Genomic DNA, 142,575 nt, shown 5'->3' on the forward strand with positions numbered 1-142,575 from the left:
TGCTTACTAGGACTCAAGAGAGTGGGGTTATAGCCAGGTCCTATTGATTACCCACTCACTCTCCCCAGTGCCTACCACAGTGCCCTGAGAAGACTCGCTAGATCCTTGGTCAATTTGATTCCATCCCTCCTAGAGATAACCTTGGTGTCAAAGGTTTGGTGGTGTTACTTCTCGAACCCGGCCTATTTCTGATTATTCTTCCTTGGGTCTACACTGGAGACATGTGAAAATCCATTGATGCTCTTGCTCCTGAACAGGGAATAATCCATGAGTTAGAGAGTCAAGCTGGACTCCCAGATGACAAAGCTTTAAGTCAGTAGGCTGGTCTGTTAAATATTCATGCACCTCCTCTGTTTTCTTTGTTTAGAGGCTGGAACAGTATCTTTTTCCAGGCTCCCGGTTGTCTCCAGTATCCCTTGCCTTTTTTTCCCCTCACGGCTCCGCTATTATTTCTGAAACTTCTCTCCTGCCTGTTAACTGGAAATTCATCCAGCACCCAGCCACCTTCATGGACTTATCATATGTCTCTGATGAAACCTCAACGGACATCCCAGAGAAGGGCTGAGCTAACCCAGCCCAGGAGAAATCACACTGACTTGGGAGTCAGAAGATCTGGGTTTGAATTCTGCTCCTGCTAGTCATTCCCTTGGGAATGGGATTTTGGGAAAGTGGCTTAACCTAAGCCTCCTTCTCTGTAAAATGAAAATTTTGGACCAGATGGTTGGTAAAGACCCTTCCAGCTCTAGACTGAGGGTCATGGGGCAGAATTTTGGATGGCTCTCCTTTCTAAGAGTGTAACCATTGGTCTTTCCTGTTTGGGACAAGGGTCTATCTATTCATCCCATAATCCTCTCGGGAAGAGTGAACTGAGGTCCAAGTCACTTATGACTCCATATCTAGAACCGGAAGAGACCAACATCCTTATTTTACAATCTGAAGCTAGGGAGATTTCATGGTACTTAGCACAGCGCGTGTCACATAGTAGGTACACAGAATTTAATGGCATACTTAGAGGAGCATAGTAGGCACTTAATCAATGTTAATTAACTGGCTTGATCACAGAAGCCAGCATCAGGGCAGGATTCTAACCCAAGTCTATAGCCTTCACAACTTTTACCTTGGTCTTTCTCCTAGATGGATCTGGACTTGATCTAAGGTTCATCCAAATAATGAGTCACTAAAAGGCCCCATTTATTAGCCATTTAAGGCTTGCCAAATACTTCTTCAACAATATTCCCGAGCTAAATAATGGGCATGTGCTATGATTGTTTCTTTTTCACAGCATGTTAAACCGAGGCCCAGAGAGCTCAAAAAACCTGCAGATGGGAAAGAGCAGAACTGGGAGCCGACCTCAGGCCTGCTGTCTCCAGGGCTCATCGGGCTTTGATAACGTTCTATTTCATGTGAATCCTCACAAGGACATCTGAGGAATTCTGTCCATTTGGGCACAGAGAATACATAAACATTCTGTGCAGCCCTGAGCAGGCAGCTCTCTGAAGGGGCACTAAGGAAAATAGCTGAGAGAGAGAAAGAGAGAGGAGGGAGGAAGAGATAGGGACAAAGAGATAGTGAGAGAGAAAGAGACAAAGAAAGAAAGAGCCAGAGAGTGACAGAAAGAGAAAGAGACACACAGAGGGAAAGAGAGAAATAGGCAGATGGAGAGAGACAGAGACAGAGACAAAAAAAGAGGGAGAGAAGACAGTGAAATAGAGAGTGAAGAGAGAGGCAGAGAAACAAAAAGAGAGAGGAAGAGACAGGCAGACAGAGAGAGGAGAGAGACAGTGAGAGCGGAACAGAGACAGAGAGTCAGAGAGAGATAGTGAGAGAGACAGAGAGGAGAGACAGAGGCAGAGAACACAGAGACAAAGTAAAATAGAGAGAAAGAGAAGAGAGACAGAAAGAGAGGGAGAGAAGACAGAGACAGACGGTGAAATGGAGATGGAGAGAAGAGAGACAGAGGCAGAGAGGAAAGAGAGAAGAGTGAAGGCTTTTGCTGGAAGCACAACAGACACTCATTGTTCTGCATTTGTCGAGCTCTTGGATCAAACGAGCTCAGTTTGGCTGCTCACCATTTCGATGCAATATAGATCTGCTGTTCTTTCAGTCTACACACTCCCTGTTGCCCTTCAAAGGGATGAGGAATGGGAAAAAGAAGTGTTGAGGGGAGGTTTGGAGTCAGCCCAGAACAGCAGGATTCCTAAGAGATTAGTTCAAGCCCCTCATTTTTCAGGCGAAGACCCTTGGGCTGGAAGAGGTTCCTGATTCTTTAGTGGACATTTGGGTGAACGTGAAGCCTCTCCCTCTCTAGAAGCCTGGCCTGGGGGAGGTGTGCTGGCCATGAAATCTGAGAGATCAGGAAGCATTCGGAGCCCAGCTCTAAGCCTGCCTCACTGCATGGCCTTGGACAGATTAGGGTTCCTTTCGGAGGTTCCCTTTCCATCTCCACCAAAGGTAGAATAGTAACTTGAGGGGCTACTTACCCCTCAGGGACCCCACAGGTTCACAGCCCCAGGGCTGGGAGGAGCCTTTGAGGCAATCACACCCATTTTATAGATGAGGAAATTGGCCTGTCATCACAGCTCAAAGGGTCATCCTCTGCTTGAATGATTTAAAGCTGTGGTGGTGAATCTATGGCACGAGTGCCAGAGGGGGCACTCAGAGCCCTTCTGTGAGCATGACTGTCACCCCAGTGCAGTTTGCCAGAAAACATATGCTGAAAATTGTGATTCTAAGTAATATAATAAAATATCTTTGAATAAAATTATATTTAAAAAAAACCGATAATGTGAGCACCTCATCTGTCTCTTGAAGTTCTTCCACAGGCTTGGGTTTAGTCTAGCCTCCTTATTTTGCAGTTGAGGAAACTGAGGTCCAGCGATATGCTCAAGGACACAGAGGAGGTAAACATCTGACACAGGAATTGAACCTGGATCCTATGAATTCATAGTCAGGGCTCTTCCCTTTTTGCCATCTACACTGGCTTCCAGGAAATTGGATTTGCTTCCTATTCTCAGGGGTATTTGGAATTCTTGAAGTTACCAGACAGGTGGGCTGTGGATAGATCAAATGTTAGTGTTGGAATGTTAGGAGAATACTTTTGGTCACCCTGAAAGCCCAATATATTATATCAACAGTTTTCCTCCCTTTGGGGGCCCAGATTGTTGACAAGTCCTGTTCAAGGTTACATACTGATGATCTAACACAATAGGTTGCCTATCTAGCTATATGCCATGATCTGGACACCACACCTACATTTTTCACTCTACTTTTTCTCTGAGAATTACTGCTAGGTGGGGCAGTGAATAGAGCAGAGCCAGGAAGACTTGAGTTCAAATCCTGACTCAGCCACTTATTAGCTATGTGGCTCTGACATAAATCTTATGTAGCCTCAGTTTACTCTTCTCTAAAATAGGAATAGTTATAACACCTACCTTAAGGATTGTTATGAGGATAAAATATGATATAAAGCAGACCTTAAAATGTTAAATAATGCTAGTTATTTTTTTTTATTGCCTAGATTTCTTTTTGAGGTATGCTGGATCTTACTGAGGTTGTCTGAGCATATCCACATTCCTTGCTTTGCCTTGCAGTTGTCTCAAAAAAATTAAATTTCTCTATTTGGCATTCAAAGCCTTTCCCAACTTGGCACCAGTTTTTTCTTTGCTGCTTCCCCCAACCACATTGATCTTCTCATGCTCTTAATGTTGCAGTAAACTCCATTATATGACATGTCATCTCCTACCTCCACAGCCTTGTACAGTCTGCCCTGCATTCCTGGAAAGCATCCTCTCCTCAGTTGTCCCTCTGCTCAGGGCTCAGTTTGAGAGCCCATCCCCCTTGAAGCCTTTCCTATCACCCCAGTTCATTCTTTTCCTTCCTCATCCTCCAAATGGCTCTATCCATTTCCTTATTGGTACGCCTGCCATTATCATCCTCCAGTAGGATGTGAAATCCATGAAAGTCTGTTTTCCTTTGTCTTTGGAGCTTAGTGCCTTATACACTTAAAAAAATCCTCACCTTCTCTAAATATCAGTTCTAAGTCAGAAGAGCTCCAAGGGCTAGGCAACTGAATTTAAGTGGCTTGCTCAGGGTGACACAGCTAGAAGTCTCAGAGGTCAGATTTGAGCACAGGTCCTCTGGAATCCAGGTCTTTGAGCTCTATCCACTGTGCCACTTAGCTGTCCCTTGTCTTAAATACTTTAAGAAACTGTAATATCTGAGGTTATGGGGATAAGGGAAGTTTTAATGGAGGAACTTTCTCTGCTACTGATAATTTGTGCCCATGGGCAGATTTAGAGATGCTTGGGTCTTTTAGGAGAGAAGTGACTTCCCCACACCCAGATGGCCAGTTTGTGGCAGAGATAGGATTTGAATTGAGGTCTCCCTGACTCTCTATCCCTTGATCTTACATAGATCAAATATGTAATGATTGGTTGTTGAAATGAATTGAATTAAAGTATATGGGGGATACACATTGTTGGACAATAGCCTCTTTCTCAAAACGGTTGTTTTTTGTAATTAAACAATAATCACAGTAGAGTCCTGTTGGTCAGGCAATAAACATTCATTAAGTGCCTCCTCGGTGTTAAAACCCGAAGTTACCAAGTGGAAAAAAGGCAGCCCCTGCTCCAGGGAGCTCACCATAGGAAATTTTCCTTCTGTAATATCTTGCACAGAAATGCTGTCTCCAAAATGGTGCCCCCTGTAAGGATATACAACGAGCTCTAAAGCACTCCTGATTGGGGAGATGCAGCACAAAACAATTCTGAGGTACTGTCTTCCTCCCCAGTCAGACTGGCTAAAATGAGAAAAGGACAAAAAGACAAATGTTGGAAGGGATGTGGAAAAATGGAAACCCCCATACATTGTTGGTGGAGCAGTGAGCTGATCCATCCTTCTGGAAGGATACCAGAAAGCTCTGAAGCTGTGTGCCCTGACCATTCCTAGGTCTATTTTCTGAGGAGATCAAGGAATAAAATATTGGTAGCAGCTTCCTTTGTGGTGGCAATCAACTGGAAAGCCAGGGGATGCTGAAGCAGTGGGGAATGGCTGATCCGTTGGTGGCATATGATTGTGAAGGAATACTGCTGCACCCTAAGAAGCAATGAGCCCGCTAACTTCAAAAAATCTCCGCAAGAACTCCGGGAGATAATAAAGAGGGAAACAAGAAGACCGACAGAACATTCTAGAGCTGAAAAATGGGAGCACAAGACATCATCTATATTTTGTTTGGAGGGTGCCTTCTAAGGTATGGGGAGAAGAGAGACAGGCTAGGATTTCTGGAAATACATTTTATTAATTTTTTAAACAAATGGTGCCCCCTCTGCAGGAGAGCATTTTCTTAGCACATCCCATGGTGGTGGTCGTGGTGGGGGGGTGGGGTGGGGGGGTTGATTCCCCAGGAGGGCTCAGAAAGGAGGAGGATTTGGTGCCCAGAGTGCAGCCCCTGTGACCAGGCAAGGCACTTCCTTCCTATGGGTTTAGTAGTCTCGTCTGGAAAGGTAAACCCTGGGTTTGGATTACAGCCTCCGGGATCGCTATCCCAAATCCAATTAATCCACCTTCCTGGGGCTCCGTTTCCTCAGTCAGATCAGGGAGAAGGACTGACGGGAAGCTGGAGTCTCTCAGATCCCTCTTCGAGCTGTAGGGAAGACGGCAGCATAAAAGTGTAAAAGCTATATATTATGATAAAGTTATTGATTAATTAATATTAATCTATAATCAATATAGAATGAAAGCAGCCAGGGGGTGTAGTGGATAGATCAGGAAGGTCTGAGCTCAGATCTGGTCTCAGACACTTAACTACCTGGGTGACTTCTGCCTGGTTCAGTTTCCTCATCTGCAAAATGGGCATAGGGACGTTGAATCAAGAGTAGTCCATTCTAGGGTGCCTGGAGTACAGTAGACCCTATTCAATATCTATAGCTGTTGGCTCCCGCCGACAGAGCAAGTGTGAACCCCCCATTCACAGACCCCCGTTCTTACCCCTCCCCTTCTTCTCCTCCCCTACTCCACGCCTTCCTATCCGCCTTCCCATCCCCCTTCTCGCCCCGCCCTGCCCTACCTTGCCCCACCCCTTTTCTCCTGCCCACCCCTCTCCTTCTCCACCCCTCTGTCCCTTCCCATCCCGCCCCGCCCTGTCCTGCCCCTCTCCTCCTCCCTTTCGCCTCCCTTACTCCTTCTCCCCTCGTTCCTCTCTTCCTCCCTTTCTTTACCCCTCTCCTTTCTTCCCTCCCTTTCCCCTCCCCTTTACCTCCCCTCTCCGCCCCTTCCCCAACCCGCCCCTTCTCGCCCCGCCCCTTTTCGGTGCTGAAGCCTTGGCGACCCTTCCTCACGTGATGGCGGCGCCCCGACCGGCCAATGGGCGTGCACGCCGCGCGGAGCCGCGGACGTCGCTCCCCAAGATGGCGGCGCGGCTGTGCCGAGTAGCCGGAGCGGGGGCCGCCCGCGGAGCCGAGTGAAGCCGCCGCCCGGGCCCGGGGCGCAGCGGGACGAGCGGCGGCGGCGGCGGCTCCGGCCGTGGCCATGCGGCGGGGCTAGGGGAGAGCGCGCTTCCCGGGGTTTAGTAATGTTAACAGAGGTAAGCGACAGCAGCGGCGGCGGCCCTGCCCGGGGCCTACCCGGCGCACCGGGCCCGCCGCGGGCGTGAGGGGAAGCTGAGTCCGGGCTGCGGGGGGAGGGGACACGGCCAGCCCAAGGTCACTACGGAGCCGCCCGTGTCGGGGCTGGAACCTCGAGCCCGGGCGCGGAGCAAGGCAGTGACCGGCCCAAGGTCACCCGGCAGGATTCGAACCCAGGCCCCGGGCCCTTCACGGTGCTCCGTTTCGACTGAGGAGGGGAGGGGGAGGCTAGGCGATGCGAGATGGGACTCGAAATCCGGCTTAACGTACCTCATCCTCTGTCGCGATGAAGGGCGCACTTACAGACCGGTAAACCGAGTCGTGGGGCAGGGGATCACGGGGGGGGGGGGGGGCGGGGGGGTTCTCATCACAGGGGGTTGCTGTCTTCGCCCCTCCCTGGCCTTGTGGCACCGGAGGGGGCTAGGTAACCCCCAAACTGGCAAAGCTCCCCCCCCAGGTCCTGTGCACGAAGCTCTGCCCCCAGCCCTGGCATCTCTTCATGGCCCCCTCTCACTGTCCGGCCCCACCTGGCATGCAGACACTTGGTTGGCAGAACCTTCGGGAACCGCTCTTTCTCCACTCCTGGGCTCCCCTTCCAGCCCTGGAGGACAAGGGTGCAGGGAACCCCAGAACAGGGAAGGGTTGGGGGGGGCGCCTTGAGCCAGGCTTTGTGCCCTTCAGAAACTTGGAGTCCCAAGATCTCTCAGACCAGGAAACTGGAGCCGGGGAGGGCACAGAGGGCGATGCGTGGCCCAAAGAAAACCTTTTCTCGTGGGGGGTCCCGGCATGGCCATTGGGAGAGAGAGGACAGACACAGGGAAAGAAGCAGACAGGCCCAAATTCGAATTCTGCCAGGAAGCCCCTCTCTCGCCCCATTTCTAAAGTAGGAGGAGCCCTTAGGGCCGAGCTAGACTTTATCCTGGGCTTCACCAGCCTGGGGTGGGGGGGTTCCACACACACACACTTGTGGGGGGCAGTGCTTGATGGCAGGGCTGGCAGAGTGTATTGTGGGTGAAGACTCGCAGAGACTGGCATTCTAGACACTCAGTCTCATGGGTCATGCCAGAGTCCTGGGAGCTGCAGGCATCACAGCTGGCACTGCCCCCATTTTACAGAGACCTGGGCTAGTCCAATGTCACCCAGCTGGCAGGGCCTGGAGGCTTTGTGGGTCAGTGGTGGGCGCTGTGGGAAAAAGGGAGGGCAGAGAACTGAGACCTGCCCCTGGGCCCCCACTGACAACATGTGCCTGAGTGTGAGAGTTAGTCTGTCTCTGAGCCACACTGATTCCTCTGGACTCTTGGGGGGAGCCAGAGTCCTCAATGTGGAGAAGTCCCTGGGGGGCACTGTGGGAGCAGCCGTGCTGCCCACCTGCAGCCCCAGGAGGGGACAGCAGGAGCATCCCGAAGGACCCAAAGGCTCTTCTGTCCTGACCCCTCCCAAGCTCTGGGCCGAGCCGAGGGCCCTAAGGTGCAGGGCCGGCCCACCTCTGGTCAGCTCTTCAGCTGGAGATTGAGCAGACATTTAGAATGGAGGACTCGGAGATGGAGTTTGTGAAGGACCAAGCGAGCCTGTGGATTCCTGCCGAAGAGAGAAAGGGTTTCCAGCATGTCCCACCGTCTCTGGCAAACTCTTCTTTTTGGCCTTGAGGGCTTTTCTGAGGGGCCTTCAACTTCCCTGGCTTCGGTTTTGAAACCTGCTGCTCTGTCATGACTTTATAATAATGGCCCAGATTGTAAATCGTCTCTGCATGCTTCAGTGGGAGGCAGTGATGTGGCTCCCCTCATTGCATGGCATCGGACACCTCTGGGACAATCAGGGGAACATCGGCAAACTTTCTCCAATTGTCATCTTAGGAATGGACTTCAGGGCAAATGCATGGCATGGGGGTTCCCTTTGGCCCTGCAGGGCAGGTGGCTGTGGCTTCTGTTTGGATGGCTGGGAGTTGGACACATGACTCTGGGATCTCATTGGGCCTCCTGAACCACCCCACAAGGACTCGACCTGTGCTGCTGGGAATGAAAGCGTTATCACAAGGCTCTGCCAGTTTGGCTGTCACGCATGTCATTGTGTCTTTCTTGCCCTTGGTTAGTACAGTACAGGCTGTTACTTGGAGTTGCTTTTGGACTACCCTAGTGAGGCCTGGAACATTGATACCTGATGCTGTCTCTAGTGCTGGAATTCTAGATAGCTGCCTTGGTTTGGGTCACAACAGAGGCAAACCCCAATAAGGACTAAATGAAGTCAGACTGAAAGGGGAAATTTCTTGGCTGAGGAAACCAGTGGACTGAATTAGCAACTGTGTGAGAAGAAGCTATTGGGGGGGGGGGGGGAGTGTCTCTTTCAGATGTGGCATTTAAAGGATTTCTTAAACCTTTTTATTGGTGTTTTCATTTCTTACTGTTTTCTTACGGAAATGAGATACACCTGTATGTATCCTTGGTTGAGATTTTCTGCTTCAGTCCTTAGAATTCTTTATTCAGACTAGTTGAGTTATTTAGATACTTTGGAAACTCCATTCCTTTAATAGTTAATGTGTTTTCATTTCTCTCCCCAAGGGTAACAGAACGTTTCCCCTCTGCATTCACTCTACTACATTTCATTTTTCTCTCTTCATTTGCTGTTTTTCTCCCACCTGTAATGTTGGATAAATGTTACTCTTACGTTTTTTTCTGGGAGGAAAGTGTCATTAATGGATTTCTTGAAAATACTGGGTAAAATGTTCCTTTCAATAAGTTTATGTTTGTGCAGAGTCATTCAGGAATTGGTTAGTCTGGTTAATTTAATATTCTCATAGATTCATCAATCATTAGAGTCAGAACTGTGAAAATAATATTCTTACCCTTTCTCAAATAAAGACTTGTAGTCTACAGAGATTAAGAGACATGTTCAAGAAGACAACTATATTGTTAAAATAACTAGCATTTCTGTGGTGCTTTAAGGTATGCAAAGGGCTTTACAAATATTTTCTCATTTGGGCCTCACAACAACCCTGTAAAGTAGGCTCAATTTTTGCCCCCATTTTATAGATGAGGAAACTGTGGCAAATAGAAGAGATGTGATTTTTTGGCCCAGGGTCACACAGTGAGTATGAGGCGGAATTTGGATTCAGATAAAACCAGAACTATGACTAGAACAGGCCTGGTGGTTTCTAAATCCATCAGCAGATATTGATTAGTCAGTTTGACCCTGAAGCTATAACTGCGAATAAAACAATTTTGCCAGCTAGCTCCCTCTTTAAGATCAGCCATGTGCCACCTGTGGCATGAGCATATAGGTGCCTTACCTCTGCATCTGGGCCAGGGTCCAAAGAATGTTGCAGTTGAGATGGACAGATGACAGTTCCTTTTTCACAAACACTTTTTAAAAACTTTTATTTAGGGGCAGCTGAGTAGCTCAGTGGCTTGAGAGCCAGGCCTAGAGATGGGAGGTCCTGGGTTCAAATCTGGCCTCAGACCCTTCCCAGCTGTGTGACCCTGGGCAAGTCACTTGACCCCCATTGCCTAGCCCTTACCACTCTTCTGCCTTGGAACCAATACACAGTATTGATTCCAAGACAGAAGGTAGGGGTTTTAATTAAAAAAAAAAAAACTTTTATTTATACTTGAGTTTCATATCTGTTATATTCCTTTTACCCTTCCCTCCCCAGCAGAAGCATTCTTTGTGACAAAATAGAGTTAAGCCCAACAGAATGACAAGGCAGCTAGCCCTGTGGGATGGCCACAATAGCCTGCCAGCACTTGGGAGAATGGATGGAGTTGTGTCTTGCCTTGAACTCAAAGTTGGGCTTTCCATTAAGAAGCCACAGAATGGTTTTCAGTGTGTTTTCTTTCATGAAATGTTGTTTTCCAGTTTATTTTCTTCTCTCTTTTTTCTTTTAGCTACTTTTTCCTGATCCTACAGGCTATGTACGTTATTCTTGGTTCTGCCTACTTGGCCCAGAATTCATTCAATAAAGTCTTTCCAAGTTTATTTAAATTTTGAATCTTTGTTTTTTCTTATCTCTCAAGATTGACATGACATCCTTCACCACAGTTTACTTGGTGCTTCCTTAGTGGATGGCCACCAACTTTGTTTCTAGTTTTTTTCCCAATTCAAAAAGAACTTCTGGGAGGAGTTCTGTTTAGGTTGCACTTTTCTTTCTGTTTCTGACCTCCTTGGAGTTTATGTACACAGAGCAGTGGTACAGCAGAGTTTGGGTCAAGACTTCAACATGCACCTGTTGTGTGCCAGGCATTGTGCTTTGTGGCTTCTCTGGAGAGTTCTCAGTTGCTTCTCCACTCACTTGGACCAATTTAGGTGCTCCCTCTGGTCCTTAGTGTGTCTGCTCTCCCTATACTTCTCCCCAAAGTTAGTAGGTCAGTTATTTATTTTACCTTATTAAAGGTTTCTAGGTAGACTCACAAAAGAACCTACTTAAGTTGATGTTATTGTAATACTGAAATGTTCTTCCTACAAAACATACCATACCATACTAATTAATGGTAAATAAAGCTAACAAAAAAAGAGAAGAATTTACCCAGCATTTTCTATGTGGTGCTTGTCTAAGGCGGATCAGATAAGAAGAATGAGGAAGTAGCCCTTAATGCAGATTTTAGGAGCTGATTTCTGCCAGCTGTGAAGGGTTTTAGGTTATCTTGAATTTCACTTACACTATTTTCCCCTCTTAAGTGTTCCCTCTGGTAGCTATAATCTTGGTTAATTTTGGCTCAAATCTGTAAAAAAGAGAAGAGGAGAGAGAAAGGGAAATTTTCAGAGATCCTTAGACCTCTCTATTACACAGTATTAGAGGTCCAGCAGGTATGCAGAATTAACTAAATTGAGATTGATTAAAGTAGTCTGACAGGGGAGAGCCAAGCTTCAGCCTGAGGCTCTTTGCTGAGCTCTCAGTTTCCTGTCACCTCCTGCTTCTTTGGTATCTAGAATCTACAAGACCTGTCAAACTCAATGCATCCAAAAAAAGAATTCATTCTCTCCTTCTTCCTCCTTCCCCCTAACTCCTAGCTCTTCCCCACTTTTCTGTTCTGTTGAGGGGACCATCATTCTTCTGATGCTCCAGGTTTCTAATCTTGGTAGCAACCTTGACTTGTCACTTGCCCTCATATCCAGTCATTGGCTAAATCTTGCAGTTTCTGCCTCCACAACATCTCTCTTTGAACCTGTTTTCTTTTCACACAGTCTCCAACTTTGTTCAGGTACTGATCACTGACTATTGCTTTAACCTCTGCTTGGTGTTCCTGCTCCCCATCTCTCCCCACTCCAATCCATATATACTTATTGCTAAAATGATTTTCTGTAAGCTCAAACCTGACCATGTCAGCCCCATGCTGAAAGATATTCTGAAGGTAGAAACCATGGGTGTTGGTGATTGCCTGTCTGTGGAGTGCAGAAGTGAAGAGTCAGTGATGACCAAGATGTTCTCAGCAGTAATTTGGCAGTTAGGAAGAGAGGGGGCTGGGCTTTTTAAAATTTTCTGTATGGTTTTTAGAAATAGGAAAAAGATTAAAGGGATTTATATGCAGGTATCCCACAGGTGATTAATCTGTCTTGGGTTCATCTCATTTGCAGCAGGCAAATAGCACTTGGCTTATGTCATGAGCTTTTTGTAAAGTGTATAGGTTCCATGACTGAGATGGAATGATTGCATTTTGTAGAGTTGAATTTGGCCACCATTCAAACCAGTTTTGAGGCTTTTGGACACTGAACTGACAAGGTGAAGAGAGATCAAAGGTTCAAAATTCAGTGCAAAGTAGGTTAGGACTTATTCTTGATTTTTAAAAGGTAGGTAGTTATTAGATTTGTGTAACATTGGGATGGCAGGAGATGGAAGAGCAAATAAGCAGAAAATGTTCCTCTTTTTAGAGAGTCCAATCTTATCCCCTCTAATTTTTGTGCTTTCCATTCAGATTTGCACGGAAAGCTAGAGTTACAGAATAGTCATATTGCATTGACCTCTCAAAAGTTATTTAATGGGTCTAAGTCTCCAGAAACATCTTCTCAAAGAAAGCTATCAAAAAAACTAAAGGAGTGTTACACCATTGTGTACAGGATAGGATAGGGGCAGGATTTCAAAGCATTCTATTCTCTGAACCTTATTTTCTTCAGCTATAAAATGGGGCCTGCTTTCATGGGCTTTGCAAGCCCTGTGATTTCTAAACCTGATTTAGGAGGCCCTTGGGAAGGTGGGGCTGGGGGAGAGTTGCCTTCCTTTTTGTTTGTGTGGGAAAAATGAGTCTGGTAGCCAGGAGGCCTCTGAAGAGCAAGAACCATTTTGGGTTGGGTCTTTGTATCTTCAGTGCCTCCCCCAGTCCAGGTGCTCAGTGTTTGTGTGACTGAATTCATTTGAAGGTAGGAATTTCAGACAAGTAAAATATCTTGGTGACTGTAAACTGGTACCTGTATTAGAGGAAATATTATGTGGGTGATCTGGTTTCTGTCTTCCCTTGTTTGACTGAGAAAGCTTGTTACTTTCCTATATAGAATGAAGTGTGTATCTACACATGAAATATGGATATGTGGATGTATGTATGGAGCCAGCTGTCATTTCCTTCAAAATTCATCTCAGTGAGACCTTTCCTAATTCTCCAACTCCTGGTACCTTGTCTATTTGAGGTTATATTTCCCTGTTGTACATGTTATCTTACCTCACAGAATATCAATTCTAATTTCCTTTTGTCTTTTATTACCTAGTGCTTAGGTAATAAAAAAAAGTCTCTGGAACTTAGTAGGTGCATATTAAGCCCTCCAACAGTACACTCTTGATTGAGCTGACCACAGATTTCATTTTTGCTTACTTTTCCAATTCTAGGGATGGCTACGTAAAGACTGGGGCCTGAGCCATAACTCCAGGTATACACAGGGAGGTGATGACAAGAGACCCATTGAGACCTTGGGCCAAACACTGCAGCTTTCCTTCCAGTAAATATTCACTTTTTTAAAAAATTAAAATTAAAAAATTAAGTTTTATCAAAACTGTAATATTAAATAAATATAAATAAAATCCCTCAAATTTGTTCAGAAATTATTTTACACTATCATGACTTTTTCAGGCTCTTTTCCCTTTGTCTAGACCCTTCAATTCACTTTCTTCCCTCTAGAAACATTCTGTTGTTATAGTTATGTATAGTCAGGCAAAATAGATCAACACATTTTCCAAGTATGTCTAGGCCATTGCTTCTCTGTGGGGGAGGGGGGTGGGAGATGTTCTTAGTCTGCTTTAGATAGATGTTTTATTCTTAGACTGCTTTAGATCTCTGAAGTCCTTCAAAGTTGTTGCCCCTTGCATTATTGTAGTCGTTGAGTCCATTTTCTCCTGGTTCTGCTGACTTTGCTCTGTGTCATTTCATGTAAGTCTCTCCATATTTGTCAACTTCTCATTCTTTTATGACATAATTAAATTTTATTATACTCATATATTACAGGTTGTTCAGCCATTTCCCATTTGATTGAACCCCTCACTTTCATCAATCTTGGCCACTGACATTCATCAAATATTCTTGCACCATGCTCTCTGACCATCATCTGTTGGCTAGAGGCCCAGCAGAAGTGTCTGCACTGCACTTTTTCACTTGATCTTCTAATGGGCACATCCAAGAGGATTTTTAGCCTGTAGAAAAGAAGACTTAATGCGTGAGGGTGGGGAAGGAAGGTCATTGTATCTGTCTTCAATGATCTGGTTGACTACCATGGCTTAGTGGGGGAACCCCAGAGGGTAGAATTCAGAGCATTGGAGGAAACCTGGAGAGAAACTAGCATAGGCTGGATTTCGGGGGGAAAATAAACAAACAACAACAATAAGCACTAGCACTATCTTGGATTTTTGGGGCTGGAATGTGCTATCCCCTCACAAGAAGTCTTGAATCAAAAATTGGATCGACACTAATTGAGTAGGTCCTCTGCTTGTACAGACTTGACTAGATGTACTAACATTAAGGTTCTAGAAGTCTGAAATTCATTCTTTGCTCAAAGGTCATGATTGGGCCTCAAGTTAGCCACTCTTAATCATTGTTTCTTGTTCTGCTTGGCCCAGGCCAAAGACATTTCAAAAGAAAGTCTTTTTCTCTGCTCAGACCCTTAGAGAAATTCAACACTGCTCTTTAGTGTGATCCAATCTTGTTGGAAAACCCATTTATGTTGTGTCCTATAAGCATGTGCCAAAGTGACGTTCCAGTTTCATAGGTCTGACCACCTCACTCCTCTGCCCAATAAACTCCAATTTTGCCTCTGAATCCAGGACTGTTCAAATACAAACTCCTCATTGTGGCATTTAAAGCCATTTGATAGTTTGTTTCCAGCCTTTCTTTTTAGATAGTCCACTTTATTACCATTCATTCTCTCTTGGTGTTGTTAAACTGGCCTTGCTGTTTCTCATGTATAGCATTCTGTGTTCCATCTCAGCTTGACAACTAGACAGAAAAGGGAAGGAAGGCTTTAGAGGTGGTAGTAGTTGAGTTGAACCTTAAATAAGAAGGCAAGTACTACAGGTACCGGGGCAGCTAAGTGGAACAGTGGATAAGTGCCAGGATTGGAATCAGGAATACTCATCCTCCTGAGTTCAAATGTGGCCTCAGACACTTACCAGCTATGTGACCATGGGCAAGTTATTGAACCCTTTTTGCCTCAGTTCCTCATCTATAAAATGAACTGGAGAAGGAAATGACAAACCACTTCCTCTACTTAGAATCTCTGCCTTCCTTTAAGGCCCAACTCAGACTTTACCTGAGACCATTCCTGATTCCCCCACTTCCGTCCCTTCATTTATTTATGCTGTGCCTTCCCTGATTCTTCCTTCCCTCAATAACTTGTATTTATTTTGTATACCAATGCTCACAAGACCACTGATTTCCTTAATTTAATGCCATGTCCTTGTGGGTAGGCACTCTTAAGTTTTTGTCTTTCCAATGTGTGACTGGCATACTTTTTGCAGGGTGAGAGTGTCTACCCCTATGATTTCTTTGTTTAAATAAGTCCTGGTGAAAATACTCCCTCACCCAATGCTATGTAACTTGTAGTTATTTTTTTTCAAAGTTAACCTTAATTTTTAATTTTTATTTTCATTTCTAAATTTTCTCCCTCCCTCCTGACCTTCCGCCCACCCAAAATATAGTATCTTTATACATGTGAAGTCATGCAAAATATTTCCATATTAGCCATGTTGCAAAAAATAAAAAGGCAAGAAAGAAAAATTGGAAAAAATTGCTTTAATCTTCTCTCAGTTTTTTGATTATGAGTCCTTTGGAATTGTTTCAGGTCATTTTGTCAGTTAAAGTAGCTAATTCTTTTGCAGTAGATTATTATTACAGTATTGACGTCACTGTATACACTGTTCTTCTGGTTCTATTCACATCACCTTTTATCAATTCATATATCTTTCCAGGTTTTTCTGAAACTCCCCTTTGTCATTTCTTTTAGCACAATAGTATTCCATCACAATCATACCCCAGAATTTGTTTAGCCTTTCCTTAATTAATTTCTAATTCTTTGCCACCCAGGAAAGAACTGCTCTAAATATTTTTGCACAAAGAAGTCCTTTTCCTTTCATTTCTTTGGAATATAGATCTAGTAGTGGTATTGCTGGGTCAAAGGATATGCACAGTATTATAGCTCTTTGGGCATAATTCCAAATTGTCCTCTAGAAGGGTTGCACTAGTTCACAACTCTACCAAAAGTGCAACAGTGTCCCAATTATCCCACATCTCCTCCAAGATTTATTTTCCTTTTCTGTCCTTTTCTGTTATCCAATCTGATAGGTGTGAGGTGGTACCTCAGAATTGGTTTTTAAATTTTCTTTTTCTCTCAATTACATGAAAAAAGCTTTTTAAACCTTTTTCTTAGTTTGAGCCAAATTCTCTCCTCCCTGCCTCCTCCTGTCTCCTTGAGCAATTTGATATAGATTTTATTTATGTAATAGCATAAGATACCTTTCCATATTAGTCATTTTGTGAAAGAGAACTTGAACAAACCAAAGAAAAGTGAAGAAATAAAGTGAACTATGGTACGTCTTGTTTTGCATTCAAACTCCATCAGTTCTTTCTTGGAAGCGGATGGCATTTCTCATTATGAGTCCTTGAGGATTTTCTGGAATCATTTTATTGCTGAGAATATTATGCCGTTATTGTGTAATCAATTGTTTTAATTTGCATTTCTCTAGTCGGTGGTGATTTAGAACACTTTTTCATGCCACTATTGATAGTTTTAATTTCTTCTGAAAACTGCCTGTTTGTATCCTTTGACCATTTATCAATTGGGGAATGACCCCCATTTTTATGAATTTGACTCAGTTCCTTGCATTTGAGAAATCAGATCCTTGTCATGGGAACTAGCTATACATTTTTTCCTTTTTTTTCCCCTTGCTTTCCTTCAAGTTTTGGCTGCATTGGTTCTATTTGTGCAAACCCTCATTATTTAATGTAATCAAAATGATCCATTTTACATCTGTAATTTTTCTCTTCTTTGGTCATAAACTCTTCCCTTCTCTATACATCTGACAGGTAATTTTTAACATGCTTATGATATCATCCTTTGTGTTTAAATCTCATCTGTAACCTATGGTCTCAGAGAGTGGTCTGGGACACCAAGAGGTTGCCCAGGTGACTTCCAGGCTTCTGGACCCAGCTTGGCCTTACTCAAGGTCTTGCTTTTTATCCCCTGGGCCTCCCTGTCTAGCACATGGTAGGCAGTAGTAGCAAGTGTTTACTGATTGATTGGTCTGGCCTGCCTTCTGAGATGCCAGACCAGCTTTTAGCTTGGCCCTAGTTTGTCACATGCCTGCCTTGAATGAATAGTTTTCATTTTACATAGAGTAGTACAAAACCCTTTCTCCCCTGTTAGCATGTCTGCACCTCAGAGAGACTGTCCGTGTTTTCCCAATTCTTATCTCAGTCCCTGGAATAGAGTAAGGACTTGAAAAAAAGCCTGTTGACTAACTGTACAGCATGGCGTTGGACATAATTCTAAGCTTTAATGTGGTAAGCTAAGTATTTTACCAAATTAAATAGGTTGACACTGAGTTGTGGGATGACTTCACTATGATTTTTTTGTTTGTTTAAACCCTTATCGTTTGTCTTATAATTGATACAAGTACTAGTTCCAAGATGATTGATACAAGTACTAGGTCTAAGGCAAAAGAGTGGTTAGGCCTAGGCAGTGGGAGTGAAGTAACTTGCCCAGAATCACACAGCTAGGAAGTGTTCTGAGGCCAGATTTAAACCCATGACCTCCTGTCTCTAGGCCTGACTGTCCACTGAGCTGCCTAGCTGGCCCTGACCATCATTTTTTAGAGTTTTTTAGGGTTAAGGATGACACATCATTTCACTTGAGTATGATGTATCTAAAAAATTATGCTGATTGTTTGGGAGATGTGATTTCATGATTGAAAATGGCATGCTTCTGTGTTTCCATGTGCCATGATACCAGGTTGTTAGCATGTGTTTTTAGTGCATCATTTCTCAGCAACAATCACTAAAATCTTATACTTGTGTTTGCTGTTCAGGTTGGTGTTCTTCTTACACCTGATGGAAGGATTTAGTTAGGAGTGATCAGGAGGAGCTTAGTGGCAAGGCAGAGATAGGCATTGAGAGGAAATGGAGCATACAGAAAATAAAGTAACCTTTGCCTATCACTAACGTGCTGGTCATACACAAATAGCAATAACTCCTGGAGACTAAATAGAGTCACAGTTGTGCCTAGTGCATTAGAGGCTGGCTTTTTGAATACCTAAGAGGAGATGTGGATGCAATGAAGTTAGCCATCTGCTTCTGCACCGTCTCTGTTCTTTCATATTTCATCAGGCATGTAGGAGCTGGAGAGGACTCTATTTGTAAAACTTACTTGTCTTTTCGCTAGTAAGAGTAAATTATTTTCAAAACTTTAGATTTTGGGGAGTAAAGTTATTTTATTTTACCAATTACATGTAATAAGAACTTTCCACTTTAGTTTTCCAAGTTATAAGATCCAAACTGTCTCCCTCCCTCCCTTTCTTCTCCCCTCCTGGAGATGGTAAACTGGATTATACATGTATTATCATGCAAAACATCCTTTTCTACTGTTCATTGTTGTAAGAGAATATGCATATAGAACCAACCCTCCCATCCCACCAGAAAAGAAACCCAGATAAACTGAAGTGAAAGATATTCTGTTTTGATCTGCATCTGACTCCCACAGTTTTTTCTCTGAAGGTGGATCAATTGATTGCATTCCTATCCTAAGCCCTTCCGAATTGTCCTGGATCCTTGCATTGCTGAGAGTAACTGAATCTTTCATGGTTGGTCATCCCACAGTATTGCTGTTACCATGTACAGTGTTCTCCTGGTTCTGCTCACTTCACTCTGGATCAGTTCCAACTCTTTCTGAAATTAGATCTTATTTTTGAAATTATTTTCTTTGTAGGTGTTTCCTTGACTGTGTATAAAACACGTTGTACGTAGTTCTTGTTCATCCAGATGATATTCTTCTCCCTTCCATTAGTTTCCTTCTGAATCCTAGTAGCTTTTTCTATATGTTTTACTTCAAAGGGGTTTCTGTGTTTGGGTTTAAATTTCAGACTGAAAGCCTGATTGAAAGGAAGAGCAAGGGAAGCCATAAGAAGACAAGCATCTGGGGAAAATGTTTTGATTCAGAGATACTGAGAGGGAAATTTTGGTAAATTGGTTCCCCCTCTTAAGTCAATCTGTTAGACCCGGAAAACTCTGCTGAAGCTCTCCCATTGCCTGTTGGGAGAGATGCTGCTGGACTGCAGGTTTATAACTTGGAAAGTCCCAGGGTTCCTAGTCTCCCTGGGCATTATTTGTTCTCTTGCCAATGTGAGAAAGTTGAGTGTAAAGAGACAAATCTTTTTTGATATCTCTGTCAACTGACCTATTGAATCATTTATGGCCTTGAGGGGACAGGAAGTGGATGCTGGTACTTTTCCTGGCTTCCTTGCTTAATAGAACAGGGCAGTGAAGCAGCTCGTGGAGAAGTGGAGCCAGGGAGGTTGCCACTGAAACCCACATGTTTTGAGGGGGCCTGAGCTGAGATTTCTCAGGTGGGAGAGACTTTGCTGCTCCTCTGGGGTTTCCCATCCTATGCTGAGAGGTCGAGGACTACTTATTCACCCATGGTCCCCTAGCTCCTTGTAGGTGCCCTGCAGGGCTGGCATTCCTCATCTTCTTGACTCAGGATTGCTCCTGCTGCCTCATGAATAGCATGTTTGGGGAATCTGACATAATCCTTATGGTCCCTCCTCCCTTTCTGGTATCAGTCATTATTGCTGTAAAATTTTGTCTCCCTCCAATATTTGGGCAGTTTCCCCAAAGGGGCAGTGTTATTCTAACTAGAACCTGGCTTAATGATGTAAGCAATAATGTACATTTCTGGCAGGGCTCTCGCGCCGAACCACCTTTTCACACCAGTTCATCAAGCTTTTACTTAGTGCCTGCTGAACACAAGGCATTGTGCCAGGTGCTGAGGAGACAGACAGAAGTAGACCTTGCCTTCCAGGAGCTGCTTTGCTCTTTGGGTGGAAATTACAGAAGTAAGAGAGAGAGCTGCGACTGGATGGACACATTCCTTACAGTGAATTCTAAGCTGAGAGCAGAGGTTAAGTCGTAGGACTATTGCAGGCCACAGAATGCATTCCCTTGGGCCCAGTGGAAATGTAGGGACCAATAGTGTTGTCGCTGGACTTGGGGGAGGTGGTGAGCTCTTACTCTCCACTGGACAAAAGCAGGGCTGGCTCTCAGGCCCTAAGGAAGAGGAGGAGAAATGGAGACTGAAGGGGATGCACTTGGCCTTGCAAAGGGGAGTGGGGCTGACTGGAGTTCTTCTCTCCCCTCTTCTCTGAGAGGATGGAGAGGCTTTGAGGGGTGACAGGAAAACTTGGAGAGGCTGGCCAGTGCAGTCAAGAATAAAAGCTCTTATTTAGTGCCCACTGTGTGCAGTATGAGTTGGGGGCTGGGAGTGGGCAGAAGCACTGGGCAATGGTCCTGGGAGAGGCAGCTTTGAGGTGGGGTAGAGAGAGTAGACTCGAGAGGCTGAGACCTCTGTTAAGTGATGGGTTGGACACACTGTCCTAAGTGTGTGATTCTGAGAGATCAAATGGTCTGCATTGAGGAGAGAGCCGAGGAGCACCTACTGGGTGCTAGGCACAGTGCTGAGAATCTAGAAGAATATGATTTATGCTATTCTCCCCATTTTACAGTTCAAAGAAACTGAGGCAGGCAAGTTAAGTGACTTGCCCCAGGGTCACACAGTGCTGAGGCTGGGTTTGAACTCATGTCTTCCTGACTCTGGACCTAGTGTGCCATTCCTACTTAGCTGCCTCTTCTGATAAACTTGTGGGAAGACATGGAGCTGAGTGTTGAAAGCTGGGCAGGGGTCTTGAGGCTGAGATCTGCATGGTGGAGGGAGGGAAACAGTGAGTACCTACATGGGTCAATTGACAGGTTCTTTGGAGTGTTTGTGGAGGGGGGAGGTCCTGCCCTAGGCCTTCATTCCAGGAGTAGTCCAGGGGCAATGAGGACATTGCACGCTTTTGAGCAGGGCTGATGTGTCCTGGTATATCAGGGAGGTTAATTCTGCAGCAGTATGAGGCCTTGGGCTAGGGGAGAGCTCACCTTTGAGAAACGCAGAGAACGATTTTCAGTACCAATTGGTGGGGTTCAGGGTTTGTTTTTTTATTAAAATTCTTTTATTTTAGGGCTGACATTGAGGGTTTTTATATTTGATGAAAGTTTTTGTTAAGGATTGAATACCATTGCAGTCACTAAAAATCTTTTTACAATATTAAACTACTTGAAAAGTCCGCTTACAGAGAGCTCCTCAAATGATCCTTCTAGATTAGAAATGTGGGAGACATACTGTATCATTTCTGTTGTCTCCCCTTCCCCAAAGCTGGGAGGGAGCTAGAGCTACAAACAGCTTCTTCATGACCTCTGGCATGTCTTTTCTCTCCCCTCCTGCCCCTTTCCATAGGCCCTACAACCAGTGGAATGGCATCTTGCCAGTTCAACCCTGTTAGGAATCTTAGACAACTTGGAGTCAGTCCTTTGCCTTCCTTTGTCAGGGAAGGGAATTGAGGCCTCAGGTTGATGAAGCCTCTTATCTTATTTTTTTTGGGTGGTGTGCTTGTGCCCCAGGTTGCTCGTGGTTCCAACCCACACAGTCTCTTCACCTTTTCCCAAGCCTGATTTCAGGCATCAGAGCTCAGAGTCTATTTTCCAGCTCTGCTTCTTGGCTGAAAGATACAAATCTGGCACTTTGCAGATCTTGAGACCTTGAGCATTAGACATTCACTATCAGACAGCCAATGACTTTGAATAGAAGTGTCTAAAGATCTTTTTTCAGGGTCATAATTATAGGTCTCAGGAGCAGGTGAGCAATAGGTATAGAAGTTGAACGAATAGTTGGTAATTTAAAAAATACTTTTATTGAACTAGTAAAAACTTGTAAATCTGATAATTTGCTGTTGCAATGAGAACAGAATTCTAAAAAGCAAGTCACACTTGCATAATGATAGTATATTGAGTTCACAAATAATTAAAACACGTATTACTAAAGTAGATCTGTCTTGATTAAAGCTTTCGTAGTTCGTTTGATTTAGCTAAAAAAAATCAGACTCTTGATATGGTGCTGTTGGTAATCAACTCATGACATCCTTAGCATTAGAGTGAAGATTGGGATTGGACTTCACTCTTTTTGCCAGTCTCTCTGATGCTATGCCTGGAATTTATTTGGTCTTACATACATACAACAGTGGTCAGCACTGCAGAGAAATCATGGAAGTGTTGGAATAAAGCTCAATGGATTTAGCAAACTGGAGTGACTTAGAAGAAAGTTCTTGTCAAGTAGTAGTGATGGAAACTGGTTGTCAAGGGGGCAAGTATGGTAAAAAGCATTTGGGTGAGACAATAAAAAAGGAGGCAGCATAGTCCCTGGAATATATTACAGACCACCTGGAAGGAAAAAGAAAATAGACTGCAAGCCTGGCATGCTATATCATGCTGAGGGCCAGCTCTAGTGGGCCAGACATCTGCCTAAAACAGAGAATCAAATGGTTTAGGGACTTCCCTTAATGTTAATAATAAATTCATCCTTTAAAAGGTGAAAGTAATAGGGACACTAGCTGTTTTTCTGAACCTGTTCTCATGAAACAGCTAATGCTAGCTTTTACTATTATGACTACTATTATTAAGTTTGTTGAAAAGAATGCTGTTTTTATGGCAAAGAAAGGTACAAGATGAACATTCATGTTATTAGGTGAAATTGGAAATGATTTTATAGCTAGATCCAAAGAATATTAATAGCCTATTCTTGGCTCTGTTTTTAGCACCTTTTATAAGTGGCTTGGATGAGAACCTTGTTAGTACACGTAACCAAATTTGCAGATGATATAGCTGGAAATTATCCAGAGGCAATGGGTGATGTAGTGGGTAGAGTGCTGGTCTTAGAAAACTTAATTTTTAATCTGTCTTTTGACAAAGTGTTTTTAATCTCTGTGAGACTCACTTTCTTCATATATATAGGGATATTCCTGGCAGTATGAGCCTTACAGGATTGTTGTATGGTTAAAAGAGATGATGTATTTAAAGCTCTCGGTCAACTTCGAAGTGCCACATAAAACCCCAAAATCTGCCCTTTCTTCCAAAGCTTTTTTGGTCCTTGATGGCAGCTCTTATCCCTCCCCCGACAAGGTCCAGTCCAAACATGCCTAACTCTTTAGCCATCCTCATCTGGCTGATGGAAGGCTGTGAGATAAACACAATTCATTCACCCTAGTGGCTTTTTGGTTGGTCCACTACACTACTGATTCAAATTGGACTGACAAGCCGCCAGACTCCCAGATCTTTTTTGGAGAAGTTGCTAGGTTTCCATAACTCCTCTGTCTTTTGTGTGTAGAGTATGTTTTTTGTTTTGTTTTGTTTTTTGGTTTGATTTTTTTGTTGCCTAAGCACAAGACTTTAGATTTATTACAGTTGAATTTCTTCTCATTTGGTTTGGCCCAGGACTTTAACCTGACAAGATCCTTTTGGGTCCTGTCTCCATCATCAAGCTAGTTAGCTATTCCCCTCATTTTAGTGCCATTGTCCAATGTGATAATCATGTCCTCCATGCCTTTATCCAAGGCCCTGATAAAAAGGATAAGTGGAAGAGGTCAACCACAGACGCCCTGGGGAATTCCCTTGGAGGCCTGCTGCCATGTGGGTGGACAGCAATCCAACTATTTTCAATACTCTCATCTCCATAAGATAGCATGAGTTAGGTGATGTGTTGGTACGTGTTCACATGCTGGTCAGAAGCAGTAGTCTAATGACAACCTAAAGGGATCACTGAAGAACATTCAAAGTTGCTGTGGAGTGCTGACCTAGAACCACCCAGCATGATAGGCCCGCATCAAAGGTGGTACTGCACTCCATGAGCAAAGCAGAAATGGTAAGCACAAAGGGAACATGAGCTGTGCAAATCCAGAGCCAGCTTCTACTCTAAATGTTCTAATGGACCACCTGTGCCTGATCTGTGGTGGTGTCTTCCAAACTGTTTTGGTTTGATCAGCCATGGCCCCACACATTGTCTTCTGCCCTCAGTGTTGCCATGTCATTGGTCTTTGAAAACACAGACAGCAGTAGGAGACACTTTTCAGAAACTTGACAGAAATCTAGCTGACTATATGACATTGCCTATGTCTGCTAGTTTGTTAATCTTGTCAGAAAAAAAGAAGTGAGTTTAGTTTGGCCTGACCTGTTCTTTAACTCTTCAGTAATATTTAATTTTTTTCCAATTACATGTAAAAACAATTTTTAGCATTTGGTTTCTAACATTTTGGCAGTGCCATGAAGAAAATAAAATGAAGAATGGTCTCTGCTTTGATCTCTATTTAGATTTCATGAGTTCTTTCTCTGGAGGTAGTCAGCATTTTTTGTCATGAATCTTGTGTTATATTGGTTCATTGTAGTGCTGGTAATAACTAAGTCACAGTTTTTCATATAATATTGCTGTAGTTGTGTACACTATTTTCTTGGTTCTACTCACTTCATTTTGCATCAGTTTATACAAGTCTTTATCAACTTTTTCTGAAGTCATCCTGTTGTTTATCATTTCTTTTATATATATATATTTATATTATTTATATATATTCTTATATATTTATTATATATTTCTTAATAATAATTCTATTACAATCATATACCACAACTTATTTTGCTATTACCCAGTTGATGGTCATACCTTAGTTTTCCAGTTACTGTTGATTTAAAAATGCTTTAGTTCTTCATAGCAATTCCCTTTAAATGTTTCCCAGCCATCTCTTTAGTGATCTGTTCTAGAATTTTCCCAGATTGATTACTACTTATAATCATCCATCATCCTTTCTGAGATTTTACTGATGACTTTATATTCCAGCTTAGAGTTGTTTTTGGTCTCCTCCACTTGCATTTTAAGCCAGATGGTTGCTATCCAAGTTGTTTTCAGGCATCTTTTGGTCTCCTTAGTTAAACGCACTGATATGGTCAGTGTTGGTGTCAGTTCTGTTGTCCCTTTCCTATTTTTTAATTTTTGATTACTTGTTTAAATAATTCAGTGTTTATTAGTCTTTTAAAGTTGTATTCCATATCTTTTTGATGTTCTTGCTGCTTTTTTTAAAATAAATTTTTAAAATAAATTCTGATTTTTATTTATGGCTAGTCTTATGATTCTAGATTTAGAATCTAGGACCTTCAAGGTCATTTAGTTCAAGCCTTTCATTTTATGGATTAGGAAATGAAGACTTTGAGAAAGGAAGTTATAGGCTTTGAGAAGCAGAGCAGGGGCTTGGCCCAGCTTGATGGATCCTCCCACTTGCTGTGAATGGATGCTAGGGTAACTCCCACACCAATAGTAACTCTTCTTTGGGTTGTGAGAATCAAATCTCTTTTGTACTCTGGGTTTTGGGACCTTCTGTGCTCCGTGCTTTTCAGTTTGTTTGTTTGTTTTTTTTTTGTGTTTTTTTGTGTTTTTTTTTTTAAAGAACGTGTTTGTGTGTGAGAGTAGGGGATCTTCCCCATTTGTGTCCTGAACCCCTCTGGCTGCAGTCTGGTGAGCCTCTGGCTCCCTTCTCAGAGTTAAAAGTTGAAAATGTATAAAATAAAGTATATAGGATTATAAACAAAATCAATTATATTGGAAGGCAGGTGTCATAATTACACATACACAACCTTCTGTAACCAAAACCCACATTCATAGACCAACTCTCAGCTTAAGATCCTCTAATAGAGAATGTGAATCTTCTATGTAGTCTTGAAGTTCTCATTTCTTTTTCCTGAATCATTTGTTTCTTACCATCCTCACTATTTCCTACATTTTAGATTTAGAAGTTATGATCATGTTCCTCATGGAAATATTTGACCTTTTTGTCCTTAGTGTGAGCTGTAGTTGTCATGGTGGCCTCTGTAAATACTTATCATTAATATAATTTAATGTCTAATGAAACATTTCTTGTAGCTTCTAAGTGTACTTAAACCACTATACCAGCTCCTTTCCTTGCCTCTCAAGGAGTATCCATGAGATGTTAGTGGAAAAAGATATGGAAAAAGACTGTGGTTACAGTCACCATTACCTCTTGACTTCCTTGTCTAAAGCATTCCTCCTTGGCCACCATTTCCCTCTACTGGAATGTAAGTTTGGAATATTGGAAAGAGGTGAGGGACTGGTTTGCTTGCTTGTTTGTTGTTCAGTGCTTAGGAGGATGCTTGGAGGAGTGTATGGGTATTCAAGGAGGACCAGCACCTCTGGTGGGAGGTACTGCTCATGTACCTTTGGTGTCCACCTGGCGCTCAACTCTCACCTGTGGCATGTGCAGCGGCCACGCCCCAGTAAGCCATCCAGGCAGATGGCAACTGATGGGCCTCACATCTGTGGGGTTGTTTGGGGGTGTCGTCCCCTATTGGAATTGGCAGATGCAATGGAGTGCTTAGAGCTTGTTAGACGTCAGAGATGCCACTAGTCTTCTTGACATTTGTCCTGTCCTTGGAGAATGAGGCTGATGACTTTGGGCACCTTTGCCTTATTTAAATCCAGTTCATGCACAAATAAGCACATTGCCCTATGATGCCGTTGGTCTTCTCCAAAGACAAAGGACAAATAACAACAATATTTGGAACCTAGAACAGTCTTAATGTTTTAAAATTTATTTTGATTTTTTATGAAAAATTCATCTTTCCACTTGGTTGTTACTTTCTTTGGTCTAGATTTGTTTATGGCAAGAATGTCAAGATTGCTATAATTGAGGTTCTGTAGCAGCATGTCTGTCCCTTCACTGCTACTCAGATCCATCAGATTGAAGTTTGGCCACTGTCTAGAACTGTGATCTTGGAGCCATTTGTCCCCTTTTCTGTCATTGCCCAAAAAACTAAAGAACATGCATTTATTAAGCAACTACTGTTTGCTAGGCATTGTATTAAGCGCTTTTCAAATATTATCTCATTTGATCCTTACAATACTCTAGGAGGTAGATGCTATTTTTCTCCCCATTTTACACTTGAGAAAACCAAAGCAACCAGAAGTTAAATAATTTGCCAGAGTCACAAAGCTACTGAGTGCCTGGAGCTCAGTTTGAGCTCAGTTCTTCCTGACTCTTGACCAATCCTACTGAAACAAAAGGAGTCTATACAAGCCTCAGAATAACTTTGCATTTTTCATTATTTTATTTATTCTTATTTCGATTAGCTCATTAATTTTATCTAAGTGCTTGAAGCTAAATCATCTTAAATTGTCTAAGTGTTATAGCTGAAATAATCTTTGTTATTCACTTAGCAAGCCATTTCTTTATAAATACTGCAAAGGTAAATTTTACCCCACTCATTTGTCTTGAATCATCCTAAACCAGGAGCAGTAGAATAGTTAGTAAGTATTTAGTCAGTAAAGTTATTAAGTGCCTACTATGTGCCAGGAAGAGCTGCGGATACAAAAAGATGCAAAAGATAGTTCCTGCCCTCAAGGAGCAAGCTCCTAGTCTAATAGGGGAGACGACATGTAAACAAATATGTACGGACAAGCTCCTATAGGATAAATAGGAAATAGTTAACAGGCAGAAAGGCACTAAAATTAAGAGGAGCTGAGCAAGGCTTTCATTAGTTGGGGCTTGAAAGAAGCTGGGAGGTGAGGTATGGAGGGGGGAGAGTGAGTGGTTTAGTATGGGGACCAGCTACAGAAAATGCCTGGAGCCTAGAGGTGGAGCAGCTGGGGGATAGTGTCACTGGATTGAAGAGTATGTGCTGGCGAGTAACATGTGAGAGGACACAGGAAATGATGAGGCTGGACTATGAAGGTTGAATGACAAACAAGAGAAAGGGGGACACTGAAATTCATTGATTGGGAAAGAGGAGGCAACATGGTCAGACCTGCACATTTATCAGGAAATGTTTCAATTGTATTTTAATTGCTAAACTTTATTGTTTTTCTACTTAAAATCAGGCTTACTTTCTAAAGCTTCATTGCTTGCTTTTTTTTTATTTTCTTTAGTCAATTTAGAACATTATTCCTTGGTTACAAGGATCATATTCTTTCCCTCCCCTCCCCCCACACCTTCCCATAGCCAACATGCAATTCCACTGTGTTTTACATGTATTCTTGATCAAATCCTATTTCCATGTTGTTGATGTTTGCACTAGGATGATCATTTAGAATCTACATCCCCAATCATATCCCTTCCACCCATGTATTCAAGTGGTTGTTTTTCTTCTGTTTCTGCTCCCACAGTTTTTCCTCTGAGTATAGATAATGTTCTTTCTCGTAGATCACTCCAAGTTGTTCTGGATCACTGCATTGCTACTAATGGAGACGTCCATTACAATCGATTGTGCCACAGCGTATCAGTCTCTGTGTACAATGTTCTCCTGGTTCTGCTCCTCTCGCTCTGCATCACTTCCTGGAGGTTGTTCCAGTCCCCATGGAATTCCTCTACTTTATTATTTCTTTGAGCTCAATAGTATTCCATCACCAACAGAAACCACAATGTGTTCAGCCATTCCCCAATCAGAGGGCATCCCCTCAATTTCCAATTTTTTGCCACCACATATGAATATTCTTGTACAAGTCTTTTTCCCTGTGATCTCTTTGGGGTACAAACCCAGCAGTGCTATACTGGATCAAAGGGCAGGCAGCCTTTTAGGGCCCTTTGGGCAGAGTTCCAAATTGCCTTCCAGAATTGTTGGATCAGTTCACAGCTCCACCAGCAATGCATTAATGTCCCTACTTTGCCACATCCTCTCCAGCATCTATTACTTTCCTTTGTTGTCATGTCAGCCAAACTGCTAGGTGTGAGGTGATACCTCAGAGTTGTTTTGATTTGCATCTTTCTGTTTATAAGAGATTTAGAACATTTTTTCATGTGCTTATTAATAGTTTTGATTTCTTTATCTACAAACTGCCTATTCATGTCCCTTGCCCATTTATCAATTGAGGAATGACTTGATTTTTTGTATAATTCATTTAGCTCTTTATAAATTTGAGTAATTAGACTTTTGTCAGAGGTTTTTGTTATGGAGATTCCTCCCCCCCCCCATTTGTTGCTTCCCATATAATTATGGTTGCTTTGGTTTTGTTTGTACAAAAACTTTTTAATTTAATGTAATCAAAATTATTTATTTTACATTTTGTCATTTTTTTCTAACTCTTGCTTGGTCTTAAAATCTTTCCTTTCCCAAAGATCCGATATGTATATTATTCTGTGTTCACCTAATTTACTTAGAGTTTCCTCCTTTATATTCAGGTCATTCACCCATTCTGATTTTATCTTGGTGTAGAGTGTGAGGTGTTGATCTAAACCTAATCTCTCCCATACTGTCTTCCAATTTTCCCAGCAGTTTTTATCAAATAGTAGATTTTTGTCCCAAAAGCTGGGATATTTGGGCTTATCAAAGACTGTCTTGCTGAGGTTGCTTACCCCAAGTCTATTCCACTGATCCTCCTTTCTGACTCTTAGCTAGTACCAAATTGTTTTGATGACCACAGCTTTATAGTATAGTTTGAGATCTGGGACTGCCAGTCCTCCTTCCTTCGCATTTTTTTTTCATTATTTCCCTGGATATCCTTGATCTTTTGTTCCTCCAAATGAACTTTGTTATGTTTTTTTCTAATTCAGTAGAAAAAGTTTTTTGCAAGTTCAATGGGTATGGCACTAAATAAGTAAATTAGTTTGGGTAGGATGGTCATTTTTATTATGTTAGCTCGTCCTACCCATGAGTAATAAATGTTTTTCCAATTGTTTAGATCTAGTTTTAATTGTCTGGAAAGTGTTTTATAATTGTGCTCATATAGTTCCTGTGTTTATCTTGGCAGATATTCATTGCTTTCTAATAGTGCTTTTTCTCATGGATCCAAGAATGGACAGTTTTTGGAGCCTTGCATAGATAATAACCTGCCACAAAGAAGTAGATGAATAAGTGTATCTTGGTTGATTCCTGACACCTTGGCTCAAGCAGTGATGCTTGCATCTTTTTCTTACTGATTAACTTTCATTCTACACTGTAATTTCACTCTACCCTAATTCCTTTTTCCCCCCATTATGATGCTTAACTTCCTCTGTTTTATAGTTTCCGGAATCATGTGATAACTTTCTGTTTTGCAAGTTGGTTATGATTTCAGATGGCTTGAAGAGATCATGCTGATTTGGCAGAAGCAAAACAATGCTAAAGGTCAGCATTTTACAGAGGCAGACCCTGGAACTATATAACTATATGATTTCCATGTACTTTGCAAATTAATTTTGGTAAACTGTGGTACAATGTAGGTCTTTGTCTTTATGTTAACATTTTTACACTGTGTGATAGAAATAGAAATACATTTAGAAATACGTTAAATACTCTACTACTATTACTACTACTACCACCATCACCACCACCACCTGGCATTCTCATTTGATCCTTACCATAGCCCTGTGGAAAGCTATATACAGGTTAAAACTTGTACTGTCCCTGCTGAAGAAGTGAAGAAAAAGTGATTTGTCTCTGGTAAGAGATTGGCTTGAAAACCAAGTTTCTGCTAATAGAATACCATACTGCATGTCTGTTCAAAATGAAATAAAAAAAAGAAGGAAATGGGAATAGCAAAATACTGTGAGGGGCAACTTTGGTCATCTTTGTTTTCTATAGATGCAATCTTTCCACAATGAAATCCTGGTATCTTTTATGGCCCATCCCATGTTCATGGGAAATGGCCTTATTTCCTTTGCCACCTTCATGTGTGGGGTGTTTCGGTTCCCCCAGATGCTTACTGAAGCAGTGGCTAATGGTAGTTTGACAAACCTACTTCTAGGCACTACTTAACTTATAAGACTGCTTAGTTGAGTTCTAAAGTTTGCACATCCAGCTATTTCCTGGTGAAACTTGGCTCTGGATGATGGGTGGGCTTCTACAGAAACTCTTTTAGCTTGTTGTAAATCTGAGAAGCACCTGGTGGGCAGGAGGCTGGATTAGGACTCTGGAGGGGCATGAGGCCTGTTGCCATGGAAGCCAGCTGGATGTACCTCCCCTAAGCCCTTTTGTGGATGGCCCCAGGATTGGCTTCTCTGCTTCCCTGGAAAATTGTCCCTCTCCTATTGCTGCAGAGCAGAATGTGGAAACATAGTTGGAGCTGGAAGAAATCCTATGGTGCCATTAGGTCTGGGAACCCAGGGATGTGCTGGGCTGTGACCTCAGGAGCTTCACCGCTGCAGTTCAAAGGGGGCCTGTGACCCAGAAGCCCAAATGGGCTTCACTAAGCTGCCAATTTTCTCTGTGGCCCTGACTGAAGCCTCAGGGAACTGGGTGTTCTGAGCATTTTGATTGTTACTTCTTCTGATTCCCTTTTTGCTTATCACACTGCCTGTAGAGACACTATAAGGCATGGAGGAAGCCAATAGGGTTTTTTTGAGGCCACAAACGAGAGGTTTCATCTAGTTCTCACAGAAGAATCAGACCGCAATTCTTTGGAAACCTTGGTCAGAACCCCTGAAACTCTGCCAGTCCTCAGGAACAGATCCAGGTAGCATCTGGTTGAGGAGAGGAAAATTCCATGCTTCTGCCGTGGGCTGGGAAGGGAAATTCCTTGGATCACTCATCCCTTTGGGGCAGCTGTTTTGAGGTGGTTGGTCATTTCTCTGGTGTGGCCTTGGGATCGCTTGCATTGTTGAAAATGTCAGGTTTGGGGGAAAGAATGGCTTTAGTAGTAGTCTCCTCCTGGGTTGCGGGGTTCACACATGAATGTGTATAAACAGGTTTCGTTTTTGGGCAGAGTGCTGGTAGAGGGGCTGAGGACTGGGCTAGCCTGCCCAGCTGAGTACAAATCCTGCTCCTGCCTCTTAGTGGGTGTGGCCATGGACAAGTCATCATGGGGGAACCTCAGATTCCTTGTGATGGCGAGACAGGGAGACCTGCAGTGCCAAACTCTGGCTAATGCTCACTCCAAGCCTAAACCAAGATAGTCGTCTGAAGAACTTTGTAGACTTTGAAGCCAATAGAAACAACAGTCATGTTAGCATTGAATGGAGAATGGGACAGAAGAGTCTAAGAGCTTACAGTTAGAAAACAATCCTTGCTAGGGAAAGAAAAAGAGCATTTCTGCTCCAGAGACACCACTGCACTTGAGCATTCTCTCTGGCACAGGGATGCTCTTTTGGCTAAGACAATACTAGAACTTTTTGTTGGAGCAGTATGGGAGGATGAGGGCACAAGGATGGTGGCTGATGATAACAGAAGATGGTTTTTTTCATAAGATGTAGAATCACAACCTTAGAATTTTAGGGCTTGGAAGAACCTTATGTTAGCTAGTAAAAATCCCTTTATTAGTAGGGTTCAGGAAATTGAACTGTGAGAAGAATTTCTTCAAGTCTGTAGAACTAGTTGGGGATTGAGTGAGGAAGAGAAGTTGGATCTGTGGGTTCTCAGGGCTGTGTGTGCTCTCTGTCTCTTGGACCTTCTTCGTATACCCTAACTGACTCAAAACCTATTTCCAAATGCAGCAGAGAACACTTTTGGTCCAGATGAATATTTAGAATTAACTCAAAAGCTGTTAGGTCTGAAGACGAGCTTGAATTGCTGTAAGTCTACATCTCGTTGTTAATTTTGTGTGTCAGATCAAACGAAGACATTTTACCAGATAGAATATTCATGTTGGCACGGCAGAAGAGACAGGGCCTGGCACTCCTGTGGGTCAGGGAATCAGCTGTTGTAACAGGAGCACCCACTGTGTCTGCAGCTGGCAGGGAGACACAGGACACGTGGGACCTTGTCCCAGGACAATGGCTGCAGAGGGTGGGTCATTCCTCAGGATCTTGCTCCCTGTCAGAGGTATTCCTGAGGATTGGGGGCGGGGGGGGGGGGGGGCCTCAGGTGTCCTGCCCTGCCACCTATAGTTCTTTCACCAGGATGAAGTCAGCAGGTGTGCCAGGGACCCTCTGAGCTCTTCTTTCCCCGTTTAGATATTTCTGTCTGCATCACCGAATCTGTGAACCAGCCAAGGTGACCTTTGAGTGGAGCCTGGGGTTCCCCATTGTTGGCCTCCAAGACACGTCGTCCACTTTCATTATCCATTATCCCCAGTCTCCCTGCATTCCCTGTGTTCTGTGCTGTGGATGCTCCCTGCTTCACTGTATCACCAAGTCCAGGGGCTGCTTAGAGGGGAGCTGCAGTGGCCCAGGACCAGAGGGAGGGCTCAGTAGGCACAGGAAACAGTGAGAGCAAACACACAGAGGTGGGAGACTGGGAGGAGACCCCTTTGGAGAGTTGTCTGTGGGCAGAGTGAGCAGATCGTCAGGGGGGGCGGGGTAGATGGGGGAATGGAGTCCGGTTCCTGCTTTGTGTCCCTCCACCTTCTCCCCAACAGAGTACTGGCACTGGGATCTGGGAGGGTTTGGAATGGCGTTGTCCAGGCCCAGATGGAGTTCAAGGAATTGTCCTATTGGGAAGATGCAGTGGGACTTGGGAACTGTGGAAAATCCTGGCATTCGGAGGCCTATTTTTGAGTATCAAGTATTAGAAACAGTGCTTTGGTCTCTGAAGATATATAGGATATTGGATGCCTTGGATCTCGGGTTTCTGAGGTATGCAGAGAGCTTAAGGCAGATTCTTTCCTTTGAGATAGCAACCTTGGAGGTATTCTTATCCCTACTTCATAGGAGAGGTAGCTGCATCTCAGGGGGCCTTGATGGCGTTTTCTGATTTCCAAAGTGCCTCGTGCCCATGGGCTGCCAAAATGTTCTGGAATGTCTAGTAGATGGGCTGTTCTTGTCCCTTTTCTGGGTAAGAACATTGAGGTCCCCAAAGGTGGAGGAGTTTGCTCCAAGCCATGTAACTAATCAGCCACTGAGGAGAGGAAGAAGTCAGAACTTTGGATTTTGCTGTGGATTTCCTTGTCCCATTTACATTTGCCTGTCTGTGTGCTGAGTCCAAGTCGGGAGCTTCTCCAGGAAGTTTCTTAGTAACCTGGTGGGAAAAACAAGGTTCTGGGTAGGAACTGACTTTTGCCCAAGAGAAGTGAAATCAAGGCTTTGTGGGTCCACGCTGTACAGTAGGAAAGGAGTAGTGACTTTGATAGAAATCCCACTTGACCTTAATGATAACACCACCCCACCAAGGATGGAAACTTCCACTTCAGCTGGAGACCTTTCTCATGACAAGCAAAATTGCCCTGTTAACCTTGTGACAGCTTTTTGTTGGGTGGGGGAAGACGGAGCCTTAGACATGTGGGACACTTGGCCAAGATATTGTGATTTAAAGCATTTGGGGAGACGGCAGAAGGTGGATGGGAGAGTGGAGCTCTCCTTTTGGTTTATTTTTAATGTTTACCCCTTTTGTACCCCAACTCTTGCTTGCTCTTTGTCATCCCTCTCCATTCTTCCTTCTCCTGTACTGCTAGAACATTGATGAAGGAGGTCACAAGATTGTCCTTGATAGCACTTATTTCTCACTGATGCTCTCAAATCTCTACGGCTGTATGCCAGGACTTTGACTCTTCTTAATAAACTGATCTTTCCCCTGCTGAGGCCATCTATGCTGCCCTTTCTCCACCTCCTCCTGAGAAAAGGATCTTGCCTTGTAACTAACTGAAAAAACTGACATGATTCATAGTGAGGTTCTTCTACCTTCCCCATTTTATCCTTCACCTGAGTGCATTTTCTGTTCTCTCTTTCTGTTCTCTCCTTTCTTCCACTTGGGACATGTAAGGGGGGAAAGGGGACTATTATATAAAAAAGTTGGACTGGATTGTATTTAAAATAGGGTCACCAGGAAATTAATTCATTCCAAAAGAGATTTCTTTACAAAATATAGAAAGAGTGAAGTAAGAAAATCAGAGAGAGGATAGGGTAAGATATCTAGCTTAAACACTTAAGTAATTTACTCCCAGCCCCTGACTCAACCCGGGCAGGGAGAGTTAGTCCTTAGCTGGCTTTGGCAAAGCCCAGGACCTGGGGAAGTCTCTCCTGAGGCTAGTCTCTTCAGAAAATCCAATATGAAAGGAGTCAGCCTTTCACTCACCATGTCTTGGGTCCAGTCAGCAGATTCTCCACCAGCCTCCACTCCAAAGAAAGAAAGAACTGCCGGTAGAACTCACTCAGGAAGTTGTCACCCCCTTTTAAAGACACTTCCTCTTGTGTCACTTCCTGTGCCTTCCCCCTAACTCGACATCTACCAATCACAGTTTAAGTCCTACTTTAGGACTGCCCAGGAGTCAGTCAGTCAATTCTGATTCGTCACCCACCACTGCACATGTGGGTCACAGACCTCCCCCACTCAAGTGTGAATGGGGTGTTTACACTTTTGGTGATTAAATCTAAAAATGGGCAGGGGTTCTTCACAATCAGGGGAGAGTTCATTATTTTCATTTTCACTATCAGGGGAGAGTTAAATTTAATCTTCACAGACAGAAGACAAGTAGTTTTTCCCCTTTGACCATCACTCTTTCTTCTCTTTGTTTTCAACTTCTCTCTATCCATCAGTACCTTCACTACCCCTTAAACCCATGAAAGATCTCCCTCATCCCCAAAACCATTTTACTGACTTCTACTAACCCTTGGTCTGTCTTCCTCCATCTTTTCCCTTTCCTATTTCATCACATTCCTGTAATGCACCTTGTTCAGCCATTCCCCCCTTCACCACCACAAAGATAGCTGATATACATATTTTTGTATGGGAGTTCTGTTCTTCTTTCTTTGATCTCTAGGTTTGTTGTAGACCTAATAGTGGTTTGCTCGGTCCCACAGTACGCACTGTTGAGTAGCTTTTTGGGCAGAGTTCCAGTTGCTTTCCAGACTGATTGGACCATTTCACAATTCCCACCAATGATGCATCCGGGCACCTGTTTTTCCCCCAACCCCTCCAGCACCATCATTTTCCATTTTTGTCATCCCGGTCAGTCTGGTGGACGTTGTTTTCATGTGCATTTCTCTAACCAGTGTTTTAAAACCATTTTTTCATGTGGTTATTGATAGCTTGAATTTTTTTGCTCCAAAAATTTAGTCCACTTTTTACAAACATCATCTTTTTAGGTATTGATAATCAAGTTGCCATTAGAGTGTGAAGTCAATAGTTGGATTGATTTAGAGGTAGAAAACACCAGAGTTTATCTGCTTGAACCCCTCATTTTATGGAGAAGAAAACTGAAATGCCAAGAAATGGAAGAGGTTTGTGGTACATGACGGAGTTTTCCCTGTCACCATCATGTCCAGTCCGGAGCTGAAGAAAAGAATCTTTGCCACCAGCTAGCCCTGGGCTCCTCCGGCCTCTGCAGAATCAGCTGGTGCTGACCTCTGACCCCCGACTGTGGCCATCATTCTCTCTCATTAAGCGTCAGCAGGGGCCCTGCAGCCCACAGAGAACATGAGGTTCTCCAAGGTCCTGTCTGGTAGGCCGAGCTGCTCCGAGGCACTGGGGAGTCAGCCGGACCTGGCCTGAGGAAGAGCCAAGTTCAAATCCGGGCCTAGGCTCCCAGGCGTACGACCTCAGGAACGTCACCCCCCACCCCCTTTTCCCAGCTCTCCAATGGTGACTGTGGCTCCTCCTCCTGCGCCGGATCTGGGACCAAAGGCCTGCGGGTTGGTGCAGGGCTCAGGGGAGACCCAGAGCGACAGGGGCATGGTCAGGGCCGGCCAGGAGTCTGGAAGCGGCCGTCATTGTGGACGAGTGACCGCAGTGCTGCCCAGGCACCTCTCAAAGAGGCCACAGCGTCCCGCAGAGAGGGCCAGAGCCAGCCTGAGGCTGGACCAGAAGGATGTGGATGGGGTGCCTTTGGTGGGCCCAGGAGGCCCTGCATAGATCAGCATCCCTCACGCTCTGCCCTTTGTTCCCTTCCAGGCCAGCCTTTCCATATGGGGATGGGGAAGCCTCGGCCTCGTGCTTTTCCTTGTCACATTCGGACCCTTCGCCATCTTCTACTTTGCCTTTTATGTCCTCTGCTTTGTGACTGGGTAAGTACGGCTCTGCCTCGAGGGTGCGGGGAGCAGAAATGGGCTGGCTCTACAGAAGAGCCTCCGAGACCCTCCTCAGCCGGGAGGGGGCCTGGGAAGAGGCCCTCCTGTGGTCAGCCCAGTGGCGATGGAGGCCCCCAGAAACTGCGCTGCCAGGGGTCCCCCCAGAGGTGCCTGGGCCAGCGGACCCCCAAAACGGTCCCCAGCATGCTGGGAGGCTCCACTGGGCCTTTTCTCAGGGCTCTGGTGCCCTGCGAGGGGGGACAACTTCCTGCTCCTGGTCTAACCCCCCCCAACCTGCCAGGTTGTTTAGCACTCAGGCCCGCAGTCCCCGTGACGTGTCCTGGGACTCTCACCTCGGTCCAGGGGTGTCTGAGGGTCCCCCACTGGGCAGAGGTGCCCCATCCAGCCCTGTCCATGCACAGAAGTAAATCAGGTGCTTCAGAAGGTCCCCCTGACCAGAGTGTAGACCTCCGAACCAGGCCAAAGAAGGCCCCGGCCAAGCCCTGAGCACCCAAGGCACTGAGGCCGGACTTGACCCACACGGGCCTCAGAGGCCGAGTCTGAGTCACTGCAGCAACTATGATCAGACAGGCTTCCCTGGCTCTGGGAGGTTTCGAATCCAGAACCTTCCAGAGTGCCGACGAGGGCCAGGATTGAGAAGAGTTTGATCCTGTGTCCACCACAGTGAATGGCTGCCGAGGGGAGACAAGTCCCTCCCATCACCCAGCCAGTGGAGTCCCAAAGACCTGAGTTAGAATCCAGCCTCAGACCCTTGCTGGGTGTGAAGCTTGCCTCAGTTTCCCCCCCTGAAAAGGGGGCCATCAGAGCGGCTGCCTCCCACTAGGCTCAACCCTACATGTAGTGTGAAGTGCCTTGTGCGGTGCCTCCAGGGGGGCATCGTCGAGCCCAGCACACAGAGCCGTGGAATACGGGCTTCCACGGAGCGCCGCAGCTCTACGTGCAACCGAGCTGGCCCAGCTGGGGCCTCCCAGCCTGGATTGGGACAGACTCGGGCTCAGCCGTCCAGCCTCCTCTCCCTGCCCCCAGCCTTGCCGGGGCCCGTTCTGGGCACCCTGAGCTGCCCGGCACTGCCTGAGACCTCCACAGGGGCTCCCCACCAGAGCACGGCCAGCCTCATCCTCGCTCCAGCGGCCCCGCTTGTAGACGGCTTTTAACACCGTGTTTTGGGCTCAACCCCGTCTGGGTTCAGCAGAACCCTGATTCGGGCCAGGAAGTCCAGACGGATCACTGGAGCCATGTGGGAGGAGTGATGGTCAGGGGGGCCTTTCTGGAGGAGGCAGCTGCCTGGGGGGACTGACCCCGAGAGGAAATCCTTGAGGCTGGCAGGAAGGAGGGGGCGGTCAGAGCAGGGCCGGGACCAGGGGCTGATGGGAATTCAGTGTGGAGACAGAGTCAGGCCAGCCGGAACCTGCACTTTGTCTGCCCTTTTATTATTGTCCCCTCTTCAGTGGGCTCAGACCGAACGGCCCCTTTTTCTGACAAAATGGGTTGGTTCTGATTTGGTTCCGATTCAGTTTGTGCCTTAGAAGACTGAACATGTCAGCGAGGAGCTCTGCACTCCTCAGCACCGGAGGTCTGGCTCACTTGGAGAGTTCCTGAGGTGGGAAAATCCTGCTGGGGCGCCTCATCTTAAAGTGAGATCAGTCCGTTTTGGTACCGGCGGGCCTCACTCTGGGTGACAGAACCCCCAAACCCAGGCTCTGAAAGGAAACCCCCAGAGGAGGCCGAGAGGCATGACGAGGCCGCCCCTCCCCCCCTTGTGTCCCTCTGTCCGTCCGCTCCCACCATCTTCTCCTGCCTTCAGCCGTGTCTGCCCCCCCTGGGAGGCTCAGTGGAGGCAGCTCTGGGCCTGGTGCCGGACGGTCCTGGGTTCCAGTCTGCCCTCGGACACTTCCTGGCTGAGTGACCCTAGACCAGTCGTGTCACCCCCACTGCCCAGCCTTACAGCTCGAAGTGCTCTAAGCAGAGGCGTGACGGCCGGCCCACTTCCGAAAGCACTTCTGTCTGCGTGAGAGGTTTTTAGGGAAACCTTGTGTGGGCGACAGACAGTGAATTCTCATGTCTTGTGCCTCTAGAGGCGAGTTCCCGAGGGCGGCCATTCTAAACGTTCTCCTCTTGGGCTTTAATGATTTTAATAGTCTGACGAATCTGTGTTTTCATTAATAATGCATCGTTTCAAAACTTAATAATTAAATTAATAGTTTCATGATCCAGTAGATGGTGTGCTGAGCCTGGAGTCGGGAAGACCCGAGTTCAAATCCAGTCTTAGACATGTCATTGAACCTCTGTGGCCTCAGTTTCCACATCTGTAAGGTGATCCTCAGCGCACCCGCCTCTGTCAGGGTCGCGCAGAACCAAAGAGGCCGGACGTCCAAGTTCTGTGACCCGGAGTCAGAATTCCGGCTTGTCCTGGCTCCTGACCTACCCGCCGGCAGTTACCGGTCACGGCAGGGGACCCAGCAGGGACCCTCAGGCCCTCTCTCCGGCCATGGCCCTGACCAGGGAGCCGGCTTTGATGCCCACAGCAGTGCAGGATGGCGCGGAGCCTTCTTTCCCCAAACGGCGACTTTCCGACTTTCATCGTCTCCAGACTTGTCAGCATTGGGGAGGGCAGGGCAGGTGTTGGGGGAGGGGCGGACGTTTATGCCACCCCCACCCCCAGCTCCGACGCCCCCTTCTGGCCCCGGACCCATTCCGGTGAAGGGAAGCCTTGGGAGGAGCACGTTGGTCCTGGGTCAGTGTCTGCCCGTGACGCGGCTCTCGTCCCCCAGGGGCTTTGTGGTCACGCTCCTCTTTGGAAGAACCGCTTCCGAGAAGTACCTGGAGCAGTGTGAGCACTCCTTCCTCCCCCCGACCTCCGCAGGGATTCCGAAGGTAAGCCGCCGGCCGGCCCGCCATCCCTTTCTTTGGGGGAGGGGGGCGGCTTTCTGCCCTTCGGGAGGAAACGGCTGGGCTTCCTGGTCCCCCGACAAAAGGATGGGAAGTGGGCAGAGCTGGGCGGGGGCTGCCGGGGTTCACCTCTCCAGGCGGGGAGGCCTGGCTTGTTGAGTGAGACCTCGACTGCTGAGCTTGCTCTGCCCACTTTGGGATTCTCCTTCTCGCCCGCGGCCCCGAGGATGCGGCTTCCCCTCCCTCCCAGCGGGGCCTTCCTCGGGGTGTCCTTTCCAGGCCCCCCGCTGCCCTAGCCATGGCCTCTGGGCCCGCGCGCTTCCACAGTGATCTGGAGAGTCCAGAGTAGACGGACTCTTCCGGGGTGCCTTGAGACTCCCCAAAGAGGCGACAGACTCCGTCCTTCTGCTGGCACGCAGGCCGTGAGAGCCGTTTGGAGGGGAGCCGCCCCGCCCGCGCCCCACTTTTTCATGAAGTCCTTTAGCTTTTTTGTCCCAGAAGGATTCGGGACCTTCCTGGCCGTTTCCTTTGTTTTGTGAGAGCCGCTGGGCCTCGAGGAGGGTGTCGTCCACGCTAGAGCATAGTCAGGACTGCCTGGTGGGAGGCCTTGGGGTGACATGCTCGATGAGACAGTCACAATGGAAGAGGGTGACAGCGACGCGCCGGGACGTGTGTCGAGGGAGGGACGTCTTGTGACGCGCGCGCGCGTGTGTGTGTGTGTGTGTGTGTGTGTGCGTGTGTGTGTGTGCCCTCTCTTTAGTGCTTAGAAGAAATGAGGCGGGAAGCTCGGACCATTAAGATCGACCGAAGATTGACGGGTGCCAACATCATCGATGAGCCTCTCCAGCAGGTGCGTGGCCCCGGGCGCGAGCGCTCCCTTTCCAGCTTGGGGGTCCCGCGGAGGAGGAGCCCCCTCGGCCGACGGCCTGTAACGACAGCAGACGCTCTCGGGGCCAGACGCCAGCGTGTCCCTCCTAGAGGTTACCCTCAGACAGCCTAGAGGACTGCCGGGCCAGAGATAGAGTCCGAGTGGGAATGGCTGAACAGATTGTGGTATCTGTTGGTGATGGAATACTATTGTGCTAAAAGGAATAATAAAGTGGAGAAGTTCCATGGAGACTGGAACAACCTCCAGTGGGAAGCCTGAGCCGGAGGCTGGCGGCCAGGCCGGGCGAGGAGGCCCCTTTGTGTCTGCCGTCACCGGGCGGTGTGGCCCCGTGGGCACGGGCTCCTTCCGGGGGGGGGGGGGCAGGGAAGCCGCGACCCGGGGCAGCCCGGCCCGCTTCCTGTTCTTCTCGGCCCAACGCGTGGCGTGTGCTTTCCCGTGTCCTTGCAGGTGATCCAGTTCTCCTTGCGGGATTATGTCCAGTATTGGTATTACACGCTGAGCGACGATGAGTCTTTCCTCCTCGAAATCAGGCAGACGCTCCAGAACGCCCTCATCCAGTTTTCTACCAGGTGAGGTATCGGGGGCGTCGTCTCAGAATGTGGGGACGCAGGCCCGAGCTTAGGGGCCCCGGGGCAGCCACGTAGGCCTCAGTGTCCCCGGCTGGGAAACTGCCGGGAGAGTCAGGCGCAATCTCTGGAAGCGCTCTGCTGGCGTGGAAGCTTTCCGTGAGATGGCCCAGGGTCTCGCCTGCCAGTGGTCAGCAGGAGGCCGGAGGGAGGGCCCGATGCCCTCCGGGGTCGAGCACCTTATGGAAGTCCTTTGATCCTGGGGGAGCTGCTTTTATCCTGATCCCCATTTGACCGCGGCGCTCGGTCCGCTAAGAAGTGGCTCAGCCCCATTGAACTCGGATGGGCCCGATGGAGGCCGTGAAGGAGCCTGGGATCCCGCGTCCTTCTTTCCTTCCTGACCCCTCCACCCCCAGCAGGCCCCGGGTCCCTGGCTCGCCCAGAGATCTTCCTGCAGCACCTTCTCATCAGGATTCCTCCCGGGCTCCCACCCGAGGGGTGCCCCAGGGTCAGTCTCAACTGCCAGAGGCTGTCCTGAGCCAGGAACCCCAGGCGCCTGGAGCCCATCCTGCGAGCGCCTGCCGCCATTGCCCCAGCCAGGGTCACCCCTTTGTCATCAAGAAAGGATGGGGGAGAGGCGCTCTGTCTCCTGAGCGGGGGAGCCTCCCGTCGGCTGCTGCCACCCCACTCGCACTGTCTTGGCCTCTGCCCCGTGGGCCGGCCTTCTACTGCAGCAGCGGGGAAAACAGGCCTCTTGGGGGGTCACCCAGCCCGGAGAACATGACCCTCGTCCAGCTGGCCTCCCCCTGCCGCACAGGAGCGTTTGTAGAGGCACTGCTGGGCCCCAGGCTTTACAGAGACCTGGAGACGAGCGGCGCAAAGGGCGCCGCTTTGAGGGGGACTCCGGGATGGCTCTTGGCAGGCCCCGTGTGGCTTACTGGAAATCAGCAGGTCAGGGCCCGGGCCTGTCAGCCTGACTCAGGGCAGCCGCGGGCTTCGGTCTGGGAGGGAGGGGGAGGGATGATGGACAAACGGATGAGTGAGGGATGGATGGAGGGACAGATAGGTGGCCATTCCAGCCCTGTGAAGAGCTGGAAAGAACCCTTAGCTGGAGGGAGGGAGGTGCCGGGAGACGGGCCTGCTACAGGCGTACGCAGGGGAGAGACACGTCGGTGAGTAGCTAGCCAGCCGTTCCATAAATAGTGAGGCTCAGCACGGGAGGAAGGCTTGGAGCTGCGCCGGGGGACCCCTCCAGGGCCCCACGTAGAGCGTGGGGACATCCAAGTGAGTCCGTGCTCGTTCCTGCAGGGATCCGCCAAGAGCGGGGCCACGTTGGCCATTCCTGCATGGGAGTCAGGGAGCGTCAGGTGCCCAGCACAGGGCTCGGGACTGGCCTCTTTGGAGCTGCGAAGCCCCTCCTGTGTGCCCAGCCTGGGGCTCACACTGGAAGGGGGACAAAGCCTGTGAGCAGATAGAGAACAGACAGAGCCGACACAGGGAGGCACCGGAACTGAGGGCGACTGGAGGAGGGAGCTTTGGGGGATGTCCCGGAGGCCAGTGTCAGGAGAAGTGGGGAGTCAGATGGGAGAAGAGCATGGGGCCACAGGACCCCAGAGGCCAGGGGGGCACTGGAGGGCTTGGGAGGGAGGTCAGACTGCTTCAGGAAGACCACTTTGGAGGCTGAATGGAGGATGGACAGAGGGGGAAGTTGAGAGATCCGGTGGGAGGTGAGTGATGGGGAGGATCCAGGATGGGGCCTGGAGGTCTGGATGGCCATCAGAAGGCAGGGGGAGAGTTGGTGACTCCTTGAGTTGGATGCCAGACATCCTGTTTGAGAGCTCTTTGGAAGGCCATCGGAGGTCAGGAGAGTCAACAGCCCGGAGACGGTCACTAAATCTGTGGGAACTGATGAGGTTTCCAAGTGAGCTAGTGTGGATGGAAGAGAGAGAGGGGGCCCGAGCTGGAGCCCAGAGGGACTGGTTAGATGGAGTGATCTGGAGCCCAGGAGGAGCCCTCAGAGAAGAGAGCTAGGAGAGAGGGGCGCCTGCAGCCTAGAGAGGAGAGATGGACCCTCAGGATGGGGAGAAGTGCAGCAGCTGCCCATCGGGAGCTTTGGAGAGAGCATCTCTCTGCTCCAGGATCTCCCGCTCACCACTTGAGGAAGCTCTTGGTTTGGGACCTCCAAGTGCCTGAGCGGCGTCTGACGGTCAGGAGGACTGGCCTCTAGTCCCTCCAGCTTCCTTGGCCTCTGGTCAGCCAAGACCACGAGCCACAGAGCTCCCTGTGACTGGGGACATCTTGTTGTGCATCCTTGCTGCTCCAGGAGCACCGAGGACAGCGCGGGCCCTGGGTCTGGGTCTAGATGATGCCGAGTCATCAGGCTCCCCCTGGAGTGGAGAAGCTCTTCCCCCTCATGCACCGGGTGGAGGAGCTCCAGGTTGGGCCTACAACGAAGGGGTGTCTGTGGGAAGACGGGATGTAGGGGTTCTCATGTGAAGTGGCAGGGCCGGAGCCATTCTCTGCCACGAACCAGACCGGGAGCAAAAGGGAAGATGGCCACCTATTGGATGAGTGATCTCAAGAAGTGGCTGGACAGAAATACTGCAACTGTAAAATGATAGGAAATGATGGGAAAGGAATCAGAGAATAATAATGGACCATCCGTGTGCAGAAAGCTACTCGTGTCCGAACCTGAAAACCGCCTTCGTCTCCTTTCTTGAATCATTTCCCCAGTTTAGGAAATCTTGGCTCAGTGCCCTTCGAACAATGGATATGAGAAATCTCCCCTTTCCCCAAATCTTCCCCATCACAGGCATTTGAAACTAGTCAGCAGGAATCTGTATTTTTTGGTTCTGGTATTTCCTTAATAATTTTACATTGTCACTAGTTTATAATATTTGAGCACATACTTACTCCCTGTGTAGTGAACTGGCGTGTGCTTAACACATATTAAATTGGAAATTATCAGCATGGGCTTAAATATCAAATTAAATAAAGTATGAGGGAGTAGGGAACAGATGGTGCTTGATTCACGCTTTGCTATTCTCTTTTTCGAAATCTGTTATAATAAACCTCCTTTCAAGGACTATAATGAACTATTCTAAATAATATACTTATTTTTGTAAAATTGATAAATGTGGACTCATTTGGAAATTATTTTTAAACTGAATATTAAAAAGAACTTCTACAGGTCCCTGGCTCAGAGGAGGTATATCTTAAAGTTGATGCCCTATGTTAAGAGATTTTTTGAGAGGTCTTCACATGTGAGTAAGTGAGGATACGTTATTCACAATAGGAGAGAAGGGCTCAAAGGTCTTTGTTGTGGGAGAATTGATGTAAGAATTAAGAAAGGTTTGGTGTATGTTGAGACCTTTGCAGATCTTGGAAGCACGTCTATACATCTGGTCCTGAAACGATCCAGTTTCTGATGTCTGATTGTTTCCTTTGGGGCTCCCTGCCATTATCCCTTCCCCCCAAGCTTTTTCAATGATGTCTAAATATTCTACATTGATAATGCTTCACTTTGGTATTCTAACCGATTATTACTATTAAAGGCTATGAGCCTTTACTAGTTTACTCATGTATCCTGATGCTAGCTTCTGGGTAAACTACAAATTGTGTTCATTATAGCTTTTTTTAAGCCTGAGTTCCGTCTTCCTTCCAGTAACTGAGTTGGGGATTCCCATATCTTTTCTATCTGTCCATTCCTGCCACCACTTGCTGCGACCTGGAGCCTCCTGAGGTTGGCTTTCAGTGCCCTCTGCTGGAGTCTGTTTGTGCTCCTCTTCCCAGTCACTCCTGTTACTCCTTCCCCTTACAGAAGTGGTGCATTGCTTGGCAGGCAGTGGGCGAGCTTTCTCTTGTGGCTCAGACCTCTGGGTCCAAGCCATATTTATGTGTTGAGTGTCCAGTGGGGTTTTCCATCCTACTTAAAGAAAAGGCAGGTGGCAGGAGCTCGCACCCCCAGTTTAATTGCTGAGAGTCTGTGTTGGGGATGACACATTTAGGTTCTCAAGATGTAGACCTGGGGGAGTCGTAGCATCTCGTCCACCTCGGGTTTTTCTGAGAAAACCTTCCACCAAAGTGAGATGAGTTGTCCTAGGTCCATAGGGAATAAGGAGCAAAGTCGGAGTTCCAAGCCAAGTCCACTGACTTTCAGCCTAGGCCCTTTTCATTTTCATATGGTGCTGCTCTCCCTGCTTCCTCTCTGACTCCACTTCCTACCTTCTCATCATTTACTCAAGTGTATCTCAATATGTTTTACATAGTTTTTAATATTAATAAGTGCCTATTGATTAACTTTAAGCTAAACAGAACTGGAAAGGGAATTCTATTTCATTGTTCTAGAATTAACTTCAGAGACAAATGCAGATTGTTTTGGATCTTGGGCTAAACTCCGGTTCCTTTGTAACAATGATCCATTGATTTTCCTCTAGATGTTTGGGAAGGCTCTTTGGGGTCCAGTGCCCTGGGTTTAAGGTTTGCCTCTGAAACCTGACCACAGACAAGTCATTTGACCTCTTTTAGATGCCTCAGGCCTCTGGCGGGTACAGAGAGTTTTCTGATCCATGTTAGCAGGGAGAATTTTCCACATCATGGAGTTCTTACAGATTTCAACCTGAGTCCAGACTGATTCTTCCCCCAAATAAATACAAATTCCCAGCAGGAAGGAAGGAAGGAAGGAAGGAAGGAAGGAAGGAAGGAAGGAAGGAAGGAAGGAAGGAAGGAAGGAAGGAAGGAAGGAAGGAAGGAAGGAAGGAAGGAAGGAAGGAAGGAAGGAGAGGAGGAAAGGAAAGGAAAGGAAGAAAGAAAAAGAAAGAAAGGAAGAAAAAGAAAGAAAGCAAAAAAGAAAGAAAGAAAGAGAAAGCTATCCCTTATTTTTAAAATCTCAAGCCTTTTTTTTTTTGATGCCTTATACTGATGAAGCCTTTATGTGATTGTTCAGAGGACATAAGGAAGAAGTTTGGACATAGGAAATGGAGCTGAAAGGGACCGAAGGCATATTCTAATTCCATCTTCTCATACATCTGAGGCCCAGAGAAAATAGGAGACTTGCTCCTATGGCTACTAATGCCCATGAGAATGTTATGGAAGTTATAATTGCCTTTGTCACAAATTATAGCGAAATAGCAATCTCTAAGACTCCCCTCACCCCCCCCCCCCAAAGTCAAAAAGAACTCTCAGTTAGAATGTATCTCTACTCACCTTTTTTCCTAGCTTCCAGGAACCTCTCTTTTGTCCATAATAATTTATGTTGCTTGGTCCTAGCATGGTGTTGGTAATGCTTGCATTCTCCGTGTGTTTGTCATTAGGTCAAAGGAGATAGACTGGCAGCCTTACTTCACTACGCGCATTGTGGATGATTTTGGGACCCATCTGCGAGTTTTCAGGAAAGCCCAGCAGAAGATCACAGAGAAGGATGAGCAGGCGAAAGGTAGTGCTCATCTTCCTTCTGCGAGCAGAGAGGCCAGGCCACAGCTGGACAGCTCTCCCGGCACTGCAGCCTCTCCCTGTGCTTGCTTTCTTCAGGTTCGGCCGAAGACTTGGTAGAGACCTTCTTTGAAGTCGAAGTCGAGATGGAGAAGGACACTTGTCGTGATCTGGTCTGCACCTCTCCCAAAGAAGAAGAAGGTTTCCTTTTCTCCTTCTCACCCTGCTCAGGGCCATAGCCAGGGTTGATCTAGGCAGAGAAGAGTTAGCTGGAAAGGTAGAAAACACAAAACTCGGCACTAGAGCCGAAGGACCTCTCCAGCCATTGGAGGACCTTAGAAGTCAGCCAGTCTGAACCCTCCTTGGAGGTCCACGCCACAGGGCCATAGTGATTTGCCTCAAGTTCCACAGCTCCCAAGTGGAAGCAGTGCCTGGATTCACACCCAGGAGCTGTGCTTGATAAAGACCTCTAGCCTTCACGCATTACATTGGAAAAGAAATCTTGAAGGAATCTGCAGTCTATTATAAAGATGCAGTTACTCAGGGGGCAGTAGCCATCTGGTACAAAATTGTATGGAATGGAGATCCATTTTGTTCTCTGGCAGGGTCTGTGCCAGCTTGTCTGCCCACCTTCCTTGGTCTCGGTGATGCAGCAGCCACATCACTAACAGTCAATGATGACTTCAAACAATTCTGGCTTGCTTTTGGCTGTTCAGTGACATAGACTACTTGTGGAGGGCTCTTCAGGTCTCTTTCTTCCCTCTAGATGCCACCTTTCTTGCCATCAGCCTCCTTACTGGTATCTTGGCAGAGGAGACAGAAAGCCAGAAGTTCTCAGTTCTCTTACCAGAGGCTCTAAGAGGACTTGTGGACTTGGCAAGTTCAAACCATGTCTCCATTTGGGTTTCAACATCACCCATGGGTTTTAATTACTCTCACTATCCTTTAACCTTAACTGATCCACCTGAGGACTCAGCATCATCCTTTTTCCCCTCTCAGGTATTAGAATTGTTGATTAATTTAGCCAGAATTTGGAAGTCAGACCTATTTTTATATTTTGGGAAATGGCTTATAAAGTCTGTGTTTAGGACATGAGCTTAAAGACACCTGGAGTTTCCAGCTGGAAAGCATGGCCAGTAGGTTGAGAGCTGGACTGGTAGTCAGGGTTCACAACTCACCACTGACCTTGATGAAGGGAGTCTTCAGGAAGGCCTCAGGTTTTCATTGCTCTACGAGGGGCAGTACCTCTTGGGACCTGCCTCAGTTGTTTTCACACTCCAGTGAGATAAAGTGGGTAGTATTCCACAAATGCTTTGATTATTAATATATTCTTGTCACATTTTTCTTTCAAAAGTTTAAAACAAAATCTGATTCATGTAGTAGTTTAATAGTTTCTTTGGTATTAACCGAGCTTGGCTTTAACTATAGATGTGGCTTCTTTTATGTAATAGATATTTTCTGAAAAGTGAAATATTCAACACAGTTTTAGAAGTTGTACTCTGGCCAAATTGAACAGTGATATACAAGTTCAGGTTTTTCGATCTTGATTTGATTTTTGAATTATCATCAGTGTGCAAACTTTTAGTTGTATTTTGTCCCATCTTTGCTATCAAGAAATGTTAGTGGGAATATAAATCCAGGACTTTTTAGAGGAAGGACTCACTTTGTGCTGGCAATAATAGTTATCCCTTAATTTCTTTAAGACTAGGGTGGGGGTCAGTTTTCTATAGTTGGTCTTTTAGAATTAAGAAACAGAGACCACAGAGTAGCCCTGTTGTGGAAAGTGAATTCTGTTAAACACAAGAGAGTGGAAAAGGCTGTGGGATTTAGTGTTTTCCTTTGCCGTTATTCCTCAAGAGAAGGAATGGGAAGAAACTGACTAAAACCTTTCCAGGATTTCTTCAGTCTAGTTTATAGCTTTTTATTAAAATTTCTTTCATGTTCCTCCCACGCTGAAAAGACTGTTATTTGTTTGTGCTCGTTGTATTATTAGAATATGGTTCAGGGTGTCAGACAGAGTCAATGAATGGAAACTCTTCTGGGGGAGAAAACTAAAAGTCTTTATTTATATCCTACAAAGCACTCAGTGAATTCGTGATTAAAACTGAAGAATTCAACTTGTTCCAGGATGATTAATGGCCAGTATCTTATCTGGAGAACAGTAGAGAAGTGTATACTTTGTCTGTCTGTACTGGTTTGTGCTTGTCGCCCAAATCACAGGCTGTTACAGTTAGAAAACTGGAGGGGTTTTCTTAGGAGAGAAGAGATCTCAGGAATACCTAATTCATAAGGAGCAGCCATGGAATTCATGTTTTAAAGGTAGGAACAGGCTGAATCAGTAATAAGTAGGACTTTAAAATGATTGGGAATGTGCCATTTGTGTAGACCTGGAGGCTCTTCCTCACTGGAAAGTCTCCTGCCCTGGAAAGTGCATTTTACAGCAGGGAGAGTCAGGGCCTTGGAAGCTCTACCTGCCCCCTGTGCAGTAGGGTGACTGACTGTTTTTTCTCTGCCTTCTAGGATTCCTTCGGGATCTATGTGAGGTCTTACTGTATTTGTTGCTACCTCCTGGAGACTTCCAGAACAAGATCATGCGATACTTTGTCAGGGTAAGCAGAGACTTCATTTTGTTCACTGCATCTGTGGAAAGAAGCTGGGTTTGCTGTTCTCCCTCTAGAGGCTTTGGAGCTAACATGGACAAGGAGGGAGAGCCTTTCCCCACGTATAGCCCGAGAGTCATGGATATGAATAGAAAGTGATGCAGAGGAAGCAGGGTGGAAGGGGTCACATTCTCCTCCAGCCTGGAGGCAGGCTTCTCACAGGGCAAAGGGGCCAGGCTGTTTGAGGAGGGGCCAGCGAGCCCATCTAATGAGATCGCCACCTCTGGGGATCTGTGCCCATATTTCTGAATTGTTTTCTTCTTGAGTCTAGAAAGTCTTCCAGGGTTTGGACATTGTTGTTTTTGAGTTCCTGGCAGAATAAGAATCGTTCATCACTTCATAGGGGAGATTTACACACTTTTTTAGTTCTTTTTATTTTTTTTTTTTTTAGGAAATCCTTGCGCGTGGAATTCTTCTTCCATTAATAAGCCAACTCAGTGATCCTGATTATATTAATCAGTATGTCATCTGGATGGTAAGGACTATAGACTTTTAACCTTCTATCCAACACATTAAAAACATGCAGTCTTCTCAGGGTCCCTCAGTGTCCCTGTTGGGCCAGCCAGGATAGAACATCCTTGTGGGCTGAGCAGAACACCTTAAAGGGGAGGGTCTGCCCAAATCTATGATTGCAGGCTTTCCCGTTTCCCTTCTCTGGTGGCACAGGCTCTCATCTGTCTCCTCCACTGGTGGCCAGCTTTGGAGAGTAGCCGAGGCCCTCCTAAGACAGTGATGCTGTGACAAAGACTGTCTTCAGCCCTGGCCCTTGGGTCCTAGTTAGGCTGCGTGGGGCTATAAGCAGGAAGGGATGAGTGTCGCTTCTTTGGAAGACACTGAACTTGGAGTTAGGGTTCAGGATTCAGATTCCTCCTGCTTTGTAGCCCTGGACCAGTCACCCACTCTCCCATCTTCCTCTGGTTTACTCAGCAAAAGTGACCTGGTGGCCTTGGGGACATTGGCCTACCTTGAGAGGAAAGGTGGGTGCTCTTGTGGTCCAGGTGTGGCCAGGTCTTTACTGAAGTTAACCATATTGATGACCCAGTAATGCTCGGGACTTGTGTGATTGCCTACAGTAATAAGGGTCCTTGAAATCTATGTCGTGCTGAAAAGTATTCTGGGAAAGGACAAATGTGTGTGCAGCTGCATAGCCCTGCCAGTGTTCTCTGGGACCCCATTAGGGTACCTAAATGCCATGCCTGCGTGCCTCTGTTGTCCTCAGTTCGTTCATCCTTGGCACCTGGGTGGGGTGGGGTCCTGACACATTTATTGAAATGACTGAGGGGCAGCCAGCCAACAAGGGATGGAAGCTGACCTGGGATTTGGTCTTCATCTGTAAAATGTGTATACACTGAATGAAAAACTTGTAAAAAGATGCAGACACATTGTATGATGTTTTAGATCTGTATAAAATGATCATATGGACATGTGTACATAGGTATGTGTATAGTAATCATTTCTTTAAGTCTTTAAAGCCTTTCTCATGGGACAGGACCAGAAATAGGACTTCTGAGTCACCTTTACATGACCACATTTAGGACTTTCAAGGATAAGTTTATTGTGAAGCATAAAATTCTGCTATTTAGAATTGGGGTGTGTTAAATGAAGCCTTTGAAAGCTTGACGGATACATAGGCAGTTGACTCTTCAGCAATAAGAAGACTAAGGTCATCCTTAGAATAGTTTGGCTTCCTGTCATCTAATGTTGTTAATCACAGGGATGTGGCCAAGCTTTTGTCTTATTAAAGTCATTGCTCCCTTTCCTGAATTATTTTCCTTGAAGGGTCATCTCTATTAAAAATATTTGGAGTTTCATGGTTTATCTGTGGTGTATGTCAAATGATTTTAAGAAATTCTTTGTGACTGATCAAGGAGTATTAAAAATGAACCTTGGTGTATTTGGGGAAGAATGGGTTAAGCATTACAGAGAAATACGGTTTATCTTAACTCATGAACTGACCTCCTAAATTTCCAGATTTTTGTTCCCTAGATTCGTGATTCCAATTGCAACTATGAGGCCTTTATGAACATTATTAAATTAAGTGACAATGTGGGTGAGCTCGAGGCCGTCAGGGATAAGGCTGTGGAAGAATTACAGTATCTTCGCTCCCTCGACACCGCAGGTGATGGTGAGTGTGCGAACCTTGGACTTGGATCCATCTTAAGCCAAATGGTGAGTTGTAGTTCAGGAAGTATTCACCATCACATGGGAGGACATCAGTCACACAGCAGGCATCCTATGATCACAAATGGTAAGCAGTCCTATGCATTGCCCACTCCACATCCAGGACATACTGGGCTAGGACAGGCAGGGTTTATTTGGATTAGCTAATGAAACCCCTGGACTGACCTGGAAAAGGAAGTTGGACTTGCTCTAGTGATAGAGCCTTTCTTTGACCTTCTTTGACCTTCAGGAAGATCCCCCAAACGCTTGGCAACAAGGGCTACACATCTTTGTGGAATGGGGGGAGCAGGGGGAAGGCAGATGTCAAGGAGCTTCCCTTGGACTCTTGGTCTATACTTCAGGGGGCATACAGGAAGACCACAAGCAGAAGTCACTCCCAGTTGATGTCTGGCCATGTTGGCTGCCTGAACAGTGGCTCTTCCCCTAGCTTCCATAGACCAGCTACAGAAGTCTTTAGGCAGTAGGACGAGGGAAAGCATTCATGCAGCCAGCCTCTTAGTGTGACCAGAAGTCCAGAGATATGTGGAGCCCAAAAAGGTTGTCTGAAGAGGGCAACAGCAGAAAACAGTGAAAGCCTCAAGGGGATGTCAGAAACATCAAGGTATGAATGACAGCAATCAGTGTGGTATTGAAGCACTCAGCCTAGAGGCCCGTGCCCAGGGACTCCTGATCTCAAATGCCATCAAGGATCCTGAAACCCTATCTCTGAAGTCTGGGTGACCTGACTTTTGAAGGAGGAGAGGCCTGTGACCCCTAAACAGGACCCAGTACCTCACCCTAAAGCACAGCAGCTTTTAGGCCTGGTATAAAGCCCGAATTCAGGAATTACAGCTACAGTAATGAGTAAACCAAAAAAGATACCAAGCAATATAAAAATTATTGTAACTATCTAAATGGCTAGAAATCCTTTCAAAGAGACAGTAATTCCCTAATTACAATTGGAGATGCAGAAAGAAAAAAACAAAAACAAAACCTAGAAGACCTCAAAAAATAAATACAAGCTCTGGAGGAGAATCAGTAAATGGTAAGAATCATTGGACTCCCTGAAAACCAGAATTTCTAAAACAAAGCCAGGACAGTATTATTTTAAGAAAACATACATGAAAACTGAAGAATCCAGAGCCCCAACATAAGGGGAAAAAAAGGGTTCAAGCACCAGTGAACTCCAGGCAGACAGCGTCTGCCCTAAACAAGAGCAGTTTTTGGAATACCGTGTTCTAAGAGGCAGAGGGAGAGCCGATCTCTGAGAATAGTTTTCCTTGCAGTGAATGGTGGGTAGAATCAAAGACTTGAAGATTTCTTTTTAATGAAAAGACTAGTGCTGAGTTGGAACTTGGATGTACAGAAAAAGAATTCAAGAGAAACCTCCACTTGAGTCATTGGAAGTAGCTACTGTTTAAAGGACAATGGAGGAGATAAATAAGAAAAACCGAAGGGAGTGTGAGGATTGGCTCTTGTCTGAGGCTTTAAAGAGGAAGAAAAAAAGAGGCTAAAAAAAGGATTCATCAAGGTAGAGCAAAGAAAGGAGACAGAAACGTTGCTTTCCTCATGATTGGGGTACCGTAGAGGAGCTGGACCTCAATCTGGTACAGCATTCATTAAGCCCTTACTCTGTGTAGAAAGAATTCAGTTGTATAGGAAGGAAGAAGTGCCTGGAACTGGTTATTCTTCATTACTGGGGTGCTTCCAAAGGAATGTGTACAAAGCTGAAGTAAGGGATGAAGGGAACAGATATCAGGTGAATTTCACTTATAGGTGAAGAAATGAATGAGTGAATGAAGCAATTTTTGAAGCAGGCATTCAGTCAGTAAACATTTATTAAATATCTACTATGCTCTAGACACTATGCTAAGAACTCAAGATACAGTGAAAGACCAGAGACAGTCCCCATTCTCAAGGCAATAACTGGGTACAAAGAAGTATAGAACTGAGTGGAAACAATGGGTAGAGGGAATTAAGGGGAATCAGGAAAGACTTCTTGTAGGATATGGGGTACTACCTGGAGGAGGAATCCAGTAGAGAGGGAAAGAGAGAAAATAAGTGAAAGAGAGGGGATGGCAGAAGGGCAATCTGTTGGAGGAGACAGAATGGAATGACATCTCCTGTACACATAAAGGAGTTCAACTTGGTACAGAATAAAGCCACATTGTCCTGGAGAAAGGGGCAGAGGACACCTGAGTGATGGGAGATGAAGAGCAAGTTTTCACAGCAAATGGCCTTAATTTTTTCTTTAAAATAAGAGACAAAATTCTCCACTGACAGTGGGAATGGAATTGAGGAGGAATGGAAAGGTATGGAAGAGCCACTGTGGAGAGAGGAAGAGGGACTTGATTAGGGAGGTATATGGTAGGATTCCAAGCAGCAGAGAGGGCCCAGCTAAGACTGTCTAGCCTGCCTTTGTAGTGGCCACAGTCAGAATAGTTACAAGATTTTATCCTTCATTTAGCAGCATATATGTAGGCACAAAGGTGATGAATGGTGGGAGTGACTCAAGGTTAAGCCTTGGCTAAGCATACTTGGTGAGATGATAATGGGAGAAAATTCAAGAGAGGAGGGCAGTGTAGAGTCAAAATTGGTTCACTAAAAGATGGAGAAAAGAGAGAGTGGCTAATGTGGGGAGAGTATTGAGGAGTCAAGGAATTGGAAGACATGGTGCAAGAGAAAGAAAAGGGTTACATAAGGGAAAATGGAAAAGCCAGTAGATTATGGCTGGATAAGGAGATTTCAGAATTCCTAAACATGTGATGGTGAGGGCAAGATGGAGAATATGGACTTCTTTGTGTGGTTGATGTGGGATGAAGCTCATGGAAGGAGAGTAGATTGAGGAACTGAGTGGTTTGGGAATTTGAGGGAATATCAATATGGATATTGATGTCCTCTAATATGAAGGCAGGAGTTGAGGAAGAAGAAAAAAATGTGAACCAGATAGCAAACTTGTGGGGGAAATAAGACTTGGGGCTATGTAGGCAGCCACTACCAGGATTTTAATTGACTGGTAAAGATCAATAGCATGAACTTTAAAAGAAAGTGAGGTTAGTGAATGATAGAGAAAGGGGGAGAACCTGGAAGTGGTAATGGGGAACAAGTGGCATTCCAATTCTTCCCTCAACCATTGAGCCAAAGAGAATAATTGAAATCACAGCTGGTCCTGGAAAAGGTAGCCAGGAAAGTTTTGTCATCAGGGAAGAACCATGTTTTGTTAAGTTAGGAGTGGGAACAATTTAAAATGAGGGACAATTCATTGCCTTGGAAAAGGCATTCCAAAGGGTATAGTGAAAGGGCTGGGTGGATTGTGGATAAAACTTGGAATAAGAGGGTAGAAGGAGACAGGAATAAGGAATTGGGAGGTAGGGGGTGTTGAGTGGGCTTCAGAGTCATTGGGATGTGAAAGTCGTGACAATTTGGAGCAGCGTAAGTTTAAGATGTCCACTGGGAAATTGGAGATGGATTAGGGCTGGATAAGCAGGTTTGAGAACTCTCAGCCTAGAGAGAGCTGGAAATCAGCTCTCTCATGGAATTCACCATGGAAATCAGATGAACCTCAGCCTTGTGAATGAATGAGTGCATGAATAGCCAAGGGTGCCAATGGCCAAAACTTCCTTTTCTGGGTCCTTAATACCTGACACTTCAATCCCTGCAACATCTATTCATCTCCTGGCTGCATCTCCCCAGAATAATGGCCCTAGTCTAGAAATCATACTGCTCCTGTGACTCAGGATATCTTCATCAGTGTCAGAGGGGAGATGGTAGTCAAGAGAGTACTGGTGATTTAACCTGCCAGGCACTTGCTGTCTATCACCTGTCTCTCCCTCAAGTGGCCCTGATGCTTCAGCTGGCAGGACTGCCTGCCTGCTGATGGCAGTTGGTCAGTTGGTGGACAGCTGGTGGAGATGGTAGCACAGGAATTGCTTGCATGAATCTCTATTTTTCTTTTTTTCACTTCTCGTAAAAAATAAAGGGTTAAACACACATGTAGAGCAGGCGTGACAGAGAAACCAGCCAGGGTAGGCAAAAGAAATAGTCACAAGCAAAGCAAACTCTGATCCCGAAAGAAGAACTTGAGTAGAAGGAAAAGCAAATAGAACTGGAATTCAGAGAAAGGACTTGAACAAATTGTCCCGTGTGGATAGTAGAAATGATGAGAGACAACTGTAGTCCTGCCCAATGGGAATGAAAGCAAAGCAAAGTGAGCTGAATGAAGAGAACAGTTTTTACAAGAACAACAATGTTGAAAAGAAGAACGATTTAAAAGGTTGAAGAGGTCTGATCCAGTGTGAAGATCAGCTGTATCTCTGGAGACCCCTTGCTGAAGCTGGTCACTGCCCACTTGGAAGTAGTAAAGGACCCGATGCTATGTCATTTGGATCAATATTAATTAGGGGGACTAAAGGGGGTAGCACTTGGGATGCCCAAAAGCTAAAGGCCATTGGTGCATGACCCAGAAGAGAACAGAAGGTTAGAGAGATGCACATCCTAGCAATATGGAATTTATATATATATCAAGTGGTATAACATGATAATTCATGGTTTCTTACAAAATTCTCAGGTATTTTTCTGTGCATTTGGGAAATTCCTTTTTTGGTGTTTAAATTCAGAATTAAAAGAAATAAAGAAATCATAGCTGGGGAATCTCTGGGGAAATAAATAGAAACATTAATGGAAGCAACAGCACATCCATTGAACAAACTCTTAATTTCTTTGTCACCATAACTGGATGGGGGGCTGTCTGTGACTTCTTTGTTCTTGTAGCTTCCCATTTCGTCTAACTTCATACCTGGCATTCATCCACCAGATATTCATTCAAAGCGCAGGCCATTCAGTCATGTATGTGGGTGGAGTAGATGGTTAACGTCGGCTCATTGGAGCTGTGGCCCCTTCTAACCGCTTCCTCCTGACCCAAAAGCAAAGTTCTTAAGTGGTCCCTCAACCCCCATGCTGTATATGTGTACATACATATGTATATACATATTACATACTCAGATATGCACAGTATATATCAGAACCTAAATATCAATTTACTTAAATTGTTGCATTTGATTATTCAAATTTTACCTTTTGTTGAAAAAAAATTTTAGGTTGTTTGTTAAATTAGTCTGTACATATTAAAATATTATATAAATGTCATATATTTAGTTTCTAAATGCATCTTCATTGTGTTTATTTTTAGATATCAACACTATCAAAAATCAAATTAATAGTTTATTATTTGTAAAGAAAGTATGTGACTCCAGAATACAGAGGTTGCAGTCAGGCAAAGTAAGTAATATATATCTATTTTTTTACCTTCTGTCTTTGTATCAGTTGTAAAACAGAAGAGCAGCAAGAGCTAGGCAGTTGGAGTTGAATGACTTGCCCAAGGTCACATAGTTAGGAAGGGTATGAGGCTAAGTAATGTATTTTTTAATTAGCATTTGATTAAGAATAATTCCATTTAACTGAAATATCAGTTAGATGACTGATTATAAACCAGAACGAGGAAAGTTAACTTTAGTACAGTACTTCTCAAAAGACCTTTAATTAGAGTTTTCCCCTTTCTTATGTGCTTACCCTGTGGGCAAAAATATTCAAATATTACATAATTAAAGTAGGACACATATGGCCTATGTCATGGAAGCCACACTTATTGTCAGTGAGCTCAGTTCCTGAAATTTGTGGATTAAAAAAAAATCTTAATATCTTAATACCAAGATTACAAAGTATTAGATCGATAGGTGCTCTGTGGAAGATTGATGGAGAAACTTGGTGAAGACTTGGTAGGGGTCCAGAAGATGTGGTGACCTGTAGTTTACATCAAGAAGGAAAATCCTCCCCTCTCCCGGCATTATGGAACCCCCCCCCCCCAAAGGATCATTCCACTTTTTCTGCAGAGTTTGTATGCAGCTCTTTGGTGGTGTCATGGTGTCCTCAGAGAATAGATAATGTTAGGTTGGAAATAGTTAGTGAACGGGTCTCTGAAGTGGGAGCCAAGGCTGTCACAGCTCCTGGTATCAAATCCGTGAAGGCCCAGGTCAGATCCTCCAGTGTTACCATATTTGAGAGTTGAAGCCATAGTCTTTGCATCACTGTGACATGCTTGTGCCTTCCTGCCCAAAGGAGGAGGCCTTCCAAGTGCCAGGCCTGGGATGTGGCCTGGTTGGTTCTTGATGTGATTCTGTTATTACAGTATGTGTAATAGTAAACTGGTGTGCAGAATACAATGGGTTGTGTTTGTGCCTTTGAAAGGAGCTGTGAAACTTAGCAGAGGTGCATTTTCATTGAAAAATTTTTTACAGGAAATCACTGGGTTAATCTGTCACTGAGCATCGGTTCCAGGTCTGCTGTGTTCTAGGTGTTATACAGAGAAAAGCAGTAATCATTCTCTCAGATGACTCCCGGCCCAATCAGTGGGAGTACACACAGCCAAGGTAGAGGGAGAAGGGCTAGAGCTAATAGAGAGGACCCCCAAAGACTTCTTGCAGAGAGGGAGCGAGCTTACACTTGAAGGAAGCCAGGAGCACTGTAGCTAAAAGGCCACCTGAGTATGTGGAGGAGTTCCTGGGGGAAAAGCCTGGACTGGAGGGGAAAGGTGAGGAAGGACCCTTAAGTTCCAGAAAGAGGATTATTTTACATTTGAATCTGAGGGATTGGAAGCCACAGGCATGATGTGGTCAGGTTTGGATTTTCACAAGCTCCATGGGACTGTTGAATAAGCAGTGAACCAGAGTGGGGAGGCAGCAGGGAGACTGTCCAGTGGGCTGTTAGTGCAGTAAGAAACTGCTCTGAGGGTTAAGCTTACTCCTTACCAAATGATAAAATTAGCTGGACCAATAAATGGTGGCAAGGGGCCTAGATAGGAGAGGCAGAGGTTAGGGTTCATGGCAAATACAGGAAGAAGCTGGGTGCCAACAAGCAGTTCAGACTCTAGGTCAACACCTTCTTTCCAGGAAAGAGTTACCCTATAACCAGAGGTGCCAGCAAAGGGAGAGAGAAGTTTAACTGAAAGTTTCCCTTTGGGCTTCCCTGCTTCTTGAAGTTGGTGTCCATGCCTGAATTACATAGGACACTACTCTGGCAGAAGATTTAATGTGGAAGATGGAGATGAGGAGGCAGCAGAGGTGGTGGCAAGAGTTCTTGGCATCGGTCACTTCTGGGATGGCTTCTCTCCTCTTTCTTGTTCTCTGGAAGAGAGACTGGTCACCCCAAAGGACCACAGGCCTGGTTACAGGGGTATTTTGGAGCCTCTCCCCTTTTCCAGAGCAGGTTCCTTGTAACCTTATGGGTTTGTGCTCCTCGTTCTGCATCATTCATCATGCTACAAACTTGATTCCCTGCCATCTCTGAGATAGTCCTGATGCGTGGACTGATGGCCATGGTGGTTTCCAGAGGTCTTTTATGACAGGCCATGGGGTACAGTGCCAGCACTTCTCTGCCTAGAGTTAGTGGGACAGGACACCAGAAGGCACTGCCTGCTTTTCTCAATGGTTCTGTGACCTTGGATAAGGCATTTTGTGTTCAGCTTTTTAGTCTGTAAAATGGGAATCGGGGCATAGATGGGCCTTTCAGAGAACCTCTGGACAAGCTCATTTCTTCCATCAGTGAATGCAGGCTGGCAGCCCTCTGTGGACATGGGTGAGGCTCACAGCCAGGACTGGTCAGAGACTGGCCTTGAATCCAGGGCTTCCTTAAAACAGGAATAATGAGGCTTCTGGTCGTCTGAACCCCATTGGATGGTGGCTGTTGGGGGCCAGATGTGACTGTTGCTGACTGCATCTTACATGGAGGAAAACCCCACTGGGGATCCAGGCTCACTGCTCAACTCCTTGAACAAACATGTCCTCTTTTCTTCTTCATAGATTCCCTCTAACTTCTGTGGGTCAAGGGAAAACCTGTTAGGCTTTTAGGTATTGGCCATTTCCATAGAAGGGAATCTTCAGAGCAAAAGGGCATTGAGAGACAGTGGTGTAACCTCTCTTTTTTCTTCCCAGGAAATAGATACTGTGAAGCTGGCAGCCCACTTTGGGAAACTTTGCACAGTCCCCTTGGACAGCATTCTCGTAGACAATGTTGCACTACAGTTTTTCATGGGTAGGTGAAACTTTCCCGGTGAGCAAGATTGAGCTGTGAAATGTTGAAGAATTCAAACTTGCATCTCATTGTTGCAAGGTCTCGCTGAGTTTGGCCCATTTTCATGATTGACTTCTTGAATCCTGGATGACATCAGAGCCCAGTAGTTTGAGATCATTTAACTTCAGCGATGCTCCTTGTGATTTCTTTTTGACCCATCAGTCCTTGGCTCTCATTGATGTAAGGGTTCAGATTGATGACTTTCTTGCCACTTAGTCTTGTGGGCTAACCTTGAGTTCATGCCAGTCTGTGTCTGGGGCAGAACTGGAGCCCAGGTCTTCCTGTATCTCAGCCCAGCTTTCTCGAGTGTAATCTGGGTGATTAGAGCATTGGTACTGTTGTAAGGCTATTTGGCAAAATACTTTTAGTAATGCCTTATGGGGGGAGAAATGAACAAAAACTATTTTCATAGGTCTGAACTGAAATTACAGTAACTAGTCTGTAAAGCCATGTTCTCCTGAGCATTTCTTCAGTATTCCTGTAAATGCTAAGCTCCGATGGGCTTGTCTCGAGGCATCCAGTAGATGGCATAGCCTGCCTGCTCTGTTAGAATTAGAGCCCAAAGAATGTCTTACCCTGTCCCAAGGCAAGTAGGGCCTGTGGTGGCATCTTCTCAAGGCCACTCCTCTGCTCTTTTCACCTCACATTATGGGTTTGTGTCTCCCTCTCTAGGGACTGAGGCTTTGGGGAGCACCATCCTTGGTCCTTGAGCCTTGTGCATGGGTGCAGAGGAGACCCTCACCTAGGATTTGAACAAATTCTTTTTTGTTATTGTTCCTTATTCCTTTGTTTTCAGTTTCCCATGACTTTTAGTAGAACAGGATGCTGAATAAGTGATTTCCTCTCATCTCTATGTTCACAAGCCTGGGGGTTTTGCCTCTTAGATTACATGCAGCAGACTGGAGGCCAAGCTCATCTCTTCTTCTGGATGACGGTGGAGGGCTACCGAGTGACAGCCCAGCAGCAGCTTGAGGTGCTCTTGAGCCGTCAGAAAGATGGGCGGCACCAGACCAACCAAACCAAAGGCCTTCTCCGAGCCGCTGCTGTTGGGATTTATGAGCAGTACTTGTCAGAAAAGGTAGAGACAAGTTTCAGTTGAGTTGTTCTTTTCTTCTTTGCCACAATTGGAGAAGATCAACAAATGCTGGGAATGTAAATGTTGGGTTGGATTTTCTCTTGGTTCCAGGCCGGTGGCGTTTTCTTGAGAAAAAGTTGCCAGGGAGATTTTTTTTTTTTGCAGATTAGAGTTTTTTGATTCTTTAACTTATTCATGAAAATCTATACTTTTGTAGTAAATTGTCCTCCAGGGTATATTCCCTCTTTTTGTTTGTTCAAAGCTTGATTTTTATTAGTTATAACATATATTTTTAAGTTCACCATCTTAAAAAATTCTTGAATTCACCCAATTTCTCCAAATTTTAACTCAGTTGGAAGACTGGGTGGTCTTAAGTTCTGATTTTTAGAAATCATTTTAATCACAATTCCTATTCTGTTTTATAAGCTATCAACTTAGAGAGAAATGTTTTTTTTTCTTGACAAAACACAATCACAATCACAATAAAAGATTTTCCATAAAAAGAGAAATAACATGCCCTCATGTTATCTCATCTTCTCTTTCAAGTCCTGTCCTATTTTTTCAAATATCATTGAAGCCTTTTGACCTAAGATCAGGGATACTATAAGACTATTTTGGATCATCCTCATAAGCCTGTCTCAGGTAGCCTGGTCTGAAACCCCCCTCCCAGTCCCATCCCCCATTCCCCCCTACCCACCCACCCATGTGCCTCTCTAAGGGATGTTGGGGCTCAGGCAAAGATGTCTTTCTTCTCAGGGTGGGTGAGGGGGCCATGTGTATGGCCAGTGCAGGTCTTTTCTGGCCTTAGGCTGGCAATGGAGTGGGGAAAGGCACTTAAGACAAGAGCCACCTAAGAGTTTTTCCTATTGTTGCTTGTCTGCCTACCTAAGAGTTTTGCCCCGCTTTCAAAACTCTGCAAAATGAATTAGAAAGTGAGTTTGCCTTGTGTGTTCGATGCTGGAAGGGAGAATAAGGAGGGGAGCCATTCACTGGCAAATCTCATCTTGACATACAGAACAGTTTCTCTCCATCCAAGTTATCTAGAATTAAGCAGGCAGCTTCCTGAGGCCATCTGCTGCCCCGGAGCGTGGCTTCTCAAGCTGAGGGAGCTGAGGACCCCAGGCCCAGGGCACGTGGCATTCCAGGGGGAGGGGACCACAGGACAAAGCCAAAGAGGTGTGACGGGGCCAATCAGCACAAGTTTCAAGGCCAAACCGGACCAATCTGTGCCCAGCCCACATGGCCGTTGCACATGTCTTGCCTCAGAGATATTGGGAGTCTTCCTTTCATTCTCCTGATGTGGCACACACACTGATGGTGCACACTAGGGAAGGGATTGAACATTTGTAAAGCACCTGCCATGGGCCAGGCACGATACAAAACACATTTCCTTTGATCCTCACAGCACCCCCAGGAGGCAGCGACTACTCTTCTCCCCATTTAGGGGGGGAGGAAGCTGAAGCTAGCGGAAGTTCAGTGGTTTGTCCTGGGTCCCCTGCCTGATGAGCACTTGGGTCTCCCGGACCCCAGGCCCAGCACTCTGTGTACTGAGTGCGACACCCCTTCTCAGCGGTCCACTGGTCATCCCTCATCCTTACGGAGGGACCAGTCCAATGTCTTTCCTGCTTCCACATTTCAACAACATCCTCTCCATCAGGGCTCCAGAGTCCTTTCTTGTTCATCATGTGTGTCTGCCTGATCAGTACACACTGGGCAGCTGTCCTTCATTGGAGCTCTTCAGATGACCTCACTCTGGGTGACACCCCCAGAAGAGCAGTGGGCAAAAACACGAGCTATTGTTTGAGTGAAAATTTGGGGTCAGTGCAGTCACTTTACATAATTTCCCAAAAGTAATCCAAACCACCCTCCTTCTCCTGTTCAGTCCAGGCCCAGTGTGCTGGTGGCAATTGACTGACACCTGAACTTTAAACTTTGTCCAGCTTTATGTCGGTCTAAACTATAAGCCGCCTTTATCTATTTGCTGTATCCAATGCGAATGGCAAGACCAAACTCCTGGGAATGGGGGGGAGGGGTTCACTTGGGATAATCCCCCTTTAGCTTATTGTGTCTTTAAAACCACTTTAAAATAGGTACTTCAAGGCTCTCAATATGGCAGTCTTGGATCTCTTTTCCTTGTTTTGTTGTTGCTAAAGCTTTCATTTTCCTTAAGAACCAAGGGCAGGACTGATGAGTAGAACAGAAATAACAGTATTAATAACCATATCATTTTTATATTTTATATATTATAATTATACTTTCTATATACAGTGTATATTTTATATACATTTTACTCTTGTGTCAGAACCCAAATGTGGTGGTTTCTCCATCTTTAATAGTGAGAGTATTGGGTATAAAAATCTTGGTAGATCTTTTCCATTTTCATTACTCTAGAAAGACCGAGTTTTAAGACTGCCCCAAAGGGCCCAGTTGTACCAGCTGGTGGATGTTGCATTTCCTTTTTGGTTCATAAGATGGAGAAAATAGAAGTGGCTGGATGAACATTTTTATTTCAAAGCAAAATAATCTTTTTTGCATCCATCTGATTCTCCTGGTCTTTCTAGTGTTGAATGGACTTGGCCAGCTATTAACTGTTCAAGGGTGATGACTTCCCAAGGCAGAAGAAGAGAGAGAATGAGGCCTCTTTGGAGCTCTTTGGTTGTTGACGTATGAATTCATAGAAAAGCCAGCTGACCCCATTAGGGCTCTCGCGGCTGACTGCTTGGATTGGGAAGCCCATGCTCTAACTTCTCTACTTGGAAGTTCTAGATATCAGCCTGTCTGCTTTGTTTCCCTTAGGCATCACCAAGAGTTCACATTGATGACTACTTGGTAGCCAAGTTAGCGGATACACTGAATCATGAGGATCCGACGCCTGAGATTTTCGATGACATCCAAAGGAAGGTATTTCAGAGCACATCTGATTGTTTGTTTAGGGTGACCCGGGGCTTTGGTTTATTTCATTTGGGCATACTAGAAAAACAAGGCAGGGCAAGGCAGGGATCCCACTGGCCTGTTTGATGGTATTTAATGAATTGTTTTCACTTTTTGACTGAGAAGGGGTGGAACTTGCTATATTGCAAGATGTCCTTTTAGTCACCTTTCTGAGCCCTTGTCTTCAGTCCTGCCTTTTAATCAGAAATGTTCATATCTTTGCACATGGGGACCTCCTGGTCTGTGGCTTTTTTAGACTTGTCAATTAATAACACTTCCTATCTCACTTTTACTAACTTTGCAAAAAGATTCATTAAAAAAATTTCTCTTTGTCATTAAAAAGCATTTCTTCACTAGATCTTAGGGAAAATTTATCTAACCCCATGTCATATACTTCTCCACAATAATTAACTGGTTTTCCAGGAATTGAAATCTTAAGGAATTCTGAGGGAAAAGAAAAGTTTCCTGAATGTACATCAACTAAATTTTCCCATCTATTTTTTCCTCTTTGTGAGAAAATTAAATGAAATGCATTTTAAATGTGGAGATGAACCTGTTCTGCTGATTCTAAGAGTGACTTTGCTGTGGATGGGGCCAAACTTAAGACTCACCCAGGCTGTGGAATGAGGAAGCCTGTGCTTGTGGCTGAGTTAGACTCACTGTCAGCCAGGCCTGGTCACAGCCCCTCCATTTGAACCTTCCCTTTCCTGCCTTTGGCTTTTAGATGAAGTGGCTTAGACAGCACCAGTCCAAGTCTTACCCTAATGCAGCCTCTTGCAGTGAGGACTTTGACATGAGGCAAGCAGTTTCCAACATGTCGAAGTCCCCATTCTGTGCCAGGCCCTGTGCGCCAGGTGCTAGGGATACAAAGACAGAAAAGGACTTCCCTTCTAGAAGGGCTTCAGCCTGGGCTTAGCTAATCTGAGCAGGATGCAGTGCTTGGCAGGGCTGGGAAAGACCTAGAGAAGATGGTGTTTGAGGGGAGCTTTGAAGGAATCTCTGCATCCTTGGGGGTCTTGGTGAAAAGGGAAAGGCATTCCCAGTATGGGCAAGAAGCCAGACCAATTTCCCTGGGGACAGAATCCTGAAAATGATGGGAGGGTGACTATAACTGGCATTTATGTGGAGCTTGAAAGTTTCCCAAAGGCGTTACAATAGTGTCTCATTTGGTCCTCACAAACACCCTGGGAGGGAGGTGCTAATATCCTCACATTACAGATTATAAAACCGAGGCAAACAGAAAGGAAGTGACCTGCCCAGGGTCACCAATTTAGGCAGTATTCAAGACCACATTCAGGCTTCCTGACCCCAGGCCAAGCACACGCTACAAAATGGCGCCCCTGGTGGCCTTGACTGAGAAGTACCAGAGTTGCTTCATCTTAGGGTGGGCTCACTTCAGACAGCCTGTCCTGGGCAGCAGCAGGAAGCTTCCGTTTGGCACGAGGGCCGCACAGTGGGCAAGTCCCATCCTGTGTCAGCGTGGCCTTCCTTGCCTCTTGCTGCTATGTGCTTACAGTGCCCTTTTCCCTTCCTCCGAGGTGTATGACCTGATGCTAAGAGACGAGAGGTTTTACCCATCGTTCAAACAGAATGTTCTCTATGTGCGCATGCTGGCCGAGCTGGACATGTTAAAAGACCCCAGCTTCCGAGGCTCCGATGATGGGGATGGAGGTAAGGGCATCGATCGCCTTTTTGCTCCTCTTGGCACTCTGCCGTCTTTCTGCCAATTACAGATGCCATGATGGATGTGGCAAAGGACGGGGCCCTGGTCAGACTCTGAACATTTGACATGAAGTTTCTTGCCCTCAGCCTAGTAGCTTGGGGAGTTAGACTAGCTAGGCCTTTGTAGTTTCTAATCCGGAAGGAGATTTTCAGCACCTGGGTCAGATTGAAGTTTGGACTGCACAGATGGGGAAAGTAAAGCCCAGAGAGATCATCGAACTGGTTAGCATCCTCACTCTTCCTTTCTCTAAAACCTTTGGGCATTTAATGACGATAATAATTGCCCTTGACGTAGACCATGGGGCCTGTTGATAGATTGATTTCATGGCATGTTTATGACATTTCTACCATGGCGGGCAGGATTTTTCCTGGAATGACAAGGCTTGGTTCAAGCCTTCCTCAGGCGGGGATTGGGGGCTGGAGCTGAATAAAGAGGAAAGCTAATAGAGGCTCTTGGGTGATAGCCCTTCTTGATGGACACCAAGATAGCAGGCCCAGAGGTCTTCAAGGGCAGCCTTTTTGGTTGGCTTGGTTCAGTCTCTCCCAGGAGGCCCTCCGGAGCCATGGAGAGTCCATAAGAAAGGAGGACCTGCGCCCAGAACTTTGCCCTCAGACTTCTTAACGTCCTCCTCAGCCCTGGTGCCCTGGGATCAGCAGGGAAAGTAGAAAGCCCAGTCTTTCTTTTCCAGGAGCCTTTCTTGGTCAGAACTTAGGCATGTATCAAGCAGTTAATGGATGCCATTGTCTGCTTAAGTCCAGCATGAACTGTGTGGAGAATAGATGCTCTAGAAATGCAGAAAAGGAATGAATGGGTACAAGTTTGTGCTTGTGAAGGCTGCAGGAGGCACTGAGCTGGGCCCTTGGGGGGGGGGGGTGTCAATTCAGTCACCTTTTATTATGGGCCCAACACAGCTAAGCACTGAGTATACTAATTAGAACAAGGACAGTCCCTGCCATGAAGGAGCTTCCACCTACTGGGGGACAATAGGGTGGTTCCTAAGGAAGCTGGCTCAAGGGTAACAGGGATGTTCTGTGGAGTGGAAACGACGACAGGGGACCACTGGAAAGAGCATGTAGTAAGCACCTATTCTGTGCTGGGCACTAAGTGCTTTATAAGGATTCTCTCCTTGATCCTCACAAAAGTCATAGGAGGGAGGAGGTGCTATTATCCCATTTTACAGATGAGAGAATTGAGGCAAACAGAGGTGAAGAGACTTGCCCAGGAATGATCTGGAGCAGGTTAGGTCTTCCTGAGTGAAAAGCAAGGCAATAGAGTTTTAGACTTTATCCACCTTTTATTCACACCTGGACTTCTCTCCTGATTTTTCCTCACCTGAAACTTTGCCAACCCAAAGAGAGTTCCACTTTAAGGCCCTTTTGGCACAACCATTTTCAGAAGGGCTTGGACCTGCTTTTCCTTAATCCCACCTAAACTGACTCTTAATTTCCCTTCCTGCTTGCTTCTCTGCCCTGCTGTGGCCACCTTCTTCCTGCCCTACACCTTCTCTGTAGATGAAACCCCACCCATTGAGGGTAAAGACTTTATTGTTTAGTTATGTTTTTATTTTCAGAGCTTAACAGCAGGCCTGGCACATAGTAAGCACTTAATAAATGCTCATCCTTCTTGCCTTCCCTCCCTCTTCCCTCTCTCCCTCCTATCCATCCATCATCCACCCATCATTCATCCATCCATCCATCATCCATCCATCCATCCAGCTATCTGTCCCTCTCTGTCTATAGCTTATCTGTCTGTCTCTCCAAAGACAAGGTAAACTTGGTGTGCCAGGAATATTATCTTAACAAATGGTACAGAGTACATCCAAGATGGCGGAAAGCTTTCTCTATCATTATTGTTCTCACTATTTGATTGGGTAGGGGGTTGGCTCTCAGAGGGGCTGTATGGCACCTGATCAATATGCTGGATACTCCTGTGTTTGGGACTGCAAGCAGTGATGCCAGTGCTCTAGGGTGCAGCTGGCAGACAGCTTTGGGGTCAAAGGAAACTTTAGGTGGAGGGCACATTTTCAGTTAGAAAGGACCCAGAATTACAGGGAGGACGTCTGTCTGGCATCCAGGTTCATGGGCCCGTCTGACTCGGGGAGGAGCTCTTAGTTCATCTAAGGGCTTCTCCCAGGCCTGTGGCGTCCCTCAAGAGTGATCACAGACCAGATTCGTGATGTTCTTTCCCAAGGAATTAGACAAGACAACTGGGAAAGAGACTGATGAGTCGGCATTCAGTTTTCCATGGTTTTTCTAGAGAGAAGAGGGCCTGCTCCGCAGTGGGAGAAGGCAGGCCTTGGAGCCACCAGGGCCTGGGCTGATTTTGGACTGCAAGAATTGATTTCCCAGAGATTCCCCAGGGAAATAGAGGCAAACAGCCCTTGGTTGTGAGGAGGGGGTGGTCCACAAGGAAATCTGAGGGGGTGCAGAGCACAGGGGGTAGCTGGTTGTCCAAGGTTTAGCTGGCCTTTCTGAAGAGAGCCAGCGTGCTGTGGAGGCCAGTTCTGGGAGAAGAATCATCATGGGATTGAGGAGCCTGGAGCTGGGGCTCTTCTGTGATCAGTGAGGAAACTAAGGTCCAGAGGGGCCCAGGGACAGGCTGAGACAGGTTGCCAGAATCCCCCATGGCCCCTCAAGAAGGCCAGGCAATAGGGCACTAGGAAATGGCCCTGCCAAACAGTGTAGGCTTTTCTTTCACACTGACTGACCTGGTTACTTTGTCACCCAGCATTTTAAAACATTCCAATTATTAAAGAATTTACTAGCTTTCAGGATTTAAACTCTGAAAGGCTCAGTATGAACACGTATAACCTAGTGGAATTGTTTGTCAGCTCAGGGAGTGGAGAGGGAAGAGGGGAGGGGGACGATATGAATCATCGCCTTGGAAAACCTATGTGTAAATTTCTTACTGGAATAAAATAAATAAAAATAAAGAGGATCAGAGTTAAGATTTGTTTTTTTAAGTGTCCAGCCCTTTACCATGAAACTGGGCTTAGGTGTTTTCCCCTCTCCTTGATGGCCTAGCTATTGTTTGCCCCAGGATTTTTTCCCCCTGACTTATCATTCAATGCTGGTATTTTTGGAAATGGATTTTGTTGGTTCTAAAATTTATTGACTTTTAGAGAGAAATTGCTTTTGTATGACCCCCATTTTCCCAGCATAAAAACAGATCTGCCCTCATGGCATCGTGCTGATGTGCATAAGCTGGCGTTTTCTTTGTGGTATTTGAGGAGAGGAATCCAGCTTTACTTTCTAGACAAATCTGGAGGAATCATTCTGTAGAAAGGGGGGAACTTCAATCAGCTTTGAGAAAGGAATCATTCCAAGTATGTTGGGCAGTACGTCTGCCCTCCTTTGGAAGCAGAAGAAAGAGAGGGATGCTTCCCGGGCAAGACTTCTCAAAGCAGATGCTGAGAAGAGCCTTTCTGGCTCAGCGCTTTGCCCAGTGCCCCGCACATAGTAGGCACTTCAATATTGTTCGCTTGGTCTTAAACCCTCCGGCGTGAACACACTCACACTCCTGGGCACGTGTAACCGTGCCTGGGGTTCCAGCCTGTTGCTCTAGGAGACTTTCTTCAGGCCTCTGCTTGGGATTCTTCAGTTCTTCTGTACCTCCCCAGCTTGGTTTTGCCGGGTTTCCATATTGTAAGGGGATGATGACAGAAACACTCAGCAGGTGCATGTTGGGTGCCGCCTCTCAGACAGCGAGTTCCCGGCACCATTAGCCTGTTGGGTCCAGTCTCTGGCTGTGTGTCTGCGGGCCGTGTCCTGTCTGGTGACTGCCTGGGAGTCGGGGGGCAAAGCACCAAAGGATGTTAAAATCAGGCGAACCTTCCCTTCAGAGTGAGCACCCCGAGAGTCTCGCTGGCCCCAGAGCGTGCCGCAGCAGCGTCGGTCTGACGCTTTCTGTCCTGGGGGGATGGACTTCGTTGTCCTTTGGAGGAGCCTGCCGAGGAATTGTCCCATGAGACGAGGCCGGAATTCGGAGAACCGACTGCTCAGGGACTGATGTCGTCTAAGCTTTGCGCTTCTGATCGGCAGCTCACATTCTGCCTTTCCTGAAGGTCTGCATGAGGAAGTGGGCAGAGACTGGCCCCAGGCCCTCTGTGGCCCTCGCTGGCACGGCTCTTCTTCTCTGCGTGCCCTGGAGCGGAGGTGCCCGACGCGCAGCCCGCAGCTCTCCTGGGGTAGCCCGAACCAGAGGAAAGTAGAGTACCACAGAGGACCTGACACTTAAACCGGGCACGAGGCACGTCCTGCCGAGCGGCCGAGAAGTGGCCCGCCCGTCTGCGTCAGGAGAAGGACGCCGTCCCGGAATGCGGCATCCCCGGGCCCTCTGGCCGCACGCACCACGTCTTTCTGTAGAGATGTAAAGTCTGACGTGGAGTGTACTTGAGAAAATGAATGTCTGATGTTGGTTTTAAGAAAATCCAAGAGAGGACACCCCCCATTTCATTAGGTGGTTCTGTCAGTAGCTCCATCTTACAGGTGAGGACACCGAGGCACACAGAAGTGAAGTGACTTGGCCAGGGTCTCTCATGCAGAACTTCTTGACTCGGGGCCCAGGACTAATCCCAGCCACCTGGCTGCCTCTATCACATGAAGTTTAACCTCCAGAGTGCTGATGTGGACCACACGTGGCATTTACCGATCTCCTTTGCAAGTTAATATATGATTCTGATCGGGACAAGGCGGGCAGTGATCCATTAAACGGTGCCCTGGGGTTAGCTCTGAGCAGGATGCTCCAGGCGTCCCCCCTGCCCCCACCTGATGAAAGGGCTTCATTTAGGAGTCAGAATCAGCCGGTTTGAGCCTTTGTTGATCCTGGACTGTCTCCAGGGGCGTCTCCTTGGGGCCTGACGTCAGCGAATGGGCCACAGTTGGCAGCAGACAGCCTGGTAATGTCAAGCGATAAAAGCCCATGTTGGAAGCTGTGCAGAGTCCCTCACTGGCCACCGCGTGAGCCTCTCCCAGCCCATGGCTCCGGCTTTGGAGACTCTGCTGCTGCGCTCCTGGTGGCCCTCGTAGTCCGCCTCTAAGCCGGCCTCCCTGGTCCTCTGTCCCGTTGGGAGCAGCCCCTGCCCCAGGTGCCATCGTCCTCTTCTTTCCCCCTTGGCTCAGTCGGGTTTGGAAGGCTGGCAGCACGGAAGAGCGAGGGCCCTCCTGAGTCTCTCTGGACCAGGCTGGATGCTGTGCTTGCACGAGCAGGAGCTCTTTGATTCTCTTCAGACTTGTTCTTTCTGGAATGTGGAGCAGAAGCTGAATTTGTACTTCATAGGCTTCTAAGGTGTCCTGGGAAAGGCGATGCCCATTTTTAAACAAGACATTAAAAAGGATGGGGGGCAGCAAAGTGGCTCAGTGCATAGAAGGCCAGGCCTAGAGGCGGGACGTCCTTGGTTCAAGTTTGGCCTCAAACACTTCTGAGCTGACCCAGAATGTGCATGTTTATTTTTTATTTTTACTTGGTCGTATGTTTATTTATTGAATAATTTCTTCAGTGAAATAAAGTTACATGTGACAAACTGTTACACAGGTACAGTGTAGTATCTCAGTAAAATTTTCTTTGAAACTCCCAGCTGTCAGATGATACATAAACGATTCTACAGTCGTTTTATTTGAGTGGATCCTACAGCCATCTAATAAACTAACCTACAGCTCGTATGACTCCATGTAGATAAGTCAGAAGACACTTCCTAGGGGACCCTGGGTGAGTCCCGGAAGCCCTGCTGACCAGCTCTCAAAGCTCTTCTGCCTTGGAACCAATGCACAGGACTGATTCTCAGAGAGAACATTAGGGTTTCCAAAAAAAAGACAAGAAGGAATAAAAACGACTTGGAAGTGTGAACTGTACGATTACTTGACGTTGCATGTTTTATGTGGCCTAAGAGATGGCCCTCTCTGTTGGGAGCGCCCCAGGGAGATACCCCCGAAAGGCTTTCATTAACTGAAGTCCAAGTTAGGAAGAGGAGCACAAGATGAGAAGGTCTCCGAGGAAATGAGCCGACCCCAAAGGCTAGAGGTTATGGAGACAAGAAGCGGATAGATCGAGACTCGGGGTCACTGCTACCTCTCTAGGAGGGAAGGAGACTCCTTGATGACCTTTGAGTTCCCACCTAAGGGAGGAGAGAAGTGCTGTAGTTGGCAAGAGATTGGAGTCGTTGGGAGAAGGCACCTCTGCTGGGGGCTCCTTCCTTGCTACCTCAGTTTCCCTAGTGGGCACTGATAAATTCCAAATGAAGAGGGTATTTTTGCTTAGCATGATTGTTTTTAAAGTAACCAATGGCAATGTTCTAACACAGTTTGATTATTTATCAATTATGTCCTAGATCTTGAAATGAAAATGGAAAAAATAATTTAAAATTTTAACTTTCATCTGTGTAATGACATGTTCATCAAGGGGAAAAAATTTAATATACTTTAGGCAATTTAGTTCCATGAATGAATCGATACCAATTTGCATCAACCAGTTCAGCTTTATTAAGTGCCCATTTTGTGTGGGGTCCTCTGGTAGGTGTCAGGAATACAAGGCCAAAAAGAGATAATAGCAGGTTTCTGGGAGGGGAGAAAGGTGTACACACACACCAGAAATAGAGCATAAACACAGAGAAGGGAGGAAAGACCTTTGCAGTTATGGGGATCAGAAAAGGCTTTGTGGAAGAGGCATAATAGCCAGAATCAGTCTCTTTTCTTGCCCTACCAAGAAAATGATCATTTGTAGTTCTTCATCTGGTGGTGCAGTAGAGGGAGCTTGCTGTAATGACCTTCGACATGCTTCCTTCCCGCCTGCCTCATAGTCCAAAGTTGCAGGTGATAATCTGAGCCTAAGTCACAAACCTGTTTCTCCCCAGCGCACGGGTGTCCTGTTCTTGGCTCTCTGCAGATACATTCCTGTTTTCTTGGAAGTGTTTTGGTTAGGACGCCTTGGAGACTTAATTTTTTTTTCTCCTTGGAGACATAAGGATTAGAATCTGAGTGTGTTATCAGTCCATTTCTCTTTAATGCTTTCTCTTATTTCAGCTGATGTGAATTTTACATCTAATGCATGAACCTTTGATGAAACCACTGTTTAGAAAGCATTTTCTGCATTCTAATTTGAGGTATATTTTTTTTCCCCACAGAATCTTTTAATAGGTCTCCTACAGGGAGCATAAATTTGGTAAGTGTGACGGGTCCTTTAAATATTATAGTAGCCTTAAAAGTTTTAGACAAATATATCAGTTTTGTTCTTTATGATCAAATCTTATGCCCCAATTCCTCTCTCATGTGAAGTGATTACCACATTTCAAAAAAGTTTGGTCAACATACTATAAAAGCATCTTTTAAAATTTATAAATTACACCTCAAAATGAGTGAATACATGAATGCATGAAAGAAAGGAAAATAACTTAGTGGGACTTCGTTTGTGCCAGTCACTGGAGGTACCTATACAGAAAACAGAAACAGTCCCTGCCCAATTAGAGCTTAGGAGACCCCAACTTAAGAGGACTAGTGTCCAGAAAGGATGCCGGGTCTAACGAGTTCAGGGATGGTGAGTAGGGCCAAAGAGAGGCAAATGGGCACACCTTAACTGAGATCTGTGGCAGAGTTGGCCTGGTTTTGGTTCCTGGTTCCTGAATTAGGGAGTTTGGGGGAGGGGGAGGGGAAGGGAGAGGTCCCTGAGAATGGGCCAAGTGGATGGTGAGGTTAGTGAGGAGATGCCGAGAAGTGAAGCATGTTGGGGCTTTAACCTTGAGGAAAATCTAATTTGAAAAGAGTTTCTATAAAGCCTGCGTGCATTGATTTGCTTTGTATAAAGGATTTCAGTTTGAAAATGTTTCCATCAAGTTTTCTCTGTCCAGTCAGAGCACCAGCTGACTGCTGGGGCCAGAGCTCCATTGGATATGGACGCATGAGAACAATCTCCACCAGAGAATTGGATACTTAATTAAATTTACTTTCAATTAAAAATTTTATCTGTTTATTATTTTAGAAAGTGAGTTTACTGTGAATGAAGTTACTTTATTTCTGTCTCAAATTTTTAAATCTTTAGTTCTTTCTCATAAGCCATGATAGCCATTTTGTCTGTTCATTTTCAAATGTGAAACAGTGAATATTTAATTGCTCTCCTTCTTTTAGGACTGTTTATAGTAAATGTTAAAGCCTCGTTATATCAAGAGCTTATTTTCTCAATAATACATCATCAGGAAAGATGGCCTCTTGTCTTTGGCAGGGGTCAGTCAGTCAGCCCCTCCTCCTGTGGCAGCTTTGTGTAGACTGTCTGATTATTGTTGGGTCACTTTGGTAGAGTCTCTGGTGTTCACCCTTCCTGTCTCTTCCCAGTCTTTTCTTCAGAGAATCTGTCCTGTCTCCAGGAGCTCTTGCTCTGCTTTCCCCTCAGTAGCTCTGGTTCTGGCTTGTCTTAGCCCTATAAGGAGGAGACATAGGTGCTGGGGGTCTAGCCATCCCTGTGACACTCCTCCCACATCAGCCCTGGCTTTAAACGACAACAACCCCCAAGGGTAGAAGAGTGGGTTCCAGAAGAAAGGCCCTGAGGATCATCTGACTCTGCCTCAATTTGTCCTGTTTGCTCTGTTGGAGTCAGTTGTGCTTGTGCGGTTGGAGGGCAGAGTCCCAGTTTGAGCTGGCCTAGTCTCAGGTCTGAAATACATTCCTACCCAAGTGGTAGAGCTGCTCAGGGCCTCAGGCTCAAGACGTCCCAGTGACTTGGACTCAAGACTTTGGCAATCCCTGCTTTGGAAGTCTGGTGGTTGCAGGTTGTACGTTTTACCCCATGATTATAATTTTCACTTTTGTTTTTATAACGTGTATCTCGGTTTGAGGAATAGTCTCAGAATCTCAGTGTTTCACCTTGTGTTGGTTGACCATCAGTTCGACATTGATGAGAGGCCTGTCCAGCAGGCAATCATGCTGGATATAGGCATTTGCCTAAGGGAAATTTTCCTTTCTAGACTAAAATTTTTAGATCTTTGTGGCATGTTATAAAGGAACCTTTTATTTGGCTTCTGGGAGAAGGAGACCTCCTGAATTATGTTAACTTAGTTGCCTGAAAGTGAAAAGAAAGATCTTTGGATGTCCTCTGTGCACTCCCCTGACCTTTCTATCTGATTCCATTGTCATTCTACACATCATTTCATTGTGGCCCTATGGAAATATCTGCATTATAATTGTCAGATATTTGCGTGCACACTTAAGAACTATTTAGAACATTTTTATTGACATTTTGTTCTTATATTACCTAAATTGTCCCTCTGTGCCTCCCAGAAATCCATAACAGAGAAAATTGTTAGAGAGAAATAAAAAGAGGAAGAGGGAAAAGCCATTAAAAGCCTTTTCTCCATCTGTTGATTGAAGAGATTCATCTAGCTTATATTTAACGTCAAACTGTCTTACTTTAACAGCTTCTGAAGACCACAGTATAGGTAGTTAGCAATTTAGACATGCTTATTGAAAGGAAGGGTCGATGATTAAGGAACACGTATCATTTCCTTTTTTTCTTTGATTGGTCATTTTTTGGAGAAGAAAAGCTGGAGAGTAGGAGAGGGCATTCGTTCAGGAGGGGGCAGTATTTTCTCCAAGGGGACTGTCTTTCACAATCAGACAGAAAGACAAACAACAGACATTTCTGTCATCATGATCAGTTACCTTGTTTGACTACCTTACATTGATTTTCCATTTTGTGCTTTGGAAAGTCCTTCTACAATAGCTTTGAAGTGGATGTCATACCCATTTTATAGAAAGGAAAACAGACTTCCTCAGTCTCATACAGGGAAGCCATTGTGGGATTTGAGCTAGTTTTCCACCTTCAAAAGTGAGAGTAACAACCATGTCAAATGAATACATTTGACTTCATACCAAGTAGTCTTTAATAGATATGTTTTGGGGGACATCAAGTTGGCTCAGTGGAGAGAGCATTGGGCTTGGAGATGGAAGGTCCTGGGTTCAAATGTGGTCTCAGACACTTCTAGCTGTGTGACCCTGGGCAGGTCATTTAACCCCCCACTGCCTAGCCCTTACTGCTCCTCTGCCTTAGAACTAATGCAAAGGATTGATTCTAAGATCGAAGGTAAGGGTTAAAAAAGAAAAGATGTTTTTGCAACAATGACAAAAAAAATGACTCAGAACTCCAAGGCTATTTGGTTTTTAACAGATGCTCTTCCTCATGTCCAGGGACTAGAAGTTTCTTTTGGGTAATGCTGACAAAGCCATATTAAGTTTCTAATGTACTTGGAAGTGGTTAAAATTGTGACAGTGTGTATAAGTTCTGCCAAAGCCTCTTTGTTTCTCTGAATAAAAACCTCCAAAGCAGGCTTAGGAATTGCTGTTGCTTAAAGAAATACTCCCATTCTTTCCTCAGATTCGGTGCAGCTCTTCCTACTGTAGAAAATCTTCATGAGAATCTTCCCTGTTAAAAAGAATATTAAGGATATTTCCATATTAAAAAATTAAAATGTGAACTCAGAGCACCCCCCATCCCAAGGTCCTGTCTTGCCAGTTGGAAACTATAATTGAGAGGCCATGTTCACACATATGTACTCCCAGACTATAGGCCCCGGTTTCCTGATCCATAAAAATACTGGCACGCTGTCACCTGGCCATTCTCTTTGGGCATTCCCTGTGCCTGAAATGCTCTCCCTTGTCTTCTTGCCCTCTTGCTTCCCCTGCCTTCTTTCATTAAAATCCCACCTTCTCCAGGAAGCCTTCCCCGATTTGTCTGATTGTGGTGCCTCCTGTCTCTGTATGGCTTGTGTGTCGTCTCCCTCGCTGGACGGGGGGTGGGGGGTGGGGGGGGTTGGGGGGGGTTCTTACCTCATTTGTGCCTCCAGCACTTACTGAGCAGAGTGCCTGGCACATGGGTGCTTAATAAGTGTCTGCTGACTGGTTTTCCCTTTCCTTCTGATGCTGCCTGAAGTACCAGCAGAGGCAGGGAATGGGCAGGCGAGATTTTAGCTGAGACTGGAAGGAAGGCAGCCTCGAAGGGAGAATGTTCAGGTGTGGGGCCAGGTTTTGCGTTTAGACTTTTAGTCATTAAAGCCAGGTAGAACGTAACATGTTTTTTTGTCATTTCTTTCAAATCGCACAACTAAACTTTTTAAGAACAACTTAGTATAAAGCTCAGCTCGTACTTGAGGGTAATCAGGGCTATTAAGCGTGGACAGACCTAGAGTTCCTCTGTTGTCCTTCTCAAATTAATTTTCAATTTATTTCTCTGCAGTCTTTAGATGACCTTTCAAGTGTGTCTTCTGATGACTCGGTGCAGCTCCACGCTTATATTTCTGATACCGGTAAGAACTTCTGTATTGAGAAGCTGTGTCCAGCCTGCTTCCTTTTTACTCATCATTTTGTATTGATTTTTAAATGGCATTAATTCATTATTCAGAGTCCTCCACATTCTCACTCTTTCCTTTCCCAAACCATCAAATATCCTGCCTTCTGTTTGTGTTCCGTGTTGTTTTAAAATTTCTGCTGGGTTCCAGCCTCTCTCCTTGGAGAATGTCATGCCTAGAGGACATGGGCCCTTTTCCGGCATTTGAAGATCGACCTGGCAGGGATTCTGTTTTCACCAGCAAAGTGAAGCCCCGTCTCCTGTCTCTCCATAGTCCTCCGTGTTGGGGGTAAAGAGATGCCCAGCCCACAGTGGTTGAGTCAGCAGAGGCTCCCCAGCACCCTGGGGCTGTGGAGGGAGACCGGCAGGCAATTCTAGGTTGTCTTCCCTCTTCTTTCATCGTGATCTTTCAGATCACTTTGTGAGGCCAAAAGGCTTTCCTCTGTGCCTTCTCTCCCTTTAAGCAGCATTTGCTTGACATTGCTTTATCCTCCTAGGACCCTGAGAGTTTGGTGATCTCTCCCAGCCCCTTCCTGTGAGGGATGAGCAAACAGAGCCCAAGTCTGTGCAGCCACACGTGGGATCCGAGCTCTCGTTCTTTTATGAATGAGGGAACAAGCACTCGGTCTGTGCTCCACATCAGATGGCCCACTGCCTCAGGGGCAGAGGGGGGGAGCGAATCTGGAAAGGATAGAAAGGAACACCACAAGTTGTTTTCCTACATAACTGGGAAGAGTAAAACATTACCAGAGAAACAAAAAACAAGAAAACACCCAAGTCCTGTCCTCCGCCCTGGGGATGCAGAGAGCGTGAACACTAAAGGTCCCAGGCCAGCCCAGCACATGCTTGGGCCACTTCCCGGATCCTGTTCTCACCACTGACCTGTTTGCAAGGGTGAGCCCCAAAAGTGTCCTTTCCGGGCCTTGTGGAGGAGACCCCAAGGCGTCCGCTCCTGGCCTTCTCTGCCCAGATCCTGGCTCCTGTCCTGATTTCCTTCTTCCTACTCGTCCCTCCTGACTCAGGGCTCACTGAGGAGGTCCTTCGTACTCAATTCAAAGGCCTGCTTCAGCCTTTTCTGTCTCTTACCTCCTTGTGGCATGCGGTCGACACTTAGTGCTTCCTTAGTTAGGGACCCTGGAATCTTCTTGCCTTGAAGTCTCGGCCCTGCGTCCAGAACCTGGCCTTTCTCTTGGTCTGACACATCCTCCCCTCGCCCTCACGCTTTGGGCACCTTGGCTGGAGGAGGATTTCCACACCTGTGTGCCTACGGTGGCGTGATCCCGGGTCTCGCGCTGCTCACTGCTGTCATCTTGGACTACAGCAGGCTCTCCCCAGCCCCCGCTAGCCCCGACGAGATGGACCGTCCCTTGTCTGTGGTCACCATAGAACCTTAGTTTCAACGTCAGCCATTGCAGGCCTCTCTTCGTCTTCATTTCCCACCCCTCATTAGGCCTCCAGCCCTCGTGTCCCTTTGCATTCGTGCCCTTCATTTCAGACCTTTGCTGGATGATTAACCCTTCCAAATTTTCCCTGCATCCTGCCACTGCCAGGTGATTTCTGTTGGAAAACCGTAGGGTGGGTCCACTCTTCACCCTGGCAGTCAGAGCTCCCTTTAGGACTTCTGGCTAAGACTCTCTCTCAGTCATACCCTTGAGGTTTGTCTTTGGTCCTGGGGGCTTTCATTCAATCTCGTTCCTCTCCTGTGAATCTCCTGCTAAAGCTCCAAGGCTCTAAAGTCCCCTAGAGACAGACCCACCTTGATTTCCTCCCCTGTGGGCTGGGGAACCCATTCTGTCTTCCTCTGGCTTGAACTCCTGGTGCCTGGACACCACCTTTGCCCCAGGTGATGGGAAGCCTCTTTGGAGTGGGGCTCTTTGTGCCCTGCATGCCCACTGCCGTGCCCCTAGGAGGTAGTAACTGAGGAACGATCCCCAATTCTACCTCCATCTAGTGAAGCTCCTTCCTTCCTTCCTTCCTTCCTTCCTTCCTTCCTTCCTTCCTTCCTTCCTTCCTTCCTTCCTTCCTTCCTTCCTCCCTCCCTCCCTCCCTCCCTCCTTCCCTTCCTTCCTTCCTCCCTCCCTCCCTCCCTCCCTCCTTTCCTCCCTCCCTCCCTCCCTCCCTCCCTCCCTCCCTCCCTCCCTCCTTTCCTCCCTCCCTCCCTCCCTCCCTCCCTCCCTCCCTCCCTCCCTCCCTTCCTCCCTTCCTTCCTACCTCCCTCCCTTCCTTCCTTCCTTCCTTCTTCCCTCCCTCCCTTCCTTCCTTCCTCCCTTTCTTCCTTCCTTCCTCCCTCCCTCCCTCCCTTCCTCCCTCCCTCCCTTCCTTCCTCCCTCCCTTCCTCCCTTCCTTCCTTCCTCCCTCCCTTCCTTCCTTCCTTCCTTCCTCCCTCCCTCCCTCCCTCCTTCCCTCCCTCCCTTCATTCCTTCCTTCCTCCCTTCCTTCCTTCCTTCCTTCCTTCCCTCCTTCTCTCCCTCTCTCCCTTCCCCCTTCCTCCTTCTGTCCTTCCCTCCCTCCCTCTTTCACAGCTTCTTCAGGAATTCTTCCTGTTCTGTCCCCATTCTGACAGTTCTAACGATAGCTAGCTGCCCATTAGCCAATCCTCAGCCTTGATGGTCAAGTCCTCAAGCTCGGGTTCTGTCTTTGAAGTTCCTGAATGTCTGAATGTCACTGAAGCTCCTGAGCCCCCGGCACGTTTCCTCTGTAGGCTAGGCTTATGCTCAGTTGCCACAAAAAAAGTTTTTGGGAAATATTTCCCAAGCCTATTGCACAGATTGTTCTTTAATTATTAAGCGTGATTTTCTTCCCATTGATATTGTGAAATCTTTCTCACTGTGGATCAGTGAGATACTCCAAAATATTATCATTCTAGTCTTATGCAGATTTTTGTGTTTTAGCGGTGCGTTGTTGGGCACTCCTAATGTTTTCCACAATTAGTGGAGCTTCTGGTGATCTCTTTTGTGTGTTTGGTTAAAATATGACCAGCCAAATGACACAGCACATAGGAAAACTGGACTTGCAGTGAGAGAGATATGGGTTCAAATCCTGCCTCAAATCACTGATGATCTGGGTGACCCAATCATGTCATCTCTGTCTGCCTCAGTTTCTCTATTCTCCTTACAAGGACAATAATAGCACAACCCCCTAGGACAACCGTGAGAGTCAGATGGGCTCACATACTCAGAGTTTTGCCAGATGGCCCTGCCCAGAGATAACCGAAATGGGTCAGGATCTGGGTAGCCCAGTGCTACTCATCCAGGAGTGTGCAGAGGCCTGTCGGATGCAGCACGTGTGCAAGGGGACATCGCTTGGCTGAGCCTCTTCTGACCACAACAGATAAGGCCACAGGGAGGTCGCTGGGGCTGATAGAGGCCACAGCAGACTGGGGGGCCCCCCAAGGACACATCTCCTGGCCCAGAGGATAGACAAGAAGCCAGAAGTGGAGGTGAACCAGATCTCTGATGGGCTTGCCGTGAATGGACCCACATTTTCCTTTCATTCTCTTGATTTCCCTTTTTCTATTTCTTATTGAGAAAGTTGGAATAAGACAATTTGCAAATCTAAAATGTTATCAGTTCATCAAGAGCTGAAATGTTCAGTGAGAAAACAGCCATAACCCTTTTTTTCCTGGGCTGCTGAACGTGAGACAGTCTGGCTTGGCTGCTGTTGATGCAATTATACAAGCCTCCATCCTTAGGAAGGACCCGTCGGCCTACTGGGACGAGCACGCATTTTAAACGTAGGAGCCCAGCAGGAAGACAGACAACTTGTTCTTTTTCTAAACAGTGCTGTATTTTTGTACGAGGCTGTGCTTCAGGCCTGCTCCTAAAATCCCTGAGGGCCACAGCACAGAAGGCGGGGGGCTGAGGCCAAGCCCGCCCAGTCGGCTCTCCCCACGTTTTAAAAAGCTCCGATCTCTGAGGCTGTGCCGGCCAAGAGCCCTCCTCCCTGTCACAGAGCATTTTAGGGGAACCCCATTTCCTCCTCAAAACAGTTACTGACAGCATTGTTATCCAGCCTCATAGTACAGTGGTGTGGAGCAGGGCTGAAGACCACCCCTCCTGGAGGCCCGCTTTTCACAATGACAGTTGGGAGTCAGAAGTTATGAGCAGAAAAGACAGCGTTTATTTCTCTTTCATGAAAGGGGGCTTCGCATGGACCCTCTTCTGGCTGGCTGGACTTAGTCTTCTATTGGCTTTAACCACAAGCCCCCCCCCCCCCCCCCGCCACTTCCTTTCCCTGTCTGCCCCCCCAGAAACTGGGACACCAAAACTTACAGGCTAAAGTTTTACCACCCCAGAAAATGGGACGAGCACAGTTTTAACACCTACAGCTTGGCATGGAAGCTTTGGACTCGGCCTAACCGCAATTTGACACCCGGAGCCTATTGGAACATCCTCAGGGGCGCAGCTAAGCAGGGCGACAGCTGAAAACAATGTGCTTATCAGCTGTTTTGAAGCTGGCATCCTGCTTGACCAGGGACTTTCAGAAAACCTTTTTGAGAGCAACACATGGCCCCCTCCTCACACAGATGAGGGACCCGAGGCCCGAGTAACTCCATCGCTCACACCAGGAATCACAGCTAACACGTCAGAATTTGTTTTTTCAAACTGAACTGGTTTTGCTCCACCACCACCACCACCCCTTCACCCCCCCCCCAAAAAAAAAAAAGGAAATTGGAGCTGGAAATGCAATTCTCAAGTTTCACATTGTTACTTGGTCAGGAGGATATGGTTCTCGGGCCTGGGTTCAGATGCAGTGACATCTACCCCCCATTTACCTCCCTGTTCATGAAGCTGTTCTCCTTGAGTCAGTGTTACAACTTCTGGTACCTGTTTAACTTTCTTAGTCTGGGTGACTTTATCCTTTCTGTCTTTGAAGCATCTGAGCCATCCCATAGAAACTCTGCTTCCTGCCTCCTGCTTTATTTCTGTTACGTTTCACACATTTTTAAATTGTTGGATTATTTGGTCTGAGTGTTGATGTTTCAAGTTCAAATTGTTCTAGGGGCCGACAAGTGTCACTAAATTTAGGTTTTTGGTTTTTTGTTTTTTCATTATAAAGATGTATTCAGAGCTCAGTGTACAAATCTGAGCCTGCCGGAGTACTTTGGCCTTTCCCACTGGCATGGCTTGGTGGGACTTTGAGGCCAATGTTTCAGACCTGCTGTTTTCTGAGTTTATGCAGTTCTATGCCAAATGGCTTTTATCCACCCAGTATTTTATTTATAACCTAATTTAATAAGCTTTCTGATAGGATCTAATCAATTAACAAAGAGTAAATGCCCAATAATTAGGAATTATTTTCCTTTATAATGTTTCTTAGTGTTCTTTTTCCTTCGCTATTTGAAAAAGCAATTGTAGTCTCATCTTTCCTAGAATTTTCTTTTGAATTCCATTTCCTTTTCCTTTTCTTTTGATTTCTGTACAAAACATCTGGCCTTTCACAGAAGCAGATTTTGAAATTCCTCCCCTAAGCTTCTCTCCCTCACCACCCCCTCTCCTCCAGGTCCCCCATCCCAAATCCTTCTGTGGAAAACTCTGCTTCACAAAACAGGGGATAGAGGTTTAGATAGAGGAAATGGTTGTTAAAGATGAGATTGTTGCAATGTTCAAATTCTGGCTCATTTGCTAGGAACCATTTTCTGAGAACTGTTTTGGCCATTCTTTAGACTGAGGCATGTAATAATAATAATAAGAAAGCACTCTGCTGGAATAAAGAAGATTTGCTATTCTGGTGGAATTTATTGAGGGTATTTTGGTCACCCCAGTTCTATATTCAGTTGTAAAGGGCAGAGGCACCCCTGGACCACATAACCTCTTCCCCACAGAGCCTGTTCATAGTCGTGCCCTGGGGAGAAGTGAGATGGCATCAGCTAAATGCAAAGCATCACCTTCATCTGCTGAGGGTCTCTGTCTATTTGTAACAACTAGACATGTTGGAGTGGCTTTTGTGTCAGCAGTATTGGTCAGAATGTACAGTATGTAGAGACCCCCTTAGTTGAATAGTTTAGTTCACAGGCTCACTGGGAAAACAAAACTAACCCCCGCCCCAGCCCCATGATCTAACCATCTCCTGTCCTTCTCCAGCAGTAGAGGTTGCTCCCCTTCCCCCCCCACCCCCCCAGCCATGGGCTGGTCCATTGATGCCACTTGTGAGTAGGGATACTGACAGCTTTTCAGGAGGGCAAGACAGAGCCATTTGCTAAGTCTTTGGTCATCCATTTGGCTGAAGGGACTGTCTGAAAAGCCATTGAGTTCCTGAAGGCTGAGGAGCCTCAGAGGTCCCTTGCTCTAGTGACTGGAGGACTCATGACAATGATTGGGACCTCTTACAGCCCTTGAAGTCGAGATCATTGGGTATAGGGAAGGAGCGCTGGGGGGATCCTGGAGCTGCCCCCACCTCTGTTGATTCCTTCCTTGTTGTCAGCAGCCATTCTAAGGCATAGTGAAGTCTGGATGGACATTGTGTGTGACCCTCCATTTGTGTGTCAAGCTCTCATTTCAAGCTCTCCCTCATTTCATGTTGTCTTTTTTGTTCTTTCGTTCTCCTCTCTTGTGTGTTTGGTTTCTCTCCCTTTTGTTCTGAATGACTAGTCTGTGCTGACTGTGACCCCTATGCTGTGGCAGGCGTGTGTAACGACCATGGCAAGACCTATGCCTTGTATGCCATCACTGTGCACCGGCGCGGCCCCAACAGCGACGAGATCTGGAAGACCTATCGCCGTTACAGCGACTTCCATGACTTCCACATGAGGATCACTGAGCAGGTAAGGGGAAGTCTGTCTCTTGTTCTTGGCTCATCCCAAACCCTTCTGGGTGTTGGAGGAAGGCCCAAGTGGATGGCACCTGGATGGCCATAGCAAGCTGGCTTCTTGGTCCTAGTTCTTTTAAAACTCTCAGAGCACTTAGTCTTTAATGACCCAGATTTCTGTATATTCTTAAAAGGAACCTTTTAAAAGAATTCACCAACAGGCCGAGGTTCATATATTTGTGAAATAGAAAAAAATTCCCTGAATTTGGTTTCAGATGGCTTCTGGTCTATCTCTACAAACCAGTGATGGTTAAATATTACGAGAATATTTTCTCTCTCTCTCTTTTTTTTTAAACCCTTCTGTCTTGGAATCAGTACTGTGTATTGGTTCCAAGGCAGAAGAATGGTAAGGGCTAGGCAATGGGGGTCAAGTGACTTGCCCAGAGTCACCCAGCTAGGAAATGTCTGAGGCCAGATTTGAACCCAGGATCTTCTGTTTCTAGGCCTGGCTCTCAATCTAATAAGTTACTCAGCAGCCCTCAAGGAATATTTTCTTTTGACAGTTTCAGTATTAAATTATTGCTAATGAATAGCCACCAAAACTGGGCAGTGGACTTGTCAGGGTCTTATTTGATATTCCTTAGACAGAAATGTCATTTTTCATATTTAGCCCTAAAAAATGTCTCTGAAGTTGATTTGAGGTAATAAACTTTGGCATTAGCTTCATTAGATTTAAGTGCGATAGTTCAGTTGTTGAACCATTGTCTTTTCCTACATAGTGTGTTGTACAGAAATCCAGTCCACGGAAGGGGATCAGGTTATTTGTTACATTGGTCACAGAGATGAAGAAATGAAAACTGATAAAAAAAATCCTCTTGAGAAAGGATTTCCTTCGAAACATAGAGTCTGTGTGGTCGAAGGCTTAGCCAGCTGTTGAATGTACTTGATATTCTTAGCTGGCCTACCTTTGATGACCCAGCCTTCAGTCACATGCTCTTAACCCCCATCAAATAGCAGAAAGAAAAATGTAAGAACTTGGGGTTTAAACAGGGTTGAAGTGTAGAACCTGTAAAGCCCTTTGAAGCCCTTTTTGGTCTTTCTCCTGGCAGCAGGATGGAGTCACTTGGCTACAGAAAAACCTTCATTTAAAAAGGTTTAAATTATAGTGTGCTAAGTAAGCCCTGCAAACCTGTTGTCTATGGAAATGGTCAATGAAAAGTTTGATCAAACCAAACAGTTTTTAAAATTGAGTGAAACTGAGCAAGTAGTGTACCACCTTGGCATCCTTTCCTTGTGATATATGTATTGTGAGTGTAGCTGTCAGAGAATGTGAGCTTAGAAAGGACTAGAGCAGCCATTGAGGTTAGCCCCTACCCTAGAGGACCCTCCAGTGTGCATGCCTGATTGGGAATTGTCCAGTCTCTGTTGGAAGGCTGGCCCCCAAGAAGGGGGAGCCATAGAGACCAGTCTCCTTAGCCCCTTTGTACCACAGATTCACTGATCCTGTAAGTCTCCTCCCTCTTCCACATGCTAACCCTTCACACTACTTCCACTTCCATATCCTGCTCCTGTGACAGGAATGTGGGCCCTTCCGTGTCCTGCTTGCCTCCCTTCCTCCTCTCGCTTTGCTGGGTTTTCCTAGAGACACAGCCCCAGAGGCATGGAGGCAGAGTACAGGCAGCACTTCCTCTCGCTTCCTTGGGGGTTTTGTCCCTTTGGATGGATTGCAAATGGCACTGGCTTTTGGGGCAGCAGCATTACACTTGGCGTCATTGAGATACATTTCCCTCTTCTTGCTTTTGTGATAGTGATCTTTTGAACCTGTCTAATGTTAAGGGTAAATTTTAGGGTTGAGACTGAATATATTTTTTAGTTGGTTGCCAGGGATTTAAATTCTAAATCCCAATGATATACTCAAGTCAGAATGAAATTTTATGGTGGTTTATTTATAATAGAAGGGGGGGAGAGAGAGAGAGAGACAGAGACAGAGAGAGACAGAGACAGAGAGAGAGAGAGACAGAGAGAGAGAGAGAGAGAGAGAGAGAGAGAGAGAGAGAGAGAGAAGAGAGAAGAGAGAGAGTGAGAGTTCAGAGGCCTCAGCCAAGGGGTCTTCCCAGAAGATTAAATCTAGCTCGGCTTCCAGCCACGAGGCCTCCTCCAAGATGAGGGGCCTCCTTGGAGGCTAGTGTTTCCAGAAAGAGCCAAGGAAAAGGGGAATCAGCCTTAACACTCACCATGTGGTCATCTCAAGGAAGCAGTCTGAGGTCCCACACTCCAACTCCTCCAAGTCAAGTACCACCGCCAAAGAAAAAGTCCTCTCACAGGAAGTGATGAAAAATATAAAGACAGTTCTTCACATCACTTCCTGTGTCTCACATGTACCAATGGTGGCTTAAACTTGGCTTTGGACAGCCAATGGGGTCAGTCAGTTGTTTCTGATTTGTCACTTGCTAGCACATGCGGGTCATAGACATTCCTCCCCCAAACTTAATCTTTAAGTGGTGGGTGTATACATTCCTGGTTGCTAGAATTCTAAAGACTACGCCTGGTGGAGTAAATCTAAAATTCACACTAATAAAGACTATCCATTCATTGAGTGATTCTCCCCATGTTTACTAGGTTCACCCATGGATGTTGCCTGTCAACATCATTTGGATCCTGGTAAATATGGCGATCCTTTAGGGGGTGGGGGGGAGTTATGTCAGAATTCGAGAATTCATTAAAAGTCATTTGTGGGGTGGGTCACCTGGTTGACTCAATGGATGGAGAGCTAGGCCTAGAGAGGGGAGGTTTTGTGTTCAAATCTGACCTCAGAAGCTTCCTAGCTAGGTGCCCCTGGGCAAGTCACTTAACCACCATGGCCTAGCCCTTAGCAATCTTCTGCCTTAGAACCAATACACAGTATTATGTAAATCTGCATTTACAGTGAAAATCCCTTAGAAAAAAGTCTTCATAGAGATGTTTTTTTTTCATTGTTCAACTGGGAATTGTTTGGCTTTTTTATAATTTTCATTTTCTTTGAGAGGCCCAAGCAGGGATGCATATAAGGTTTTACCTTGTGCAATAGTAATAGGTTTCTGTGATTTTTAAAATGGCATTATTGTGATATATCATACATAGAATGAAGAATCTTAGAAAACCAGTTAGTCAGTATTTCATAAATATCGATATATCATTTTCATTAGAGTATTTTACATTTACATTATTTTGATAAAGCTTAGTGAGCGATAACTTCTGTTATTTTTTAAGCATAATCTACTGAATTATAAAAGTTTATTAAGTACATGTAATTGTATCTGCACATATAGTTCATTTTTAGGGGTCAATGTGATTCTTGATGGACTATGACATTTCCCCAAGTTTGTCTCAAACTCAAGATAACTGTTTGAGAACACTATTAATGATGTTGTTTTAGTGTTTCAGGTAATAAAATACTGTTAAAATTGAAATTGTTTCTCTTCTTTAGTCATTGATACTTAAGTACCATGAGAGCTATTCCTTTGAAGTATTAAATGTGTGTTCTGTTTTGTTTAACAACACTTCTTTCAAAGTATCTGAACTAAACTGACTTTTTAATGGGGAGATTACTTACCTATGAAATTAGGTTAATTCACTCAGATTACCTGAATGAACAGCCATTCAGAGAATGAAGAAATGAAGCCCAGATTCTTTGAAGATTTTCCTCAGGCCTTTCTCCCCCTGCCCCGCTTCCTCTGAGATAGCATTTGCTCATTGTGAAATCAGATCAGTCCTGGCTGTAATTGAATCATGGAATCTCAGCTAAAAGGCCCTCAAATATCTGTCATTTGACTCCAGCCTGGATAATTGTCCCCTTTCTCCTGCTATGGACAGTCGTCCAGCCTTGCTTGAAGAGTTCCATTGAGGGAAGATACTGCTAGGATCAGCCTCATGGTACTAGTTGTCTCTTGGACATTTATCTACTCAAGAAGTCACTTCTGGGCTCCAAATCTCTCCCCAGTCCAATCCATCTTCCACCCTGCTCCCAAAATGGTTTTAAGCACAATTGTGTCACTTGGTAAGGTTCAGTGACTCTCTTTTACCTACTCTAGAAATGTGAACTATAAACTCTGGTCAGCTTTTAAAGCCCTTCCCACCTAGCCCAGCTTATTTTAGCTCCATGGTACATCCCTTCCTCCCCTGCAGTCCAGCCAAACCCACCTTCTGGTTGTTCTTTCACATATGGTGTTGATTCTCACTTTCTTGTTCTGGTTAACCCCTTGCCCAGAATGCCTCCTTCTCATCCTTTAAAATGTTGCTCACATACCTCTCTCCACATGTGCCCTTTCCCTATCTCCCTATGGGTTCATTGCCTTCATATTTGTGTTTCTTCTTTTCTATTTCAAGTGTATATACTTAGACATGTGCTTGACATCTCTCCCCTCCAGGCTCTAAGCTCCTTGGGAGTAAGGAATGTTTTATTCCTTGGCATACCTGGCACAGTTCCTGGCACACAGTGGGTGCTTCATACTTGCTTGCTGATTCATTGTACCAGTCATAGCTGTTCATTAGTGTACTTTTATTTATCTAGCCCACAACTCTCGTTTTCTGAGAAGAATAGCACAGAAGTCTCTATAAATTCTATGTGCAATGTCTCCTCTTGGAGCATTTTAATCATGAGATTAATCTGGTATGGCCTGTTGATGCCAGGCTGGCTCTTTGAAATCGCTGAATCCCTTTTGAGATGTTCATGAACCTCCCCACTAGTAATATTTTCCAGAATTTCATAAAGAATTAGTCATGGTCATTAACCAGTTTGCAGACTCTCTTCTCCCTTATGTGAATATTAGGACAGCATTAGCCATCATCTTCCAGTATTCCTCTTGTTCTTTTTGTCTCAGTCTTTCAGAGATCCCTGACTGTACTCAACAGTTCCATCAGCTACTTCTTTGCGTCCTCTATGATATGGGTTCTTCATGACTAGGGAACTTGACTCTTCCAGGGTAACTGCTCTCTTACTGTCTTCTTACTTGACTAGGAAATCAGTTCTTTTAGTCATTCTTGTTCTGTCTTTTCTAGGCCGTTGACCAATTGTCTTGGTTGAGGAAACTTCTTTTTATATGATTGTCATTGGTCTGTCCATTTGGAAGAGTGTTCCTATCCCTTTTTTTTAAAGGAAGAACTGTATTATGTTTTTTTATTCCTCTCTTACTTGGCCTTCCTTCCATGTTTTATAAAAATATTCTAAAAGTATAAGTCACCATTGTAAAAACTTATGTTAGTTTGGTTTAGCGATTGGCTGTATACATTCTTATTCATGTGAAGGATACTTATTTCCAAGTCAAAAGGGTAACATAAAAGAAACCTAATTCTTAATTATGATATGTGGCATTACACTCATCTGTCTTCAAACTAGATCCACTCTTTTTCTCTCAGTTTTGTCCCCTAGGTCTAGGACAGTGTTGGCAAATCTTTAAGAGATTGCATGCCCAAACTGCACTCTCAAGTTGCCTGTGAACCCCCCACATTACCCCAGACAGGGGAGGGAAGAAGAGCTTGCACTGGGCTGCTGGACAAAGGGGTATGGCATGTGAAAAATGTCCTTAGGCTCACATGAGAGGAAGAATGGAGCAGCTCCTCTGGCACACTGGGGCACGCGTGCCATATATTCATCAATATGGGTCTAGGAGAATGTTTCTCTAAAGAAGTCGGTTCTTTGTTGCAATGTCTAAAATTCTTATATACTTTTGTAGATAGCAAAGGAATGAATTTTAAGAGAGAGACACTGAACATGTTTTGTATTCTAGTTTGAGAATCTGTCAAGCATCCTAAAGCTCCCTGGTAAAAAAACATTTAACAATATGGATCGAGACTTTTTAGAAAAGAGAAAAAAGGACCTAAATGCATATTTACAGGTAAGAACATATTTGCTATCAATCTTATCTTGTAATTTACATCAAAGCAAAAATGTATAGGAGGCTTCTTTTTCTTGAAAAGTTTGATTAGGGTGACCATTTGTGCGTCTTGTATTGAAACTTAAAAGAAACTTCCTGCATGGTTGATTTTAATGATTTCTTTCTTGAGTGCTGAATGAAGAATTTGGGCATTAGACAAGATGGTTTTTGAGGGGGCTGGCCCAGCTCTGGAGCTTCTTGAATTTATAAAGCTCCATTTCTCCATAGTCCTGTAACTTGTAGATATTTGATAATAAACTAGAGAATTGATTATCCCTCATTCATTGTCCAGAAATTGACTCCATCATTTTGGGGTCTATCCAAAGGACATGAAAAGAATTGGGCAGCTTACATTCTTAGAATGCCAGTGCTTGTTAACCTTAGAACTGTGTAAAGCAGTCTATATTCTGGGCCCACAGGCTGCAGCCTGATTTTGCTTTTTCTTTCCCCTAGGATCTTGTCAAAATGATTAAAGTGGCAAAGACTCCCTTTAGGGAGTCTGAACATCAGAACTCTGTTTGGGTTTGCCTGGCAATGTCCTATCTCTTGGGGCCCCTCAAGAACTTACCCTAATTCCTACAAGGGCTGTGGCATACATATAGCCCCAGGTAGATGTGATTCTTGCAATGCCACGGATTCAGTGGTCCAGTATCTGTTCTACTACCACGCCCCCACAGAACCGTGCATCCCCCCTCCCCCATAGCCTACTATTCATAAATTTGAATAATTTTTCAAATTTTTATACATATATATATATATATACTTATTAAAAACCCTTACTTTTTGTCTCTGAATCAATACTGTGGGAGCTAGGCAATGGGGGTTAGATGACTTGCCCACGGTCACTTCTCAATCCACTGAGCTACCTAGTTGCTCCCAAATTCATATATGTTGAAGTTAGACAGATTTGATTATGTCAGTGAGGTGAGTGAATTAGTAATTTGTCGTTTTAAAATGACTGCTTTTTATATTTTTTGGTCTCATTTATTTATCCGATTCAGTGGCCTTTTCACTTGCCAAATTACCCATTAAAGGTACAAAAGCAATTCTGAGAATTAAATGAAGTCGTTCATCAGAGAACTCTAGGAATCCCAAGCACACTGTGCTCATTTTTCTCTTGGTCATATAATTTGTTTTCAGGTTGTTGATTTTTTGTTTTTTTTTTTTTCATGATAACTCTGTTGTGAATGTCCCGTCTATTTAGGCTATCCTTTTCTCACCACGGATAACCCCTAAAAAGGGACAACCCTGAAAGATGAATCTGTGACTAAGTAGCCAACATCACCTAAAGTAAGGGTCGGGGCTGCTGTCAGGTGCTGCTCGCTTGGGCTAAAGCCTTTCTCCCTTGTGTTTTCTAGCTCTTACTGACACCTGAGATGATGAAAGCCTCCCCTGCCCTGGCTCCCTACGTGTGTGACTTTCTGGAGAACAAAGCCTACAGCAAAGGCAAAGGAGATTTTGCTCGTAAGGTAAGAAGCCCTTAGAACCTAGGGCCAGAGGGGCGGATTTTGGGGTGCAGAAATGGGGACCTGGAGAGGAGGTGTTTCTTGTTCAGTCCTACGTGGCTGGCCACCTTTACTGTAGCCAGAACCCTGATGGCCCTGTCGTCTGTTCTTGTTTGACATCTCCCATTGGATCGTGAGCTCCTTGAGAGCCAGAACTGTCTCGTCGCCTTCTGTACCCCCTGGTACAGTGCCTGACACAGATCAGATGCCCACTAGGTTTTTCTGTTATCTGCCAGTGTGAACAGAAGTGTGCCCCAATCCCAGTACCACCTCTACCCACCTCCTGTCATTCAGCAGGAAGGACCCCTAAGACACTAAATGTTGACTGATGACTGAGTCTCCCCCAGCTTCTTAGCTGGAATTGAAAACGTAGAGAAGGAAGTCACATGATTCTTTTTTCCCTTTAGATGGACACATTTGTAAATCCACTTCGCAATTCTATGAGGAATGTTTCAAATGCAGTTAAATCTCTTCCCGATAGCTTGGCAGAGGGCATGACCAAAATGTCAGACAACATGGGCAAAATGTCAGAGAGATTAGGACAAGACATCAAACAATCATTTTTCAAGGTAAGAGCACTCTGTGGGACCGTGGTTCTAAAAGCTGGTCCTTTGGATGTCCTTCTTGTAAGGCACTTGTTTCACTTCTCAAAGTCTGTGAAGTAATGGCCTGATGCTGTCGAGAGCATCAAAGGTGCTTTCTGTCATGCCTGAATTTCTCTTCAGTTTCTTTTGTGAAAAAACAAGACAATATGTGGGGACGTTTTTATCCAATCTGGTAACTTGATTGGTGCAGAGGATTCCTGGTAAGGAAATCTCTGCTAGGACAGACCAGCAGCAATTCTGCTTTTCTTTGGGGGACCGGAGGGAGTGAGGGAGGGTGTGGAGAGGCCTTCTGGGAGGGAGCCATAGCCAGAATTTGAACTCAGCTCTTTGTGGCTTTAGGTCAGCCTTCCAGGTTCTGCTCCCTGTGACATTCTGCTTTTCAACTTGTTATATACATGGAATGTTGACAAATGACAAAATTCACTGCTCCACTCTGTGCTACTTTAATGATAACTAATCCATTGCCTAAAAATTCAGTGCTCTGTGGCTCTTGGGTGTCAGTGTCCTACCAGAATATGTCAATCCCAGTAAATTCTTATATTTCAGGCGGCAGACTCTCTGCCTGGCATTTGACAAAAAGCTCTTTTACTATCATTGGTATTGCCATATAAATGGATTGGGGTTGGTCAGTGCCATGAAACTCTTGTCACACTGTCAGTCTGAGTTCATGGAAGGAGCTGTCCCATGTATTCTCAATTTCCACATCCCAGAATTTGGAATTTGCTGTGAATAAATTATTGTTAAATACATTTTGCCTCCACAAAGCCCTAATCTGATGCTTTATCAGGGCACAGAGGTGATGCTAGACTCTCCAGGATCCTGTTGGTACAGGGCCAGCCTGGATGGGTTTAAGTTCTGGGAAGCTGTGAGACAAGTAAAATACATTATTTAGGAACTATGTCATTGGAAAAGGTGTTGAGCCAGTCCTGGAGATAGAAGGATGTTAGCTCAGCCAGCTTGAATGTCTCATTGGTGCCCATGGGATTCGAAGTCTCTGAGGAAGTTTGGTCCTCTCTAATGATTTTGGGAGGCCATGGAAGGGAATCTTTTAAGATGAGAAGGTGGGGGGCTCGCCACTTTGCCATTCTTTGAAGGGAGCCCTGAACCCCACATTTTAGTTTTTATTTTCAAACTATCTGGGGCCTCCGCTTCTTTTCAGTGTTCAAGGGATCTGTGCTCCCAACTGTTGAAATGCTTTTGTTTCTCTTTTGTAAAAAATTTAGCCTGATGAATGGGCCCTGGATGTTGTGCCACTCTGTTTCTAGGACATCCTTCCTCTTGTCATTGCCTCTGTCTAGTCGTCTTCCCCCTTGCCTCGTGCTCTTTGGTGGCTTGATGTTTTTTGTCCCTCCTAGGTGCCTCCTTTAATTCAGAAGACAGATTCTGATGCTGAACATTGCCGAGTCTCAGCCCAGCTGGATGACAACGTAAGTGACTTCTGCCTCCCACAGTTCTTAATTGATGACTTGGAAAAGAATTTGCAAATTCATTTTAAAATGGCTTTTGCTATCTTCTTGCTTACAGTAAAATTTCTCTTTTCTCCTAAATTATTTCAATAATTGAGAACACGAGCCTTTAAAAGGCGGTCAGGAAGGGGTCATCTGGGTGGTCCAGTGGATTGAGAGACAGGGGTTCCTAGGTTAAAATCTGGCTTCAGACACTTCCTAGCTAGGTGACCCTGGGCAAGTCATCTGACCACTCTCCTACCTTGAAACCAACACATAGTATTAATTCTAAGAGGGAAGGTAAGGGGTTAAAAAAAAGGCAGTCAGGAAACATCACATGCTAAACAGAGCTGGATGGGGCCAGACAGGGCCTGTCCACAGGAAGCTGCCCAGGAGGGAGAGCCCGGCTTTAGGCTCCTACAATGGCCCTGATTAGAAAAAGGTCTCCTGGGTGGGGTGTAAACCAGCCCCTCATTTTCTTGGGAATCGTGTTTTCAGTGTTTAGATTGTGGCACGGGTGTGGTGAAGGGGTGGGGGGAGACCTTTGGTCCTCAGGGCTAAGCGATGGAGACCAAAGGCAGGCCTGTGGGCCCCTCTCACACCCTGCTCCCATCCCAGGCCGCTCTGGAATGGTTCTTTAGGCTCCCCAGGGTGAGTCATTCCTAGTCTCTAACCCCAGGACAGGGAGGGTGGGGGTGGGGCGGGATTGCTTGTTCCCACAGCTGGCCTGTTCTGATGGAGGGACAGGGGTGGGGGCTCCCTCCTGTGGCCTGCCAAGATGGCCGCCTCCCCACGCCCCCTTTGAGGAGCATTCCGGCCCGGCCTGGCCAGGCTTCTTGAGGGCGCTTTGGGTCAGTGTAGGGCCGGAGTGAGCTCGGGCTTCACTTTGCAGGTGGACGACAACATCCCTCTTCGGGTCATGCTGCTCCTCATGGACGAGGTCTTTGACCTGAAGGAACGGAACCAGTGGCTGCGGCGGAACATCAAGAACCTGCTCCAGCAGCTGATCCGGGCTACCTACGGGGACACCATCAACAGGTATTGGCCTGCCTCGCCCCGCCCCTCCTCGCCCCGCCCCTCCTCGCCCCGCCCTACCGGCATCAAGGCCTCACTTCTGTTTCTTTCCTGCCAGAAAAATAGTGGACCACGTGGACTGGATGACGTCTCCTGAGCAGGTGGCTGACTCGGTCAAGCGTTTCAGGTACTGTCGGGGTCATCCTCCTCCTTGTGGAGATGAGGAGACCCAATGAGGGCGGAGCAGCGACTCTCAGGGGCCCGCCCTTCTCTCCGCCCCAGCTCTCCTTGACTGGCCCCGCCCTGAGTGCTCCTTTGGCCATGGGAGGGGCAGGAAGAACAGGCCCCTCCCCCTCCCCAGTCCGCCACCCCGCCCCTCCCAGCAGCCTCTGCTGTCTCCGGAGCTCAGGCTGGCCTCTGTGGGGTCAGCTGAAGAGCTCAGGGAGGGCTGCATGTTAGAGGGGGCCCCGAGGAGGAGGGAGGGAGGATGTTGCAGTAGGGAGGCCCCTTTAGAGGAAAGGGCTGGGACAGAGAGAGGCCCAAAGTCAGGAAAGTGCCCAACTGGTGGGGCATCGAGCCTCTGAAGAAGTGGAGGCTGGAGCCAGCCCAGGGGAGGCCTTGGACATTGGCCCCAGCAGGCCCCAGGGCGGTCTGGATGTTGGGCTGCCCCCAGAGAAAGGCCCAGAGCAGGCCGGAGGCCAGTTAGAGGCCCCAGATGAGATGAGGCAGTCCCTGTGAGGCCCCACGTTCTGGGGAAGAGAGGGGGAGGGGTGCCGGCTTTGGGGTTTGGCTGTCGGGCCTGCCCTCCCCCGCTCACCTCGCTCTCCTTTCGCCCAGGGACGCCTTCTGGCCCAACGGCATCCTGGCCGAGACGGTGCCGAGCAGGGACAAGGCCATCAGGATGAGGACCCGAGTGGCCGGCAAGACCAAGCTCCTGGAGATCATGCCTGGTGAGTGGAGACCTCCTGAGAGCCCCGCCTTGAGGGGGGAGGGTCGGGCCTCTGCCCAGTTGCCACAGCCCAGGGATCCCTCTCCCCACCCATGCCTCGGCTCCCCCCCTCCTCCCCCCAGTGCCTCCCAGGCCTCGGATCCAGTGCCGCCGCCTCCGGGAAGCCTTCCAGGACCCCAGGAGCGAGGCTGGGCCTCTCACAGCATGCTTGTCCTCTCCGTCTAGATGAGCTGAAGCACATCATCGGGGCCGAGACGACACGCAAGGGCATCCTGCGGGTCTTCGAGATGTTCCAGCACCAGCAGCTCAACAAGAGGATGGTCTACGTGTTCCTGGAGGGCTTCCTGGAGACGCTGTTCCCCCAGTACAAGTTCCACGAGCTCTTCAACAAGCTGCACTCGCGCTCGCGGCACATGAGGAGATACAAGCAGAGGCTGCAGGCCGCCCCGCCGCCCCCCCTGCAGAAGAGGTGACGGCGGCCGCGCCGCTTTGCTCGTCTGGGCGGCAGCGGGGCCGCGCCAAGCTCGCAGCGTCGCCCCTTAGGCTCTTAGTACACCCACGAGACCCGGGCCGCCGCTCCTCCTCGCCCGCCGCCCCGCCGGGAGCCCGCGTGTGGGGACGCCGGGAGCGGGAGCGAGGCCGGCCGCTCCTTTCTGACCAGAGGATGCGGGGGGACCTCCCCGAGGATGGGGGGCTCCTCGGCCCGGCACCGGGAGCCCCTGTGAGGGGCGGCTCGGGGGGAGGGGTCCGGCCTCGGCCCGCGTCCCCCCGAGGGGGAGAGAGCTCGGGACGGCCCACCCGGAGAGCGACGTCCGGCCCGACACGCCCGAGGCCTGGACTGACGGTTATGAAACTGGACTTTCACCCCAATTCCTGTGCTCTTGTGATGTAAAGAAATAAAGCTGGGTCACAGTCGAGCTTGGTTGTATCTGTTATTCGGGGATCACGAGTGAGCCCCGGACAGAGGAGGAGGCAGCGGCGCGCCCACACCTCCCGGCCTCCGTGCACACGGCCGGGTGGCCCCGCGCAGGAACGCTTCTGGCGCACGCACAGCTCCGAAGAGGAGGAGAGCAACGAGAATGTTTTTCTAGATACTTTTTTATGTAAAGAGCCTGCGGAGACCCCGGGACTTCCCTGAGCTCCGCTCTGACGGAGCAGACGCACTCGCACTCAGGGCCGCTGGCTCGGGGCGTCCCCTGGCTCTGCCTTTGACAAACAGTGAACACTAAGAGCTTGAAGCTCCTTGTGGATTCCTGAGCCAAGATCCTGGGGGGGTGGAGCCCCCCGGCGTCAGCAATACAGACGTGTGTGTACGTGTGCGTGTACATGTGTGTGTGTGCATGTGCGCATCTCCAGCTAAGACAGGGCCCGGGAAGCCGGGGCCCCACCGCTGCCGCCGCTGGGGAGCTTCGCCCCGCGGCGAGGCGGCCTCTTCCTTCTCGGAGCCTCCTTTCAGCCTTTCTGGAAGCGGCTTCGTCGTGTCCTGCCTGCCCGGGAGTGCCGAGATGACCCGCGAGCGTCCCCGGACGGAGAAGCCCGGCCCGTCGGGGCAGGCTCGAGAAGGGCTTCAGAGCAGAGCCGAGGGGGCGGCGTGGAGGCGTCCGAGACCCCAGAAATGGGCCCGGCGCCATCGCCACGAGCGCCACTTGTTAGGGACTCTCCGAGCAAGAATCCCAAGCGCTGGTCCGGCTAACGACGGCGCCTCTTCCCGAGCGGCGTGCTCCGGCCGTACGGTCACCTCGGGCCAGCGTCCAGTCGGTGCACCGAGCTCCGGCGGGCACTGGAGGGGGCAGCTGCACAGACACCCGGCAGAAGCGCGGCGGCGTCTCCGAGGCGATCCCAAGACGCGAAGCACGCGGTGCCTTCGGCAGGAGCTCCTCGATCGGGTTTTCGGTGGTTTTGTCTCAGACGACGCCTCGCTGCCAGCTTGTCTTGGGTGAAGCTGGGGAGCGAGTCCCAAGCGCACCGCCGTGGCCGTGCCGGGCCCGCAGGAGGCCCGCGTAGCTCCGCTTTCTCTGGAAGGAGCGTGCGAGTCTGAAAACGGCCACGCGGCTTCTTCTGACTTGGGCTGCCGGCGTTTTAAGTGCGGCCAGACCACGTGCCGACGCTTTGGAGGTTCCCTCTTTAAAGGCCACAATCTCAACTTTAATCTTGTGCAATATGTTCATTGAACGCATGTGAACTTGACTACGTGTAAAATAAATGCATTTGTACTGTTTCCAGGTTCCGCCGTCTTCTTCCCCCACAGCTTGCATTCCGGGAAGACTGGCCAGTCCTGCCCTGTAGAACCCTCCCGTTCGGGGTGTGCCCGGGTTCTGTCAGCCCTCTCTGCCCAATGGCGCGGCCATTTGTGGAACTGGAGGAAAAGTACGAACGTGTTCATTTGGGTTTGCGACATGTTCTGTCCGCCAAGAAAGCTGAAAACTGTTACACTAATAAAGTATTAACAAATGTCTTCTCGGGCGAGTGTTGTCGTCATTGCTGTGGGGTGTACAGCCTCAGCCGCTCCGGCCTCACGTGATTCATTCGTTTCCCAAAAGCCTGAGGCGGGTCGATAGTGCCGTAAGAGCAAGGTTTGGCAAGAGGGAAGGTCCAGGGAACCCTGGGCGTCCCCAGAATCCTCTCGGGGCCAGTCCTGCCCTTCATGAAGCCTGAGAGTCCCCTTTGGTAGATAGCCTGGGAGGCTTGTCGCCCGTAGTCATTGTTGTGAAAGGTGGAGCGTTTGGGAGGGCCACAGAGGAGCCCAATCGGGATCTCTACCACATAAATCCGTAGCAATCGGGGCAAGGCTGGTACCAGCCGCTGTGGGGATCCAGGAATCCTTCTGCTCCTCTCATGCTTGTGGCCAGTCAAGGTCCTCCGATCCATGAGCCTAAAGCATTCGCTCACACAGAAGTTGGGGGGTTCTGCTTTAAAAATGGTCTGCACCCCAACACAGGCTTCCCTTTTTGGAGCTACCCAAACACTTTGTTCTTCTCTCTGATGCCCTTCTCATGAACTCTTGGAGTTATCCAGGACTTGTCCATTTTCCAATGGACATAATGAGAACAAGAACAATGGAAACGAGAACAATGGCTTGTTCTCTTCAGATCACAACTTCTACAAGTCCACTTTAATCGTTCCAACAGGTGCCTGTGAAACAGACTGCTGGTGCTGGTCCCTAGAGGTGGTAGGTGATTAGGTAGAAACAGGTAGCAAAATGGCGGACACCACTGAGGTGATGTCCACATAGATGATGAGATCACAACCGTCCCAAGCCAAATGATCCCGTTGGAAGTACATGGGAGAACATGGGTCAGGACATCGTGAATCATAGTGGACTGCTGTGGCATCTTGTGCTTTGTTCATCCAAGATGGACTAGTGGACAGAAGACCCTCAGGTTGTCCAAAGTTTATCCAAAGCACGAAGTTTATGAATAACGGGAAAACAACAGTTCTCGGTTTTTTTGCTAAAGAATGTGTGGAGCTCCATCAGAATGCCATCGTCTGCTGTCTCTATACAGACATTCTTGGATGGAGTGGAGAGCAGGGAAGAGCTAGAGAACTTAGATGACTTGCCTGGGGTCACGTAGCCAGTAGGTCAGAAGTAAGGGAACTTGGTCTCTCACCCATGAAATCAGCCTGCTTCCTCTCCAGGAAATTATGCTCTCATAACGATGGGTCTTTCTAAAAAGAATGATGTCTTTACCTGGCTGTTGCAGTATCAAGAAACTCTCCATGGGCCAAAGGCAGGTGGGTGTATGCTCTACACAGCTTCCTTTGCAGTTCAGGGTAGCAAAAGCCAAAGGTCCAGCTTGCCAGGAATGGAGCAAGCCCAGAGGGGCCATTGCCAGAACCTTCATTACTCTGAGACCAACGGGTTTGGGGGTGTTTATTCTCTGTCCTCTCAAGAAGTGGATCATAGGTCCAATTAAGCTTCAGTTCCTACCTCAGTACGTTGGTTCATTTTCATCCATGTTGGGTCCCTTGTGGAAGCCCCAAAGTTTGCCCCAGTGTTCTCACTAATCAGAATTCCTTCCCTGTTGGTAAGTTGCTGTCTGAGAGTATTACCTAATGGATCTCCTGATCCTTGACCTCAGAAAGTTTATTCCATTTTCATGTTCTTTACTAGCAATTTGGAAAGTTAGGATAATTTTCAGATGTAGATTGATCTTGCCTGGATGGAGATGCTACATGATATGTCATCAAGTCAGAGCTCATCAACCAAAAGACCTGGGTTCAAATTCCACCTCATGTTAACTCACCATGAACTAATAATCAGTTCCTCTTCCTAGGCTCAGTTGGCTCCTCTGTAAAAAGAAGGGAATCGTTCAAAGTGGCTTATGTGGTGGTCTCTTCCAGCTCTCAGCCTATGATCCTGGTGGCTTTTCACTTCAGGAGTACAAAAAGGACTGTGGGTATAGGGAGAAGGTTTGAATCTCTTCCATGTTTAAAATAAGTTCCTTGTTCTTAATCTATAGTAGGAAGTAGAAGGTGGCAGAAAATATTTATGAAGCAGAGAATTCATCACCATTATCTCAAGCATATTTTCCTTTTAGAATTCCTGCCAAATTCCTCAGGAGAAAGGAAATTAAATTAAATTATGAAAACATCATGAAACCAATTTTTAAAAATATTTCATGAGTGAATCTGGTTTGACATCCTGAAATGGTCCATCTGGAGTGTGAGCATTTTCTGTTTCCTCCTCCCCATTGGTGCTAAAAGTTTCCATTTGGATGGTGTCAACTGACACTTGATTGCCACATTTGAAGTGATGCTACATGTGCTGATGAGATGGTCGTGTTCTTTTTTCCGAGCCCTAAAAATTGGGTGGGACCTCAAAACCACCAGCAAGGGGCTTTCAAGTTTGACTGTCTTGTGTTACATCTTTCTAGAAAGTTTGGCATGCATGTGACTGGTGCTGCCATTGGCTGAGGGACATCCTACTTCCCATCTTCCCGTAGCACTTCCAAGTAAAGCCCTTCCCTCAGAACTCCCCCATGAGACAGGTAGTGCAGGCACTGTTATTCCTTGTTCTAACGTATGATTTTACCCGTGAACATCTGATCCATAATGCATGTGTTAGGTGCTAGGGATGGCATGTTCAGGAGAAAGGAGCCCACAGTCTGTCAAGAAGCGGACAGCCCTCCTCTTCTGAGTTACTTGAGAAGTCATGGGAGAGGCCAGTTGGGGAATGGAGAAGGGGTTCAGGTTCAAGATGGGGCTGGAGTGGAGTCTTGAAGAAAACCGGGAATTCCAAGAGGTGACGGGAGGTCCGTTGCAGGCTTGGGCCACCCCCTCCTGCCCCGGGCAAAAGCAGAGATGGGAGACAAAGCCTCTCTTGCTCCCTCTCACTGTCTGGCTCAGAGCTGGTCCCTGTTGTCCCCTGGGCAGCTGGCAGGGGTCAGGCTCAGACCCCAATTCACTGTCGGCACCAGGAGGAATCCAGGGAGCAGACAGGGCTTTTCTCCAATCGCAGGCTGACATTCTCGTCAGGAGACACGGTGAATCCTCTCATTCTGCAACTCCCTTTTTCCTGCCTCGGTGAATCGCATCCATAAATCCCATGAGGGCTGCATCCAGGCGGGTTTGATGGCCTCGGATGGTGATTCCTAACCGACAAGAACTTCTAGGCAGCTCCATCCTAGAAGCTCTTTTTCTCACCATCACAATTTGCCTTTGCTGGCCTGCTGGTTAACCTCTCTTGAGCGGGTTCCTTCCTTGGAGCGTTCACTTGGGTTTGTGTCTACCTCTAGATGTTGCCTGTGATTTGGGGCTGTTGCGGAAGCAAAAACGAGCCCTTGTGGTCGCGCTCTTGGCATCCATCAGCCCCCACAAGGTGTGTGCGGTTCCCTCACTACCTCTGATGACACAGTCCACGGCACACGGAGCTCTGGCTTTTTTGGCGGGTGCTTGTTTTTTTGTTTGAGGCGACCTTCCTTTGGTATAGGCTGAGTCAGCCCTTGGGAAACGGGACCTTTCAGGAAAAGGCGACGTTCCACGCCAGGATGCTCCGGGCTGAACAGACAAGCGCCGCGGCCAAGATGAGCCAGTAAAGAGCACGTTGGGGGGATGGGTAGCGCGTCTGGCTGCAGCCTTTTCTCAGATGTAGGGAGAGCCGAGCCAAAGGGATCAGAACGCAGAGCTTTCCTCAGTGGGAAAATGGCCGGAGGAGAGGAGCAGGCAGTGCTCAGAGAAAGAGCTTGAAACTCTCCGTAGTCCTGCAAAGGACTGTGGGTCAGAGGGACGGCCTAGGAGCCCTGAGATAGCCCCTCCCACCCCATCCGCTTGCTGACGGGACCCAAAGGGACAGGGACGTGGACGCGCTCTGGGGAGCCAGCCGTCACCCTGGGCAGGCCGGGGACAGGAGCGGGACAAGCTGTGGCCCGGACATAAGAAGACTCGCCCGAAGGGAAGCGGGAGAGCAGCTCCCTGCGGCGGTCCGCGCCAGGTGACGGGGCACAGCCGAGGAGGAGCTCTTGGAGCCGCAGCCTTCCACCGTTCCCTCATGAGTGCTTATTGCGTGTGTGACGTGGACAGGAGGGAAGTCTGTGGCGTGAAAGCACAGCGAGCAGCCCCCGTCGCAGGAGGAAAAGGGAGAGAAACAATGCAAACCCTCGACTGCCAGACAAGAACCGTGAAAAAGGGTCTCCACCCAGCAGGAAAAGCAAAGGCGACGCTTCTCCTCAAAAGAATTCTGCACGTGACGACTCCGGCCCTGAGCTGGGGGCGCTCAGCCTGCAGGGAAGACAAAAGAGGACGAGGCGTTCGGAGGCGTTCGATGGCGTACGGCAGCGGCGGTCCCGGGCTGAGTCCCGAGCCAGGCTAGGCTCTTGACGTCTTTCTTCCTGCACCGCCCCGCCAGGACTCGGACCCTGCAGAGAATTCCCGTCCTCGCTGGGAGGAGACAATATGGAATCGTCATCGGGCAGTGACGTCCCAGCCTGCCCGGACTGTAGCCCCAGCCCTGGCCCTGCCACGTCGCGGGCGTCTGTGGGAGCCGAGTCCTGCTTCATCTCCGGCCGGACCCCGAGGGTCACATGGACAGTGCTGTGTGCCAGCCCTCGAGAGGGACCATTCTGGGCCTCCTCCGTCGACTCCTAAGACGAGAACGAGAGGCCCGTTTTGTGTCCCATCTGCTCCCTTCCTGGTCTGACCTTCCTGGTGGAGGGACGCCGTGGCCGCCAGGACAGGAGATACTCAGAGAGGCTCGAGGAGTGCCCAGGTCAGGGGGCCTGGCCTAGGGGACATATTCCAAGGCCTGAAAGTTAGGAGGGCTTGAGTTCAAATCTCCTCTCTGATACTGATACTGCTTCCATGACCCTAAGGGAAGGCACTTCCTCCTCTGCCCTTGCCTGCTGCGCTAGTTACCTCATGGGGCTCCCCACCCTACTCTTTCCCCTTTCTGATCCATCCTACACATAGCTGCCCCCCAATCTTCCCGAGGCCTCGCCTGGGGGCTCCTGGGCCCAGCACCGGAAGCACCCCTATTTCCCGTCCTCTGAACTTGACTTCCCTTCTGCCTTTATTTCTTTTTTGCCCATTCTTATTCCTTCCATTTCTTCTTCATGCCTTATTGGTGGCATTTCAGTATCATACGGGATAATCGTGGTGATAACGAGTATCGTTGCCTCACTCCTGATCTCTGGGAAGCCTTCTAGTTTGCCTCTATTACAGATGATGCTTCTCAAGGTTTAGATAGAGATGACTTATAAGAAGCACTCAATTGTGTCTATGCTTTCCAGCATTTTTAATAGGAATGAGTGTTGTATTTTATCAAAAGTTTTTTGTCTCGATCCATATAATCCCGGGATTTTGGTTGGGTTTGTTATGGATTTGATCTTTTCGGCTTATAGTTTTTCTACTATTGAATAAGCCCTACATTCCTGGTATAACTTCACAATTGTCATAATGTGATCTCTGTGATGTATATTGCTTTAATTCTGGGTAATATTTTATTAAAATGTTTACAGATATTTATTGGGGGAATTGGTTTATAGTTTTCTTTCTTTGTTTTTGCTCTCCCTGGTTTAGGTATCAAAACTACATTTGTGTCATGTAATTTTTGGTACAAAAAGCATTTTCTAGGGCCATGGAGCCAAGATTTCAGCTTAGTATCAGCCAAAGTTGGAGCTGCTCTGAGAATTTTCCCAAACTAACTGTATTGATTGGAATCTTGAACCCTGCGGACTACAATTCCCACAGTTCCCTTTGCCCTTTCATGTACATTCGTCATTGGTTGATTTTGTATTTAGTTTTGGTTCTATGCCGGCACACGATCTCAGGATCCAGGTGGAGGAAGGAGGAGCGACTCTTGGTTTTTGCTAGCCTTACTTCCTTATACTTCAAGATAAATATTTAATAAATATTAATAAATATAATACTTGGAGTATTGGATATTAATTTTAATCTTTATACAACCTTAAAATAGTGCCTCAAAATGATTGATTGCAAAGAACTGGAAAAGGAGATGGAGTTAGGGGACTCTCCTGCAAAAAACAACTTGACAACTTCCAGGAATGTTACATCCAACTTCAAGAGCTCTCAAGTCAAGGAGAAAACACTGCAAGCAGCTAGAGAGAAACAACATAGAGCCCCAGTCAGGATGACATGGGATCTGGCAGCTTCTACATTGAAGGACCAGAAAGCTTAGAATATGATATTCCTCAGGCAAGAGAATTTTGGTTTACAATCAAAGATCACTACTCATCCAAACTAATTCTATTCTTTAAGAAGAAAATATGGTCATTTTGTAAAATAGAAGATTTCCAAGAATTCTTGAAGAAAACATCAGACCTAAACAGAAAATCTGATGTCCAAATATAAAATTCAAAAGAAGCAAAAAAAGGGTAAATGAGAAAGAAAAAAAATTAAGGCACTCAATAAGTTTGAATTGTTTATATTCTTACATGGAAAGATACAATTTTTAGCTCTTAAAAATTTTAACATTGTGATAGTAGTTAGAAGTATACACAGTTAGGGGTATGGTAGTAAGCTGTTTAGGATGATATGTAAAAAAAAATCGAGGGGTGAAAAAGTGGATTGTATGATTAGCTTAACAGATGCAGAAAAAAAGTCTTTGACATTCCTATTAAAAACACTAACAAGCTTAGGAGGAAAGTGGGCCTTTCTTTAAAATAATAAGTAATATCTATCGAAAATCATGGGCAAATATTATTTGCATTGATTATAAATTAGAAGCCTTCCCAATAAGATCAGGCACGAAACAAGACTGTTATCATCACTATTATTTAATATTGTACTAGAAATGTTGGCTTTACCAATAAGAGAAGCAAAAAAATGAAAGATTAAAATAGGCAAAGAGGAAACGAAACTATCACTCCTTGTGGAAGATGCCATGGTGTACTCAGAGAATTTCAGAGAATCAACTAAAAGACTAGTAGAAATAATAACTTCAGTAAAGTTTCAGGATGCAAAATAAATCCACATAAATCATCAGCATTTCTATATATTTCCAACAAAGTCCAGCAGCAAAGTTAGAAAAAGAAATTCCATTTAAATCACTCTAGAAGATATAAAATACTTGGGAATCTGTGCCAAGACAAAAACAGGAATTATATGAACACAATTAAAAATAGTTTTCAACAAATAAAGTCAGATCTAAGCTACTGGATAAACAATAATTGTTTCGGGTAAGTCAATTTAATATGATAAAAATAACAATCCTACCTAAATTAATTTACTTACTCAGTGCCAACCAATCAAAGTACCAAAAAAACTTTTACAGAACTGGAAAAAATAAAGACAAAAATGTAATCTGGAAGATCAAAAGGTCAAAAATATCAAGGGAACTTCTGGGAAAATTGGAAAACAGTATGGCAAAAATGAGATATATGTCAATATTTCACTCTATACCAAGATAAAGTCAAAATGAGTATGTGATATAGACATAAAGGGTGATATTATATGTAAATTAGGGGAACAGATGATTCTATGTTAGATCTGTGGAGGAGGGAAGAATTTATGACCAATAAGAGATGGAGAACATTGCAAGATGTAAAATAAATAATTTTGATTATATTGAATTTAAAAGGGAGAGAAATTTAAATTTATAACAAATTTCTCTAATAAAGATTTCATTTCTCAAATATATAAAGAACTAAATTGAATTCATAAGAATATACGTCATTCCCCAATGGACAATGACCAAAGGATATGAATAAGCAGTTCATTTCGCTTTTCCCTAAGGATTTGGATGCTAGGCCATTTGGTGTATACGCAAACACACACACATATTATATATCACACATATATACCATTCACATGTTAGCAATTATTGTAATTGTATCTTTTTGTGTTTATTGTCATTTTTTTTAATGTTCTGAGTTTGAGTTTTACTCTTTGATGGCGATGTACGCATTATTTCATTTCCACTTTTATAACAAGCCCGTGCTTTAAACAGTTTTAAATTTGGGAGGTATACACTAATAAGAAACGTAGTATACGCCAAGAGAATAAGACTTCAGATTTGCCCTATTTTTACATGTCATGAGTTAAAAGGTAAGAAATGGAACAGAACTGATAGAAAATGATAATGAGTTCACCACCTATCTCAAAGGATTTGTCATTTTGGTGAGTTTAACAGAAACTTCGGAAAATAATTTAGTTATTGGCATTATTATAATTCTATTACAATTAGCATCTATATTAATTTGGGGAATGTGTGTATATTTCGTTGTCTTTGGTATTTTTTAGCAAAATGCCGTTTCCCTGCTTATCTTCTTTAATTAGGTTTATTTTTGCTTTTGCTTGGTCTGAGGTCATGTTTACTATCCCTTGATTTTTCACTTCAACTAAAGCATGTTTAATTCAGCTCCAGCTATTTATTTTAACTCTATGTGTGTCCCATTGTCTTAAGTATCATATGGTTGGATTCTGGTTTCTAATCCATTCTGTTATTTGATTCTGTTTCACGGATGAGTTCATCTCCTTCACTGGCACAGTTATGATTATTGTGTATTTCCCTCCATCCTCATTTCTTCTATTTATTCTTCTCCGTGCATTGGTTCTGAGGCAGAAGAGTGGTCAGGCTTAGGCAATTGAGTTAAGTGACTTGCCCAGTCACACAGCTAGGAAGAGTTCTGAGGTCAAATTTGAACCCAGGACCTCAGGTCTCCAGGCCTGGCACTCTCTCCAGTGAGACACCCATCTGTCCCTATTCAAATCATTCTCAGAGAGCTCAAGAATCCCAATAGACGGGTGAGAAGAGTCCTTTAAACAGCAGGTTTCATAAAGAAAAAGGGATTTCTGTGGAACCAGGAGAGGGGTTTTCTCCCTGGGTAAAAAATGGTGCATCTGGGTGTTTGCATGGATGCCCCTTGGGTTGGCCCCAGCTGGTGAAGCCAATGCATTTTCTCCCTCCTCACTGACCTCCTTGCTGAAGTGTCCAGTGCCAAGAGTGGGGAGTGAAGACCTTCAGGGACGCCTAGTTTGCCGGGCTTCCAAAGCACCTCCACTGAGTGGCTGGTTGGCTTCGTGTTGCTTTCTCCTCTCTCCTTGCCTTCACCATTAGGGCCCCAGAGGTCTTTGTCTGGAACTGGCCGAGCTCCCCCAAGCTCCTCCTTTTACCGTGTGATTCACGCTGTCGGAGAGGAGGGATGCACATTCCTTAGCAGACGTGGCACAAAACGCCTCTTTCCCGGTTATTAATAAACTTGCTGCTTCACATGGAATTCACACAGTTTTAAAACTTGTCTTCTGGGCTACCCAGACTGACGACAGGACTCTTGAGGACCGCAGCCATAGAGGATCCCTGAGAGAATATACTGAAACTCGGAAGGAAGACGCTGGGACCAACCAGCTCAACGCTCTGGTCTCAGGAAGCCACGGGCAGACAAGACATGGAAGGGTCTTTGGCCGTGAGGCTGAAATCCCTTCCTCTCCGGGGCTGCATGCTCGGTCCTCTTCCCGAGTTCTTTAGGCACCTGGTTCCCAGGAGGCACATCCTTCCAGTCCCCAGACAGCCTTCCAAAGCCGAGCTGGGCCTCCCGGAAAAAACCTTCCAGCCACAGGTGTTTCCTCTTCTTTAGAAGCTTCGGAAGGTCAGAGAGCCATGAAATCCACCTTAATGCGGCTTAGCTATGAATCACAAAGAAAGAAATGGGAGTCGGGCCGGCTCTTCCGGCTCTGTCCCTGGGCACCTGCTTTGGCCATCTCGATTTGTTTTTCTTTGCATCACATTTTACACCTCTTAATTTAATTTGTGACCAGTCCAGCGTGCCTGGCAGCTGTCCGGGGACTAAAGGCAGACACATTCCACAGTGCAGTTCTCAAGAGCTTAGCATGGCCAGGGGGCATTAGCCGGGGCCCATGCCTGCCTGGGGGCCCAACAGTCTGGTGGCTTGAAGCTCTGAAGGGCCGTCCAGAGATTTAATAAACGTACCAGAGCATCATCCCATCTCAATCGGGCTCTCTGAGGAGTCAGAGGACTTCACGGAAACAGAGCGGCTTTGATGAGATGGGAAAGAGACCTTCCCTCCCCTCCCCTCCTCTCCCCTCCCCTCCCCTCCTCTCCCCTCCCCTCCCCTCCCCTCCTCTCCCCTCCTCTCCTCTCCCCTCCTCTCCCCTCCTCTCCTCTCCTCTCCATTATTCCATGAGGTCTATAGGGTCCTCTCTGACTAGCATAATGCTCTGGTGGCCTCCATAAATAGGACCACCTTATGCCTGTAGTTATTGTGCTTTTTACACCTCACATCTCTTTCTCGTTGGCACCCCTGCCCTGGCTGTCTGACAGCCCGGCACAAGTGAAAATTGAGCTGGCTCCAAAGAGCCCTGTGAGTCTGGATTGCTTATGAGAGTCTCTCTTTGCTGTGTCCCTGGCGACTGGCATCCCTGAGAGGCACTGATGAACCAGCTGATCCTTCATCCTGTGCTCCTGTTCATGCTGCTGGGAGGCAGGCGGTGGGGGGAGGAGCAGAATGCTCAGGACTGGAAAGCCAACTTGGTGAACTCTTGGGAAAGTTTCTGCATAGGGCTCTGAGTATCTCAGTTGTTGGATAACCAATTATCACATCCATGAAAGTCATTTTGGAGGGCAGAAACCAGTCTCCCTCCCTCCCTCCCTCCTTCTCTCTCTCTCTTTCTCTCTGTCTCTGTCTTCTCCACCCATTTCTCTCTCTCTCTCCCCTCTTCCTTCCCACCTCTCTCCCTGTCCCTCCCCCTTTCTCTTATCCCCCTCTTTCCTTTGCCTTTGTTTCTCTTTCTGTCCCTGTCTCTGTACCTCTCTCTCCCTCTTTCTGTTTCTCTCTCCCCTCTTTTCTCTCTCTCCCTTTGTCTCTGTGTGTCTCTGTCTCTGTGTGTGTGTCTCTCTCCCCCTCTTCTCTCTCTATCTCTCTCCCTTTCTCTCTGTCTCTCCCCCTCCTCTCTCTGTGTGTCTTTGTCTCTGTCTCTCCCTCTTCTCTCTCAAAACAGAAAAATAAATGTACAAATAACCTGACTCAGCTGTGGTCACTAATTAGAGCCCTGGAATGTCAGCATTGGGGAGGGTCACAGAAATCCCAAGCACTCCACCAATTGATGAGAGGGTCTTTAAGACCCCGGGGTGGGGTGGGGAGGGGAGGGACCTTGTTCCATTCCATACAATTGGGATCAGATCCAGAACTGGCTCTGGAAGCAGAGGACCCGCTTTCCCATTTCAGCTCAGAGGCTCATCAGTTGACCATCCTGAACCTCAGTTTCTTCCTCTGTTCATGGCGGGGCCTGGACTAGATGGCTCGAGGTCCCTCGAACTTCCATAGTGAGACAAGCTCCACCACTGCTGCCATCGGTCCTTCAAAGAGTCCCTGGTTTAACGGACTCCACACAGGACACACCAATGAGGCCCGAAGCTGGGTCTGGTTTGTTTGTTTGTTTGTTCCCTTTTGGGCAGGTATGAGATGGTGCTGCCGGCCTTGAGGTGGAACCAAAAAAGCGTCTTTACAAATAGGATCCGCCCTCCTGGGACAGGCCTCCAGGCTCTCCCTTGAAAGCTGGAACAAAGATCCCAGAACCCCCTGGGAGCTCTGAAGACCAGAGTTCATGAGCAAGGCGTTAAGATTAGGGTGTGGAGATCCTGGAAACGGAGGGGGAGAAGACTGGGATTAAAGAGAGTCCTGGAGTGTGTGAGTGTGCGTGTGTATGAGTGATTGTGAGTGTGTATGAGTGTGAGTGTGTGCGTGGGCGTGTGAAGGGGTACAGAGAGGGAGAAGGCAGGTTTTGAACTTGAGGCCTTTGGGAGGCTTTGACACACAGCAAGAGGTAAAGATGGCAAAAGCAGGGACTGCGGGGGTGGCCTTGGGAGTGGCGGGCTCCCATAGGGCGGGAGAGGCGGGAAGATGGCGGCCTCCCTGGCTTGTCAGTCCGGGTCCCGCCCGGCCGCCCCTGGGAGGCCACAACACGCCAGCTCGTCCCCTCGAAGACAGGCCGGCTGCTTGCCGGAAGCCTCTGGATGGAGCCGGCGGTCCTCGGACAACAGCCTGATCTTGAGCACGCGGTGAGGCCGGGGCCTTCTAGCCTGCCGAAGCCCTTCATCTCACAGGTGGGAAAGCTGAGGAATGGGGAGGCGTCCTGGTGGAAAAGCCTCTACGGCAGGATTCGAGCCTGTGTCCTTGGCTGCGTCCCCGAACCCAGGCGGTCACTAGACCGCACTGGGGGCCTCGGAGGGCGGGCGATGCGGCACCTCGCCTGAGAGCTCTCGCGAGACACGCCACGCCCCTCCCTTCCGGTTCCCAAACTGGGCTCGCCCAAGGCTAGAAAAAACCAGTCTGAGGTCCTTCAGCTCAGCCGAATCAGAGCTCCCGCGTTTAGGAAGCTGCTTACCAGGAGGCCTGGCCTGGCCCGGCTGAGGCCTCGGGGAGGAGCGCCCAGTGCGGACGTGTTGCCCCCCCCCCATCCCGCCTGGACCCCCAAATCTGGAGCAGAGCATCCGTGACACCCCATCTTGGCAGATGCGAAGGGCCGGCTCTCCTGTAGGTGGCTTTGGGCAAGCTTGGGGGGGCCTCGATTTCCCCAGCTGTAAAAAGGCAGCGGCTGCCCGAGAGGAGCCGAATGGCTTGTTTCAGGTTAACAGGGAGCTTCCCGTCCTTCTGGGGATGGGAGGGGAGGAAATGGGGGCTTCTTCTAGGACCTGCTCCACATCTCAACTCACAGAGGCCCTTGCCTGGCCCCTCCCACCTTAGACTCCATATTGGCCCTGAGGTAGAAGAGGGGGAGGACTGGCCATGGGTGTGAAGTGCCCAGGGTCACCCAGCAAGGAAGTGGCCAGGTCGGATTTGAACCCAGGACCGCCTCCTCCCTAGCTGGCCACCGAGGCCCTACATTTTAAAAACGAATTGGATAAATAGTTGCCATTTCCATAGCTCTGGTCTCTCACCATCCTCGGGATTTCCAGAAGCGTCCAGAGAGGCCGAGAAGGGTCTGGGGCTCCCAGAGGGAGCCAGGATGTGTGTGGAAGAGCTTCAGCATCCCCGCCCCCCTGAATCCAAGAATGGAGGCCTTGGAGCTGGGTGGAGGGGTGGAGTATCCAGGCTAGGCAGTCATGGTCATCTCATGGGCACAGAAGGCGTCCTCCCTGGGAGTCCCGAGTTCCAAAAAGAGCGGGGTATCTCGGACACCTAAGAAGGGGCTTTCAGGATCATCCTGGCCAAAGGCGTCTTTCCCAGGGGAGGACGCTGGGTGCAAAGCCCCCTTTCTCCCCTCCCCCCACCCCTCATGGAACTGCCTCCTGCTCATCCAGGCCTCCTAGGTCCCTGACTCAATCCCGCCTCAGGTGCTTCCTAGCTATGTCAGCTGATAGCACCTCTCTGGGTGGACCTCAGTCTCCTCACCTATAAAATGAGGGTATTAGATGCGATGACCTCTGGGGTTCCTACCAGCCTTAGACCCCCCCCCCCAGCCTAGGAGAGTCAGACCCAAGTTCAGTCCTGTCTCTACCAATTAAAAACTGCCACCTTAGACAAGTGAGTATCTCTGAGCCTCAGTTTCATCATTTGTCAAATGATGGGCACAAAATGGGCACAAAAATGTCCATATAGTCCACTGTTCCAGGTTATTATGCTAGAATATGTAGGATCCCTCGGTATATGCGGAAAGGCTGCCTAGAGAAATGGTAGACCCCTGGACTCCCAGTTACTACAGCCCATCTCTGGAATGAAGACCACAGGAGAGGGTCCGGGTCAAAGCCAAGAGCATGTTTGGAGACACTCCACCATCCTGGGTGGATTCACTCTGGTGACAGAGGGCACAGTCTGGGGTTTTGGGGGATCCCTGTGCAGACCCTGCCACAAAACCAGAAAAGAACTTGACTGGACTGTCCCTCGGTCCTCTCTCCTGGATGACAGTCTAGCACAAGCACAGGCTCGCCAAAATAGCATTCAGGAAACTGTCTAAGGTCATGTGGAGATGAAGCCTCTTCTCCCCCACCCCCACCCCCCAGAAGAGGGTGTTAAGTGTTTCAATGGCTCTGTGTCAGCAATGGGTGAAAATTCATACGTGGCCTCATTCCAAGAGCCATGACTTTGTGCTCCAGTTGGCAGACTTGGGACGTGCTCTCGAGTCCAAATTGGGGTCACAGTCATGAGCCACCAGATGGCTTTCCATCCCTCCCCATGCCACCCCCAAGATGGTTTTCCCCCAGAGAGGCTCCGGAAAGTCTCCAGGAGGTGAGGTGGGCCAGACACAGGCCAGCCCTGAGCCAGCTTCACCAGGGCAGAGGCTCGGGAAGCTTTCAATCTCAAGACTCCTTTCATGCCCTTGACATGTTAATCCACTTGGAGGGGGAGCCGGAATGCCGGAGCTTCCCTTTGATCCTCCGGCTCTGGGCACCTGTTCCTGCACCTTTCCCTGGAGAGCCCTGGCAGTTCTTTGATGTGAGGGGATCCCCTCTCACACAGGCACCCTCTGGGGCCAGGACTCTCTGCTTAGACCCAAGGGGTGGCCACCTGGAACTCCCCGGAGGGAAAGGGGGACCCTCAGAGTCTCCATGACGTTATGGCTGTGCCTGTGGAGACAAGGAAGGAAATGGGACGGTCCTCCCTCTGCCATCTAACCGGGGAAAATGGTGTATGAGCACAGAACGATTCTGTCTGAGGGCGTGCAGGAAGCTCCCTGGCACCTCTGCTGAGGCAGCATGGCACGCATGCAATGAGTGTGCCCCCATCCTGGCTAGTCGGCTTCCTCTCATCACTTTGTATTTATTGCACACTCAGTGGAGTCAGCCTACATGGAGGCAGCCCAGCATTTGGTGATGCTGCTGCGGAGGGGGAAGGGGGTGATGGTGATGATGATGTTACCATAATACTTACCCTAGGGGGCAGCTGGGGGGCTCAGTGGACAGAGAGTCAGGCCTGGACATGGGAGGTCCTGGTCTCAGCCACTTCCTAGCTGTGTGACCCTGGGCGAGTCACTTAACCCCTATTGCCTAGCCCTTACCACTCTTCTGCCTTGGGACCAATACTCAGGACTGATTCTAAGGCAGAAGGTGAGGGGTATAAAACAAAATTCTTACCTCGGCCTTTACGGCTTGCTGAGCTCTACATATGTTCTCTAGTTCAGTCCTCTGCCTAATGCTGTGAGATGAATAGAAACATCCTCCTTTAATGGGTGAGGAAGCTGCGGCTCAGAGCGATGCCATCACCTGCCTGGGGGCCCACCTGCTGACTGGCAGAGGTGGATGTTGAGGTCTTTTAGACTCCCAGCTCAGCACATTCTCTACAGCACCGTGTCAGAGGGTGAGACCCAGAGGCAGGAAGACCCGGATTCAAATCCCAGTGAGGATGTTTTAAGGATCTGGGACCATGGACGAGCGACTGCCCCTCTGACCCTGAGGGGTGTGTAAAGAACTAGGAAGGGTAGCGAGGTGTGGGGCTGGTGGGATATTCCTCTAGTCTTCTGCATTGTTTGTGCCCTTTTTGGGTAGAGGAGGAGGCGGGGAACACCACTGGATCGAGGCCATCTCAGAATGGGGACTCAGGCAGTCTCTGGGATTCCCCATCCCTCTCTAGGATCCCAAGCTGGAGGACCATATTGTTTTCCTCAAAAGTCTTTCTCCCCTCAACCTCCCAAGGGTTAGACCATTGCCCTCCACACCTTTCTTGATCGTTTCGGTGAGCTGCTGGGCCAAAAGACTACTCTGGGATCCACCAGAACTTTCCACCTGAACTCAGCTCTCTGATGAGCCACAGAGGGCCTGGCGCCAGGTCCACATCAGGAGCCTTTTCGATTGGCAGAGCCAACCAAGACTTTGCTTCACAGGTACAGCACACACACGGAGGCATCAGAGAGTGGCCATGTTCATTCTCACTTCCCTTCTTCATGGGGATCATGGATCTCATTCATGTAGCTCCTCTCACCAGTGGTACAAACCATGACTTAGCCATGCCTTCTGTTCAGTGCTTTGTTTTTGCCTTTGTAAACCCAGGACAGAGGACGCGTCTAGTATGGATAGTAGGTGCCTAATAAATGCAGATGAGCCCTGTGCTCACCAGGTCTTCCTGTTGTCCATTGGGTTGGCCGCCATGTTGGTTCTTTAGGGATCCTGTACTTGTAGGATTTGGAGCCATTCCCCTTCATCCATAAAATCCTTGTGCCAACCAAGAAGGGGTTCAGTGCCTTCCTAGTATGGAAGTCCTATGGACCCTAATGTGCCTCTTATCCTTCATCGGGCTGTGAGAAAAGTCCCCCATTCCTGTGACTTGGATCTTCCTGTTTAAGGGCTCAATAAGCACAAACCGCCAAGACCATTTGGTTGGCTTAATAGCTCGGCAGAGATGGGTTTGTCATCTATTCCCAGACCATATGTCATCTGGATTGTCTTGTGCCATTCCCAGTGGGGGATGTGAGGGACCCGGCCCTGGCTGCTCGTGGGGCCCCTTCCCCAGAAGTCTCCAGGTCTTTCCAAGGCAGCAAGGGGCAGTAGAGGTTCTGATGTGATGGTAAAGGAGTTCCTTATGCCAGTGAAATCTCAGGCTAAGACCCAAAGCAGAGAACGAGCCATTGGATCAGGTAGATCAGGCAGAGGAAGCCTTGGGTTCATGACTTGACTTAGAAAGTATTTCTGACACACCTATTCTATGCCTCAGTTTCTCTTTCTGCCTGGATGAAGCTGGGGTAGGGTCGGAAGAAGCACCTTATTCTCCCTTGAAGTGGGCTATTATCAAATCTTCAAATGCCACTAAAGTGCTTGAGTTCCCCTTTAACCTAAGCAGGGCTTCTTGGCTTTTTTTGTGCCTGGGCGCCTTGAAGGCAGCCTGGCAAAACCTTTGGCCCCCTTCTCAGAAGGCTGTTTTAAATCACTGAGGCAAACGCTTTTCCTTTCCAAGTTCACAGATCCCTGAAATCTCTCCATGAGCCCTGAATGAAGAAGCCCCGCCATGACTCCTTCCTCAGGTCTCATCCCATGCTCCTGCCCCCACGGGCTCCAGGCAGCTCTTTCCCAACAGGGCGGGCAGCCTTCCTTGGCAGGAGGTGAGTGAGACCCCTTCATGGCTCAGGCTACAACAGCTGGGTGGATTGAGTGGTCTAAATTCGGGCTGTTTGAGCCCGTGTTGGATTGGAAGTCAGAAGAACTGGGTCGGGATCTTGGCCTCTGTCACCACTAACCACTGATGGGATTTTAGGCAGGTCCTTTTCCCTCTCTGGGCCTCAGTTTCTCCATCTGTAAGATGAGAAGGTTTGACTCCCTTGTCTCTAAGGTTCTGATCCCTGGTGTATGAGGAAGAACAAGAACTCATTTCACTCGATTAAAGAGACGTGGACTACCAGAGCTAGAACCAAAGAATTTGTTCTGTCTGGGCCCAAAGGTGATGCCTTTGGACGGGCTAATTCCCAGAAGTCTGCTCATGCCCTGCTTGCCCTTTCCAGTAGCCTCTGGGCGTCCAGCTGTTCTCAGCCCTTTGGGTCTTGGGGATGGAAGCTGTCTGTCGACTGCCCTGTGGGATTTATGGCGCCTCCATGCGAGGATCAAACGTCATCCCCAGCGATTCTGCTCCAGGTGTCTCCCCGCAGCCTTCCCGGGAATATTTATGCCCTCTGCTCCTTTGGCCTTTGGGCCGCCTTTATTTCATTATTACCAGACCATGCCCTCATGGGAGCCCTCCGAAACCCATTTCCCCTGGCTTGGCCTTTGCGGATGGGGCCCCTCAGGCAGAGGGAGGGAGCCGGGGACCAGCCTTCTCTGGCCATGGACCCAGTTGGAGGCGCCATGTTTGTTCTCTGGCAGAGGCAGGTGACAGGGAGGAAGCCAGCCGTCACCTTGAGGCTCCTGCCCTCTCCTGGCTTCCCCTCCACTAACAGAAGTGCTTTCCCTTAAAATAGGGCCATTCAATTAGCCCCGCAACAAGGTGTGCTGGCTAGAGAGCATGCTGCCAAGCCAGCAAAGCTTGAGTTCGAGTCCTGCCTCTGACACCCACAGAACTCTCAGGAATGTCGCCCCAGAAGAGGTGCCAACGTCCCCAGGCAGAGAGGGATTCCTTTGCCCCTTGTCTCCATGGGAAAGCTTTTATTCGGTGCCTTTGGCATCCCCCATGGGATTCTGAGGTTCGTAAGGGAGGGGCTATTTTTGTCTTTCTTTGCCCCCCCCCCCAGCCATCAGCACAGTGCCAGGCACATAGTAGGTGCTTCAGGAATGTTTGCCGACCTGACTTTCAGAAAGGGAAAACACATACTATCTGGGGGCGGACCCTGGGGAGGTGGCCGACACACCGGAATCTGGAAGCCCCGAGTTCAAATGTCTGGCCCTGGGCAAGTCCCCGAAGCTCTCTGGGGGCCGTTCGCTCCTCGGTGCTGGGTCCTGTTGAAGCCCAAAGCCCTGATCCGGAGATTCTTCCCCAGCCCTGCTCCAGCCTCCCGGGAAAGCCGGAGGACAGGCTGCGCTCCCGCTGCCCCTCTCTAGGGGCGGCTCCGCGGCCGGATGTCCCCACGTCTGGCCGGGCCGCAGGGAGCCCGGAGGACCCCCGGCGCAGGGAAGAGGGCCGGGATGGGGATTCTTCAGGAAGGGCATGAATAAGACAGCGCAGGCCCGGCTCTTCCTGAGAGCGCCCCCTACCCCGGGCTTCGGGGGCCTTCGCTGTCGGGGGACAGGCGCGGCTTGTGACGCCGTCTCTGCCCAGCCGGGCCCACCCAGGGTTCCCCTCACCCCACGCCACGCCATTGCTCTCTGGGTGCACGTCGGATCCCGGAGCCCAGCCCTGGGCCCGGCGGCCGAAGGAAGGACCCGCCTCATGCTGCAACGCTGACCCCTTGTGGGGAAACCGGGGAAACTCGCGGCTCGTCTCCGGCGTGGGGCGGGGCTCCCTATGTACCCCGGGGCGCAGCTCAGGGCCCGGCCCACAGCGGGTGCTTAATAACGGAAGGGAGGCTGCACGCTGGGGGCCTCGTGGAGAGAGTCCTCGGTCTAGAGGCAGGAAGGCCGGGGTTCAAATCCAATCTCAGACACTTCCTAGCCGGGTGACCCCGGGCAAGTCACTTCTTTCCTTTTGGACTCGGTTTCCTCCTCGGTAAAATGGGGATACTAACAATAAAGCCATCGCTGTAAAGGCAAATGGTGCTCCCTGGACGTTCGCTCTCACCATTATTAATTCGTAGTGACCTGGAGATCATCAGAGCACCCATCCTGGAGCAGCGCAGAGCCGGAGCAGAGGGGTGCTACCTCATGCAATGCAGCCACAGCGGTGGTGGTGGTGGGGTGCTATTAGCCCCTGGGGGGTGCACTCTAAGCCCAGAACGGCCCTGAGGGTCCCAAGGCTAGAGATGAGGCGGGAGTTGGGCTCCTCCTCTGGGTGGGATTTGAACTCAGGCCTTCCTGACTCCAGGTTGAGCCCATCTGGGATGATAATGGGCCTGGTGGGGTGAGGCTGCTTGATTGAGTCAGTGATGGGGCCCCTGCATCACTCAGCCAAAGAATATCAGTTCGGTTTTGTTTTAACCAAGGAGATTTATGGAGAAGACACGCTCCCATTCACTGCCACGGCCACCAAGCCTCCTCCCTCTGGATTCCCTTCCACGCGCCAGAGGTGCCGGAGGAATCATTTCTTTGCTGCTTTTGCCTGGCAGCAGCCACACCGGAGCAGGAGGTCCTCCGGGGCTCGGCTGCCAACAAGCCCGCTGTGGGCTCCTGTTTCTGAGCACGCAGGGCTAGTCTGGCCCCTTCTTAGCACGCAGGTCGTTGATCCGTGGCTTACGGCTCCGGAACTCCTTTGCATGAAGCTTTACGAGCTGACGGGACTCTGCAATGGCTCCACGCTCACCCAGGGTGAGGCTGCTCCCCTGACAGCCTCTCACAGCGGCCATTGCCTCCTCTCTCAGAAGAAGCCAACGAGAAAGGAGAGCTTGTTCTGGCTGGTGAGGGAATGCTCGATCCCAGCTCAGCAGCCAGCCGAGGAGCCTCCAAGGGCATGGCGAACCCTCCTAGAATCCCCGTGTCCAGGGAAGAGATCCGTGAGGCTGAGCGCCCTCCCCGAGCCTGGAAGGGCCGGGCCCACGCCACCCAGTTCCCCGTCATATCGAGCCCAAATAAAGGTGAGGCATTGGGTGTGAGAGAGGGCACATGGGGACCTAGAGCAGGCCCGGGCTAGGACGGACACCTGGGGAGACCGTGGAAGGGAATGAGGAGCTCCCAAGCAGGGAGGCGACCCCTGGGCGCATTCGCTCTGTGGCCTCTTTTCTCAAAGGCTGCGACTGTAATTGAGGCTTCTGACCTTGTCTGGCCACCAAATCACACCATTTGGCTTCGCCACTTGTTCCTTCCTCTCTTTTTCTACCAAGGCTTTCCTCGAAGGCCAGCCTGGGCTCACACCATCACTATGGCTTGGTCGCTTTCCGTCCTGCCCAGAGCTTTCCTCTAAGCTGAATCTCCTCCTGGCTCCGGGTTTTACTTGTGGACCGTCCGGTCTTTAGAGTTGTAAGAAGGTAAGTCAATGGAGAGTGTTCAGTAACTCATCTCAGCGCCATTCGGTGTTGATTGAGGCTCGTCCTGTGGAGACCAACGTCTGCGGCTTCACTGCGGAATCTTTAGTCGTGCTGCCGTTCAGTCATTTCACACGAACTTAGCCTGGAGTCGTAGGGCCGATGGAGGATCGAGTGAGCTCATGGGTCCCAGCTGATGGCTGATGGCGGTGGTGTGCAGAAGCCTTAGGAAGAGATGGAAGCCATCTGGATGGACCTTCCCAATGGAAAGCAAGCGCAGATTGGCCCATCCTGATGGCTTCTTTTCTCTACCAAAGACGATTTCTTCAGTGCAAAGAAACAAGAGTCAACCAACCGTCACATGTTTATTAGCGCCTTCTCTGTGCCCGGCTCTGTGCCAGGACAGACAACAACAAAGCCAAACAAGCCACCCCCCCCCCCCATGACTCTCAGCCACAGAAGCTCACCTGCTAACAGAAGAGGCACCATGCCAACAACTATCCAATATACACGTATGCACTGTGCGTGTATAGATGTACATGTGCATATAGAACATAGGTGGATATAGGTATGAGATTTGCTACATATGTACAGCAAGGTACCAAATGTTTGTAGTCCCATGAGAATTCTTTTTCCTAAACTGCACTAATTCCTCTAGTTGAGGGAGAAGGACTGAGTGTTAGGAATCTGGGTCAGAGATACAATCAGGCGGCGGCTTTTTGCACTTCCTTTGTCTTTGGGAATCCAAAGGACTGGCTTCCTCTTGAACAATAGTTGGTTAGTAAATGACAGGGACAAGGGCTCTTTTCCTGTGGCCATGACTGGTGATGGAGAGGGGTGGAGAGGTTGGTGGATCACCTCTTAACCAGCTTTCACCAATTCAAAGTGTCTTGGGATGGTTGGGGATGGAGTGCTGAATAAAAAGCTCCTCAAACCCACTCCTTAGGCTCCTTAGCTCAGCTGGGGTGGCCCTTGTTTTTGTGTGTTTTGTTTTTCACATTTTACTAAAACCCTTACCTTAGCACCTCACACCTAGCAGATTGGCTCACATGACAGCAGAGGAAAGTAATGAATGCTGGAGGGGATGCGGCAAAGTAGGGACATTAATTCATTGCTGGTGGAGTGGTGAACTGATCCAGCCATTCTGGAGGGCAATTTGGAACTATGCCCAAAGGGTGCTAAAAGAATATCTACCCTTTGACCCAGCCATAGCACTGCTGGGTCTGTACCCCAAAGAGATGGTAGTAGTCGCTCGGTAATAGAGAATGACGATTGTCTTTGTGCGTTTGCACAAAAACACTTGTGCATGAGAGAGATTTAGGTGGAAAAGTCGATGCACAGAGACAGTCCCCCTCTCTCGGCGTTGGAAGTCTGGGTCCAGTGGCACGAAAAGTGGTTACACCCAGAGACTTCCTCAGCTGCACTGGATGGCCGTGTTGTCTTTTGTGCTCCAACATGCCCTAAGCACTCCACAGTGCTTTGTTGCGTCGCCCTCTCAGCTGTTGAACCTTCTTGTTGGTTTCTTCCGTATCTGTTCGGCCGAAGCAGTCTTCACATGCTGGGTGAGCAAAGCCCTGGTTCACCAGGGGTCGACGACCTGATGGCTACCCTCACAAGGTTTGGCTGGCCTGTCGAAGCCGTTGCCCGGGGTGTGGCTGCTGCCACATGCTAGCAGCTACTGGGAGCCACAAGTGAGAGCTGGGTGTCAGGTAGGGGTCAGTGGCTGTAGAGCTGCCCTAGGAGGGCACGACAAGTCCTTCATAGCAGAGATATTACCCCTCCCTGAGCACCCCATACACCCCCCCAAAGAGATAATAAGGAAAAATACTTGTATAAGAATATTCATAGCTGCGCTCTTTGTGGTGGCCAAAAACTGGAAAACGAGGGGATGCCCATCAATTGGGGAATGGCTGAACAAATTGTGGTATATGTTGGTGATGGAATAGTATTGTGCTAAAAGGAATAATAAAGTGGAGGAATTCCATGGAGACTGGAACAACCTCCAGGAAGTGATGCAGAGCGAAAGGAGCAGAACCAGGAGAAAATTGTACACAGAGACTGATACACTGTGGTATAATTGAATGTAATGGACTTCTATACTAGCAATAATGCAGTGATCCAGGACAATTCTGAGGGACTTAAGAGAAAGAACGCTATCCACATCCAGAGAAAGAACTGTGGGAGCAGAAATGCAGAAGAAAAACAACTGCTTGATCACATGGTTCGATGGGGCTATGATTGGGGATGCAGACTCTAAAGGATCACCCTGGTGCAATTATCAACAATATGGAAATAGGTTTTGATTAAGGACATGTGTAAAACCCAGTGGAGTTGCGTGTCGGCTACAGGAGAGATGGGGGGAAGGGAGGGAAAGAATATGAATCTTGTAACCATGAAAAATATTCTAAATTTACTAATTAAATAAAATGTTCAAAAACAACAAACAAAAAAGAACTGGTAGAACCTTAGAGCAATTTGTTAATTTTTAAAGAGTCAGGAAGCACTGAGAAATGAAAGCCTTAACTTATGTTTCTTTGATTTTATGAATTAACCAATAAATCTGTCTATAAGTACTTAATAATAATAAAATAAACTCCTTACCTTCTGTCTTAGAATCAATGCTGTATACTGGTTCCAAGGCAGAAGAAAGGTAAGGGCTAAGCAATGGGAGTCAAGTGCCTAGCCCAGGGTCACACAGTTAAGAAGTGTCTGATTCCAGATTCGAACCCAGGACCTTCTGCCTTCAGGCCTGACTATCAACTCACTGAGTCACCCAGCTGCTCCCTGGTCCTTGATTTTTGAGAGGCAACCACAGAGACCTCCTCCATCACTTTATCGGTTACGATGCTGGCCTAACCCCAGCTAAAGGTTAGGAGGGTCTAGTCCACCGATTTTGTGCTCCTAAGAGGTTTGGAAGTTCCACTGGCCAAGCAATGGGCATCGCCACTGATGAATCCCTGCAGACTGCTGGCACCCATCTTCCTGCCGGCCTGGCCCCTCCCACTCTGGGGGCAGCCTCTTCCAAACTCCCTCTGGAGAAAGCCAAGAGCACCCCCTCTGGGGAGACCACCACCAAGAGGTGGCAGAAGGGAGTGAGCAGCGAGGGAAGAGAATGGGGAAGAGGAGATGGAATGGGACCGGCGGGAAGAGGACGGATGCCATCTGGTGGCCTCCCACGTTGACTAGTTCTTTAGGCTGGGATTGTGCTAAGGGAGCTCAGTTACCCCCAGGAGACTGTCAGGCTCCCCAGAGGGGCCCCGTTGGCTCTGCCTTCCTCATGGCTTGGTTCCCCTTCACTTACCAAGAAGAATGGAGGTAAGTGAATGAGGCAATCGCAGGCTCCCCCATCACCCAGTTCGAAGCTGACTATAAAATCCTAATTCTTTCCTGTTAACAAGTATTTCTTTTTTTTCTCTTCCTTCCAGGTCTTCCCCCTACTGGGGAAAATCAAAGAAACAAACACAAGACGGCAAGCAAATGGAACAAACCTCTTTACCAAGATGGAGGGTCAAGCACTGTCTACCTTGGCTTTGGGGACAAAAATGGGGCTCTTTCTTGCTACCTCTTAGTCAGAGGAAAAGGATTCATCCGCCCAGATATGTGCAAATGGCTGTTTTGTGCTATTAAGTAAAGGCCAGGAAGCCAAGGGGTGCTCAGCAGTTGGGAAATGGTTGCACAGATTATGGCACAGGAATGTCACCTGACATGATAGAAGCGGTGGGTGCAAGGCCTGGCTGGTGCTGAAATCAATCCCAATCACATAGCCTTTTTCTGCCTCCATTTCCTCAGCTGTAAAATGGAGATTACAATCTGATCATCCCATCAGCTCACAGGCACTGGAGCTAGAAGAGACTTCAGAGCTTTTCTGGTCCCAGCTGCTCCTCGAAGAGCCCAGAGGAGTGACGGGGGCAGTCCAGGAGCCAGGCCTGAACCTCCCACTCAGGGCTCGCCCTGGGCCCCTTCACTGTCCGGGAAGGCTTGGGTTCCTTTCTCTCCTTGCCAATGTTTCCCCCTCATTTTTCCACCCCTTTGGAAACTCTGGATTTTCCCCACTGAATTCTCATCAAGCTGGTGAAGACAGCGGCAGGAGCCCATCCTTCCTGCTGACTCCTGGGGCAATGCCGGAAGTGAGAGCCACTCAGCATCCTTCCTCCCCGGGGGCTGGACCAAGGGCACCTTAGCATTCCTCAGGGCTGGTGAAGAGAATTCCGGCTCGCTCAGAGGGCCGGGATGGGAAGTGAAGCCTGTTTCCAAATGCTGGAAAGGAAACCAGAATCCACATGTCATCACCCGCCAGGAAAGGGGCTGAATTATCCCGTAACGGAATAGCCTAGAAGAAAGAGAGGCGCTTTGGCTGCTCTGGCATTTTTGGGGGAACACCGCCACCTGGCGGCCGAAGGCTCCTCCAGCAGGAGAGAGAGGGACGTCGTTTGCAAGACCGTCGCAGGGTCACCGCAGAGCCCCCAGCAGACAAATGACCATCCAGCCTTTGCTGGAAGCCCTCCAGTGGCAGGAAGCCCACCACGAGCCCAGGCAGCCCCACCCACTTGGAGTCCGCCTTCAAAAGTCCAATTGGCCCCTTTGCAGCTCCCCCTCATTGCTTCTGCCCAAGACAGCCAAGACTCAAACTCAGAGGGGTCTCCGGTCCAGATCCAACATTCCCTCCCGTAACTCCAGGAAATGGGGGCAGCCGGAGGACTCTGTGGACTGAGAGCCTGCGGACTGGGTTCCAATGAGACCTCGGCCACTTCCTGTCTGGATGCCCAGCCCTTCCGGCTCTTATACCGCAGAGCGGATCCTTTGGACGGATTCCAAGACAAAAGGGAAGTGCTTAAAAGGAGCCCCTCGAAGGTTCTCGAGCAAAGCCGGGGTGCCTTTTGTCAGGGCTGTTGGGGGGGGGGTTCTTCTCGCGTGCACAGGTGACCTTTGCAGAGGCGGCCCGGACTCCTGGCGCCGTGCCACCGTCTGAGCTGCTGGACCTGGAGAAAGGGCTCGGAGCTCTCCGGCTGGGGGTCGTCCTTGTTCTTCATCTCTCTATTTGTGGGATGGGAGGGAAGCGCGTGAAGAAGCAGGGCCTGGGCAAGGCTCGGCTCGGCTGGAGTCGAGGCCGGCCACCCTCTGCACTGAGGAGTCATTGGGCAGATTTAGGGCTCTTCCTGGCCCTCTGCAGTCAGCTGGGAGGATTGCTCTTCCTGGGGAGCGGCCACAAGCTGCTTGGCCTACTCAGCCTCCATGGGACACCTGGGCACGAAGAACGGAGTCTGCTCAGTCTATCTGGGTGTCTGAGGCCATGATGGGGCACTGCCCAGCGGGCAGGGAAGCGCTGGAGCCTGAGGAGACACTCCTGGCACTGGTGGGGCTGAGGTGACCGGCTGTGCCTCTCCTTCCCTCTGCTTGGAAACAGGGCCAGCGTTGTGGCTCCTCCTCCTCTTCCCATCACCCCAGCCTCCCTAGAGGCCGATCTAATTCCATGTGATGAGCAGTCCTGAAGGCCTCCTTGTGCCCGCTGCTCTTCTGGACCAGGTACTCGAGGGGAAGCGAAGGCAAAGGGGAGCCGCCTCGACCCTCCCTGGAAAGGCAGGCCTGTAAGCCCCAAGGACAGGCCCTCAGGCGAGGTGGAGCCACTTGGGGCCATTTCAGGGGGGTAGTGCAGACAGAGGAAGGTGGCTTCAGGGAGAGAGCAGGGAGGGCTGGAGGCTTCCAAGGGAGCCCATCCCTGCTGGCTGCCTTCTGCTTCTGAGTCAGCATTTGCTGTGAAACGGGCCTCTTCCTATAAAGCACCTAATAGGCCTGGCCCACCTAACCCCAATAATCGGGATTTATGACCTTGGCCTTCTGTAGGCATCAGACTCTGGGAAAGGAGAGTGAGCCTTTACACTCACCATGTGTCAGTTCAATCAGCAAGATTCTTTATCAGTCATCAACTCCAGCAGGCTCCACTCCAAGTGTGTCTCTTTCAAACTCCGAGTGTCCCTCTTCACTCCAAGTCTCTCTTCCCTCCAAGTGGATCTCTTCCCTCCAAGTGGATCTCTTCCCTCCAAGTGTCTCTGTGTCTGTGTTTCCACTTTTAAAGACCTTTTTCTCTCGTGTCACCTCCCCTAAATGTTTACGTCTACCAATCACAGCTGATGCTCCACTCTAGGACTGCCCACTCTTTCACACATGGGTCACAGACCTCCCACTCAATGTATAAAATGGGTGTTCACACCTCTTTGTGGTTCAAATCCAAAATGGGTAGATCGCCATACTCAACTTTAAGTACCTGCTTATACTTTGGGGATTAAATCCAAAAATAGACAGGAAATTACAATTTAATCTTCACAATCAAGGAAGAGTTAAGTATCTTCATTGTGACAATCAAGGGAGATCTTCACAAAGATGTAAATTCTCTTTTGTCAACTTTAGTTCCTGTCCTGGGACTCTTGGGGGAAGAGCAGGCCTGGGGAACCTGTTGGTGCTTCTTGAAGCTGGGCTTCCCGGTTCCATGTCTTAGGGAGGAAGCCGCTGGGGCTCTCTTCCTGTTGCCGAGGGTTCGGCAGCCTTAGAAGTCCTCTGGGGTTTGCCCCCTCTCTAATTTAGATGAGAAGGAATCTTCTGCTGTGATGTCTCTTGGGCATTTACCATCACCTGGGGTATGTGATAAGCTGACCTCTCCATTGCCTTCTCTGTCCCAGGGCCATTTAGCTAGGCAGGGCCTTGCCTGTTTCTCTTCTCCTCTGTCAGTCACTGGGTATTGAACAAAGAAGGTGCCCCCTGACCTGTCCTTGGCTGCTGTGGGGCTCTTAAGGTTCCAGCCTTCTCTTTTTCTATTCCTCAAATATGCCCAGGATTTTTGCCATTCTCCATGGTGGAGGGAGCACCTCGCCTTCCTCCCCTTCTCCTAATCAGGAAATCCAGTGTAATGACCACATTGCCTTCTTCTTCCTTGGTCCACTTGTGGCCTTTCCAAATGCTACCTTTCTCTGAGAAGTGAATTCAACCTTTAGGTTTAGGAAATCTGTGCCAGGATGTCCCATTCTCTGCCTTTTGAGAAGCAGAGAGCAGCAGCTGTCCTCACTTTGACTATTCAAACCCAAAGAGAAATCATTAATGATTTGATGCTAAATCCAGTGGAATGCTCCCAGGGTCCTGGCTTACCTCAGTGCAGTTTAACTAGTTTGCCAAAAGTTCATCTAAAGTCATAGGGTGAATACCCTATGTGGATGCTCTAAGAATGGGAAATAACCCACCCTAAGTGATATTGTTGATATTCAAAAAGATCATAGAATTGGAAAAGGACCTTGGAGGTCAGCTAGTCCAGCCCATACTTGAAAATGAATAAAATCTTCTCTACAGCATCCCAACAAATGGTCTTCCAGACTCTACTTAAAGGTCTAGAATGAGGGGGCAACTCACTACCTCCCCAGGCAGCTCATTCAGCATTTGGACAGCTTTGCACCCTTTTCGATTTCTATCCATCATTTTTGGTCCTGCTTTCTAGGCTCAAGCAAGTACATTTATATTTTAATGTACTTGATGCTCTTTCTATAGCCTCTAAGTCTTCTCTTTTTGTGCTAAATATCCCCAGTTGCTCCACCTGATTCTCATATGGAATAACCTAGGGACCCTTTAACATATTTGTTGGTCTCCTATGAATGGTCTCCACTTTATCAATATTCTTCCTGAAATGTGGTACCAGGAAATGATGCAGTTATCCAGATATTGTCTGACCAGGGAAGAGAATGGAGAGCAGAGGAAAGAGACATTATTTTTCTTCATTCTTGGAAACTATAAATCCCTTAATGTGGCCCAAAATTATACTGGAAAGCCTTACTAAGTACCTACTTTGTGCCAGGCACTGTGCTAACCACTCTACATACAAAACCAAAAAAGAAATAGCCTTTGTCCTCAAGAAGTTTACATTCTAATAGGAAAGATAATTAAATACATATAAGTACATATAGGATCTCTGCAAAATGAATATCAAGGTATTTTTGAAAGAACTGTAGTAGTTGACTGGGAACATCTTCCTGAAGGAGCATTTAAAAGAAACCAGGTTGCCATGCTGTGCTGTGAACTCATTCCAAGAGCCACAGAGGCTATCTTCTCTGTCCCTTTCCCCCTGTCATCCCTCAGACTCCCTGTAGGATTGTCTTTTTCTTAGGTCCTCCCTAAGTTTCACAACGTTTAGAATTCTGCTTAGGACCTTTTGTTTTCTTTCCTTCCTTCCTTCCTTCCTTCCTTCCTTCCTTCCTTCCTTCCTTCCTTCCTTCCTTCCTTCCTTCCTTCCTTCCTTCCTTCCTTCCTTCCTTCCTTCCTTCCTTCCTTCCTTCCTTCCTTCCTTCCTTCCTTCCTTCCTTCCTTCCTTCCTTCCTTCCTCCCTCCCTCCCTCCCTCCCTCCTTTCTCTCTCTCTCTCTCTCTCTCTCTCTCTCTCTCTCTCTCTCTCTCTCTCCCTCCCTCCCTCCCTCCCTCCCTCCCTCCCTCCTTCCTTCCTTCCTTCCTTCCTTCCTTCCTTCTTTCCTTCCTTCCTTCCTTCCTTCCTTCCTTCCTTCCTTCCTTTCAGTATTTTTTTCCTTGGTTACATAATTCATGATCCCTCCCCCCTTCCTCTTCCCTTCCCCCTCCCAGAGCTGCCAAGCAATTCCACTGGGTTGTACATGTATCATTTTTCAAAACCTATTTCCATGTTATTTATATTTTCAGTAGAGTGAACTTTTAACGTCAAAACCCTATCCTATCCCCATCAAACCACGTAATTGATCATCTGTTTTTCTTCTGTGTTTCTACTTCCACATTTCTTTCTCTGGATGGGGAGAGCATTCTTTCTCATAAGTCCCTCAGAATTGTACTGCATCATTGCATTGCTGCTAGTAGAGAAGTTTATTACATTCAATTGTGCCACAGTGTATCTGTCTCTGTATACAGTGTTCTCCTGGTTCTGTTCCTTTCACTCTGCAGCAATTCCCAGAGGTCTTTCCAGTTCACATGGAATTCCTCCAGTTCTTTATTCTTTTGAGCACCATAGTATTCCATCACCTTCAGATACCACAATTTGTTCAGCTATTCCCCAATCGAGGGAATCCCCCTCATCTTCCAATTTATTTTGCCACTACAAAGAGCACAGCTATGATCAAAGAGCGTAGCTATGATCTTGTACATGTCTTTTTCCTAATGATCTCTTTGGGGTACAAACCCAGCTGTGGTATGACTGGATCAAAGGGCAGGCATTCTTTTAAAGCCCACTATGTGTGATTCCAAATTGCCTTCCAGAATGGTTGGACCAATTCACAACTCTAACAGCAGTATATTAGTGTCCCAATTTTGCCACATCCCCTCCAACATTTATTATTTTCCTTTGCTGCCATATTAGCCAGTTTGTTAATTGTGAAGTGGTACCATGGAGTTGTTTTGGTTTGCATTTCTCTAATTATGAGAGACTTAGAACACTTTATTTTCATGTGCTTATTGATAGTTTTGATTTCTTTATCTAAAAACTGCCTATTCATGTCCCTTGTTCATTTATCAATCGAGGAATGGCTTGACTTTTTGTATAGTTGACTTAGTTCCTTATATATTTGGGAGATTAAACCTTTGCCAGAGAGTTTTGTTTTGAAAATGTTATCCCAGTTTGTTGCTTTCCTTCTAATTTTGGTTTTGTCTGAACAAAAACTTTTACATTTGATATAATCAAAGTCATTCATTTTACATTTTGTAATGTTCTCTCTCTCTTGCTTGGTCTTAAATTCCTCCCTTACCAATTTAACAGGCATACTATTTTGTGTTCACCTACTTTATTTATGATTTTACTCTTTATATTTAAGTCATTAAGCCATTCTGAATTTATCTTGGCATAGGGTGTGAGATGTTGATCTAAACCTAATTCTTTCCACAATGTTTTCCATTTTTTCCCAGCAATTTTATTAAAATAGTGAGTTCTTGTCCCAAAAGTTGGGATCTCTGTTTTATTAAACACTAGTTTGCTGAATAAACCCCTAGTTTATTCCATTGGTCCACCCTTCTGTCTCTTAGCAGTATGTACCATATTGTTTTTTTTTTTTTAAAACCCTCACCTTCCATCTTGGAGTCAATACTGTGTATTGGCTCCAAGGCAGAAGAGTGCTAAGGGCTAGTGTGATATGGAAATCACTTTAAAAGACTGATATATATTAATTTAAGATCACCAAGGAATTCAGCTATGTAATTCCTAAATGAAAACTCAAGTCCGCAGTCAACCTTTTTTGGAGTTTTAATTACAAACAGGAGGAAGAAAAGTATTAGAGGGAAAGAGAGAGAGGGGGAAAAAGGGGGAGAAGGGAATAGGGCTTAAATACCCACTCTGCTTAGGCTGGGCCAAAGGCCCAAGGCCTTGGATAGCTGGGGCAAAGAAAAGAGATCAGTCCCTATCACTCACGTGACCAAAATGGAGAAACAGTCTGAGGGCCTCCACTCCAAGCACCAGGCTCCAACCACCTCCTCTCCTCCACACAGGAAGTCCCCAGAACTCCTCAGCTGTCCTCTACTTCACTTCCTGTATCTCACCTGTGCCAATGGTGGCTCTAGCTTCATCCAGGACCACCCAGAGAGCTGTCCCCTTTGCACATGTCTGTTGAAGGCCATATTCTCAAATAATTAAATCTTGAGCTTTGGTGCAGCCCTTCCTAAATCCTGTTACCCTGAGTAGGGTGGAGATTGTAGTTTCCAAGACCTGATTCTGTCATTCCAAGAATCTCTATTGTTATTGATCAGGAAATAGCCAAATCCCATCCTCTAAAGAATGGTTTGAACAGGGTTGAATAGTTTTGAAATTCACACTAGGCAATGGGGGTCAAGTGACTTGCCCAGGGTTACACAGCTAGGAAGTAACTGAGGCCAGATTTGAACCTAGGATCTCCCATCTCTAGGCCTGGCTCTCAATCCACAGAGCTACCGAGCTGCCCCCTACCATATTGTTTTAATGACCACTGCTTTATAGTACAGTTTAAGATCTGTTACTGCTAGGCCCCCATCCTTCACATTTTCCAGGTAAAGAGTAGAGGACATACAGAAGCTCAGCATGCCAAAGACTAAGAAACAACTAAGAGCTTTTTTAGGAGTAACAGGTTTCTGTAGACAATGGATCCCAGACTATAGCCAAATAACAAAATGCCTTATGGACTTAACCAAATACAGTCACAGAACCTTTGAAACTAACAAAAGAGCATCTCCAAGTCTTGGCATAACTTAAAGAAGCAATCATAATAGCTCTAGCCTTAGGTATTCCAGACTACAACAAAGAATTCCATCTCTTTGTACATGAAGCAAGAGGCATAGCTTCTGGAGTGTTAGTCCAAACTTTAGGACCCAATTTTAGGCCCGTGGCATATTATAGTAAACAGCTGGATATAATTGAGAAAGGAATGATTCCCTGTTTGAGAGCAATCACAGCCACAGCAACCATGATTCAAAAGTCACTTGATTTGGTATTAGGATCAAAACTTAATGTCTACTCTTCACACCAACTAAAATCTATATTGAAGAAATGTCATTTACAAGCTTGAACACAGGAAAGACTTTCTCAATATGAAATTGTGTTACTAAGCAATGAAAACATCACTTTAAAACGTTGCCAACCATTGAATCTAGCATCCTTGATTCCAGATCTGCTGTTTGAAGGGGAACCAATACATAATTGCCAGGAAACAATATCATTAGTGGAAAAACCAAGAAATGATTTAAAAAACACTCCCCTTGAACAATCCGACATTGAAATGTATACAGATGGTTTGAGCACAATAGTTAATGGAGAAAGGTACACAGGAGCAGCAGTAGTAACACAAACAGAGACATTATGGTATGCGTCCTTACCAAAGCACATGAGCACTCAAGGGGCAGAGCTAGTAGCTTTATTAAATGCTTTGCAAATTGGGGAAGATAAACGGGTCAATATTTACACAGATTCCTGGTATGCATTCTCAGTAATTCATGCCACCACAGAAATTTGGAAACATAGAGGATTTTTGACAAGTGCAGGCAAAGAGATTGCATATGTCAAAGTAATAATGCAACTTCTTGAGGCCATACAACTGCCCAATGAAGTGGCAATAATCCACCCTAGATCACACATAGGGGCTAATGATCATGTGTCATTAGGAAACCATAGAGTTGACATTAAAACAACATTTGGAGCTAGAGAAGTACTTCTACATGTATTGAATTTCTCAATAGTTGAACAGGACAATCTAACTAATGCCTACAATGAACAGGAAATTAAATCATGGATAAAGAACTTAGGGGCAAAACAAATAAGAGGTATATGGTTTTCGCAACTAGGCAAGCCCATACTGCCTAGAATGTTATTCTATCATGTGTGCAATGCAATACATGCACAAAGACACTATGGAACCAAGCTGTGATTGATTCAGTGAGATGATTTTGAACTGCACCAGGAATATCCTCATATGCCATAAGAGTTTATCAAAAATGTAAAATTTGTATGCAGTTCAATCAAGGAGTTTATAAGACCAAAGGGTTAGGAGGTCATCCCTTAGCATATACTCTATTTGAATACATACAGATAGATTTTATCAACATGCTGAAAGACAAAGGATTTAAGTATTGCCTTGTGATCATAGAAAGACTGACTAGATGGCCAGAAGTTTTTCCTGCCAAAAAGAACAATGCAGCATTGTGGTCAAAATCCTATTAAAATAAATCATACCTAGATTTGGGATTCCTACAAAATTGGACTCAGACCATGGGAGTCACTTTACTCAGTCAATATTAAATGAAATTTATAAAAATCTAGGAATACAAGCAACATACCACACACCGTATCATCCCCAAAGTTCAGGGCAAGTAGAGACATTAAATAGACATCAAAACATTGATAGGAAAATTTTGTGCAGAAACACACCAAAAATGGACAGACAGTTTGCCATTAGTTCTGTTCCATCTTAGAACAAGACCCAGTGGAGATCTGAACATCTCTCCATTTGAGATGCTATATGGACACGCAATTTGGCAAGGAAGGACTTGTAAACCAGCTTACGTTGCAATGATAGGTGGAGATTGTCAATTAACAACATATATACAAGCTTTACAACAAGAATAGCAGAGTTGCATGAAATGGGCTTGATACAATAAACAGTACCCCTGGATTACAATTTGCACAACATCAAACCAGGAGACATAGTATACTTAAAACATTTCAATAGAAAATTGGCTACAGACATAAAATGGACTGGACCATATGAAGTATTGCTTACTACCCAATAGCTATAAAAATTGCAGGGAAAGACTCATGGTTCCACTGTCCCCACATAAAGCCAAAAATAATTCAACATCACTGTAACAGATATAGAAGATAATTAGACAAGAGATTGTGCTGAGAAATGAAAATAAAAACTGATTAACATCAAAAAAGTACACCACAAAGAAACAATAGTGACATAATGTTTAAAACAACAAGATCCCAGTAGTCAAGCATGCCACAGCAAGAAGACAACTTTCCAGCCCAGAGGAAAAGCATCCCAGAAGAAAAGCATCAGGAAAAGCTGCTAGAGAGAAGAAACAAAGAGAAAAAGCTGAAATGGATAGCTAAGACTTCGAACTTTGTAATTTGCTTATATAAGAAGAGGACAGACAAAAAATGAAACTTATATGTAAAACTGGGTATGTTGAAATAATAAAACAAAAGTAATTTCACATATTAGGGAAATTGCATGCATCACTACATAACTGGGAAGAAAGAAGAGATCCATCAGTCAACATGAGAAGTAGAAATCTGAAGAAACTTGATAAGTATTAATTCAACACAACATTATTAGACACAAAACACAAAATCACAAATTGACATATTGGGAGACCTTATTTAAATAAACAAATGTCTAAAATTGTATTTATGCAAAATGTAAATATGTATATAGTTAGTTCCATAAGGTCTTAGGCAAATAGAAAGATCAATAGATATTTCTGTTTGACTGACATCAGGATGCAGAACAATATATATTATTGTATTGTATGCAAATAATCTCTATAAATAATGTATATACTATAATTAGGTTATTAACATAGTGACAGAGTCTGTAAATATTTAGCATAGCATGTATATATGTTGTACTTAAGATTAGGTTATAGATTAGACTAGAGACTTAGATAATTGTTATAATAAGTAGGGAATAGATTAGGAGTAAGTTAAGTTAAACATAGAATAGACAATTAGTTATCCATAGGAATAGACTTAAGCTGCATTTGCTGATAGTAAACTTTTAATTGCTTATTGTAAAGCTGATGCTGAAATTGTGTTTAATGGAAATATATAGAGATAAAATACTTTGCAAATAATAATAGATATATAAAATAGGAAAACAGTTTGGTTTAGTTTAACTTAGCAAGAATAAGTAGTATTAGCACTAAGATTCAAATTTCTTTGTAATGGTTTTGTTTAAACATTTATTCTACTGAATTTATTGTAAAACCCTAAAACTACCCTTACCCAAACTTTCCTGCATAGAATTCCTTAGAGTAGATAAAGTTAGCATAGAATATTGATAGAGTAATTGAAAGAAGTTTATTATTTTTGGAAAGTAGTTAGAAATTAGATTTAGTAGATTGGTAACTATAACAAAAATAAATGACTTCGGGAAGGTCACAACAAAAAAGGGTATGATTGTGGAAAGGAAAGCTAAAACAAGTTCTGAACTTTCTGCTACTGAGTTGGAACAAACAGCAAGTGGAATGTTAGAAGATACTGACAAGACGGACAGTTCATGGGGGAAGGGGCAACTGGGAGTGGCAATTGGTCTTGTGACTAGCACTTCCTTCCTGGCCCTGGAACTGGAAGGAGCCTCTCTCCCTGTTTCTCGATAGAAGTGCCTCTATTCCAGATTTTCCAACTGTGTGCTCTACCTGGATCCCTGTGATTGTATTCATTGGACAAAAGGACTTAAGGGAAGCAGTTTGGACTGTAAGGCCGGTCATTAGGGACGTCAGCCCAAAGAGATAGGCCCATCCAGCTCTGAAGGTCAGAACGTTCTTTCTCTTGCTGTCTACTGCTAAGACTTTGAACTTAAGAAAACTAGCACATATTACCATGGACAGGAATAACAGAAACCTTCCACCAGCCTGTGAGGCTTGGCCTCAGCTCAAAAGCTGAGAGAGACTCAAACTTCATCTAGGGAAATCTCTCTTCCCTCTTCCCTGATAGCCTCCCAATCCAAACTTGTTATTAAAATTTATCTTTATTTGAATATCGCAGTCAGATAAGAGGACTAACTTTTCAGGGGACACAGAGGGAGATGAACTTCAAGATAGCCATTCAACTATAAATGGTCCTTATTGGACCCCTGCTGGGAGACCTTAGTCTGGGGGGGGAGGGCTTGTCCCTCAGTAGGGTTCATGCTTACCTGCTTTGGGGTATCTGCAACATCAATCTATAGAGAAGATGTCCCCTCAGGCCCATTTATCGAGGACTCCATTTTTCAAAAATAGCCTCTCAGCAGGGTGCATCTCTCTCCTTTTACCTCACCAGCAGTCATATTCCGTCTCTCCCTTCAACTCCTCCATTCGCTGTTATAAAACCTTCCGTATCCCTTGTTCATCAATCCAACCCATTTTCACTATAAATATTACAGTAGTACAGTTTAAGATCTGTTACTGCTAGGCCCCCATCCTTCACTTTTTTTTCATTATTTCCTTTGATATTCTTGATCTCTTGTTCTTTCAGATGAACTTTGTTATAATTTTTTCTAATTCTGTAAAAAAGTTTTTTGGTGGTTTGATAGGTATGGCACTGGATAAGTAAATTAATTTGGATAGTATTAACATTTTTATTATGTTAGCTCATCCTACCCATGAGCAATTAATACTTTTCCAGTTATTTAGATCTAGTTTTAATTGTGTGAAACGTGTTTTGTAGATATATTCATATAATTCCTATGTTTGTCTTGGTAGATAAATTCCTAAATATTTGATATTATCTAGAGAGATTTTAAGTGGAATTTCTCTTTCTAACTCCAACTGCTGAATTTTGTTGGAAAGATATAGAAATGCTGATGATTTATGTGGGTTTATTGTGTACCCTGTAACTTTGTTAAAGTTGTTAATTATTCCTACTAGTCTTTGAGTTGATTTTCTAGGATTCTTTTAAATATACCATCATGTTATCTGCAAAGAGTGATAGTTTAGTTTCCCCATTGCCTACTTTAATCCCTTCAATTTCTTTTTCTTCTCTAATTGCTACAGCTAGTGTTTCTAAAACAATATTCAATAATAGAGGTGCTAATGAGCATCCTTGTTTCACTCCTGATCTTATTGGGAAGGCTTCTAACTTGTCCCCATCACATATGATATTTGCTGATGGTTTTAAACATATACTGTTTATTATTTTGAGGAATGGCCCTTCTATTCCTATACTTTCTAGTGTTTTCAATAAGAATGTGTGTTCTATTTTGTCAAAGACTTTTTCTACATCTAATGAGATAGTCATATGATCTCTGTTGGTTTGATTATTGATATGTTCAATTATGTGGATAGTTTTCCTAATATTAAACCATCCTTGCATTCCTGGTATAAATCCCACCTGGTCATAGTGGGTAATCCTTGTGAAAACTTGCTGTAGTCTTTTTGCTAGTATTTTATTTAAGATTTTTTTATCTATGTCTATTAAGGAGATTGTTCTATGGTTTTCTTTCTCTATTTTTGGTCTGTCTGGCTTTGGAATCAATACCATATTCGTGTCATAAAAAATTGGTAAGATTCCGTCTTTGCTTATTTTGTCATATGATATGTGTGTGTGTGTGTGTGTGTGTGTATATATATATATATATATATATATATATATATATATATAACATTTGGATTACTTGTTCTTTAAATGTTTGACCATCTGGCCCTGGGGGTTTTTTCTTAGGAAGTTCCTTAATGGCTTGTTCAATTTCTTTTTCTGAGATTTAAGTATTCTATTTCCTCTTTTATTATTCTAGGTAATTTATAGTTTTGTAAATATTTACCCATTTCACCTATATTGTCAGATTTATTGCCATATTGTTGGGCAAAATAGTTTTAAATAATTACCTTAATTTCCTCTTCATTAGAGGTGAGATCACCCTTTCCATCTTTGATATTGTCAATTTGATTTTCTTCTTTTTTATTAGATTAATCAGGATTTTATCTATTTTATTTTTCAAAGTGGCACCTTCTAGTCATATTTATTAGTTCAATAGTTCTTTTACTTTCAATTTTATTAATTTCTCCTTTAATTTTTAAGATTTCCAATTTAGTTTTTATCTGAGGATTTTTAATTTGTTATTTTTCTAATTTTTTTTTCAGTTGCCCAATTCATTGATCTCCTTCTCTATTTTGTTACTATAGGCACTCAGAGATAGAAAATTTTCCCTGAGTACTCCTTTGGATGTATCCCATAGATTTTGGCATGATGCCTCCTCATTGTCATTCTCTCTCTCTCTTTTTAAACCTTTACCTTTTGTCTTGGAATCAATACTGTGTATTGGTTCCAAGGCAGAAGAGTCATAAGGGCCACGCAATGGGGGTTAAATGACTTGCTCAGGGTTATACAGCTGGGAAGTGTCTGAGGCCAGATTTGAACCTAGGACCTCCTGTCTCTAGGCCTGGCTTTCAATTCACTGAGCTACCCAGCTGCCCCTACCATTGTCATTCTCTTTAATGAAGTCCTCAATTATTTCTATGATTTTGTTTTTTGATCCACCAGTTTTGAAGAATTAGATTATTCAGTGTCCAATTTATTTTAAATTTGCCTTTCCATGGACCCTTGTTAAGTATAATTTTTATGGCATCATGATCTGAGAAAGCTGTATTTATTATTTCTGCTTTTCTACATTTGTTTGCGATATATTTATGCCCTAATACATGGTCAGTCTTTGTATATGTATCGTGTACTGCTGAGAAGAAGGTATATTCCTTTTAATTCCTATTCAGTTTTCTCCAGATATCTATTAACTCTAAGTTTCCTAGCATTTCATTCACTTGCCTTACTTCTTTCTTATTTATTTTTGGTTCAATTTATCTAGTTCTGAAAGTGGAAGGTTGAGATCATCTGCTAATATGGTCTTACTATCTATTTCCTCCTTGAGCTCTTTTAATTTTACCTTTAGAAATCTAGATGCTATGCCATTTGTTAAATAAATGTTTAGTAATGTTATTACTTCATTGTTTATGGTATCCTTTAACAGAATGTAATTTCCTTCCTCATCTCTTTTAGTGAGGTCAATTTCTACTTTAGATTTGTCTGGTATCATGATTGCTACTCCTGCTTTTTTTACTTTAGATGATGCATAATAAATTCTGCTCTAGACCTTCACCTTGAATCTGTTTATGTGTCACCCTGCTTCAAATGTGTTTCTTGTAAACAACATATAATAGGATTCTTATTTTTAATCCACTCTGCCATCCACTTCCGTTTAATGGGTGAGTTCCTCCCATTCACACTCAGTGGTATGATTACTGTGTATTTCCCTCCATCATATTATTCCTTTTAACTCTGTTATTTTCCCTTTCTCTCTGTTCCTCCTCACCAGTGTTTTGCTTTTTGTCATTCCCCCCCCCACTTTCTCCTCCCTCCAATTACCTCCCTCTTCCCTTGTGTTATTCCCCTTCTACTTCTCTGTGAGGTAAGATAGAATTCTATACCCCACTGAGTATACTTGTTTACCTTCTCTGAGCCTTTACAATGAGAGTAAAGTTTAAGCATTCAGGGCTTTCATTTCCAACAACAAGCAGGAAATTGTCCAAACATGGAAAATACCCCTCCTGGGACATACCCATTTTTAATTTTCACATAATCCCTGAAGGGAAAAATAATGACTCACATAGGGACTAATGGATGTGTTTGCGTATATATGTATATGTAGTGGTGGGACCCAAGAGATTTGCAAATGGGAACCCTGACCCAGAAATAAAATATGCTTTTGATTTTAAAAGGAAATCAATGAGGGCACAGCTATGTTTAGATCTCTGCTGTCCTATGTTTGTGTTCTGGTTCACAGGCAGGAAACTGCAGGCTGGAAATTTTCATGGAAAGATGCCATGTAAATTTCCAGTTAAAGACGTTGTGGGTCAGATTCATGATCAAAAGGGGAAAAAGAAATTAAGTTCTAGGATAACCTGTTTTTTGTACAGATGTTGACTTTTCAAGCAGATACTGAGAGAGTAAAAAGAAAGTAAATTTGAGGGTGAGGAAGGACCTAGGTTTGAATCTTGCCTCAGATACTGATTAGTTGTGTCAACCTAGGCAGGTTCCTTCACCTTTATAAACTTCAATTTTCTCATCATAATCAAGTGGGAGTATTAAAGCACCTTTCTTACATGGTTGTTGTATTTGAGGATTTAGTGAAGTAAAGGGTTCAAATTCTGACACAATCAGTTCCTATGTGTATGACTGGTCAAATCACAGATTCTACAGACCTCAGGATCTTCATCTATAAAATGAAAGGCAGAGACCAGTAGGACTCAGCTTCATTCCATCTTGTGAGCCTTTGTTTTCCAATGTACACACAATCCTTATGGAAGAATTGGGCTCTGCCTTAGTGTTCATGACTGAAAGTGGGGAGAGAAGTAAGAAGAGAGAGCAAGATTTAAATTCTGGCTCATCCCTTATGATAACTATGTTTAATTTGTCATTCCAGGGTAAGGGAAAATATAACTTGGCTTCAATGGATCTGTGATTTCAGTGGTGTGGGTAAGCCTATATTTGCAGATTGTAGTCACAGAGTATATAGATAGTGCTTGATATTTAGTAGTTGCTTAAGAAGTACTCAATTTTTTCTTCCCTTCCTTCCTTCCTTCCTTCCTTCCTTCCTTCCTTCCTTCCTTCCTTCCTTCCTTCCTTCCTTCCTGCCTTCCTTCTTTCCTCCTTCCTTGCTTCCTTCCTTCCTCTTTCCTTGCTTCCTTCCTCCTTCCCTCTCCCTGCCTTTGTCTCATCATTAATTAATTCATCCACTCCAATTCCATTTTGGCTTGGTAGGTAGCTGTGGCTCCATATTTCAACTTGCTTTGGCCATCTTGGTGCTGGACTGCTCTGGATGTAGATGATAGACCTACTATCCACCATCTGGCCAATATATTAAGAGAAACTCACCCCACCCACCTCACCTGTGCTCAACTGGTAGAATGTCCAAGATCCTAGGATCAGGCATGCTCTATTGTGCGGCATCAAAGGGGACTTTAGGGGAAGGCCATTTCTAGCTCAGGGACATGAAGACAGTAACTATCAGAGATAGGTTTGAACCCACATTCCTGGACTCTGAATCTAGAGCTGTGTCCACTAAACAAAACACAGGGAGACGGATTGCCCCTGTGCTCTCAATGATCTAGGAGACTCTCAGAAGAGGACATTCCCTCTTAGGGATACAGGTAGGCACCTTCTCTACAACAGTCTTAGGAAATTACCCAGAACAGAGAGATCAATGCAAGCTGTCACATTCCTGAATGTAACCCAAGCAGATTAAAATGTCTTTGGGAAACATATAACAAAATAAACAAAAATGCAATAGAACTGAGGTGGGGTAACTGTGGTTTTCCAAGTTGACATCCTGCCCCCTGGGGATCTTGATGTCTAGCTTGGTGGCCCTCCTCTCTGTTTGAGATGGGCATTGCTGGGCTAGGGCCCCACATCCGGGATGTGTCAGAGAGGGGCCTTGAACCGAAGTCTTCCTGCCTCTGAGGTCAGTTTTTATCTACTCTACCACAATGCTCTCAGGCATGGTCTATACACAGGTAAACAGAAACCACGTTTTCTGCCTTTCGAAACCCAGAGAAATAGAACTGTGTGTCCTACTTCCTTCAAAAAATAATAAAAAAAAAAGCATGAGCTTTCAATTTCATATACTAAATAAGACAATTTAAGAACATTTCAGTTACATTTTATTGTTAAATGAGAAAAAGGGAAGAGGGTGGAGAAAAATGAAGGAGGGAAAGCAAGGAAGATGTTTATAGGGAGAGGAGCCCAGAGAAGTCGAAGAAGGAAATGGGTTAGTAGAGCCCATTGGGTAATGGGGGGGGTGACCCTGAGACTTGCTGTGACCATTAGTCTGCCTAAGCCTTGGGGGTTCCTCCTCTCTTAGTAGGTTATCTCAGGGTGAGAAGAGAAACCAGAGTATCCCCTCTGTGATCTCTTTGATGATTTGCACACAGCTACATAGTGTGTGTGTGTGTGTGTGTGTGTGTGTGTGTGTGTGTGTGTGTGTGTGTGTTGATTCTAATGGCAGGCAATAGATACAACCAGCAGACAGTTAACACTTGTCACAAGTCAAAGGTAAGCCAAGCTTCTTAGCCTCACTTTCTTATTAGTAACATGGGGATACTAGTGACCACTGCTGTCCCTTCCTCACACGGTTCTTTGTGAGGTTCAAATGCTATAATACACGGAAAGGGCGTTGCACACTCTACAGCACCACATAATTGCCAAACATGATTATTATCTGTCTGCTAACAGCTATTCGGGGGCCCCCTCCATTTCATTTGTTTTTCAGGGGGGTCACAGGGGGAGAAGATGACTAGGCTCCTGCTGAAATGAACTTCCTGATTTTCCTGCCACTTGAAGCCCCTAGAAATCTTCTGACCATTTCACTGGCTCCCTTTTCATTTCTTATTTTGCGCTGCCAAATAAGGGTTTTGGGGTGTCTTTGCTTTGGGGGCCCCAGGAGCTTAGGGAAACAGAGGAAGAGATGATATAAGCTCTTAGCTTTGGCCTCAAAGTGTGTGTGAGACCTTTCCTCACTCTCCAGACTCAGATGCCTTTCAACATTAAACAAATGTTTCTCTACTTTGCACAGATGAATACTGGGCATGCTTTCACAGGTCCTTCGGGGGCCCAAATGAAGGCAGGAGCTGCCTCTGTTACCCTACGCCCCAACTGTGACTGAGGGGACCCGGCTTGGGGTGGAATGGTGGGGGACATTGTATGAGTGCTATTGGAAAGGATCTTTCTGCTGAGGGAGGAGCAGCTCTCACTGTCAGACAAGGACCCCTTCAGAAAACATGGGGCAGAATGGCCTGGGGGGCACAGAGGCCTTGGGTCCCTGGCAAGTCCAACATCTCCTCCTGGGTCAAGCACTCTCTCCTCTTCCTTCTGTTGGGCTGGGCTGGGCTGGGGGTGGAGAGGCCCCTGAAGCAGGTCCACTTATTTCAAACTTGGGCCCTTTACATTCCTTCTTTCCAGCCCCCTTCCTGATATCAGAGGAGGGAGAAGAGTTAGCAAGTGGTGGCTCTTGGGAGTGGACGAGCACAGGGGAAGCATAGTGAAGAGCTGAAGAAGGAAAGGCTACTCACCGTAAAAGAACCACCATACTCTGTAATCACAGAAATAGCCTGGACGTTTGTAGAGCCCTCTGCTGGGAACCTTCTCACCTGATCCCCACAACAACCCTTTGGGGTTGGGGCTTTTTTTTTATGAGGAAACTCATTTGTAAAGAGTAAAAGTCATTTGGAAGAAAGAGGTGAAGTTATTTATCCAGAGTCATATAGCTCAGACTATCTGTGGCAGGATTTGAACTCAGGTCTTCCAGCATTCTGACCACTGTTTCATCTCTCTGCCCCCAGCAGTGAGAGAAGGTGGATTGTTTGTGGTAGGTCTCCTTGGTACTCAATTACATTAGCTCTACATAGACTAAGAACAAGAATTTAGAATCACTTAGTCATCGATTCATGAGATGCCAGATTTGGAGGGGGGTCATCTCTTCCAGCCCCTTCACTTAATAGAGGAGGAACTGAGTCTGAGAGAGGCCAAATGACCTGGCCAAAGCCACACAGCTAAGAAGCAGAGCTGAGGTTTGAACCCCAGCTATCTGGCTCCAAACCTGATGAGTTGATTGATTTAGGAAAAGCTCTGGAGCACTTACCAGGTCACTCACTGATCTTTGAGAAGACAAGAAGCTAAAGACCTCTGAGTCCAGCTGGGCAACTGCCTTAACAACTGTGATGATTTTGCTAACAGCCAGTGCCCAAGCCCGGCATTGACTCAGGCCAAACCAGGCTCCTTTGGTACTTTGTCAGAGGGTCACTGGATGGTGGGGGGGCAGAAAGAAATTGAGGAGCTCTGCCGGGATAGTTGTGCATCCTTCAATGTATCCCTTCCCTTATCTGGGTCTGTTTTCCCTTCTAGATGAGATTATTGGGCCAGAAGCTGTAGAACTCCACATTAAGCCCCCAAGGCATTGGTCCTTGAACAAAGATGATGGCCAATCAGTGAGCAACACCCCTGCAGCTCTTCCCTCTCAATACGATGTATACATTATTTGGCATTTCACCAACCTCCTCCAGAAACCTCTTTGGACTCTTCCAGCTATGACAATGTTCAATTCCTTTAGGTTTTGTCCAGCTAGTTTTAGTAGAATCTATGTAGGGTCCTTCACGTAACAAGTGCAGGGAACTCTTAGCTTTCTTCCTTGCCTTTTATCTCCAGTCCCTGCCATAGGTCTCCTCCCCAGAGGAAGCGATGAACAAATGCTTCCTAGCCTGGATTAGGCATTACCAAATGCGTAAGAATCTCCTACCTTGGACAGAGATTTATGGGAATAGATCTCCAGGCCCATTTCTACCATCTCACTTCCTCCAATTTTGCCTATCAATTCATGGGGCACTATTTTGGATCTCTAAATGGGAGGTGGTCTAAAGGGGTACCCTCAAGAGTTCTAAGGACATTTTTGTGGCATTTGGAGCCAAGGAATGCTGAATTCAAGGGACAACATATAAACCCTCCAGTTTGACCACAATATAGAGAATGTGAAGGGGGAGTCACGTGACCCATCTAGAAAGGGGGGCAGGAGCTGGACTGTGGCAGACTCTAGACACCAAACAAGGGTTTTTGGTGCTCAGAGCCATAGGGCACCATGAAAGACTTGAGGAGGAGACCAAGCATGGAATGTGTGCAGATGCTGTTGCCTCTACTTCCTATACTTTTACTCTATACTTCCTACCTCAAGTCTTTTAAGATCTACAGTGACAAGGGAGAAAGAAGTGTTTTAATAAGAGAAGACCTGGAATTGGAGTCAAAAGATGACCTGGTTTTGAGTCCTAGCTTGGCCTCTTCTGAGCCATGTGACCCTGGACAGGTCACTTCCAGTCATCTGTGTATAATAGAGCTTTGATGTTGACAAAGTACAGTATCTCTTTGGATCATCCCAAGAATGACCCTGTAAGGTAACTAGTACAAATATGAGGAGTCCATTTTGCAGATGAAAAAACTGAGTCTCAGAGTGATGATTGATTTGACTAGGGTTATGTGAGTCATTAGTGATTCCAAGTCCAGTAATTTCAAAACCAATCTTATGAGGCTATTGGGAGGGTCAAATGAGATGATGTGTGTCAACTGCTTTGCAATCCTGAATCTCCTCCTGCTCATTCTCCTGCTTGAGCCTCCAGAAGCTCGCTGCTGCTTCTAAGACAAAATACAACATTCTCTATTTGGCATGTAAAATGTCTACATCTGCTCCCAGCCTACTTTTCTTGACTTGTCTTGCATCCCTCCCCTCCTCACCCTTCCCATTCCAGCTCCATGTCTGTCCCTTTGCATAAGGTGTCTCCTGGGGCTCAAGTTCTCCCCTTCAAACAGGCCTTGAGGAATGCTGTCTATGGGAAGTCTCCCATGTTCCTCCTGATAGAACGTAAGCTCCACAAGAGCTTGGGGACACATTTGGTACGTGATAAACATGTTGGATGATCTTTTCCTCTTATAATCCTTTGCTTTCTTCAAGGCTGAGCTTAGATATAAGCACTTCCTACAGGA

General features: G+C 46.5%; 1 protein-coding gene and 1 long non-coding RNA gene across 7 annotated transcripts; one reads left to right on the forward strand and one right to left on the reverse strand.

Moving 5' to 3' along the window:
• Nucleotides 1–5,276: 5,276 nt before the first annotated feature.
• LOC103098268 (uncharacterized) lies at nucleotides 5,277–6,466 on the reverse strand. 3 transcript variants are annotated; one of them, XR_473738.3, is made up of 3 exons: nucleotides 6,336–6,466; nucleotides 5,807–5,891; nucleotides 5,277–5,641 (listed from the first exon to the last, which is right to left on the reverse strand). It is a non-coding gene; the product is annotated as an uncharacterized LOC103098268 (long non-coding RNA). The 3 variants fall into 3 exon arrangements; XR_008912536.1 differs by lacking the exon at nucleotides 6,336–6,466 and adding an exon at nucleotides 6,254–6,306; XR_001625336.2 differs by lacking the exon at nucleotides 6,336–6,466 and adding an exon at nucleotides 6,177–6,261.
• Nucleotides 6,449–97,433, forward strand: SNX13 (sorting nexin 13). 4 transcript variants are annotated; one of them, XM_007505422.3, is made up of 26 exons: nucleotides 6,449–6,580; nucleotides 36,896–37,008; nucleotides 39,804–39,906; nucleotides 40,682–40,771; nucleotides 41,258–41,379; nucleotides 46,689–46,810; nucleotides 46,906–47,007; nucleotides 49,327–49,415; nucleotides 49,858–49,941; nucleotides 51,453–51,591; nucleotides 56,815–56,903; nucleotides 59,612–59,711; nucleotides 60,635–60,828; nucleotides 63,622–63,726; nucleotides 65,295–65,427; nucleotides 72,597–72,634; nucleotides 76,691–76,760; nucleotides 83,392–83,564; nucleotides 89,314–89,421; nucleotides 90,819–90,929; nucleotides 91,373–91,534; nucleotides 92,926–92,997; nucleotides 93,908–94,053; nucleotides 94,148–94,216; nucleotides 94,867–94,979; nucleotides 95,204–97,433. In XM_007505422.3, the coding sequence occupies exons 1-26, from the start codon at nucleotides 6,569–6,571 to the stop codon at nucleotides 95,449–95,451; spliced, it is 2,907 nt and encodes a 968-aa protein (XP_007505484.2). In that variant the 5' UTR covers nucleotides 6,449–6,568; the 3' UTR covers nucleotides 95,452–97,433. The 4 variants fall into 4 exon arrangements, with proteins under 4 accessions (XP_007505484.2, XP_007505485.2, XP_056656539.1 ...); XM_007505423.3 differs by having other exon boundaries at nucleotides 83,425–83,564; XM_056800561.1 differs by lacking the exon at nucleotides 6,449–6,580 and adding an exon at nucleotides 6,795–6,929.
• The last annotated feature ends 45,142 nt before the right edge of the window (nucleotides 97,434–142,575 follow it).

Source organism: Monodelphis domestica, chromosome 5, assembly GCF_027887165.1.
Source record: "Monodelphis domestica isolate mMonDom1 chromosome 5, mMonDom1.pri, whole genome shotgun sequence".
Taxonomy (NCBI): domain Eukaryota; kingdom Metazoa; phylum Chordata; class Mammalia; order Didelphimorphia; family Didelphidae; genus Monodelphis; species Monodelphis domestica.

Bases quoted from the DNA above. Each gene is read 5' to 3' on its own strand.
- SNX13 (XM_007505422.3), top strand. The intron at 59,712-60,634 runs GTAGGTGAAACT...TTTGCCTCTTAG, and splicing joins TGCACTACAGTTTTTCATGG to ATTACATGCAGCAGACTGGA. The intron at 83,565-89,313 runs GTAAGGGGAAGT...TTTGTATTCTAG, and splicing joins ACATGAGGATCACTGAGCAG to TTTGAGAATCTGTCAAGCAT.